Below are 104432 nucleotides of genomic sequence, written 5' to 3' on the forward strand. Positions count from 1 at the left end.
TCTTTTCCTACAAACTAGTTAGTTCTTCCGGGAATCCCTATTCCTCTTCGGTAGATCTTGCTCTTCAGGCCCGTATCATCGTTTTTGAAAGGTTTGGGAGGGGGAAGGGGGGCAAACTCATCCGAAAATATCTTGACAACCAAAAATAAATTAAAAAAAGACAAAGGCAACTTCCCTAAAATCATGAAAATCCTAATCCGTTGGAGGAGGGGAGGGTAAACTAGTATCTACAAGTTAAATTTTACTGTTTATTTCCTTACTTTTATAACTCCATAATACTTCACTTTTTTGTGTAAATTTTAAAAAATATATTTGCTGCAACTGCCCCCCTCCCCCTTGAAGCAACGTTCCTGCTCTTTTTCTGCATCCGAGGGGGGGGGGGGGGGGGGGGGGGGGTTAGCATGATGTCTCCTTCCCTTTCATTTTGGGATTCTTTATTGAGTACATTCTTCCTGAATGCTGTTTCTCTGGCATCTGCAAGGGCAGCATCTGTCTTTATATTATCCTTAATTTCTCCTTGCGCGTTATTTCCGAGTCTCCTAGCTTTATTCCTTTTCAAATCATGCTCCATTAATTTTCTAATATTTTTGCAACATGTAACATGTAATGAGATCTTACTCTCCTTTGTTTTGTGTTTTCCTTTTTCGTCTTATTTTGATTCCGTGGTAATGACTTCTTTGACTCTGGTGGTCCTAGCTTCTGCAAAATCTTTCCCTTCATCGTTTGTCCATGCCTTTCAACGTCATCATCATGATCATCATACCTCTCTTTCGTGTATCGCTGTTCCCATAGATGTTCTATGATAAAGTTCTCTTCTAGACTAAATTCCCTTCGCCTTTTTTCCTGCCAACAAAACTCAATATACACAATATATTTTCTATTTCCCCACTTCCACACTTTTGACTCCGAATCATTTTTTTCTTGAGAACATATGACAAACGGCGTTTTCAGCTTCCTTTTATTCTAAGTAAGGAATCCATATTTATTCATAATTGTCAAAATTAATCCTCAAAATGATTCTTAGTTCATTTCTTCTTTTATTTTTGAAGGCATTAAAACATCGGTCAATGATGGAAGTTGAGTACGTGTATCTTAAAGAGAAGTTAATCATGTCAAAGAGTTAACGTGGGCCGCAGCACTTGAAGGTCCGATAACTCTCAATTCCACGAATTATTTGTTTGCATGACGTGGTATGAAATGTATAGTATTTCTTTTTCAAAATGAATTCCCAAAAGGTAATCGTTATCAATTTTCATAAGTGATATTGAGAACATCAGTCGTTCGTGTTTGAAGGTCGTGAGTTCGACTCTTGAAGTACGCCGTTTTAAAATTGTTTACGAAACTTTACCGTTTCCACTGTCTTCCACTGCACATCAGCTGTGCTAAATGCTGTAGATTTATAAAACACATGGATACCATTGTTAATTTATTTTGATATTCATGTTTATAAAGTATGAAGAACAGACTTGGAAGGCATTCAAATGGACACCCTTACTCCTTAGCTTTAGGAATCCTCACTTACAAAAGTATATTCCATTGATTGCAATCAATTTCCATGTTGTTTGCTCTTTTCTTAAATGTTATTTTCGTTCTAAAAATGCAAGATTGTGGTAATTAGGTATTAATTTTATAATTTTTTTTTTGTCATGGACCTGTGGAAAGTACAATTCTTATATAAAAACAGCACGTCTTAATGAAACAACCCTGGTGAAACTGGTATAAGAACAAAAAAAATCCTGGCTTTTAAAGGCTTTAAAAGGAAAAGTTTGTCAATGCCATTTAAATGGTTTAAATTGGGTTTTGATTGTAGAATTCTAAGCATTGCTGTTTTGAGATTAGCGGAATCTCGCAGCAGACGACAAGTGCTTGGTGACTGGGCATTTAAACCTTTTACATAAACAACCCATTAAGTTAATTTCAATATATTGATTAAAAAAATAATCCTCTCCTCTGTATAAATTCTGCCCTTTATCATTTACAAAGACTCCATGTAGAGATATGCTTAATGCATGTTCCATTTGAAAAACATTTGACAGCGTGATTGCTTGGTGTGCATTTTAAAAAAACAAGACCGATATTTTGGCTAATGTACAATCACTCGGAACTTCCTATGCTTATCGGAGAGTTCTTACCACGGTCGAAAGGAAAATAATTTGAACACTTGCATAGTAATCAATACAGAAAGTTCAATGGAGCTTATCAACAGAGAGAGAAATAAGTTTTAATCCGATCTATACCACTTGTGTGTGTTAAGTCTATCAAAATGGAGGTGGGTAGTTAAGGAGAGAAAAGAGTGAAAAGGACCAAAATTATACCATGCTGAAGAGCCCGGGGCCAAGTCCCCACGTGAAATATGGGCAAGGAAAGACCGCCTGTACCATTCTGACTGAGGATGGGTGTATATATCCAGTGATTTCTTCTCTGTCTTATTCCGACAGGACTAAATCTGCCCCCTACCAGTATGGGAGAGGGGTGCGTGCAATGCACAAATCCACCCTGACCATCGCCAAACCCCCCTGGTCTCCCAAAGACGACTTTAAAACGACCAATAAGCAGGTAAAGAATTAGTAATTACAAAAAAAAGATCAGTTCTTTCTGGTCAAATTGTGGGAGTTTGGTGCTCATTTCTTACAAACGAACCTATGGTTACTATTAGTAATTAGATAATTATTCTCTCCTTTTTGAAATATATTTGTAACGTCATGTTGATCAACGTATATAGATGACGTAAAACTAAATGTTTATTTCTTTCCTCATTTTTGAAAGTGGTTTTAATTAGGGGAAGGATATTTTGTTCCTGTAATGGCTGTTTGGAATTTTTATTTAAAAAAAATGGAACACCGTTTCTGATACATTATTGGACATCAATTTCAATACCACCCCTGCCTAACCTGTTTTTGTACAAAACAATATTACATGTACTTCGGTTTTATCTTTATTCACCATAATAAAACGATACATTCAAGCTTTACACTCGAGTTTTTAAAACAGCATGTAACGAACTTTCATAGGTAACCATGTCTCGAAGAAAAACAGTTTGAAATCCAAAAGTGGTTTAAAACTGATTCGTATCATTTTACCCTTGAAGTTTTATCCCAGGGATTTTAAACAGATCAGGATTGCATACTGTCTTGGCAATGTCTTGACATGTTATTTTGGATTTATTTGACTGTATACATAATCAAAAGTATTGTTGACAATACACTTGCAACATTCCAATGTAGCAGAGCGATTTGGAGTATTGATAGATATCTTAAGCCCTCCTGCGTGCTTTAGGAGGAGTTGTATATGTTACATAGAAATTGACACTTTCTGTTAAGTAACGCGTCAAATCTATCGTTAGATGTGCCTAAATTTCATGGAATTTATTTATTCAGTTAGTAACAAATTCAAATTAAATTGTTGCTTATTTTCATGTACATATCAAGAAAAAATACTGGAACGAGAAAATATTTTTTTTACTCATTTTTTCAGGGCCCCCCCCCCCCTTCCTCCCAGCAATTGTTTAATCTTGCTCATGATTAAATTGAACGGGTAGTTTAAAACCCCTTTTTTATTTTTCGTTGGCAAGTTTCTTTTTTTTCAAATTATGAAAATTCTTTTATACGGGTCCTTTTGTCGTATTGCAATTAGGTAGATTCTTGACTGAATAGATTGTTACTGAGCAGCCATTACGGGCTTGTGTCTGCGTGAGGCAAGCTTTATTAAGTTGTGTATTCAAGGTGTGCATTCTCTCTATAAGTAGTCCGGTTCTTTATGGGAGTTTGTGTTTACTTAATACGCTATGAATACGTAATCAATACGGAGAGGAGTAAAAAAAGTTCTCATGTATAGGCAGTCAATGTTTGCCGAGTTTTTGTATTCCACCTAAAGGAGGGAAATTATATATACATGTGAATATATATTGAGCAAAGATTTTTTTTTCATAATGAATCTCTCGATTAGCCTCTGAAATATATGGCATAGTTTTAAATTCTTTTAATATTGTATACGTAAAGAAAAAATATACCATCAAATCTCTCTCTCTCTCTCTCTCAACATTATGCAAATTGAATCAAAATTTTCATAAGAAATAAATCACACAACATAAAAGTTGATTATCGATGAACCTCGGCATTTATACACATTCATCAGTACTATAGACAGTATAGTTATCTTAATAGATAAACAGTTTATTGCATAAACCGGGTATATAGTTGAATATTTATGAAGTTATCTATATTAAATTACTGTAGTCTTATCAAATAATTAATAGTTTGCAATTTAAGCCTCAAAAGACGGGTCATGACATAGCATGATCTGAAAATTAGATATCAATTAATTGTTTCAAATCGATACATAGATAAGACTGCGTGCAGGATAAAATATCCGGATGGTGTGTTGTTCAATGATTCCCAGATAAGTCAAGATAAAGAAATAAGTACGCCTGTCGAAAAATAATGGGGTACTTTAATTTTTTCAAGGCTTTTGTGTGATATAGATTCAGGCCGCTGGTCTTTAGTAGGGTAGTTCTGTTTGTTACTAGGGGACGACTTTGTCGATACCTTGGGGTAAGGGTTAATGACAGATTTAAGAGTTGTGAACTGAATTCTTCCATCGATTTTCAAAACATTGCTTGTACGGGTTTTTGTTTGCCTCAGCAAATTGTGTCTAATTCCACCGGGTGATAATCGAAGTTTAGTTTCTTGCTGGAAGACAGACAATATGGTTTCTCAATGATTTTTTTGGACTAGAATCAACTGATATGGATGACGGATTTAGGGTAGGTTCGATCCAATATACATGAATCAAGGACAGCTTTTGTTACAGGTTTTTAATGTTGATGGATTGTTGACGCAATGCATTTTAAAATGTAGAAGTTTTTAAATGATTCGGTTGCTGTCGCTCGTTAAACTCTGCAGGAATAGTTTGATTTTTGCCAGGCGGGGTACATTGTCTCAATAGCCACGTTTGTCATTTGATACTGATCAAAGTGTGCCAAATAGCAGTCAATGACAGGGTGCCAAGATTTTGTGCAAATGTGTCAATCGTAAAGTTGGCATGAATTATAAGTCGATGTGTTTGAAAATTTATAATAACCCCCTCCCTCTAAAAGAGTTCAATTCTATACGGATGGAAATTTTCGCGTGAATTTAATGTGTTTTCACGATTAAGAAATCATATTGTATCTATGAATAAGATATGCCTTACTTGCTTATTACTTAGTTGCTAATTATTTACTATTTTTTTAGCATTTTTTTCTAATAACTTAAATTTTCACAGTACCCCCCTCAAAACAGAGAGCATTAAAAAAAAACGAGAAATAAACCCATCAAAGCACCCCCCCCACACCCATCAACACTTTTTTTTTCACGTCATTTTTTTTTTTACCAAGCAATATTTGAACTCTTTTTTCCATGATACATATGTGTATTTTTTTCCAGTACTACAGTGGCAGCAAGAGCCTGAACCCTGTCCGGCGCCCCACTCTGTGCCCCTCCATGCACCGATCTCAGTGGTCCATTGGTCAGAATATGGCGGACACAACATTTGATACAGAATACTCCAAAACCTACTTTGAGAAGGACATCATACCCGTAAGTATATACTATTATTCACAAGACCAAAACCTATCTATGATTTAGACATCCATTGCACGGTAGTAGCAGATTGGAACCTAGGAAAAAACAAATTGAACAAACGCTTTTTGATATAGTGAGGACTAGTATTTAAAAAAAAAAAAGAGTTTTGCTTTTGTGTTAAAAGTGTTTTTTTTTTAATCTTATGCTCGCCGCACGCTTTTATTTTTTATAGTTTGACAGAAAATGGCAATTTTCTCTAAAGATCCAACGCATGCTTTTTAAATGTTACTGGTTGTCTGACAGAGTAATGGTATTTTAGAAAAGTTTAATTTTCACTGAATGTTCATCATTTACATGTTGATCAGTTGCAGAAAGAGCGATCTCGTAACCGAGACAGAGTAAGTCGCCGGGTGTAGAAATGCCGGACTTATGTGTCCAGTAGTTGACCCGCTTAATATCTACCCCATGTTGTGCAGCTTGACCAACAAAATTATAGATTGATTCGCATGTATAGTGCAATTTTTAATTTTAAATCAACGGGAGGTAACTCTCATAACATCAATGACTTCTTAATTTCAGTAATGTAGAAATAAATGCTCAATAAATGCTCAAATTATATAAATAGTTTGAGGTGACTTGCATGTTTTCTAAAATAGTTTACAGTTCTTCATATCTATTATTGCCTTTATACAATAAAAAAAATTAGTTTTGATAATTCACTTATCAACATAGAGTGCTATATATCATTTATGCCTAGTAATCTCCCTTTTGTGTAGTTTATATATAACCTATCAATTAGACAGTGATTATATTTTACACATATACCATAGTAATATATTTGAAGTCTTAAATTCTACAAAAATATCGCTTCGTTATGAATGAGAATGCACGTATGTAACTATAAACATATAAATGCATGTGAAAAAGTTTTTTGTTTTTAATACTTAGTAATAGAATTGTTTTAACCAGTATTATATATTTATTTATCAACATGATAGTAACTAATAAAATATTATTATAAAAAATAATATCAAGATGTAAAATAGTTATTTTAATTTCCTTTTTGTCTAATACAGAGAGAGAGAGAGAGAGAGAGAGAGAGAGAGAGAGAGAGAGAGAGAGAGAGAGAGAGAGAGAGAAAAGAGAGAAGGGAGAGAGAGAGAGAGAGAGGAGAGAGAGAGAGAGGGGGAGAGAGAAATTTGCATTCCTGATGGTAGATTTTTTTCTATACTATATGCCTATTAATACACGTAGTATCTAAAACAATGCCCAATTTTCACAGGCTAATCGGCTTCATCTGACGTCCTTGGTCAATAGGATCGACCAGACTGAGGGGAAGGACATGAAGACTACAGTCCACACGGACCCCTTTGCCCCCAGCTACTGGTCACAGTACAACCGCATTCACGGTAAACTGGGACAGATGCGGGGGCCAGGCGTGGAGAGGGAGAGAGTAGTCAGACAAAGCTACAACATATTTACAGGTATACAACCAACTGCAAAAAGATTTTTTTACTACTTTGAAATACTTTACTGTAAAGATAATGAAGACTCATGTTATTTTGGCCCCATAAATTATATTGTTTTGGTTCACAGGTACCGCGGCATTAGATCAAATGTTGCCGAGTTGATTTTATTGCCATGTTGAAATGGCGAATAACTCAACTTTCGATTCTAGGTCAAAATATGAAAATTGAATTATTTTCTTTTGTAAATCTTAGTATCATATTTTATTAATTTTTTTTTTATCATTTTTACATTCAATACATTCTTGATGTTTGTTTTTCTTTCAGGAGAGGAGGTAGGTCCAGCGTGGAACAATGAGAACAAGCGAGTGTCCGGTAACCGTGTATTAGCGGGCTCTAGGGCCGACAATAACTGGTATCTACAGGACTAAGTCCTAGATATCTACAGGACAACAGATATGCGTATGACAGATATCACCAAAATAAAGTCGATATCTCTACAACTTATTGAAGATATCTAAAGGATTACAAGACAATAAGGATACAACTGATACTAGATATACGTGAAAGATATCTGATGGACTTCTTAAAGATATCCATAAGATTCAAATAAGATATCTACAGGACGTTTGAAGAAAGGACTTGTGTGGTGTCACACTCCTAGTCATGATCATTGTGATATTTAATGTTTGTTCACGGAACACAAGTTGAATGTATATTTATGAATACCCCTTTTATGCTCACATATTTATTCTGAATTTATCAGTATTTATATCTGAACTTTCCATTTTATTCACACAATAGTACATACTGTCATTTTGTGAATAAACATATCAAATACTAGTAACTAACAAAGTATTTTATTTAAAATAATTTGATTTCAAAGAGTGAAGACCATGGACTTTGGTGGGGGGGGGGGGGGTTGGTGACAAGGCCTTGCTCTATGCACCGGCACTTCGAGCATGGAAACCTCCACCCCATCTTTACATTAAATATAAAAGAATAAAAATTGAGGCCAACCTGCACTTATTTCTTGTTCGTGTTTTTATATGCGTAACATTTTATTGATATTGTTGGTGCGTTACTTGTTTGTCATTTTGAGCTTTTTTAAAAAATAGCATTAAAAATGTGATTTAAAAAAGAACTCATACTGTAGAGTCCAAAAAGGTCTCATTTTCTACAAAGTAATATGCTAATTCGAATGTTTTCATAGTAAGAAAGTGAGCGACAGCCTCGGGTTTAATTTAATTTTTAAAACAAAGAAATGGGGTAGGGTGGGGGTTTCCGTGCCTCAAGTGGCTGTGGCTTTGAGGCAAGCTCACTTTTTTATACAGTAAGCCTTACTTTTACGTAATGAATACCCAGAATATGAGGAAAAATGAGAAGTGGGACAAAAGTGATGCAAGAAAGCTTGAATAAACTCTCAATTCCATTTTTGTAAAAGTGACCATCAAGGTTGATAAGCTTCAATATGTGACACAAATATCACACGGTGCTGAAGTTGACAGACAGTGGAAATCTTCAACAACGTTTAAACTCCTCTGTTGACAAAAGAAAACAAATAACCATGTAGACCCAAAACGTTTTATTGAAATTTATATTGAAATCAAGAAAGAATAAATTCAAAAATCTTATACAGAAAACAAAATTATTTACATCAATTTTCACTTCTGAGCACATTTTAGGCATCTAATTAAACAATTATACCTGGGTAGCATTACTGAGGATTACAATAGGAATTTTTCACACGTGATTACATCTGACGCTATACTACAAATTTGAATACAGATATGCATGCTTAAACTTTTTTTTTATTATCAAAAAATATAACTAAGTCACAAAGTAAGTAATTCAAAACAAACTTATCAATAATAATAACTGAAAAAAAATGTCTATTGATGAATTACTAAAAAATAATTTGAACAATTTCACACTGAACATAATTATTTTAAATTTTCAGCAAGTGAATTTCAATATATAATGCCCAGCTGAAGAATTTTGTTTGTTAAATAAAAAAAACGTCACGTGACAGCATGTAATGACACTGACCTTCACAATATGACCACAATTATCGAAAAAATTCTGACCAAAAAAAAAAGAGTGATCAAAATTTCCTACATTTCTAAAAGTTCTTGATTTCCTCGACACAATTTAAGGAGAAAAAAAAACAAATGAAAAACTCTGGCATCTCTACTTTGCAAAAATGAAGGAAACTTGATCACCCAGACAAAATTATATACACAATGTACAAGCAGGCCGATTTCTGGCTCTCGGTGTTCGGCACTTCATATGTTAGAAAACATTTCCAATATATTAACTTTGACCTAGGTCATCACTGCAAATCGTCAGAGCATAACCGCTGAATAAAAACAAATGGTAATCGATATTCATTTTGAAATGCATATACACGTTACACATATATGCTCCGAAAACTAGTCATCAATCAGGCAAAAATGTTGCACTGCTTTGAAGAATGTGCATCAAACTTTCCACAAAAAATTCTCAGCACGCGTCTCTGTGGTCGACAGAATTTGGTGCTATTGTCTTGACCCACCCCCCACATGTGAAAAGCTGAACAGACTCATTTTAGCAGACCCTCTGGCCGGGCCCCGAGTCTTTATTTGTTTAGCTTCTCTATGTTGATGGTGTTCCTTCTTTCTATCTTCCTTTCTCTCTCTCTATACGACCACGCCTCTTTATCACAGTGGCAGCACTGTGAGATAGGTGTGTCGGATTATGGAGCAGTTTTAGCCGGCAAGAATCTTGCGGGTTTTATTGGCTAGTTCATACCCAGGGTGTCCAACCTTCATACAGGACCGATAGATTATCCAGATTTCTGGCCTCTTTTAAAACAAACTCCACCTATATTTTGAAAGAAAAAAGAAACATTCTTACAAAATTTTCCAATGCATTCAACAAGTAAATGTAACTATGGAGTAAAACATAATTTAACAAAAAATCTGTTGTTTTCAAGGCACAGTACTGACTTGTTCAGCGACGGAGAATCGTTTGTTGAGGTCAGGATCTCGACCATCCAGCTTCATCTTCACCCTTCTCCATACACTGACAGCATAGGAATTCCTCTCTTGTATGGCTGAAAAACGTCATCAAATATAAATTGTTCTTTGCATAAATTCAAAGAGTAAAACAGACAGTAGTAAATTTTCAACATGATACAATGTAGGTACATGGATATTTCACCATAATAATACCTTTTCCAGTTCTTGGATCTCTTGAAACCTTGTCCAACTTCTTACCACTTTGGCCTGAAAAAAATATTTTGCATTCAAAATACATGTATAGCATACATGTAGGCAAAATAAATCATTTAAAAATCTTTATCATTGTTTCTATAAAAATATATCATATTTAAACAGAATATTTTAATCAAATAACTTTGCATTAGAGATTAAAGTGATATCAAAATACATAAGAGAGAGAGAGAGAGGGGGGGAGGGGTGGGGTGGCCTACTTGATATTTTAGCCATCAGGTTGATGTGAGGACTACTGCCCAGGCTCGTCTCCTTGTTGAGCGGTTTCCTGATTGGACTAGACAACTCCTTGGACTCCAGGGGTTTCTTCAGGGCTAAAAATGAGCATGTATACAATCAATCAATCAAAAAAACCTATGCTCTCTGTTCTCAGGTCTTTACAAAGCACATGACAATGTATATTTTCTTATCTTTAAGTTTTCTAAACCATTAAAAACTATCAAGCAATGACTATATAATAAATTCAATGGAAAAGAGTCCACATGGTGCCCAGTTCATGTAGTTAGTCAAAGCATTAAGGACCGACCAGGCCCACATGTACCTGATTCATATAGATAATAAAAGCATTAAGGATTTACCAGAAGCGAAGCTGGACTCCGAGGGAGTGTCTGTAGATTCTTCCTCGTCTGATATCAGTGGAGGCGCAAGGTTTACCAAATCATCAAAAATTCTGCAAAAATATAAGACATATTATTCACTGTAAGTTAGTCAAGTAATCAAATCATGTCTTTCACCAGTTAATTTTGGAATACTGTATTGCTTTCATTCTACATGTCTAGAAATACCACAGTTTGCAGTCTTGAGACATTGTACCATTCACTGTCATGTACAGTAAATGCCTACATGAACATATAAGTACCCAGGCACTTACTGAGGGACCTGCATTAGCAGCGTTTCTATCATGGAGTCCGTCTCCGTCATGCCTTCCTTTGTCATGTCCTCCATCAGGACGAGCTTCAGCACCATGGCCAGGTTCTCGGAGAAGTTCTTGTAGACACACAGGTATTCCCTGATGCCATTGAAGACCGGGGAATCCCCTTCATCTTGTTCTTCCAGCTTTCAACAGAGCATGACATTGATGGAAATATAGTAGATTGTAAAAGCTACCAGTACTCAATATATTTCTGCATTTAATGGCGTAAATCAATTTAGAATATGAAATTTGACTTGAACAATATATTTGAACAATATATCAAATCTTTTCTTTAAAAAGAAAGAAGGTTGGACAGTAGTAAAACTTATTTTTTCCTCTTTGTGCTAGTGCATGTTAATACTTTCAAATTCTTTCCATAAAATTGTACATCCTCATAAGCTAAAAGTCAATAGATGTTTCTAGAGTGAGTACTGTCAGTGGTTGACTTAAAAGACTCAAAATATTAACCTTAGTGTCTGTGCAACAGTGACAGAGCCTGAAAATCTAATACATGTACATTATTTTCTTGGCCCAAAAGACATTGAACTATACCTTGGACATGGACTTAAGAATAGTGCGAATGTCGGACATCAACTTATGGTGGGTGGTCAGGATTGTCTTAATGGCTGTCACTTCATCTTTAATGGCATCCTAGAATGTAACAAAAGAGGTTTCAAAGTAAAGCAGACAACCATAACAAGTCAGAGCAGGCCTAGTCTTGATATCAAACAAAGTAAACTGTTACACGTTATGAAGTGCAACAACAAAATGACATTTAAAAGAACGAGTAATGAGTTATGCTCCGTCAAGTTTGGCGTTCAGTGGAGTGTGACTGACCTGTGCAGTGTCCACGTCTTTGTGGAGTTTCTCCGCCTCTTGACGCAGCATGTCCATCTGACTCTGTATGTCAGCGCGACATTCCTCCAACCACTTCCTGTCAATCCTCTGGCTCTCTCCAGCACCCTGTAAAAGTCATGTCATAAAGTCACATTAAGGTTATCAAGCAATCTCTTTTTACTGAATTTCGGGGTCTTGATGGATCTCAATAAACTGGAGATTTTTATCTCGTGATATTTTAAGTCAAAGTTTGTTTATCTATGCAAAAAAAAAACCCCAAAGGCACAAGCATATCTATTTATCTAGCTCAAATTCACAATGCCTTGTTTTAATGGTTTAAAATTTATACATGAACTATTAATAAAATAACATTGCTGTGATGAACATCTAGAATGATGATGATGGGGTTTGGGCGGGTGACAGGGTAAGAAAAAGAAAAGGGGGTCTTACTTTGGTATTCATCAGCAGAATTTCTGTTTCTGTAACAGAGCTATTTGTGGACTCCATCATCATGCAAGTTTCACTGCACCTAAAAAAGTCACAGAGCATAGAAACTAACGAAAGCCCATTCTATAGAGGTAAAATTCAATGGCTTCACACAATAAAAAGCTTATCTTGTATTGAATCAGCATCATTAGTGTGGTGCTTACTTGTTGATGAGGCTGAGGAAGTTGGTATCTGAGGCGGACGCCTCACTGGTCCTGGTCCTCAACGCCTCCAGGTGGAGGATTCCTTGACACAGACTCACCACCTCGGTAGCCTTCTTTCTCTCCTCCTGAAATTATAATAGAAAAAGTTGATAAAGGGAAATGCTGAAACCTTGAAGTGGGCATATCCCCCCAGAAATATCTTTTGAACATAAATTTTTTCGTAAAAACTATTTTTTAAACAGTATTGAATATTAAACTTAAAATCACAACAAACCAAAGGTTGGTACAGTAATTAAAACTGTATCTGTACGTAGACACTCCAGATTTAGAACATTCTCATCACATAATATAAACATTGCTTCATGGAAAATGCCACTACTGTATAAAACTGCCCTTCTTTATGTATGATAATGCAAAACAGCCCTGACCTCATACAGCAGTTTCCTGAGGCTGCTAGCGTCATCGAACTGTTGCAGGACCAGGTTGAGTGAGGGGTTGGCCCCGGCCGCCCACTTCAGTCGCTGGATGATGCTGCTCTCCAGCTGGATGTAGTGGGAGTAACAGTTGACCAGGCCCGTCTCCTGGGACGCCAACGCCTGCATGCTCTGTAAAACAGGTCATCACAGTTACACTGCCATACTAAGAACTTTGACTTCATGTTTAACTACTTTTATGACATTCATATTTAATTCCTTCCCACAATAAAATAAAAACCTTACATACTGCACATTTAAAAACTTTCTGTTCTTTGTTAGGACTTTGAATTTTTATTCTACTTTTTTTCAAGCCATTTATTTCTGAATTGTTACCATTTTAAATAAAAAGCTGTATTTATGATCAATATTTCTGGATATTAACACCTGTTGTTTGCGTACCTTCCTCATCTCAGACATGACTGTGGCCCGGTTGGGCATCACCATCTGACTGAGTTGTCGCCCAGCTGTCACAAACAGGTCCTCGTGCAGCCACTGAACTCGAGCGAGCTGTAGCTGAGATCTATGCAGGCAGTTCTTCATCACCACCAAACTCGAGTCCAACCTCCTACAAATTGTCCATAGCATTTTACAACCAGGCAAAAGACAGAAAACTTTTCAACTTGATCCTTTCAAATGTTGTCGTTTTAAAAAGGTAATTTCTGAAAAGATTTTCCTTGCATGGTATGTCTGATACTCTTATGTGCAATTTTAATACAGATTTCTTTTGAACAATTATAATCATTTAAGCAAAAAAGATAAAGAGTGTACAGGAGATAATAAGCCTTTTGCACCTTTTCTTTCAACAGATCCAACAAGTTTCAATGGGACCCCTGTCTCTTACCTTGCTAGATCGTGCCTCCTCCAGACCGAGTCCAGCGCGCTTACGATGGTGCTAGCCTGGGTGAAGTGCATGTGCTGGAACTGGCTGTTCCTCAGACATACATCCACTGCCTTCTTCCTGAGGTCCTCCAGGGGGACCTTCGACTCGGCCCCGATGTCTTTCAATTCGATCTCAGCTGTCACGTTCACTCCCAGAGCATCAATAAACACACACAGCATGTAGCCCAGGACTTGAGATGGGAACCCTATCACCTACAAATAATAGCCAGTATTGTTAATCTTGAAATAATTGTTAAATATCCACCGGGAAAAAAATCGCCAGATTTTTTCATATACCGGTACATGTAAAACTTAGAGCTCTGCAAATGCTCACCTGTTTGCGAACGTATTCTGCAATGAAGCGCTTGATTGGTCTAGACAACTGCTCATCGTCATAACAATTTCCACCTTCAATTCCTACAAGAATTACCAAAATGTGTGATCATCCATTTTCAGTAGTGATTAAACATATAAGTTCCAAACACCAAACCTATCCACTGAATTACATTTAACACAATGAGTGTAAGAACTGACCTTGCAGATTGGCAGCATACTGAGTGCACATGTGGAAAAATGTCTGCATGGCCTGCAAGCGTTTCACGAAAAACAGACTGGACAAATAATGTCTGGTACTGCTGGTGAAGGAGGACAGCTGTAAACAGAAAGTGAAAGTTACTGACTAAACAGAAAGTGAGTCACTGTAGATTCATTATTTCACACAGGTACTTCATTTTGCATTTCCATCATTCTGATTAAAATTGCAAGAATATAAAATCGAGAATGCCAAACTTTAATGAGGATTTCATATTGTGCATTACTGTCAGAAATATCAAAGCCAGATTTTTAATATGAACGATGGGTGCTTTTACGATACAAATAGCCGGGACAATTTGTGCTCATTGTTGAAATGTTAAGTCCCCTCAGTACCTGCATGGCCTTTCCTTCCCTGACTGCGTCCACTTTCCTCCAGACCTCCGGCACCTTTAGTGAGTCCATGGCCTCCATCAACCCTGAAAACTCATCCTCCAGACGGGTGAACAGTCCATTGAACCCCATCAGGAGCATCTGCCCCGGGGACATATCCCCCTCCCCTGACCCAGCCAGGATCTCCTGGTACTGAGTCTGCATTCTCTTGACCACTGCCATCATCTCCAAGTTATCATTCTACAGATAAATTCAATATTTTTTTTTTAAATGTTAAAAATCAAAACTTAAACTTGTTAAGTAAAAAAACATGCAACAAGAGTGTATATTTATTTATACATGTATTTCAAACAATGTAGAAACTTAAAAGTGCAGATCTTGAACTAACACATTAATGTCAAAGCCTTTTGATGTCATACCTCACATCCCATGATGGCGTTCCTGTGCAATGACTCTAGCTGTGCTATGATGGTCTCCGTGGAATACCCAGCGTCTGTGAACAGCTTCTCCAGGTCCTGTAGGGCGGAGCACACGCTGGCATTCTGTGCCTGGATCGCCTTCACTGCCTCAGGCAGGATGATTGACCGGAAGTTCAAGTTCAAATCCTATGGGCAAGTACATAAAGTGTTAAAGCTCAAAATAAAGTTGAAATTTATACATGCATAGCTAGGTACTATTTTTTAGACATCTAATAATAATTGTACATAATTATCACTATCAAGTTTTAGAGTATAACACAAGGTTTTAAAATGAGCATCTTTGCAACATTTATTCATCAGTGATATTTCTAAAACAGTGTTTTACACTTATTTAAATTGACAATGCTTTAGAATGATTCATACCTGTAGAGCTGTGTAGACGCTGTGAGTGGAGGTCAAGGCCAGATAGAGGGAGCTGAAGTGCTCCAGGTCCTGTACGGAGGTGTTGACCTTCAGGATGTCGATGTAGTGCATCACGTTACTGCTCATACTACACAGCTCGTCCAGGAACCAGTCGCCGTCCCGCGACGTCAGGTCCATCAGCCGGTCCCCCGCACCTGTCACCAAATTATACAGGTACATGTATCTACAGGTTTACCCTGGTTATCATGGACAGCAAAAACACTTCTTGAAAGAAATCGCCATGCAATATACACAATGGTAAGAAACTACTTGTCTCTGTTAACGCTACTATTAGTTGGATGTCAGAGTTAACAAAGAACCACCATCATATCATTCCAAGATTGAAATCATTGAATTATCCTACATAATGATGTAGAAGCCAGACATACCTGCAGCCGCTCCTTCCATCTGGTTGTAGCGCTTGTTGAGTGCACAAAGGGCAGAGATGACCCAGGCCATCAGACTGGACACACCACTCATCCCATTCTCTACACATAACCAAAAATAATGAAGTTTAAACAATGAAGCCACTGTGACAGCTTATACATGTATATATATATATATCATCATACACAATACATGAGTTATTAACCGTTGACATTTGGACTGACCTCTGACAAAAGCCTGTACGGTCTTGTTCTGTTCCAGGATCTGGCGCTCCAGGTACTCCGTCTCCGAATTCTCCTGACTTCTTCTCTCCAACAACTGAAACAAGCATTATGAACCAATAATAATTAAAATGAAACAAATGAAAGTCTTTTAATTCTTACACCCTAGCTCTTTTATCTTTACATCTTGATGTTTTAAGCATCTCCTTTAACAAGCCTTTAGATGTAATACCTTGATGAGGCGGGAGTTGACGTCGGTGATAATCCCCTGTATCCTGGCCTCTGTGTTCAATACAAGCTGGGTTTTAGTGGTAGAGAATCCCTGCCTACCATACAACTCATGGAACTGACTCACTATGTCTTCACATCTGCAATATAGATTTATCATATATACTTGCAATTGAAATGTATCTATCAGACTGATATACTGAAGCAGAGGTTAAGTTTGCAGTGGAATTAGATACTGCTATAGATATTGACCTAAAGATATATGTGTAAATAAAACAGATCTATATCTTACTTCTCTGAGGTGAAATCACACAGAACTTCCTGTAGCCACATTAGGTAATACCCCGTCCTGTTTTGATCAGCGAAACTTGTTCCAAACTGCAATCAGAGAGAAAAATAAATTGACTAGTGAATATAGTGTCTCCACTTTATATATTAGTTATCATTCTGACCCTCTACAAGGGGCTGACCAGCCTCACTGACCTGTGAGATGATGGTGGCATAGGTGTGCAGGACGTCCATGGCCCGGTGCAGGTGTGACCGCTGTAGCTGGAGGTAACCGACCATCTCCCCCTCCAACTGTTCACACTAAGACATGTACACAATAACAAATGTATAAACCATTATACAGGAACAGAACTAATCTGATTTATTTGGCAACACTTTTTGTAGTTTAATATTTCTAATACTGATATGAATTCTACATTAAATTGAATAGTATATAATCTCCGATTTCATAAGGTACATGTACATGCATGTGCTCAAGGTTAAATAAGTATATATATGTAAGTCAGTAAGTATACCTGAGACACAATCTGACTCTGGCCAGCGCCCTGTAAGAAGTCAGTGACTGGGCCAAAACTGGTGGTTCCCAAATTGAGGGGGGTGGCCACGTCAGCACACATCTTCTGGAACGGAGCTCCCTGGATACTCTCTACCACATGCTGTAATATTGAAGTCAGTCAAAGTATTACCATTCAGTCGTACAGAAGTTATGTTGCTCTTTTAGAAAAATTTCACATTAAGGGATAAGGGGAAAAGTTCTAGTTTATAGCTAGTGTGAGCTGTCTGATGGAACTCATGTTTTACCTTGTGGAGTTTCTGCCAATGACTGAATTCATTAATGGTCTTCTCCAGGACTTCAAATACAGAATCTCTGTTTGCCTTCACCACTGCATATTCTTCATACCTACAAATTATTGAAAATGACTGGATCATGATAGGAATGAAAGGGTCTGTAATAATTACAGGCTGTATATGTGTGTTACAAATCAGATATGCAAGTCAGATATTTAACATACATGTAACATGTATTCCAATATGTATTGATATCTATTTACCTTATTTGTCTGTCCTTACCTTTCATGCAATGAGAACAGTGAGTGTTCCGGGTCATTCAATGCTTCTTTCACCACACGCTTGACTTCCTTCATGCTCTCCTGATTTCCCACTGCGGCTGAGTGCTTGTCTTCTGCCTCGCACCATCTTCTGACTTCCTCCCTCAGTTTAGGCAGAGCCCTCAATAGGTCATCTCTGTAAAGTAAAATGTATCAAAAATTGAAACCGATTTCTTTCCAATACATCTACTCGTTACAATCATAGTAGAGTAAATATTTCATCTCTAAAAGTGGTCAAAAATGGTTTATAATCATAGCTTAACAATGCCATTAATGTTAAACGGAAAACTTTTCAACAGACCTGTTCTTAATCCAAGGAACTTTCATTTCAGCCATCCTGATGGAAAACATGCTGAGAGTGATCTCCCTTTCCATGTCCCTCTTGGTCTGTCGATTATCTCCCCCTGCCCCAAGGACAGAAAGCCCCCCACCCCCATAGAATGCACCTGCATATCCCCCCTCATTTCCTGTTGTCCAGTCTACCAGGGGGTCGTACACAAATGCCTCCAACAGGGTCAGGAGTGTCTCGCGACCCTTCCTCAGGGTCTTCATCACATGCTCACAAGAAATTCGAAACGTTCCCTGTAACAAAACCAAACTTCAGTGAGACAAAGTATTTACTTAAACACTGATCTCTAGATCCTAACACTGTGACATTGTAGTTGTTCTAGGTTTGATGTAAAGAAAATATAATGCAATACTCTGCCTACCTCAATGCCTGTTACTCCCAGTGCTGTTTCAATGTTCTGGGTCAATCTGAAGGGAACTTTTTCTGGTACCCTCAATCCCTTCCCCTTCTCAAAGCACACATTGTAGTCAATATGAACAACCTTAAGATGAAAAAAAAACAATATTAGTAATTGCATTTAAACTCCTTTACATATATTAATTAGGACACCCTAACATGAAAATGTTTAAAGATGGAATTGCAAAACCGTTGAAAATATGTCTTAATCAGTAACTGACCCAAAGGCCTATAGTCTGATTCCTACCTCTCCAGTAGCTAGATCCACCAGTACATTGTCCAGATGTCGGTCGCCCAACCCGATGATGTAGCCGATCATAGACATGACGGCGGTGGAGCGGGCGTAGCTCTGGGTGATCTGCCACCACTCATTGGACCCCGTGCTGGAGCACCACAGCTCTCTGAAATCAGAGGAAAAAAAATGCATTTATATTTATTACAAATAATTTTTAAAAGCTAGACGTGTAAGTAAATATGTCATAGGTCATTTTATTTTTTTTTTCCTGATTAATATCCCATTATATTTTTAATAATTATAAGACTTGGATTCTGCAAATAACAGAGGTAACTAAATTTATAGTTTGCTGTTGTAACTATCCATTTGTAGGGGAAAAGGCACATGTACATTGTTAGGCTGTTGCTATAAGAACATGTTAATATATATACATCAAAGATCTCTCTCACTTTCAGTGCATGTACAACATGATTACCTGGCCAGTAGGTCCCCTGGGGTCTCAGCTATCAGGTCCTGTAACACACTCCTTAACACACTCAGCGGCCATTCCTTGCGGTTCTCCAAGTTTGTTATACCCTTCAAACAAAAAATTTGAAAGTTAAAAAAAAATTTGTGCTGACAATGTAACAAACATGCATGCATGCTTTGAATAGCACTGTGAGGGGGTTGTTACCTTTTCTCTGAGTGCGGGGGTGAGCTGGTTGTAGAAGATCTCACTGGGCCGTAGGATGGTGGTCGCCTGGTTGGTGGAGGAAGCACTGCTGGTACTCTGATTCTACAATGGTCCACACACAGTTACATGTAGTCAATGTACTTGCAATGTCTTAAGCTTCCTTGTCTTATGTTGAAAAATAATAACTAAAAATGGTTTATGGAAGGTGAAAACAGATAAACTAGTTCAAAATTTGTTGTGTCAAGTGCATTTTCATTCTGAAAATAAGATACAGGTTCACTGTACATGTGCCAGTATCATGTACATGTATATATCCAGATTGTTCTTATTCCCTGACCCCGAACTCTTGCATATTGGTTGACTCACCTTTATGGACTGGGCTAGAGCATCCCTCTGCTGCCATCTCTTGTACAGACTAAACAGGGGCGTGGCACCGTCCACCCATTGAATCAGCCCTGATCGGGGCCCCAAGGGGGTCACTGAGTAGTGGCGGGCACGGAACAGCTGCTGCTCTTGTCTGTCAATGAGGCAAGGTTTACAATATTTCATTCAGGTACCGGATATTAAATATACCGTGATTCTTGATACCATGATTTAATAGCAGATAATTATTACCTGTTGTCATTTACAAACATATTGTTGACAATTCCCAAAAACTGCATGATCCTCTCATCTAAATGCAAGTCTTCCAGTCCTTTGAACAAGTATGGGTATCTGAAACAGGAAAACAAAAACATTAAGACTTAGATTCAGTTTTCCCAAGCAGACTTGATTCAGGCTCACAAAACTGACTCCTACCTTTTCCCATCGGACCCCAACAAAATCAGCTTCTTGGGCTTAGTCTTTGTGGGCAGTATTTGTACTGTATTGGAGACTGACTCAACAGTCACAACCTGTGGACAAAAACATATCTTACATGAAAGAATAACATGACAATGCAGCACTTTTTCCCCAATAAACATGCATTTTTTCATTATTCAAAATGAGCCACAGTACCATCTAGTAGTTTTACCTTTCCTGACATGCCCAGGCCAGGCATTGCTATAACTGTAGACTTCAGAGACTGCAGCTTAGGACTGATCTTGTCCATCTTCAGGATCAGACTGCTTCTCTTCTGAGCTCTCGACTGTAGACTGCTGTGGAGCTGGAGTAGGTGTAAAATGCATAATAAATCTCACACTCCATAGACTACACTGATCTTGAACATATATCTCAGATACAGTCCAAATTTACACCTTTCGCTATTGCCTCTCATGTAATATACATGTACAATTTTACAATTTTATTGAGGTGCTACTGTACTGTACATGGAAGTAAAGGATTTTAACATATGCAGAATTGATCAGCTGTTTATCAGCAGACTTGCTATACCTGTTTGAAAGGTTGCCAGCTGCTGCTTGGGTGATTAGGGTTAGTGGGATTCCTCAATCTATCCATTGCCATGGTGATGAGTTTCCCATAATTCTCCTGAAACCACTGCTCATGTGGAGTTTCCACTTCCTGTGATGTGATCTCCTGAAGTCTCTCTAGAGTGTACAATGTCTGAAAGGGAAAATGAAATGAAAACATGAATTCTATATCTTATAAGCAATAAGACAATATCAAACTATATCCCATCTCAATATAACATTGCTTATATGTTCTTACGGGCTTCATGATGGTTCTATGTTTCTCCTTAATAATGGCCATCTTCTCGTCCTTGGTCAGGCTGGCATTGTTCATGACCTTTTTGACCTCCGCCTCCAGCTGCTGTAACTTCCTGTTGACGTCGATGTGCTGCTGATTGAGCGTGCCCAGCCAGAGTTCGTCCCAGAGCAGCGTGATCCTGCGCAGCTCGTGAACAAGCTGCTTCACCTCCCGAATCATGCTGATAAAACACAGTACAATTATAAATACCAGTACATGTATAGGGTGTTAGTTTACATTCAGTCAAGAAGTATAACTCTTATTCCCAATACCTCTGTTTATTACCTCCCCTTAAGGGAGCTGTTTTGTTATAAAAATTAGTTCGTATATAGAGTGAATAGAGTACATGTTCTAACATAAGGATTGATAATGATATCCACTTTTTGATAAAGGGGTAGTTCTTTTAAACATAAAAATACTCAAGAAAACAGATCAAAAATAGGATTAATACTGTGTACAAATCTTGTAGCTGACCTTTGACCTTTAACATACAAGATGGATTGAAGTAGTATCTTACACTGGGTTGTTGTGGGACAGAGCCTCCACAATGGAGGCCAGACAGTTCTGTAGCATCGTGTTGGTAACATCCTCCTCTTCACTGTCTTCCTCCTGTGACTTGTCTTCATCTTCCTCCTCATCCATCTGCTTCGTCAAGTACTGGTTCAGTAATCCTAGCCACAGGAGATGATTGAAGTTAAAATTCATTACATTTAAAGAAATGATCACACTTATTGGTTAGTAAGATATTTATCCTTAAATTAAATACTGTGTATTTACAATCAGGCAATTTGTAATCTCTCCTACCAATTAGTTGAGGAGAATTTAAGAACAAGAATACAAGAGCTTAACTGATAAATTTTATTTAGTTCATACCTTTACAATATAGGACACTTTGATTGATTTCTTAATGATCGAAACAGCCAAAAACTGTTTAATTCAGTGTTCGTTGGGGATGTGGAAATGCTAACAGACTGATAACACACAGGTAGGACCTACCTTCTCGCTTGGTGTCTGTGTCCTCCATTTTGGTGGAGGATCCCACCACCGCCGGATACACAATCAGGTGTGGTGCATCATGGGCCACGCGACATAGTAGGTCAGAGATACTCTGTCTCACGTACAACTCGGGGTGACTTAATCGTGAAAACAGCTGAGGAATTATTCCTATCAGAATTACAAATATATAGAACATTATTTATTTACCGAAAGAAAATCATATGCGTGATTTATATTGAGGATATGGTTTATCCAAGCAAGATCCAAAATATATGGGTTACCTTTCCATGGAGTGGTTGGGGTACTAGCTAATCCAGACTCTAGAATGTTGCGCAACTCCCACGCATGTTTCACTAACAGCCTGAGGAGTCGTAGTGTGGCAATGACATTACCATCCTCATTGCTCTCTTCAGATTTAGCCTGTGTTAAATGAAAGCAGTACATAAACTTAATCACAAAAAATTAGAGGTCCCACGTTTATAAAATTCAAAACATCATGTTATACTTATTAAGTAATCTTTCCCCCCCCCCAAAAAAATTGAAAATTAATAAATGACCTTGACCTTTAGTCCACTGACCTTGCCATTCAGCTGTAGGTAGGTGAAGTAGGCTTTGGCGGACAGTTGGTAGTAGTGGTACACGCGGTGGACGATTCCCCTCCAGATGACCAGCAGACTCTCGATGCACTCCTCGCTAGCGATCTGTAGTGACAGACAACAGGACAACAGCTGTCGCCGGGTTGTCTCTGCTCCGTCGTCATATTGTCCCTACAACATCAAACAGTTTTATCCATTTCTCAGCACCAAAAAACACTAGTTATTTTTCTTTTGATACATTTCAACAAAAGATTTACTTGCAAGACAAATTTCTTTCTGTTTGAAATTTTCAAGTTCAAAATACTGCAGCATAAAAATGCCATTGACCAAAAACATTTTAAATTCAGACGACTGTATATCTTACGCAATGTTGTAACTAATTTACTCTCTTGTTAATTAAATGGGTACACCTATATACAGACTGACTTGCTGTTATCTGACTGACCTGTTCCTGTTCACAGATGTCCTCCTCACTGTTATCCACTGTGTGGATCTGTCTCAGCACATTCAGCACCTTCCCTGTCTCCTCCACACTGGTCCCCTACAAACAACAACATCAAATACAAGCCACTGTATGTCATACTGTAAAGTTTGTTCACAGTTCTGACTGAAAATTTAAATTCGTTGAAATCAATATGTATCCTACCTTGGGCAAAGCTATCTTCACTGCCTCTATTTCTTCACTTAAAAGCTCAACAGAACCATGACTGTTTAAGAAATAACAAAAAATTTCAACTCTCCTCACAGTGATAGAAATATTACCAGAACATCAGAGGGAATATTTGTAAGGCCTTACCTGGCATTGTCCACAGACTTGCGCCCCCACTTATAGCACCAGCCAGCCAGGGTGAACCATGCCTTGCTGAGGGTGGGACATTCAACAGTACTCAGATTGAGAAGTCGTCCAATCAGACTGTCTGTCTCATTAACAATTGCACTGTCTGCGATACTGATAACTGAAAAAAGGCGAAAAAAACTCTTTCTATATGAATAGTAAGTTGGTTTTTTTTTTATCAGAAATTAAAATATAGAACACACACATTCTCTCTCTCTTTCTCTCCCTCTCTCATAGCTTACTGTTTTCCTCCATCACTAGCCCCATGCCCTGCCCGGATGCCCGGGCCTCTGTCTCCATCAGGAGTTGTAGGTTTCCAGCCAGCACACTGTCCTCCCCCTCGGGCTGGCCGCCCTGGGTCACAATGCTGGACAGGTTCTTGTAGTCCAGCTGCAGCCATTTGACCAGGGTCAGCAGTGACTTGCCACACAGCTGGCTACAGTTCTCCAGGAGCTCCTTGTCCTTCTTCTCCTGCTTCAAGTCTGCACAGATAAAACCCACAATGCTGCTAGACAGGATGTCTATGCTCTCCTTCTGTTGTGCCATGCTGTGGAGGAGTTTGGCCCCCTCCCGCTCCACCCTCAGTACCTCCAGCTGACTGACCGCCTTCTTGTTACTCTGCAGAGTGGACAAGGCAGACAGCAAGTTCTCAGGAGCCACTCTACCGTTCTCTATGTTGGGTTTTATCAGGTTATCAATCTGTGAGAGCAGCACACTCTCAGCGAGCTTGTAATTGTTCTGTTTCCTAGCCAAACTAGCTGTGGACAGCTGAATCTTCAAAATCTGGCTGGTTAGGCCTGCAATGAGTCATGCCAAAGTTATCACTAATACAAATGAAACAAAATTGAGCTAGTTGAAGTTCTAACTGACTTGTTGTGGAACTTACCTGGCATTTTTTCAGAAGCTGCACTTTGCTTCTGTATGTCCAGTAGTCTCTGCAGGTGAAGGAAGGAAGTGATGTCATGTTCATCAGCATCCATACGGTCATCCTCACTCAGTGGCAACAAAATCATCTACAGTCAACAATGCAAAAACTAGAAAACTGACCAGTCAGGAAGGGCCCCGCTATGACAATTAATATAGAGAAGTGAAAAAAAACTTTGAATTCCATCCACTTTATATTAACATTGAATCTTCTTTAAAATTGGAAGATAATTTCTGAATGTCCAAAAACTCTAAATAGTAACCTTGTATCTGCATAAAACAGGGATGACCTCATGTCTTATAAAAAAACTAAATTAAATGTGTATTTAAAAAAGATTTAAACAGGTGTTTTATAAAATGCAAGCCTTCAGTGAATGCAAATACATTGTATCACCCAGAGTTGACCTCAACTTCAAAACAAACATCAGTTGCAGACAAAGGTGTTCATTAATCTTCATATGACAGATAGAGATAAGCCTCTAAATTTTCTGCAGCAGGCAAGATAATTAATCCCAGGGGATTAATTGTTCTGCTCTCTCATCTTTTTCTTCTAAATTTACAGTGTAATATTTTTTTTTCTCAGAAATGACAGAATGGGGTTATTATCTGATTACCTGTTAAAATTAACAGCATTAAGGCAGAAAAAAAAAAAAATAAATAATTTAAAAAAAATATAGTGAAAAAGGATATCTTAATATATATCTTGATTTTAGAATTCAATAAAATTTTTATAAATCATTGTGTACGGTATTTTAACCAAAATAAAGTATGAATATTATATTTTAAATCCATATTTCAAAGAATGTAACCCAATACTATACATCATTCAAAATTGACCTTAACTTCAAAATAAAGTTCATTTGCAGACACAGGCAGTGCAGTAATTAATCTCAATGTGACAGATAAAGATAAAGCTTAGGATTTTCTTCCTGTGGAAGGTTAATTAATCCCAAAGGACAAATATTGCACAGCCTTCCAAGTATACAATGGTTACATTCTCAGCAGTTATCTCTCTTTGCCCATTCATTCTTATGCATAGTTAAGGAATCTACCCTACCACCCCAGCTCCAAACCAGAAGACATAGAGAACCAAACTTAGCATCAAAATATGTATTTCTGCCTACTGAACTACCATACCAAATTTGAACTTGATTGGGCAACCATAAAAAAAGCTATTAGAAAAAAACAGAAAATTTGTGGACGGAAGAGTGACAGACGGACGGACAGAAGGACGGACGGACAGAGTGATTACTATAGGGCACCTGCAAATCCTTGCGGGGCCTTAATTTCAAAAACTGCAAACAAGCGAAGTGAATCATGAAGCAGTTGTTCCTTTGAAGGAATCAAATTAGTCAATATTCTACCTTATAGCCTCCCTTTGAAGAGTAACAAGAATGTTGAATTTAATTGTGAAACACAAAAAAGTAAACATACCTTGGACTTTTTGTCCTCCGTCTGTTTTCGGAGAACTGTGGTGGTACACAGGTGAGTTAGTGCTCCCTGATTGGATAACAGAGGCCATTCAAGGGAAGCTACTCTCAGCAAACTTTCTTCTAGGCTTTCAACATGGCTCAAACACTTGGAAATGTCAGTCCTGAATACATATAAATCAGAACTAAGCTCAGGGACAAAGAGAACAATAATAACAAGAAACTGAAATGTTATCTCAAAGTTTTAATACATATGTCTTTTCAAAACAAATTTTAATACATCATTGTATCAATATGTAGGATAAATGTATAGAAGGAAAGAACGAGTTTCTCTAGCTCTCTCTCTTTCTCTTACTTGTTGGCTGTAGACTTGGGGTCCTGACACGCTGTAGCCAGCCTGATGAACTGTTTGTTGATGAGGTCCAGTTTCTCCTTACAGCTCCACAGACTGTAGTTGTGGTTGTTGACACCGAGGTCAGATAGGGAAGCCCCTGGAACCAACTCAAGTTTCTCCCTCACCTCCTCAAAGTCCCCATCCTCAAACGCTGACAGGGCTCTGAAAGAAAACAGTAATAACATAGAATGCAATATGTGTAGCAGGACACATGTATATCAATCTGCTTTGTTGCCATTCTGAAAATACTTCAGTAGAAATTCCCTCTAATGACTAACTGTCCATACAACACTTAAAATGTCAAGGTTGGTTCTCATTTTGCCTCAGATGGCTGTAATCCTGTCTGTACTGTAAGGTAAGTCTTACCTGATGTAGTTGAGGTCTATATCGGAGTTGAAGGCGGCCTGTAAATGGCTGTAATCCTGTCGGTACTGTAACACATTCTCCTGCCATTCCATCACTGACTCCCAGTCATACAGCTTCTCATAACAGTCAAATATCTAAGATAAAGATACGTGTCATTCATTTGGTGTTTTATCATTGGTAAGAAACCAAAAATATGATGAGCTTATATTGCTAATTTTTCCAATTTTCAGCAATAAAATTCCAGAGCCAATGCAAGGAAGTGACAATGCTGGTATACAGCCGTCATTACAAATACATGCACATGAATGTGACATGCAATTATTCAAAAGCCAGTACAAAGTAACACACATTGCAGATAAATTGTCTTGTTCAAAGACCGAACTGTACATCAATAGCCATAAGTGGAATTCAAGTTGTCACCTCATCCAAAACTATAGATATACACTTTACAACATTTTTAAAACAATTGAAGGACTTTAGGCAGACTGCCTCTGGTAAAAGATCAGTGATTTGGTTGTACCTCTGTGACCACAAAGTGGACCTTTAGCACGGGGATGTTGCTGTCCGGCGGGGGAAAGGGGGACTGTTTACTCAGGATCCCCGTGATCTTCTTGGGCATGATCATTTCCACCTTACTCAGGTCGTCCCGGGGGGAGTCGGCCTTCTCCGAGTCTGTGGAGACCATCACCTTCAGCACATTCTTCAGTTCTTTAGCAGCACTCTCGTACCTGGAAGATAGAATGTACATTAAAACTATTAGACCATACTCTTCCTTAAATAGATAAATTATATATATGTACATATGTCAGAGCTTTTAGATATTAAAGTAAAATTTGTTAGTTGCATCAAAATAATTGAATTGTCACACTTTCCAACCTAACATGCATAAGGAATGCATTCTGTGTGGTAAAACACAATGAACATGTGCAAATTTCACTGTGCTTGAAATGGTGGATGACTTACTTTCCTGTGGCTTTCTCCACCAGAGCTTTAATCCACAGGAACTTCTTCCCTGTCTGTTCCTTACACCAGTTGTACACTCCCATGATGGCGTCTCCTTCCTTCAGCTCAACCAGGGCCTTCACCAGGAACAACACAGTCTGCTCAAAATCATAGCCCTGCAAAAATCAAAAGATATCTTTCATGTCATTTCAAAATATTTCAAGATTTCATTATTAAAAAGAAATCTTTCTACATTTTTTTATAATAGATTGGTTTAATTCCACAAAGTCAATTTTTCATATTTCTTGTTAAACTAAAATATCACAGTGGTTTGACGACATGCTATCTCCATCTATTGACAATATCTTACATTACTCGATGCATTACTTTAGACATTATGTGTTGAAATCTAACATATACCACCCAAACCATAAAACATGTAGAATATCATAACCATCATTATATTTTCCTGATAACAGTTTCACTTTTACTGTATCAATGAGTATCAAGCAGTTTTCTTTAAATCACTGCTAGATTGCTTTTACATGGGGCTAGTTTGTCATCAAAATTAACCTACATGTAATCTCCATTCACTCTATCATATACTGTAGAAGCAGAAATATTTGTTGAGGATTTAATTTGTTATTTTCGTTGGCAGTATAAATCAACGACATTAAATCCATGACGAATTTTTCACTCAAGTATTAATGAATACAAAGAAATTACGATATGACGAAATTAAATGCCAACAAAATCTCATTTGGTTTAAAAACAAAGAAATTTTGACCCAATGAAAATATGTGCTTCTACAGTATATATAAATCCTCTGCCTAAATGTCTACATTGACCTATTCCTATATTGGTTGAACACATACATCCCACTAAGTAAATATATGTACATCTATGTATCAAAAGCGTCATGTAAACCCTACACCCTGTTATGGTTCTGACCTGTAGAGTGTTGTTGTCCTTCATCTCCTGCAGTAGTTGGTGACACTGTCGGATGGCCATGGCCGGCATACCGCTGTGTAGTGCTATCTTGATGACAGAAGAGCGCACTCGAGACAGCCACTCCAAGCAGGTGCCCTTGTTGGTCCGGAAAAAGGTCCGCACCGTCTACAAGAAATGATTAGGTTTGAATGATCTATTCATCTCAGAGCACATATATATTCTTGCTTGTAGGAAAGATTGACCAAAAAGTAAACTGAATTTTGTCATAAAAATAGAGTGAAAAGAATTTTGTTTCTACAGCATGTTGATTGAGTCTTGTGTACCTTTGGGGACATAGGCATGGACACAGCGCAGCCTTCATAAGCATTGTACAGGAGTTTCTCCAAGTGTTCCATGAACTGAAGAAGTAGATGGACTCGAAGGTGGCTGGACAAATCACTCGACTTAGCTCCTCCTGAAATAATAAAACAATACACATAAAATATGTATAAATAAAGATATCAAGTAATCAAATATTTCTTATTCATACCCTCTCTACAAACTTTTCATTATCAATCTTTTTACTATTCTCCTCCATAACTACCTTTCTTCTGGTCTGTTTTACTGATGTCGTTTCTCTCCTCTGCAGGCTTGTCCAACTCTTTGGCGAACATCTTGAGCACGCCCTCGATGGAGGTGAAGGTTTCCTGGGGCTTCCCCAGCGGCGTCCTGAGGCGGTTCAGCACACAGTACTGGGCCGACTCCCAGGTGGCCCAGAACCACAGCATGGCCTCATTGTTGTCCACCTGTCACAAAACACAGATCAAAGTTCATCAAATGTTCATCATTTACATTTTGTACAATGTATTATTATTCTGTTGAGATTCACACACTGCTATATTCTCCATGACAAGAAGAAAGAAACAATAATAAGGCAAAACAAATTTAATATCAGTATCTAAAATATCTCACACTAGAAATTTTCAAATATTCAGGCAGGTCTTGTATTATTAATCATAAAGCTAACTTAGAAAAGGGGAATAACTCAATTTGATTTTTTAGCTAAATTGAATTAATCCCCCATTTCCAATAGTTAATGCATATTGCACCAGCTTAATCAAGGAGAAATGCTGCATTTAGAACACTGGTGTACTGCACATTAACTTACAAAATTAGACATCCTGAATGTCTCTATCATCTTGTGGTCATGGGTGGCATCCTGACAGCTGTAAAACATGGCCTCCAACCAATTCCAGCTTCCTGATTGGCTAAAAGAGTCAAAGCAATAATCAATATCATATCACACATTATATCAAGTAAATATGAATTAAAGCAAATCCTGAAAAATCTTTTCCATACATCCAGGAAATTGAAATATTGCAGTAAGATAATAAGACTTAAATTACATGGGTGAAGTATCGTGTAGAATGTAAGCCATGATTTGTCTGAAGTTGACAGCATGGAACTCTCCGTTAGGAATACGGTTGATGTGAGCTCGCCGGGCCAGCCATGCGGCGGTGACTCCCTCCGCCCCCTCCTGGACACTGATGGACTGGTCATTGTCCTCCCCCAAGTGTAGCAAGCTGTATAACCTACAAAAGGCAATTTTTTTGGTATATTCAATACCCTATATACAAGTATCTGTTAAAAAAAGTTGCCATTATGCAGAATGAAACAATATTTTTTCCAGTCAAGTTCCCAAAGTATGCCTTAATAATAGCAGAAACTTGGCACATCTTATCAAGTTCTTAAGTGGATTTTTAAAACTGTACTATGAGCACACATACTATGAGCACACATCAAGTCGACTTTTTTTTAACTGGAGGAATAGGTAGACTATGAATCTAATTTTACAGAGAATAATCTGTGTTCTACATAGAGGTGGGCGAGTGTCTGGTTGACTTTACCTGGTGGTTACATTGGCTGGGAGGACTCGGAGGAGACTCAGGTAGCCGTCACGAACCTCTGGTCTCACGTCTGACAACTTGTACACACTCAGCTTCACCGCACTGAAATCATACATCACAATGTAGATACTACTATAGAGAGACAGATTAACAAACAGCACAGCACTGTCCAGACTAAGACACAGTTAAGCTTCTATTGTTTTAGTACCTCTGTATCAAGTTGATTGGCAAGTTGCTGTTGATCTTATACACATCCTGTAGACATCTGCATACAGACATGGAGATTTGGAAGTCACTGTTGTGCCCTGAATAATAAAAATGCAATTTTTTTTTTAAATATTAATTTTGCTCATGAAATTCCATGTTTCAAAAGGCAATGAAATAGAGAGGCAGGCCTTCACTCACCTAACTGGGTAATGTATCTTATGACATTGGTGAACTCTTCCGAATAGAAAATCTGTGGATTGGTCTGAAGGCTGCCGATGATATCTGCTATCCACTTCAGTCCCAGGCATCTGAATGATAACAAAATAAAAACCCACATAAAACTTGGCATGAACTACATGAGACTGCTATAGGTAGTTCCAGTAACATTTCAACAAAACGCTCAATAGTTAAAGGAGCTACATAAAGTGAGATGTTGAGTCTGTCTGTGTAGCTGTGTACCTTCAAGGAAAATTTTATTAAATGCTCATAAATCAATAGTTAGAGGAGCTACATAGTGTGAGATGTTGTGCCTGTGTACCTGCTGTCATAAGAGGCGTGGCCCTGGGACAGAAGCCCGGCCAGTAGTCTTAAGATCTGGGTGAAGTTGTTGGCGGTGGTGGGGTTCACATTGGCCATCAGCGAGCCGTCTAGACGCGTGGTCTGCATGATGAGACTGCTACTGGACACAAAGTTACCGTGCCTAAAAGTAGAAGTATACTGTTAGGACAACTTAAATCCTAATTGTGTCTTTTAATTCAATAACAATCTAGATTGGACAATGCAAGTTAGCAGCATTTAGAAGTAAAACTGACAGGAAAACTTAAGTCAAAATTTCATTTCCAGTGAAAAACATACAGAATTTAGAAAAGTAAAATCACAAGAGGTATAAGTACAATGTACATGCATGTTCTTTTCTTTTTAAAGAACATTTCATGTAATACTGACGTATGCATTCATTGGAAAAAAATTTACTACATGTACATTGTCTTTAGAAAAGTTATCTAGGAGAATGATAATCAGAAACGGGCCATATTATCGGTCGTTGAGTGTTGGTGGGAGTATTTGGCTGACCTGGAGCAGTGTGAGTACAGCGTGTTGAGGAGAGCGTACTGGACGGCGGGGTACACCTCGGACACCACCTCATCCAGGGGGCTGAAGTGTTTACTGGCCAGGTCAAAGATACTAGGCGACAGGGCCCACATCTGTAATACAAAGTCATGGCACTGTATTAGCGTGGGGGTGAGTGATAAAGGGTGTTTACAGGCAATCAGATATTAACATACAATAATGAAATACTGTTGTTTATAATTTACTCTAAGCATTATCAAACTCTCTTTCTCTGTTACTCACAGCTATCAGATTGCTTTTTGTGTTCCCAATTTCCGCCAGTGCACACAGATTGAAGATGCAGACAGACTCTGCCTCAGTGACAGTGTATGTTACGTCGCCATACGGATTGACGGTGATGACGCGTTTCTCTGCCGTCGCACCAGCTGCCTGGAGCAAAGTGTTAAAAGCTTGCTGTAGATCTCCTACTACATACCTGTCAAAAATATAACAGCATGTGAACAAAGTATCTCATCAGGCAAACAATTTCAAAGTAATAAGTCAGGAAAAAATCACAGTACTGAGAGTACTGATACACGATATATGCAAACCATATGGTTACATTTCCTACATGTGGTAGAATTTGGGCATTTGGGTGTGTTTTACAAATTCATGTCCCAAATGGTAAAGGAACAAGAGTTCTGATACTGAGCAATAATATAACAACACTACATACTGTATAATACAGTTACTTTGGATTATGCCAATTTGTGTTGAAATCTGCTCTTACAAATTCCTATAGAGATCTACATGTGTAAAAGATATTGAGATGCAAAACTTACTTAAAGGACTCCTCCAAAAGTGGCACACTTTTTAGAGCCATGACATCGTGATACAGGGCCAGCATTTGTTGAATGATCTGTCAAAGTACCAACAATAATCATAATGTAAAATGCAAATGTAGGATTCTAAAAAAAAAAAACAGGCAATCAAGCACCCCCATATGTTGAACATGCTAATAAGACACTCACTAATTCCCAAAACTCTCGTAAATTTCATAAATACAACAAGTCCATATCATAAACAAAGACAGCATTTCAAATATGGAATTTCAATATGTAAATGCTGGAACAGAGATGAGAAGTGTATATGAAGTAGCAAGCCAGCAGCTGTTATAGAGTACCTGTTCACTGTGACAGAACCTGTACTTCTGTAGCATGGACCCCGGAGCAAACAGCTGACTGACAAAGTTCACAGGTAACTGGGTCCCAAACGTCTCGATCACCTGTAAATTACAAATTCAGGTGTCTAAAAATAGACTTTCTCCACAAAGAATCATAAATTTTGGTTTAAAAAGCATCTTGAATAGCCTGGTAAAGATGATATAAAACCTCAAAAGATTATGCTGTTTAATCAATACCCTTATAATCTTAATAATTGTACAGAGTCAAAACAAAAAAACAACAAAAAATTCAAAAATTACAAATTCATTGATTAAAATGGGACCAAGCCCTGGACCATAAAACTAAGATGGGCTCAATTTTACTCTACACATTTCTTTGTTAAAGTGAGAATTTGATCAAAAGTGAGCTCATCTTAGCTTTATGGCCCTATTTATACAAATCAGTTTGTCAAGGCTGACCTTCTGACAAACGGTGAGCATGGAGGAGATGAAGCGGTAGGAGACCAGCCTGTCGGTGAAGATCTGGTACAGCAGGAACGGCAGCAGGTGCTCCTCGCTGTGGACCGCCTCCGACCGCAGCTGACCAATCAGAATCAGGATACATGTGTTCGCTGCCACACAAAACAACAGGGTTAAAATCAGGATATTTTCCACTATTTTATTACCTTCATACACATCTTGGTATTAATTGCAACTTTTATGCAAAAGCCATAATCTTATATGATAAAGATTATATGATTCAAAATCTTAAAGTAATGGTTCAAATAAAATCTTAACTTAATAGGGCAATTCAAATTCAGAATATCAGTTTTCTTATTCACATTGTACAACTCTCTGATAGATACAGAGTGCAAGTACAGGGATTACAAAACAAATTAATTGCCAACCTCTCTGTGAAATCTTACCTTCAATCACCATGTACTCAGAGAAGTAATGTCTGGTGGCCGTGTCCACACTCTTAGTGATTCTGTCCAGTATCTGTAAACCAAACCATAGCTTCATCAATACCTCAGAATTTTATTTAAATTCGATTCTAATCCTTGAAATTAAACTTCCTGCAGCACATGCCTGTACATTTCCCCTCTGGGTCGCCTACCTGTGTGATGTACTCCCGTGTGATTTGTTTGCTGGGAGAGAACTCCACCCCCATGCTCCTAACCACTGTTGTGAACACCTTCAGCAGGGCCCCGATCTTGATGATGCAATCCTCTGGGATGGGGACCTCCTCGTCAGGGTAGGTCTGATCCCCACAGCCATAGGCCAAGTCCTGAAACAAACAAACAAGTCTGGCTTTATTACTGATGTTACAGGTAAATCCGTTGTTTTCTAACATTTTTAATAAACACAAACCTTTTCCGAGTATGCGAGAGAATATCAAAGTTCTGAAATACTCCAAACATATTCCGCTATAAGAAATCTACGTAACCATTTGTGCAAATATACAGGCGCAATCTAATTCAAGGAAAAAACAAGCATGGCCATATTGAAGGGAAATGATACACAGGTTTTCTACCACAGACGCAGGGCAAAAAATCTACGACAGAGATGGGGTAAGTTACCTCAGCATAGGCCTCCATGTCCTCCAGGAACTGGCCCAGCAGTGTGGTGGAGAACGAGATGTCGTTGACCCAGTATCTGTGGAACTCGATCAGAGCATTGGAGGTGAACTCAATCAGGCTGTCCTTCTGGGTGGAGTCGATGTGCCAGCCCACCAGAATGTCCACGGTGTCCTACATCATCAATGAAATTATGAGAATCAGAGCGCTCAACATTACAACTGTAGCATTTTATGAGGGGTGGATAACAAGACTTGAACTCTGCATTTTTGATAAAATATAATATAAAAGAACAGAAGGTAAAACCTGTGAGAGTGAACTAAATTTGATTTGAAATCCTGAAATAACAAGAACTCTGGATTTGTTGTCTGAACCATTAAAAAGTCTTCTCGTTTGAATCATGTCTACTGAAAAGTGACAAACTCTGGCACTTACAGATTACTGTAGTACTAACTTGCATAAATTTACACTTAAGTCAGTCAATAAAATTACACATTCATAAAATGTAAAATGATACATCAGTGGAGATATAAAAAAAGTAGATAATTACCCTGAAGTGTGAGGTAAAAACATTGGGGTAGTTCTTAGCAATGTGGAGGATCACATTGACGACTGAGTTCAGTAGATCTGGAGTGTCAGCATTCTCTAGCAGTGTCTGAACATTTGCCATCACCATCTGATAGAAAAATAAAACAAAATCATAATATTATGTGTACATAAGTTCATATCATCTTACTTCCTAGAACTTTTCATTGTTTTTTAATTTTTCTCACAATTCCATTTCAGAGATAAAATTAAAGTTTTGCCAAAAATTGACAATTTGCATTTAAAGTCTTTTGTACAATCAAGTCCTTATGTAAAGAGTCAAACTCCCCATTATTTAACATTAAATTAACAAAGCAATGAACAAACTTGTAAATATAACACACTTTTCCCTTAGTAAAATCAACATGCAAATATACTTGCCGGCATTAGACCCCCAGTTGCTTGTTTCTTCTCATCATAGCGCAGAGTTTCATGGAGAGCATCAATGAACAGGGAGCGTATGTCGTCATCCACCATGTTGTTGGTCTGACCAAACAGCCACTGGAAGTACCTGATAATGGGTCAACCAAAAGTAGAGTTTAGTATTTGATCGAGAAAAGACCAAAATTTACATATAGATCCAACAGCAAATACTCATAGAGCTCTATTAAATGTAAATTGTAAAGAAAAAGATGATTGGTATGTCTGCTATGAAATAAAATGCAAATTAATATGGAATCTTCAATCTCTCTTTGCTAACTTCCTCTCTCTTCTCCATTCCAATCTCTAAATCTCTATCTCTGTGCAATATTTATTTGGCGTTATAATTCTCTACCATACATTATACACAAAAAGAGTTTACACATACATTTTACTTGCACGCACATTCATACTGACACACCCAGTAGGTTCTATACTCTACCTCTGTGAGTCATGCCCCATGATTCCTCCAATGATCCCTACACACTTTGCTACCTCAACTTTCACTTCTCTTGGACACAAGGAAGGCCTGTAAATACACATATTGCAGATTTAAAAGAATTTTGGTAACCTCTAGACATTGGGGGTAAATTTTAGACATACAATGATAAAAACTTGTACCTCTCATAAAATACATCTTGTAGCGATGTCCATGCATCTTCTGATACTTTGTAGACACTCTGAAAATCATTTAAAGCAAAATGTTTAAATTAGCACATAAAGATAACAATTCTTTCAATTTAGATTGAGTTTTTTTTTCTTTATCATTTTCTGCATTCTCAATTGCTTTGTTAATTCAATTTGCCATTTAGGAGTACTTATCATCAGTTCTTAGTGTGTAAACATTAATCCATTACAAAAAGCTCTTCATTGATATAAATTACAACTCAACAATAGTATGTAGGACCTTTTAAAACCTTGAAGATAACTCAGATTTGATTCATTCATATGAAACAGGCATATTCCATTATTCGTACCTTGACTCCATCAGAAGTTCGGAGGTAGTCTCGCAGCTGCTTGGCTGAGGAGATTCGTCTTTCCTTATCACCATCTCGTACGACTCTCCTTATGTACTTTGAAAGTCTTGAGTCATCTGTGAAAGCCTTGGTTGAATCTGTGAACAATAGAGAAAAGTTACATTCATTTCAAGTTAAGTTTCACTTTCACTTTTGCACTGGAACAATGTCAAACCAGTTTTAAACATTCGTGCAATACCTGTATCTTCTGAACTGTAATGTTCAAGTCCATTATTAAAAAACACAGTCTCAAAATTCATTTCAAATCATGTTCATGAAACTGTCAATTCATCATTTTATCCACCATAAAATAATAACACTAACAGTGTTTGATAGGTGTACATTCAGGACAATGTTTGTAAATATATAGGTGAACTGTAAAGATAAGGACAGCTGTTACACATGCCACCTGTCACAGAGTAACTGCATTCTCATTCAGTAATACTGGAAGCTATGCTGTCATGTAACTAGTTTCATAATGATATTTACTGGGATTATTTCAACCAGGACATTCTCTTTTTTTTTTCATTTACAGGATATTCCAAAAAAATTAACTTGAGTTTCTGATGCAGGCCATGTGTTTTTACATGACATGCATGTGGGCTGGTAAATGGTTCTGTAGGTTTGTTAATAAGTTCAAACGGAGGACTTCACCTGATCTCTTGGCTTCGGATTTGTAGGATGAAGACTGATATGTTCGTGAGTCCGATTTTTCATAATGTCGACCTCGGGAATGAGAACCTCTGCTGACTGGATAAGAAGAACGTTTGTCATCCTCTCTTTTGAGCTTCCCATTCCTGCTACTTGTGTTAATTTTCATGTTTGGTCGCGCTTCTGATTTTCTCTCGAACACTTTCGGTTTGTCCGATATTTTTGGCACCTCGGACTTATCGCCGCAGGCATTTTCGTTTAGATTATTAACGACCTTTTCTTTTGAATTGGGGGCATTTCCGTCCGTTGTGGCCTCTTGCTTGTCAGGCGGTTTGCTTTTCGCCCCTATAGACTTCTCACTCATTACATCTGTTAAGCTCTACATAACAAGGAAACATTTTACACAAAACTGTTACTTTGACACATATTCGTCGCCATTTTCTTTTTCAAATTCGAACTCCGCAGTTACGATGTTTAATTTTAGACCTATGTGAAGAGTCATTTTCTAAAATTAGTAATATTTTTATTGAAACAGGTGAATTATAAAAACGCTTATCAGGCAACTTAAAAAATTGCATTGCTCTTTTCTATTCACAAACGCGACGTTCTTGAATTAGATAAGTTGTACCATATAAATTCTTTTCGTCATATCTGTACGGATTTCTAGTCATAGAGAGAAAAACATGTATACAAAATATACACAAGTTCTATCGATTCTCCGAATGAAACACACGTTCATTGTTTAAATGAATAGAGCGTATTGGCTTTTATTTTTATGAAGAGTGGTAGAATTTAAAGAGTTGCCCCCCCCCCACAAAATAATTTGATTTTTTTTTTGGGGGGGGGGGGGGCGGCATTTTCAAGTCAAACAAATGCTAAAAATCCATATCTTTATTTGATTTACAAGAAAGGACTTGTAGGTAGAATTCCCCCCGGTGTGTGGTGGACCCTTAATGACAAAGTAGTATTTGTTATAAATATTTATTCATAAAGTGACATCTGTATGTATATTTTTATTTGTTATCAACCGTAATAACTATAAATTTTACCACCAAATCCAACTGGCCTCCTCGCCACATATCAAATACATAAAGAAAGGATTTTGTTCTGTTTTTGAGAAGTTTCAAGCCTGTTAAAAATATATAGATTTTAGGAAAATACAATTGATAAACCTGTTAATTTCGTTTTGTACTTAATCCTTTTTAATTTTTTTTTATTATGATATTAATTTCATTTGCACATACAATATATCATACAATTTATATATATAAATGTAAGTATATATAGCACAATTGAAAAATCTGTTGACAAGATCAATTTCAAGAAATTTAAGGGAGAGGAAATGAGGGACAGTAGGAAATGGAGAGTGGGGGGGGGGATTATGAGGATACATGTATCATTTCAGAAATATTTTATTAATAAGTAGGCGTAATCAAAATATTTACTGCCGAGTTGTTGTATTGACAAGGTATATATAAACGTGCCTTATGTAAATATGTCAATGGTCAGGATCTACATGTACATGAGAAAAAGCCAGTCAGTCCATTGGTTTTAGAAATTATTATATTTGCCTTGTTTTGATGCAGTGTATTTAAGTGTAGTTATAGGGGTTTTGAGATCAATCAGAAGTTCATGGATTGATAAGTTTTCCTGTAGACATCTTTTCCTGTATATGTAAGATTTGATTATGTAAACAGTCCCAAAACAGATGCACGATAGTTTCTTCGTTACTTTGAAATAAAGAACACAACTTTGTGTCAGTTTTACCTATTTTAAATAAAAATGAGTTTGTTGTCAAAATATACTGATTTATTCTTAATTGCAACCATTGCAATTTAGAATCTTTGGTGTATAAAAAAGGAAATGTGAAGATATTTTCCCACTGAAGGTCTGAAATTTCAAAAAACTTTCCCCATTTTACTTTTCCAAGAGGAGTAATTTTTTCTGTAGTAAGAATATTGTAGATATATGTTTTGTTCCTTTTTTGTTGTTACAATATGTTTTAATGTTATGAGGAAGAAATGGTCTAGGGATATTTGTTATGTATACAATGTTCTTATCAAACCAGTTTGTATAGAAAACTGTTTTATTTTCAATTTTGATTTTCGGGTTGTTCCAAATAGGCTGAGTAATAAATTCATCCCATGATTGAAATTTTTCTTGAATTATTTGAAAATATTTGAAAGACAGTAAATGTATCTTTCCAGAAAGGATTTTTTATTTCAGTTTTGCCAAGCAGCACTTTCCATTTTGTTTCTTGGGAATAAAGAATTCTTTTTATCCATGATGGTTTTAATACCAGATTGTAATTGTTAATATCAAGCATTTTTAAACCTCCATTAATATATAATCCTTTTTAATTTTGTTCCTTATTTCGTTATTTTCATTTGACTACAATCAATATATGTATCTATCTAAATTGCTTTAACACATGTTCATTAACGTTTATCATTAATTTTAAAGAAAAGAAAAAAACCCCTAATAAGTTGTTTAAATTTATTTAATAGAATTTTTTAAGTCATAAATATTTGTTGACCATTTCTTAGGTTAATGTATGACAATTATAATGATTATATAAAAACATAAGCGTTACATAATGTGTTAATGTGTTAATGAGAGTTGACAATTGAGTCGTTAAATACACAGCTTGGGGTCAATCTGGGTAGGTGACCTACTTCAAAGTAAATATTGAGTGAGCACAAGCGGAAAAAAGAGGCGCTTGTCTCTTATCAATTAATTAGTCTAATGCCTAAGACAACACCAAACGGGTAATTAAAGTCTACATTATAATTACACATGAAGCAAATTGTGTCCCTTCCATTTCATTGGTTAACACCTAATTAATTTTTTTCCTTCCATTTCATTGGCTAATAATCATTGGTTTCTGAAGAAGAAGGGTATAAATATAGCATCCATGGATCAAAGGATCATATCCTTGACACATACTGAACAATCAACATGAATCAAACAAACTACACAGAGCCCCTTTTCGTCGACACCACCCTGGAGTATGAAATTGACCGTAGCCGTTTTGCAGGCATCGACAACGGCCAGCCTATGTTGCTGATTCATACCTCCACCGACTGTCCCTGTACAACAGCCCATCCAAGCATCATAGTCCCGGTCGCTGACCACGAACTCTACACACTTCTGGACACCCTAGCGGAAGCCGTGTCAGCCAAAGAACAGATACAACCAGAAAACGAATCGAGTACGTGTGACCTTGCTACATCGCCCGTCATTCCATTACTACAGAGTCCAACAGATGATCTGTACTGTGACGTAACCAACGACAGAGAACACAAGGGTCTTGATTCCCCCTTCAACACCCCGGATGTTCTCTCTGACTTATCGTCATCCTCGTCATCGGACTCCCACCCCAGCGCCATCCTGGATGACCAGTTATTTCCATGCTCCTACGACCTCCCGTGTTCAGGTGATCTATTTGACGATTTATCAACAATCTGTGACATTTCCCTGTGTAACATTGGATTGAAATCCAGAAAACGACGACATTCCACCGTTTTCGAAACGTCCCCCAAACGGCGGAGGACCGAGTGTTGCTGGGTGGCGGATCTATTCGAGGACGAAGCGGATCTCCGGTGGAGCAGCTGAAAACAAATGTTACATAATATGTTTAAGATGTGTGAAATGACCATATATTTTTTGTTTATATTGCTCCTCAGTGCTTGTAAGATTATAGTTTGTGTTGTTGTGTTAACAAAGTGCTATTACTGATGTTTTATTTACACGCTATATTGTTTACATGTATGTATATATATACGAAAATGTAAAGTAATCAAAAGCTACATTCGTTTATACACAATTAAAAGTAACATAAACGTAGTTGTCTTTTATTTTGAATATTTCACAATTGTTGGACTTTAGATCTAGATAAAACCATTAATAAATCACTACACAAAACCGCATTAAGGGAATTAATATATAAAAACTCAATAAGCAGTATTTATATACATGCATTATAAACACCCATCTTTGGAAAGAAGGAAACGCAAATAAAATTAATACTATAAAAAAATAAGTAAAAAAATAATTTCCTTCTCAATCAAAATTATACACTGTGTGATCTTATAAAGAAACTAGAAAACTTACTAGAGTTTGCATGGGGTTATTTGATTGGCATAAGGGATTATGATACATCACTGGTACCACTGGTCGATTATTTTTCTGCGTAAATAAAGTTGATTCCTCATAGGCCAAAGCATATATGTAAAAGTATCTAATGATAAATCAAAAAACTATAATCGTTAAATATTGGAAAAACACCCCCCAAAAATCCGAGTTTACACATTTTCATTGAAGAATGCATGATAATGTGTAATAGTTCATAATAAACAAATTAACCCCAACCTAATAACACTTGTACTATATTGAGGGATAATTTTGATTATGAAATACATGTAATTTATATGATGCCAAGTGCCTGTGATGGATATGTACATTTTCCAAGCCTAACATACAGCAAGTGAATTTGCTGGACATTTATCAAAAAGTAACACTTTTCAAACTAGCACCAATGGTTTGTTAAGAAATAGGGAAAAAATGCATAACATCTGTATATTCACTAAATGATACTGCATATTAGTGTCATATTTGTAATGCCACTACATTTTATGTCTAGGAACTTGATGAACATTATGTCAAGCAACGTTTTATCTTATTTTAACAAATGTTAAACTGCACGTAACCTCTGATAATGCATTTTTTTTTTCATACTATCGCTCTACGTAAGAAATGTACAGGTTACGTGCCAATAAATAGAAAACTATATGGAGCCATTTTAAACTATGAATGATTTCGTGATTCATCAAACCTATACTTCATCTTCACCTATACATCGAGAGCATATTAGAAAGATTTTATATTCATATTTAGGCACACATTTGCACAGAAAAAAAATTACTGTTAAAATGCTTTACTGTCTTTTTTCTTGATCTCTCTTTTTTTCCAAATTTTTTTTTGTAACAAATTACAATTGCATTGGTACAATAACAAAAACGATCAGATGTGAATTGAAAAAGTACCATGCAAAGTGCAAACTAAATAAAATTAATGGCAACTTGGTCTTAGTAGAGCTGTTCGTTCTCACCGACACACTGCAGTGACGCGCGTTTTAATTGGCCAACGTCATCTACAGTGACGTCACCGTTGTTATAACCCCAGCGTTGTGTTGTAGTAACGTTCATTCCACGAGTATAAGTCGAAGCGATTGGACGTGTCTCGTAGCGCTCTTGAAATTTTTTATGAAAACATTCATCCTAAGGCCGGTTTACCACAGAAAAGATGACAAAAAGGCGAATTAAGAGGGTAATGCATCTTTTTGTGTATTTTTTCCTGAAAAATATGTCTTGTGTTGTAAATAAAGAGATATTTTAATTTTCGGCAGTTTTAAGGGACATTTAATGGCATCGACTCAAATACAATGTCACGTGAATTTCTTTTCAAACACAACACTAGCCCTACATTCCTTACACTAAACATGCATTTTATATGTTGTTTCTATTGCTATAGGATTTTATCTCTCAAAATATTATATACCATTTTTGAATAAGTTTTCTCGTTATGTCACAAATGAGATAATTTTATTACTATGCCCTGAAAATTGCTGAATCACACCGGAAACAGTTATATTGCCCTCCCGGAAACAGTTATATTTCACAGGAAATAGTTATATTGCCCTCCCGAAACTGTAATATCACCATCGCGTGCAAGAATTCTGCATATTAATTACGTCGGGTTCAAAATTCAACGAGCCAGTTGCTAAGCAAACGTAAACAGATCCGCGAATTTTAAACATGTCAGGCCAACGTCTGCGGTTTGTTCATCTAAATTCAGATGAACTCGATAGTTTTATTGATGAAAAAAATTCGGCAAATACGACAAAAGTGATAAACTCAAGCGTAGGTGTTTTAAAAACATTTACCTCTGCCTTGTGAATTACATGTAAATAAATTTGTTGATAACCCGAGTTTGATTTGTTTAAAAATGTTATATAACATATATTACATGTCTTCTCGGGCGACAATACCAGAATATTTGTCCCTCTGTGACAGGAAAGCCCTGGAGTGTTATGTCGCCCTCTGCCTTCGGCATCGGGCGACATAACACTCCAGGGCTTTCCTGTCACCTCGGGGCAAATATTCTGGTATGTCGCCCTCGAAGCCATGTAATATATGTATAATAACATGGCTCTTCAGTATTTCAATATCCATAAAATCTGCAACAATGGCTTCTTCATTTAGTAACGCAAAAGCCGTGTTCAAATGTTAACTAAAAGTGTAACGTTAATCAAACATTACCAAAATATGTTGGGCAGGCACGTAGCAGAGAGAGAGAGAGAGAGAGAGAGAGAGAGAGAGAGAGAGAGGGGGCAGCTTCACATTATTTTATTGTTAGAGACCGACATTTTTCTAATAATCCAAATGCCAATAGAAATATGAATTTTGAACGAAATGGCCCATCCCCTTTTTTAAATAGTGTGAAAACATTACACGAAAAAATTATTTATATAAATCACACATTATTTTTTACACATATAGAACCAAAACAAAAGCATGTTTGAAATCGTCATTCACCTTCTACACGTAATAGCAATACTAAAATGCTAGAAAACTGACCAAGTTGGGTTGATATTGTGCTGAGTGGGGTGGGGGATATAAACATCTTTATTTAATTTTCTCTGCCAAATCATACTTTGTAAAACTTGAAATTTCTCCTTTTAATGACCCCACCCCCAATATGATGGGGCTAGATAAAACAATATAATCATGGGAAAAATAGAAAACCAAAACCAGGAAATCAAATAAAGGCTCACTAAACGATTTGTCCCAGTGCAGTGTACATTGTAATACTCTTTTATCACAGGTAAAGTTGCAACATATGTTCAACGTATGTTTCGAGTAACATATATCGAACATGCGTTGCAATTTTACCCGTCTACAGAGTCTGCAATATTTTAATTTCAATCTGATTTTATTTTGGATCAGAATTTCGAGGAACAGTTTGCTGTTGTCTCGTCGTTGACAGTTACACCACCAAAGTCGACGAATGACGAGGTTAGTTTTATCAAATTTTAGCTCCCGATCTGAAAACATTCGGATGTTTAATACCCACTGTTTTCGTGCAATGTTTTTTTAGTTTTGAAAATCAGCCATATTTGGTTTTATTGTCCTGTATATTGTAGACCAAACCAAAGAAAACTCGTAACTGGTCCTATAACAAAGTATGGCGCAGGGGCGAAGCCCAGGAACAGGAGAACGGGAGAAATCCCGGGGGCAAGCCCGGCAAGGTCCTACCTGTACCGCCATCACAGACCGAGGTCACACCTGTTCCGCCATCACAGACCAAGGTCAAGGTAGGTCATGGTCGTGTAGCATAAATTTCATATGTTGAATATGTATACAGTTAATGTAATAACTTCTACATTACGTTTAAGTCTTCTCTTTTGCTGCATTTATATAAAAGATTATTTAATTTCCCCATTTATCATTCTAATAAATAAGTGCCTGAATCATTACAGTGTGGTCCGCCCCAGACAGCCCATGGCTGGCGCTACAACAGAGTGTGGAGGAGGGACAGGGTGTGGAGGAGAGAGGTCGGTATATTACCATAGACAAAGTCTCTACTATTGTTAAACAATAAGATCTTTTTAATAATTATTCGCATTGTTAATTTTAAATGCTGATTTTTCTAAAAAGAGTGTTTATACTTAAATCGTCATTCGCCGTTAACACGTAATAGCAGTGCTACAATGCTCGAAAACAGACAGTATACAGAGTCTGTAATATCTTAATTCAAATTCGATTTTATTTTGGATCAGAATTTCGAGGAACAGTTTGCTGTTGTCTCGTCGTTGACAGTTACACCGCCAAAGTCGACGAATGACGAGGTTCGTTTCATCAAATTTAATACCCACTGTTTTCGTGCAATGTTTTTTTAGTTCTGAAAAATCAGCCGTATTTGGTTTTATTGTCCTGTATATTGTAGATCAAACCAAAGAAAACTCGTAACTGGTCCTATAACAAAGTATGGCGCAGGGGCGAAGCACAGGAACAAGAGAACGGGAGAAATCCCGGGGGCAAGCCCGGCAAGGTCCCACCTGTACCGCCATCACAGAACAAAGTCACACCTGTATTGCCATCACAGGACAAGGTCATACCAGCATCGCCATTGAAGGCAAAGGTCACACCTGTACCTCCATTACAGACCAAGGTCAAGGTAGGTCATGGTCGTGTAGTATATTATTTCATTTGCTGAATATGTATACAAATAATGTAATGACGCCACAATTACGTATATTCTTCTCTTTTGTTATATCTACTGACATAGTCCTATACTAGTGTATATGTATAATACATAATTGTTATACTGACAACTTTACAGCGTGATCCGCCCCAGACAGTCCTGACGTCAGTGAACAAGTCCTCCGCCTCGACCACCAACACCGTACCCTCGGCTGAGATGCGCGTGTCTGACACTGCAAAAACTAACTCTGTCTCTCTGACCCCCGTGAAGACGGCGACTTCCGGCACACATGAGCTGGTGTCTACTACGTATGACGTATATTGCAAGGAGACCCAGTCGGACCCTCTCTCTGGTACGGAGAAAACCCAGGGCGAAGCAAGGCCAAATCGTTGCTCATCTAGAGAAGATGTGGTTCAATCTCCCGCTGATAGATGGGGTATGTCCTCCAAAGACAATGCGCCGGATTCTCCAGTGGCTGGGGACAAAAAGGTATGTTTGGTGTAGTGCTTGTTCAATATTATATAAATAGTGCCTGTTTGGGAGGGTAACAGTTGAAATTGACACCCCGAGGAAACCATTGTCAACCGACGCGAAGCGGAGGTCGACAATGGTTTTCGAGGGGTGTCAATTTCAACTGTTATCCTCCCAAACAGGCACTATTTATTTTATTATACTGAATGTCTTCATTTTAGAGAATTTTTTACTGCTTTTATATAGAAATGACGTGAATTCTACGGCGAACCATGCGCGCATAATTTACGCGCATGTAACAATTCGTTGTGTTACCCGTTGCTAAGTGTGTAGCTAACGATGAGGGTAATAGAACGGATTATTAACTGCATCTAAACCAATCAAATTTCAGTATTTAACATGAAAATATAATAATATAAAATGAAATCAATTACGGTAACACTTCACGCGATATCTCTTTTTGAAATACCGTTGGTTGTATCATTTAATTTAATATGATTCAGAATTCCAATACTCTCTCTAGATATGAAAAACAACACTTTCTGTTACATAAATCTATTTCATTTGCAGCACCTGAAGGAGTCTCTTAAGAGAAAGCGATGTGAGCCTCAAACCACCATCAGCAAGCGCATTATGCTGGAGCACTCAGCAGCCGTCAGTCAGCTGACGTCTGTCAGTGTTAGTATTTTCATAAAAACGGCGGGAATTTTCAAAATGGAACTATATACAGATATTACTTTGAAGTTTTGTTTCTATATTGATTTTGAATTACATGTATTTTAGTATCGTTTTCTGTGGAGTATGGAGACCCTCTTTGACGGACTCTGTCTTGTCTTTGAGGACTTCCGTCTTTGAGTCCATCTACTCCACAGGTTTGGCAAGTTAAAACTATGCTTTATCTAGAGCATATATGTGTGTTTTCTTAAATTCTTTTTGGGCTGTGGGATCTAAATATTTTATGGGTTGGTTAATTATAAGTTAAATGGTAACACACATAAATGTATAGTGCTCCTTGCTGAATCCATTTGTACATATGTAAATAGTTTGTTGAATGATATATAGTACCCCCATGATTAAAATGATTTATTCTTAATATCATGCTTTGTTTCATTCGAAGTTTTCATTATTCCTCTTGCATACATTTTTCAAAGCTTTCCTTTTTTTAATTTCTATCTCTAAAGCAATTTGGTATATCAAGATTTTTTCCACTGGTTTTTATAATCTTATTTGGTTTCTTATTCTTTCTGTTTTGAACTGCTCATGCAATTATTCATTCTGTTGTAAAAACTGGATTGCAAATGATTTTTTCCCCTCAAACTTTTTGGTAATCAATGTGAATGTAGTGTTAGAATGATGTTTGCAATAAATCTCTTTTTATTTTTGTTTGTTTGTTGTTGTTATTCGTTTGAAATATAAGTGTACTATGCACAATTATTCCAATTTAATTATGTGGAACCATCCGTAAAAATCAAGTCGCAGTGCGACGGAGAACACAGTCAAAATATTGAAAAAAGAGTCTTTAATCTAGTTCGCGTGGTAAAAAAAAGTTACCATAAACGTCGATGTCAAACCAATGAACAGCGAGAATTCTCCTGGACACAGGTCTTTGTTTTGCGGATTTACACAGTAACTCTCACGTTTTACCCAGGACTCTGCCATAAAAACAGATGATATCCAACTTTGATACCGCTATCCCTGGATCGCCACTTTGAAATTCCTGAGAAAACAAAATGTTTAACAATATTTTGCATTCAGTGCCATGAAAATGCGAAGAGGTGTTTGGTGTAACATAGAAGAAGAAGAAGAAGAAGAAGACAGGACGAACATAGCAACCTAAAATTCTGATGTACACATAGAAATAAACATTGTACGTCATTTACATGTATAACTGTCACATACTAACTTATCCGACACTAAGTTAAACAATTTTAATGTGTACACATTTCTTTTAATCAGACCTTTAGAAAAATACTTTCAAACGCATAACTTACCTTTAAAGCACATAAATTGTAGAACATACATGTGAGTCATACAAAAACAATAATGGGTTACAATACCTTATTTTCTACTGCATGTGCGGATTTAGAGGGGCAGGGGGGTCCAGACCCCCCTGTAAAATTCAAATTCTTTAAATTACATTATAAATTATAAAAATAACAAAAATATGCCTCCGACCCCCCCCCCGGCAAACTGAGATAACCGTCGACCCTCCACCCCCCCCCCCCCCCTCCGGGGAAAATTTTTCTGGACCTGCGCATGTACTGTATACTAAAAAAACTTACTTGGGAATGAAAAACCACTCACTAGATCAATATTTATAATAATTTATTCCTTGGGACCAAAACCGTTAATGTGCCCATCACATGTTCTGTAATTCGATCTGTAATAAAATACCATGAAGACACATTTATTTGAATTAGAAGTGAATCGTTCATATACCATGTTTAATACAAATTTTAAGATAAATATACAACAAACCCCCCTCCTTCCCTCTCCCATAGAATATAAACCATACAATTTTATTAAGACTATATTGATTTTTAATAATGATAAAAAATAAAGATACCCCCCCCCCCCCAAAAAAAAAATGAAAAAAAATTAAGTAAAGTTAAGTAATTTTCAACCAAGTATTCCTTTTTAAAGTTGGGTCGATGCTCCAAAATATTACTTCATGTGTCAAAAAGAATATCTTTTCAAAATATGAATTTAGAAAAAAGAATACCATGACTATATGTGTGATTTTTTTATGCATTTTTGTTCAGAGAGTCTGAAAATACGTTTTAGCTGCGAAAAAGATATATTAGGGCTTAATGATTTGGTTTTAGATGTATGATATAATATATAATTTATTTGATATTATAAATATGCTATTGATTCCCTTTTTGTGGGTCATATTTGGGGTGTCAAATTAGTGTCATCGTACAAGTTAACAAAATTCAGATGGACATTTACTGCGTGACATAAACATGGCTGCCTCCATTGGGGAACCTGTCGTGTTTGCCGATGACATAAAAGACCCAAGTGTTTTGAATGTTGCCACTTGTGGCACGGAGGGAAGTGTGATCGTAACCCAAAATCCAAATTTGATCAACATATACAAGGTACAACGAAAAGTACCAACGTCTGTTAACAAATTTTAACAATTATACCCGAAATTCCTCTAACATAGAAAAGTAATGCATCTTCCATTTCAAAGTGTTTGATGTGAGGTACACTTTAATTATGTAGACGAATTTAAAATTACGCAGATATTCAGATAAAGCACAGTTCATAAAGATTACTTTGGCTGGTAGAGTATAGGGCATATTTATTCTACCAGCCATGCAGACATTGACAGAGCTGATAACATAAAGTGAAATGCTATCATCTATGTTTAACGGTATAAACGGTAATATATCAAATCAATTAGACAATATATGATGGGAGGGCCAAAAGTTTATGTATAGACTTTACACAGGTTGAGGACCAGAAGGCTCTGCAGAGCTGGTCATCCAAGCACAATGAACATATTACCAGCCCAGTCATCTGGAGTGAACACAATCAGAAATATGTCACAGTGATCAATACGAAGGTAGGATGTGAATACAAATGTTTGTGGTAGAAAAGTGACAATACCTTACAATGTTATCCTTAATCTAGATCATATACAGCATCCATTAGAATATCCTACCCAAAATTGATAATTATTCATCTGTATAATAGGTTATTAAAACTTATTCAAACCATTCTATTATTTTTATTGCAGACTGCCAAAACCTGGGGAAAAGATGAACAGAATTTTGAAAAGTCCAGCACAAAACATGTAACAAAGCTTTCAAATTGAATGTTTGTTAATGTGTTAATTTTACAAAAAAAATTGTTGATTATGCTCGAAATATAGCAAATTAGCAATGTTCACACAAACTGTCAATGTATTTTTTAAAAATTATCAGTTGACCCTTACTGATAATCATATTCATATAATATATAGGATATTCATGTTCTATGGCAATTTTTATCCTCTGCAGGCAAAATGTGCAATCAACAGAATTCTGCCAAGTGACACAACAGAACCAGTCGTGCTATTCAACAATGGTGGCGTCGCTTTCCTGGGTAGGATCAAGGACACACAAGAGGGGCCACTGTCTGATAAAGACGAAATCTTATTCTGTGATTTGATGAGGATGAGCTCAGACCTGTGTGTGGTGTGTCTTCTTAACCAAGAGGTAGGGGCAGTATTTTATTATAATGGGATGATATGTAGGGTATGCAAGTCATGAAGAAACTTTATTTAATTATCAGATTTTAAATTTGCCAACGCTACATTCCATTATGGTATTTATTTCAAAAACAGGCAAAGTCATTTCAAACCTATCGTTAAAAATATAACCTGTAATAGATATTTTCTTCTCAAAATGATTAACAAAGAAATGTAATGTATGTAATTGTACAACTTATATTGGCAGAAAAAAGAATTCTGAATAAGTATTATGCAATATAAAAAAAAACAAATTGAAAATGAAAGATTGCCTGAGAAGTTTACAATTATTTTTTTATATTTTGGGAGCTATTTTTTTTTAATGACATAACATGTAGGTCTTAATTCTATTGTTGTGTAGGGCAAGCTGCAGTTAATGAGTTACTGGTACAGAAACGATGAGTGGATCCGACACACCCACCCTGTGGAGGTGACCCCAAACACCCAGGTGGTGAGCTGTCACGCTGTGCCCGGCAGGAACAATGTCAAAGTGTTCATACTGTGTAAGTCCAAGCTACTGATTATTGTACATGTTCATAGTATATCATAACATTGTCAAAAAAATTATCCTGTGCAAATCTTAGTTTTGAATATGGTAAACTACAACAATAGGCTTGAATATTCTATGTGATTCTTTGTTATTTATAGATTTTCGAATAGGTCATTGTCAATACAATGTATATTCATTTAATGTAAGTCCCATATATAGTTTATGTCGATTTTAGTTTTGAAACCAATGTCAAATTATTTGTCCTGTGGAAGTCTCATTCGAATTGCTTGAATGGGGACTGTTTGCTTTAATAATTCTTTATACATGTATAAAGTGATAGTACCCATTCAATGCTACTGGTGTTTGCAGTTTACAGATACTAGGTACTGTAGAGAGATATTTTGAATATGAATTATGTAGGGGATTTAAATCATTTCTTTTCTCTCATTAAGGTCTGAATGGGGATTTGTTGTGTCAAAACTTATCCTTTGATCAGTGCACATCTCAGAATCTGCAAACTATTGTGGGAGTTACCAAGACGACCAGTATGGTGGCCCTAAGCTCCACCCACATAGTACTGGCAGGTTGTACCAAAGATAACCAGGGTAAGCAACTCCTGTAGAATAATTACGGTAAGATTAATTTGCTGACTGATTAATGAGCTGTTTACTTTTGGCTTGAACATAAGTCACTAATAGTACTTGATTCCTTTGAAACCTGCTGTTTTGTGTAGGCAGAATGTGTTCATTTCCTGTTGGAAGACAAAAGTAGAGAATAGTGCAAAGAAATAGAAATAGAGCCGTTTTAAAAAGAGCTTGCACTTTTGGCAGTGCATGTCAAACTCCAATTGATGAAGGCGGGATTTACTCTTGCCTGTCCAGTCATTGGCTAATAGATATGAATATATTGAGTGCAACCCCACTTGTTCAACTTCATCCAAAACTGTATATTTCAGCTGATCAATTTCACACAATAGAGGAGACCTTTTTATTTAAAAAAAAAACCTATCCAATTTTGACAGTCTATGAATATTGATGAGCTTCTCTTAGCAAATCAGAAAGGAGGTACTCAATATTTGACAGCTTGTTTTGATGAGAAAACTAGACAGTTGTATCCCACCAAAAGTCCAAGCTGTTAAAATGGCTCAAAGTGGTTTATGCTGTGATAACATGAAAAGCAGTAATAATAGCTGGTATATCATCAAATCATGTTCTTTAACTTTCAGATGTCATTGGAATATATGATGTAAAATTTGGTGCTTTTGAAGTGTGTAAGCCTTTACCTGCTGCAAAGAAATCATCTATAAAAGTATGATTCTTTTGTAAATCTGGGAAAAACATAAGAAATATTAATGTTATTATCTTAGAGAAACTTCAATATCAATTCTATACAGCCTTTTAAAATGAAATGGAACATATTTTTAAAAAAGCAGACCGACATTACATGAAAAACTGTTGGCAGATCAAGTAGAGAAGTCTACCAATGTTATGTATGTCTTACAGCTGTTTGCCCTCCATGGTCACCTGTTTGTGCTGTGCCACAGAACTCTCCACATGTTCTCCTACTCCTGTCACCCCTCATCACTGTCCAGTATCCTGGGTCACCAGCGAGTGGACATCCAGCCCCAGACTGAGACCCCACCTCCAGGGCCACTGTCCTGGTCCAAATCAGTAGGTTCACATAAAAGAACTGTGTTTATGAAAACCAAAATAATATGTATTATATATACACATTATTTTTATATGAACAGTTTGCACAGGCTCTTTTTTTGTGTTTCAGAAGTCATCCTCATCCAACACAGAAGCCAACAAGTTGTATTCAGAGTTACAAAACATTTCTATGGTAAGTCACCAGAAAAGTTAAAATGCATTCAGCCAACATCATGTACCTTAACTAGTGACACACCCCACCCTGATTTACCATATTTGTAGGCAAAAACCCAAAAGGAGTTTGAGAAGAAGTTTCTAAGCATCATGAAGAGTCATGAGAGTGATGCCACGGGGCTGCTTAGTGAGACCACCACCATGGAACAGATTGTTCAGCGGTGTGTGACTGATCAGAAGTTCTGGCCCCACAATGTTCTGGATCAGCTGCTGGTTCACAGGCTGGTGCCCAATAGGTCGGTACCTCTAACACAGAGACCCAGCAGTTTCCATATCATCAAACTCAATGTGTCAAATTCTACTTCTTTTTAATTTTGAAAATTTAAGTACACTGTACATGTTTTGATTTAACAGTAAAACCATTATTATGCATTAATAGCCCAGAATTTTGAATTGCAAAGCCTAACAAAATTTAAGCTTTTGTTATAATTTAGAAAACTAAAAGAGAGAGAGAGAGAGAGCTGCTTGAAGTGAAAAAGTCTAAAGAATTTCAATGTATTTTTTTTTTCTCAAAGGTGTATTAAAGAAATAGCAGAAGGAATTATAAGACATGAAGATGTAGCTCTACTATTGCAATGTCTCAACTCAGTCAGTGATATTCCAGAAGAGTCTCTTTGTTCACTCATAAATTTCATCCTTGGGCAAGTATCTTGATGAATTTGTGTGCCAAAAAATTGTAATTTAGAAAATACTAGAAATGTCGGTGATGCATATTGGCAGATTAGAGTAAGTGTTAATAAGAAATAAATTTGATTTTAGTGTGGAAGATTCCAAAGTAGCAGAGGCAGCCAAAATGGATGGGTTCTCTGGAACGGGGAAAAGTAACTCCCCTTTGTCAGAGGCTAAAGGTCACATTGTGTATCCTTTTTTGAGAAAATAAGTTCTGCATATAACATGTAGACAAAAATCAAATGCAACAAAGTGCAAAAAAAACAAAACGGTAAAAACAGAGCATTCTCTATGGCGAAACACTGAATTTATGAGTTATTTACTGGCTATTCAATCAGATCTGTTGTTTTGCTTAACTTGATATAGAAACAAGATTGTTAAAAAGCCCTACAACGATGTGTTCATCATTGAGTGCCTCCACACCATTACATTCCAGAATGTGTTGGTAAGATTCTGACATTATCTGTCCTTGCAGTAACAATATTAGAATAAATGATCTATCCTCTACGAATATGTGTACCGGTATATACCGGTAAATTATTTTTTTGTAGACATTACTGGAGTATCTGTGTTATTTGATCAGTAACCTGGACACACAAGTCAGCAGTATGCCAGACCTTGCTCAGGTACGGTCATACCTTCTCTGGTAATGTGTGGAAATAACGGTATTAACTCAAGATACATGTTTAACTAACAATAGCGTTGTGTCATGGACATTGATAATAATAACAAAATCGTATTATTGTAACCAAGATGCAGAGTAAGCATATCACAGCTTTGATAAAAAGAAATATGTCATTGAATATGATAATGACAAATCTGTCATTGAAAACCGGTACATTAATTACTTTGTCAATGAATTCACAAAAAACTGTCACTTAATATACTAATGACAAATCTGTCATTGAATGTGCTAAATAAATGAAAAATCTGTCCTTAAATAATCTAATGACAAATCTGTCACTTAATACACTAATGACAAATCTGTCATTTAATACATTAATAACAAATCTCTCATTGAATACACTAAAGGCAGTTCTGTCATTGAATGCACTCAAATATGTCACAAAATACATGAAAGTCAAATTTGTCACTGATTACACCTGGAATGGCAAATCATTGACCTAAGAATTATTGGAGGGTTTTTGTGAAGTTGACTTAATATTGTTTTTCAGTTTATATCATCCCTGTATCAGAATAAGTTTGTTGCATACATGTATATCTTTGGAAATAGCCACTGCTGATTTATGTCTTGTGACGCTGATTATCAGTAGATATTGACTTCATCACTTACTGTCTGTGTAACAGATTGTGAGCTTTATCTGTGTGCTGATCGATGCCCATTACCAGCAACTAGTCCTCTCCCCTGATTCCCAGGATGTGCTGATCAGTCTCCACCGTACAGTGGAGGGACAGGTAAATACATGTACAAGTAATGGGTGTTAAATCTCAAAGGGGTAATTCATTTCTTGGATATCTCAGAGACAGATAAATAAATTTTATGATATCTCAATGGGAGGTTTCTTAGGACATCTTGGTTGTATAACAGTACTTTGATTTCTGGTTAGCAATGTATTTATTTGATGAAATGTCTTATAATTCACAGCATTTCTGTAAGTTTACAAAAAGTTGAATTTAAGTTATCCTTGTCATTATTTATTGGGTGTCATTTCCATGTAAAAAAAAAAATGAAATAAAGATGAAAATCTGAAATGAAAAATTCTGTCTTGTACGAAATATTTTTTATATTATATACGATATTTGGGGCTTATCGTGAATTCTGGAGTTATTTTTAGGTTGAAAAAAAAATAGATTACCGAATAGATTAGATATTTTTCACAGATACGTGTAATGTTGTATGCTATAAATACCACGAGGAAGGATTTTTACGTCCTGTTTGATCAGTTCAGTAGTGACTCCCCTCTGTCAACGATATCAACCCCCGTTATCTCACTAACACCCGTGTACTCAACACTTCCTGGTATTCTGCCATTATCATTTTCCGTCTTTTTTTTTTTTTTAGCGAGAATACTTCGCTGAATTTCTGACTCTGGATGTACTCATCTCACAGATGAAGAGACAGTTTGCTATTCCACGGCCCAGGGCTGTCGGCAAATACTGCATTGAAGTCCTGCATGTTTATTGAACTGGTTTAGGAATTTTGTAAAAATGCACGAGTTATCTTTCTTTGCAGTAACATGACCGAAACAAAGTGTCATTGCCCCCTCAAATTCTACCAGGCAACAGACGATTTTGTTTGTATGTTATGCATATTATGTACCATAAACGGTTGATTCTGACACTTTATAATTAAAAAAAAACGCAATAAAATTTGTGTATATTCTATTATGTTTTTTTTCTTTTTCAAAACTGGGTATAAAATGCTTATTGTCGCTATCAAAAGGTGGTATAAAATATATATGGAGATACCACTTAGATGTGCCATGGCAAGAAAACTTGCACAAAAAGCATTGTGATTACAACGTGGATATTTGCAACAACAAAAAAAGTTGAACGTATGTTATATAATAAAAAAAAATTCGCCAAGAATTTTTACGACAGCTTCATCTTGATTAAATTTGGTGATCTAAAACCGTCATTGCCATTGGCAATGTAGAGATACTTCATCGCAATGAAAATAAACTGTTGGGCCACCAGAATTGATCATTAACACATAGTTACAGCTCGCGGCAAGAAGAATGAAAATCTGTTTGTATCCTTGTGGTAATTAAAAAGAATTCAGAAATATTTTGTATGAAATCTATTCATTGACCCCCGTAGGTAAAAAAAAAATTAACGGTTTAATAAAAAGACGTGCTAATTGCGATTATCGAGAGATTACAAGACAAATTAAATATTTAATCTGCGATGTTGTTAAAATGTAAACATAAACACAGCTACACCTGTATTTTGTGTTTACGCGCTGTGAATTTGGGTTTCCCCGTTGACACTTTTTTCGCGGAGGGGCGCAGTTTCACTGTAGCGTAGAAAATCACACACGCCGATGTGCGCGACTATCGAGTCCATGCTTGGATAAACTCGAAAAAAAAAGGTTATGTTATGAATGGATTTACTACACAGGTAAACGTGTGGTAGTACAAGCCGTGTCTCTGCTATGGATTAAATTCTAACTTTCTGGGATTTCTCTTAATGACTTGGATTTAATAAATGAAGAATTTTGTGCAAGCATGGAGCGACAAGACACAGGTAAGATTAGGACTGCATCGTAATATTGTAATCAGTGGTGTTTTTAGGGGGAGAGAAAACGAATATTTACAAAACACGGCCATGGGACGGGATTTTCCGGGTATATTCGGTGACACAGTTTTTGTAAACACCTGTCCCTTGTTTGACAACTTTTACCAATCCTTTGAGAAAAAAAGTCTGGCGGACGTCATAAAAAAAGGCAATGGAAAATCTGAAGAAACTTGTCGTAATACATGTATTGATGTAACTGAGATCTCTATTGAAATGTTAATTTATCATTATACCCCAGTGTAAAAACAACTTTATTTTTGCATGGTGCCCCGCATTGAAATTCTATATATGTTGACTCAAAGGTGCTATTGTATAAGTGAAAGCGTTGGAACCGTATTAGAAATTGTAGAATTTGATTTCTGACTTTGATATAGCGAGAAAAAATGGGAGGGGCAAAGTTTTAGCAAAATGTATTATTGGAATGGCTTTGCATAGAGGCTGCGAGCAAGAGAGGAAGGGGGGGGGGGTGTTCTGTATATAATCCGTTTTGGACCAACATGAAATTTGTCCACATGTGTGAGACTGAGAGAACAGATTTCACTCAATTGATTTTACCTTGTGGTACTGGTCTGCAAAACATGACAGTCACGACAAAAATCAATATTTGTCTACAAAGGTTGCTCACAGATGAGATTGAATTTAAAGAAAGATGAATAATTCCATCAGCTAAACATAGTAATATTTTTTACTGGCATAAAAGACACTCCAAAATTTTTTCAAAGAACAGTATTCAATATTTTAGTAGTAAATGAAATATGTTTTTACAAAGTATATCAATATGCTAATCAGACATCCATTCATAGCAACCTTCTCAAGATTTTCCTGCTAAGAACCAGCTGTTATAACACATAATATGTATATACTGGTATATACAATAGAATATGTTCCAATCAGCTGTTATAACACTTGAAACACACTTTCTTTCAACTGTGATAATTATATGGATGAAATATACATTTGTACCGCTATATTCCTGTTGTTTTTGTTTTTCGTTATCAGAGGCTGAGGTGTGGCCAGACATCTCCCAATCAGAACTTTGTCAACACACCATACTCTTCTACAGCCAAGGCCCTCTCAATGGACACCTCACAGGTAAATAACAAATTACACACAGGTATACATGCACCCCCCACCCATTCCCCCACCCCTTTCTCCATGCACTCTTTAAAAAAATTGATTTCAATGCTCTTCTGTAACATAGAATGATAGTTTATTTACAACATGACCTTCGTTTCTGAAACAATGGAGACTTTTCAGGGTGTAGGAATTTGTTATATCAAATTTCTTGTTTATTCCTATTACACCATTGCAAAAATTTGTGTCATGTTTTGAGTAATGCTAAGCTTGTTTCAGCTTGTTTTGTATTTAATTAATAATTAAGAGAATTAACAGGCCAATTTACAATATCTAAAACCAGTGAAAGCTAATCATACCATGCTTGTAATCTAGACTGATTTTGACCTTTTTTCGATCAAGTTCTAGTGAAATTTGATACAAGTTTTAAGTTACTTTTAGAAACTAAAGCACTGCATAAAAATTAGATATAGCAGAGTCTTTTGAAAAATGAATTGTGTCAGATGTAGCCAAAGTAGTGTTAGTCATACAGAGTAGGTGAAATGCTGAGTGCTTTACATGAATTAAAATTAAGATGGCTTGATAGTCGTGGCCATTTTTAGACTGTATTGATCTCCGTAAGAAGAAGAGCTCTATATATAAAAATATAGGAAAATACATAAATTTGAAAGTTAAAATACATGTATATGGATTTTTTCTTTACTAAGTAATAGTTTAAAGAAAAATAAATTATATCTTAAACTTTTATGTCTGCAGTCTGATGGTTAATTTGTTGACTATCCAGCCTCCTTAATTATCTTTGTGCATTAGACTGCAGCATACCAACTGCTTTGGACCACCTGTTACAGTAAATATATTCAATTTATAGTATGCGTTCCATGTACCGGTACTTGTCATAAAAACGGAAATTTCCCGTCGGCTGTTACCATAGTAATTTTTTATGCCAGTTTAAATGTTTATAGTATTGGCATCAAATTAAGGCCTTGAACTTCATAAAAAATGAATATAATAAAGATTTATAACGGGGTATTATGGTATAAATAACCTAACTTATTGATATCAAATTAGTTACTTTTAATCATCCAATTTTGATATTTTAGAAAAACTAAGAAATGGATTAAAGATTATAGTTAAAAGATTTATTCTTCTTTAAGATTATTTCATACAATATTATCATCTTAATCACAAGTTTTCTTTTCAAGAAGGAACAAGCCAATAATTCACAAACCCCTGGTGGTCTGTAAGCTAGGATAAATTAACAAGCTAATTTGTCTCCAAGAAAAAGAACATAGTCTCTAATTGTCTAATATGCAACCAAAAATTATGTCATTTCTTATAGTCAATAGAGGCTCATATTTGGCATTCCACATTAAAAAAAAATGCCTTTGTGCATAAACCTCTGCATGCTTGTATAGGGAACAAGGACATTATTATAACCCCTTTTCTGAACTATATACATACAATGTATATATACATGTATTATAAGGAAAATAACAGGCAGATCCTGGGGGATGTTATAAAGAAATCACTTCCTAGTGTGTGTATGTGCTAGTGACAACCCTCACCCCCAGGACACTTACCAACAAACAACCTGTTACCAGAGTTTGTGTATTTACAAGCTGCACAGGCTTGCCTTGATCTGTCATGTACAGGTCGTCATGTAAACAATATCATTAGACACTTCTTAGAACTCACCTGCAAAACCCCTGGAACTGCCCGTACATAGATGGTGGTGCTCAAAGGTTCCACAATGCATCTTCTAGTATGTTTGCCAGAAAAAATCATTATAAACTCAAAGTTCATGCTATTCCTGATCTAGAGTAAGGCCAGCCTGCATGGCTTTCTCTTAAAATAAATAGTGTTTTTAAATTTATGTTCAAAGTTTACTGAAAATGGGCAATGTTTCCTAAATCTCTGGTTCTATATAAATGCACAAACCGGTAGTACATATGTACTTTTATATGCTATGTACTTGTATTGAATTTGATATCTCAATTCTGCTTTATACTTTGCGATATTTCTATGATTTCAGATATTAAAATAAAGTAAATAATGCATCTACATATATATTTTAGGTTATTTGGTGTTAGTTTTGACACTTGAAGTATCAAAATCTATATTTTTATAGATAAAAAAGCTACACTCACCTTCACTTATCTTTACTTTGCTATGCTATATTAGATTATAAATTGATTTATTAACTTTTTAAAAAATTATTTTGTCAAATGTCAGCATGTAAATAATTTTATTTGAAATAGGTCCAAAGGCCATCCAATATTTTACAAATTGACGCCGATGCTTTGTCTTTCTGTTGTCTCTGTGTATATAACTGGTTGCCTGTCTATTGTGAACTATTTAAGCCCTGATGAACTGTCCCCCATTTAGGCCACAGTGGTTAACTGTAGTTTTATAGAATATCTCAACAGATATTTGTAAAACTGTCAAAGTTTTAAAGCCCTGATACTCAGCAAATCCATTCACAAAAGATCTTTGATCGACCTAGGACATTTCTGGTGTTAGATCAAGACCCCAGGTTGCCTCATGGATTGCTATCGTCTCTTCCTTGCATTGCTATCTCTTCTCTTTGGATTGCTATTCACTCCTTCTTGAATTGTTTTTCACTCCTCCTAGAATTGCTATCCACTCCCCCCTTGGTTTGCTATCGAATCCTCCTCAGATTGCTATCCACACCTCTCTTGGATTGCTATCAACTTCGCCATGGATTGCTATCCAATCAACCTAGGATTGCTATTCCCCCACCTTTGATCGCTATCCCCCTCCTTGGATTGCTATCCACCTCCTTGGATTGCTATCCACTCCTCCTTGGATTGCTATTCCCCCTCCTTGGATTGCTATCCACCTCTTTGGATTGCTATCCACCTCCTTGGATTGCTATCCACCTCCTTGGATTGCTATCCACTCCTCCTTGGATTGCTATTCCCCCTCCTTGGATTGCTATCCACCTCTTTGGATTGCTATCCCCCTCCTTGGATTGCTATCCACCTCCTTGGATTGCTATCCACTCCTCCTTGGATTGCTATCCACCTCTTTGGATTGCTATCCACCTCTTTGGATTGCTATCCACCTCTTTAGATTGCTATCCACCCCTCCTTGGATTGCTATCCACCCCTCCTTGGATTGCTATCCACCCCTCCTTGGATTGCTATCCACCCCTCCTTGGATTGCTATCCACCCCTCCTTGGATTGCTATCCAATTCTCCTCAATCCACTCATATCATTTCTTAGTCTTCTTTTCTTAAAATGACTTTTTCTCTCTGAGTGTCCTTTATTTTGTATGGTATACATGTATTTGAACTGGTTTGTGCAAGATGTGGAAGCGTGTTGAGGTCTTTTTGAATTGCAGGTCTTGTGGTCGGGAGTAATAAAGCGTTATCTAGAACTGTTGTCACTTTGTTGTTAGAACCTAAAGCTGCCAGTTTTATTGTGCAATTTTCATGATAAAATGTGATACGAGATAAGTCTGCATTGACATATGCATCATTAGGTGTTTACAGAATTTCGATATCTTGAATCAAATCGCGAGACGTCAAAGAGATCAAGCATGTTTTAAAACAGTCCTTGGTTTTGTTTGTTTCTAAATGGTTATATTAGTTTTAATTTCTTTTATTGATGATTAATTCTATCACATAGTAAAATAGAATAGATTGGTAAAATAAGATGGGACGACACATTTGCACCCGTAATTGACAAAGTCAAGGGTCCTCGACCATATTGGCGATTTTGTTAAACATATCATCACCTAGATCTCCTTGAAGCACTCAGAGATGATTTTAATGCATAGAATGTTCAACTTATTACTCTGTATGCAGAATTTACAAGAGCATTGCATTGATTTGTGGAGTAGTAAGTAAATCCGTGTATATTTGAATGACATTCATGTTCCAAGCATGCAGTAAGCAAAATGTCAAGTCCTCATTTAGCTTGCATGGATTGGTGTTTAGAGCAAATGGTGATGTCGAAATAAATTAGGAATGTAGATAATTTCTATTTGGTGTTGACATTTCATTTTCTAGAAACCACAACTTTAAGCATGTGACCTGGTTGTGGAAATAAGTATGTAATTACAAAATGTTGGATGTATACCAGAGATTATATAATAGTTGTGTTTTTATGTCATCTTTGTAGGGGAGAGAGCCAGAGATGTCTTTCTTCACTCCAGATTGCCGCTTACTGTATTGAGTAAAATTTGGTAAGTACTAAATAAGTCCAAATCTAAGCTTTCTCATATAATACCGATATTTGAATGCTTCAGAGGAATGAGACACATAAACAACTCCCCCCCCCCCCCCCATCCCATGAAAAGACAGCTAGAAAAAACAGTAGAATAATCCGGTAAATTATGCAATTTTCCAGCCTATAGTCTCTTTTTTGAGTTACAATATACTTTTTTAAAGACTTTAGAATTTTAAAGGCTATAAGTTTGCATATGATGAAAAGGTAGGATGAAAGAAGATAATTTTCAATGAAAGATATCTCCGCTTTGATAACAATTAAAGGGATGGCCCTCTAGAGAGAAAGAACATGTACTTCAGTTAGGGTGAAATACTATTTTTACATTGCATTTACTATATCAGTAATTCAATAAAAAGGATTTTCATAGAATAGTAGGAATAAAAGGCAGACTGATAGACATCGCAAACAGTTGTGTCGAGTTCAATTCAGCATTGGGCGTATATGAGTTCTCTATCTGGGGAAGTCAATTTTCGTAGAATCGTAAAGCCACCTCAAGCTCTTGGTTGACAATGATCACTGCTGGCATCAATATCAACACAAATATTTACTGTACATATAGCAAGCTCTTCACATACAATCTACACAGCTGTGTGAACTGTGTGTAGTCCTCGGGTCTCAGGCTTCTTTGGTTGCTAGAGATGTCATTGAAGGCAATTGCATTTTTATTTTGCTAATAAAAGATAATATTGTAAGAATTCGCTTACATTTAAAAGTGTCTAGATTACATGGCGGGACTATTATTGTTCTGCTCTCGAAATGACAGGAAGAATATTCAGCCGTCAGATTGTTTACCGATTTTTGTCATCAGCCGGTTGTAATGCTATTTTACTTGAATACATTTTTTTTTTTTTTATTGGGGGGGGGGGGGGGGTTATTACATGAAAATGACCATAGCATAACTGCATTAGTGGTTATACCTTAAAAGATCTGAAACACATTCTTTCAAAATACATGTTATAGAAGAGAAACTGATGAATAAAAATATAATAGTTGAAGCCATTGAAAGAAATTGATCTATGTATACGGTTTGTCATGTGACTTCATCCTGGTGTACCCACTGCCCATATCAAATACAAGACTAAATGTCCACTCCAGTGATATGTCATAATTTGACAGAACTTTAAAGTAACTCGTCAGCTATCTTATGGTTTTTCCGACTATACACCTGAAAGCGGGCGTTATGAAAATTGTCAAGATGTGTCGTACGCATTCCCATGTAGCATGCATAATGTCATTCAGAGTAGGATTTTTATAAGGGGTATTGATAAGTTATAATATATGTATAAGTATTCCTTTGCTGGATTTTTTCTGAACCATGAGATTGTCAGAGCTAGACTTTATTAGCCTCCTATTTCTTGGCAGCTCCAGGGATTGGTGATATCAAGTGGAATATTTAAAGAGAATTGAAATGAAAAGAAAAAAAATCATGTACTTGCAGTTAATATGCAGATTAAAATGTGCATATTTTTAGTACATATATTTATAATGCCTCTTTTACTTGATTTTCTTATACAAACCTTTTTACTTAAATTTTAGTTTTAAGTTTTTTTTAATAATTAGTCTTGTATTTCATTCCTAAATCTGCTCAAATGGATCAAAAAGGGGGAAATGAATATCTTTTCAAAGTAATTGGAATTCTGAAGGCTAGCTCTTAGGAAAATGATGGATGTAGGTTGTGTAAAGTTGTCCATCTTGTAGTGACAAAATGACAGGAGGAAGTCACTCAAACTCACCCATGTCTGTCACTCGGGACACCAGCTACATGCCTTCTGTCAGATAGACCTGAGTGGTGCATGTATCAGCTTATGAACCTCCATGTGGAAATGTCAACTTGTAGCACATGTATCTCTTTGATGAACCCTGTTGCTCTGTCATATACAGAAACATGTATCACAGATACAGCAACCTATATCAGATGCAACATCATATATCACAGATACAGCATCATATATCACAGATACAACATAATGCATCACAAATATAGCAACATGTACCATAGACCTAGCAACTTGTATCGCATATACATCATCATGTATCACAGATACATCAACATGTACAGACACATCAACATGTATCACACATACAGCATCATATATCACAGATACAGCAACATTTATCACAAATACAACATTATGCATCACAGATATAGCAACATGTACCACAGACGTAGCATCATTTATCACATATACAGCATCATGTATCACAGACACATCAACATGTATCACACATACAGCAACATGTATCAGATACATATCGTGTATGAAATATTGTATGTATCAAGAAAAAAATAGGGTTTTTTATTCTGAATAATTGAATGATAATAATTATATTAAATGTTCACATAATGACATAGCATTATGTTGTTATTCTGTTGTCAATATGTATTATTAAACAACATATATAGAAGTCAGATAATCTGGGAATCATCATCTTAGTCACCCTATTGAATATCTTCTATAGTGTGCATTGGAAGCCTATTCCCATCATAATCCTTATGTAAACAGTCATTAAATTAGGTATTACTTGATGAATAAATGTAAATCCGTATCGTCATTATCATCCATGTTCTGCATTTTGCAAGTCAATCCGAATGTGTGGATTATCACCATACTTCTGTACATATCAAAATGTTTTTGTATGTAAACTACATTAACATTCTGTGTGGCTTGTATATATACCGCAGGCAACTTCATTTATCTTAAAGTTGTTCCTCATACCATAGAAAATTGTGACAAGTTGTGAATTTTGATGTATACTGACGTTTGGTCTTAGAAACTTAAAAACAATTACTCAACCTTAAGATTTATAGTAATTAAGTTGATTTAAAAAAACTAAAGCAAACATTTTTACCATCATAATACAGGATTGATAGATATGTGTGTTACATTTTAAATTAGTCGATGTACATGTTTCTTCAGCTTTACATGTGACCTTGGATTCTCTGATTACGTAGCTTATCGTCATCTTGTATGTAATCAGTAAGGTTCCTGTGTAAAGATAGCATCTCACTAGCAATTTGTCACTTACAAATAAATGTTACCTCAGGGGAATGAAAACATCTAGTCATTTCTCGCAGAATTCTTTTAGTTTAAACATTAATTATCCTGGGGGATGGGGTGGGAGAGGGGGTCTTTATTTTTTTTTTTAAATTTGCATTTTGATTATGGGGACAATCAGTTTTTATAGCTGCATGCATGCTTGAGGAAATGTAATGTTGGATAAGATGTTATTTAGAAATGACCTTCATTCTCACTTTGGTTAAAATTTTGTTTTATTTGGAGAAGGGGTTTTATTATCTTTATGCAATGTACCTTGTACATGCATGTTTATTTTCACTATTACCTAATTTTCCCTTTTTTCAAGATCACATTTACATTGCAAAAATACAACTTTCAAAATTTAAGTTATTTATACAGTATTGAATGCTGTGTAAAAAAATTATAAATTGCAAGAAATGACTTTTAAGCAAATAAAATAAGTCTATAGATTTATCCTGTTTATTGCAATTTTTGTGAAATGCAAAAAAAAAAATAAAAAAAATTGGATATACGGTAATAATGTCTCCATATTTCTTATCTGGGAAATCAGAGAGATTTGACTTGTCATTCTTTTGTTGCCCTCGTAAAGAAACTGGTCTACATATCATACAGGAGATCTATAAAATGACAACTATACTCAATCAGAAACAAATTCCATGACCTTTTTTCACTGAGAATCTTGTCAAAATGAAGATCCTCAACACATTCAATTTTTTTCTTTTTTACCTCGTAAGAAATCGTAGGTAAGGTGTCGAGGATCGGATGGCTTGGTTCCTGTATAAGGGCCTTTGTCCTGTCTATTTGCTAGGTATGCAAATAATCCAGTATTTGACCATCTTGTTCATGGTACATTGAACTGAGTTGTGAACAAGATGAATTGGTTCACTCAAGGGTGGTGAGCAAATGTTTTTATCTGTTTGTGTATTCAGTAAGTACGAATGTCAAAAAAATAAATAAAATAAAGATTATGTTTCTTTTTGTTTGCGCTTGGATGTTGAGCAATTATAAAACGTAGATAGTGATGCAGATTGAATTCTTTGAAGCAGTGAAATTGGACGTAAATTTTGCTAAGATTGTATGACTATTTCTCAAATGCATATTATAGGCTTGATTTATTTTTGAGTTCTTTTTATGAACATGTATCCCCAAGTGCCCTTCCTATTTAAACTGGATTTCACTTTTTTTTTCAGCTGAATATTTATTAAATCATGAAGAGTTCACGAACATGTATGTGTATAACGCTATTTTTTTTTTTTTTTTTTTTGGTTGAAAGTTGTAGCAATAAAACTGTTGTATTTGAAAGTTTTTGTCCCTCCACAATTAATTTAACTGTCAGGTATAAAGGAGTGAGATATTTCCATTGTTTGTTTGGGATTATTATTGTTTTAGTAGAGAAGGGCAGTAGGATCAAAATCTCTGATGAATTGGGATTTGATTAGTGGCACTTATGAGCAATCTCGGCAGGGCATTGGTCAGAGTTTTAAACAAATATCTTTCTCCTGACGGCACTAACAAATAGATTTTATGGTGTCTTTGATTTGTATTTGGGGCTAAATTCTTCATTTATCATAATTACAAAGTTATTTAACCCTTATTACACACATTTAACATTAACATTATTATTTTTATTGATGTCAATAAAATTAGATACAATTTGTAAATATTATGAAAAAAATATGGTTGCAGGCAAATTGGGAGAACAAATTGAAAAATTCCATCAGGATCTAGAGGATTATCTGAAAGCTTTTTAAAAATTCAGTGTGTCAATACAAGGCATTTACCAGTCTGAATATTTCACATTGTGTTCAGCAATTGGAGGGAGAAATGAAAAATCTGTCTTAAGACTGTATGTTCTAGCTGACATACTTTTAATAATTGTTTTTAGTTATTACATATATGGTAGTGGTTTTATGTGTCAGGAAGAATTTAATGTAGTTCATGACAGCAATTCTGTTTTCGTTAGCAACTTTGGCAAATGATATTGAAAATGGTGTATCTGCATGAAGCAAATATAGATCGAGTCAGACACTATTTGTTAGACTGAGAATGTTTCTAAATTCGAAGTGCCATATGTTTTTTTCAATGAAAAATTTATTAAGTCCAAGTCTCCATATTATTTACGTTTATTTTCCAGATCATTCACAGTTTTTTTTCTGCATTTCCATATTAATTTTCACTGCATTTTTTCCATATTTAAAATGCGGAAAAAATGCGTTTACTTGAAATGAAGTATTTACATGCATTGAATAAGGTTGTTTAATTTGATATATAAAAATAGTTTGGTCTTTTTATAGCATATGTTCTCCATGCACTGATTTAATACAAGAGCCCTGTGGTATATCTTTAGGCCAGGGGTGTGGAGACCTTATACCCTAGACTCCTGTTAATAGCTCGGTCCTTTATTGTTCAGTGTTATCAATGTTATCAGCTTGTAGTTGTACTGAAAAAAGGTATCTGGTACGATACATTCACACCTATTTATTCTCGTGTGAGAATCAATTGCTTAATCAGTTAAGGAGTTGAAAAGACGGAATAGTATCGATAAAATGCAAATTGAGCACTGTGTTTAAATATCTGTCCTATCGGAGTTAAGGAATGGCTGATTGATTAAGATGGAAGCTGTAATGATTTGTATGTCAAATATTTGTGTCGAGTTACCGGCACGACGTCTTCTGATCATGTACTTCTTGCTCAGAGGCTTTGGAGATTGACATCTTTACATTCTGTTAACTCGGCCGTCCCCGAAGATTCACAGTCGAATTCTCGCATGACTGTGTCTCTAAGTCTCTTGTCTTCTCTGATTGGTGTCAGTGCTGGTAGCTATAAGAATTCTAAAAGTTTATATCAGTTGGAAGACTTATGTCTGAATATGTATTCATATAAACAAACTCTAAAGATGAGAGGTTGTAAGTGTTTGGTGTTCTACCGCCAGCGGGTATCCCTTGAGAAATATTACTATACCTCCCACCCCACCCCAACAATGTACAGAAGCCAAAACAAGAGAGTTTTAAATAAAGAAAGGGGGGGGGGCTTAACAGTTTGAGCATAGTTTATTTAATGATGGTGAATCCAAGAACATGTATCACATAATGCAGAATAACTTTTTATTAAAGAAAATTTTGAATGTTTGCAAGTACTTGCTGGTGCCTCTCACATGGAATCGAATGTCGGAATTATCCTCATGAATGACTACATGTGAACAAATGTACCTGGTACTCTGAAGTTGGATACATGCAAAAAGCAGTCAGTGTGTTCAAATGTTGATATTGGTGATTGCATGCATGGTAAATAGAATAGTCCTTAATCGTTATGATTGATGGATGTATGAAGTTTGATGGGGTTAATTAATAGTGAGATGAAAGATACGATGGTTGTTGGATATATATAATTTTTAAGGAACAGAGGGTAAATGGTTACGACTAATGGATGGATTATCATGGAGACTTGCTCCAATACAAGAGGAGACATGTTGGTAACATGATACTAAGAATTTTACAATGCAGTACTCAGGGGTAGGTTTCTAGAACCATGAAAGAATAAACCTACTGTTAGACAGATAATGCTAGCAAGGCCTTGTAATTATCAGAATTGTAACACTCAATAATAGAAAAAAAGAATCTTTGTATGTAAGTCTTTCTGAAGCTTCAAAATGACAAGAATGTGAGCATAGAGTAACTTTATTAGTGAAACATGCAAACTCTGCCCCGATGCCTATAGAATATCCGAAGGGGTGGAGCAATAGAGACCCTGAGTCATACTAATTGGTCATTAGCTTCTACAGCTACAATTACATCGGCTATTGTAGTGGGTATACCTTTATTTTTTTTAAAGGAACATGATATGGTATTGTATTTGTGCAGGTTTGGTTTTCCATTGTCGAAGTGGTTTTAGAATTTTTGTATCATTTTGGTTATCGATTACAAATTCCATCTTGCTATTAGCTTTCACAATCTGGATTTGGAACTTAGCTGTGGTTTTGTTGTCTTCTACCATTTACACAAAGCCGATAGCATGCAGTTGATGATTCAGATAAAATGTAATGCATTATGATATGATATACAATGAACTAGTTTCCAGAAAATTGTCTAATTAGCTTCTGGAGACATTATTTTGCAGTTTATTACATGTAGCAGATTGAAATATGAGCTACATGTATAAGGGGGCTTATTGAAAAGAACCATAGAATTCTACATATATACCCAGTATTGGTGGTGTTTGGTAGTTGACAAATTTACATCACTGAATGCCACTAAGAGCACAGTGTTGAATAGTGTGTTAGTTATTTGTAATATTTTGCAAAGAATAATCTTATGAGTGCCTTGGGGTTTATATATCAAACCAAAGTTTAGCCAACATCAAAATGATATGCTTAACTTTTAAAGAAATTATTAATCTTTTAATCCTTTGTTGGATTAAGCAGTCAGTATTTCATGAACACTTAAATTAAGTTGCTTGAACCACTGTGCACTGTACATGCCTGATCAATTCTAAGTCTTAATGTCTAGGCCAACTTAAGGTATAGTTGAGTGCAAGTAAATAGAATAGACAAAATATCCTTGTAACATGTATTGAAAGCAAGATATATGGATGGCAATTTTAGAATTTTTATTGTAGAAAAAGCTAAAAAAAAAAAAAAAAAAAAAAAAGCAAATTACATCAATGGCAGACATCTTATTTTGTCTTGGTTCACATATCTTGAAAAAAGAGTTGAAGAAGAAAAGGATGAGCTGTTCAGTTGTAGATGTGCCTGCCGATAATGCCGACAGATATTGTGGACGTGTTCCAATCTGCATAGATCTTGTCAACTTTGTCACACCTTTCTGTGTGTAGTGCAGAGTTGCACCCTTAGTTTATCTTGAGTGATTTAAATCTACCCTGCCATCAAAAAGAGAATGGTCGTAGCCAAGTCTGTCAAAGTTCAGCGGGGGTTATCAACGGAGGATGTAGGAATGGAACCGGGAGAGACATCTTGTCAATGCAGGGCCGGTCTGACTGTCTCCCGCACTCAATATGGAATTACCTGTATCGATGAAAGGCAAACAAGTAGTTGACAAATTGATATTTGATTCAACACCTGTTGGTGTTGTAAATCAGCTGAATTGCCAACAAATATAGCATTTTTATCTATTGCATATGCTGCAAGAAATCAATATATATATTGAGCATAAAAAAGAAAGTGGTATTACAGTCAGCTTTCAACATAAATTCAATGGAATTAGGGAAATAATTCACTTTTATATGTTCTAACATCATAGTCATACAAGATTAAAGCAATATGAGCTGCAATTTTCATGTTGAATTTTTTTCTTACGAAAAGGCAGTTTCCTTCTTAAATGACAACAAAAAAATGGTTTTAAATTTCTGTAAGCTGTATTTTTGTGGGAAAAGCCATTCAGAAGCCTTTATTTGAGCAAAATTGAATTACTGTCGTCCTGTACAAAAATTGATTTGCTATATATTCCATATAAGAGAAATCTTTCTTCTGACAAAAATTCATGATTTTTTTCAAACTTTATTCACCATAAAAGCTTAAGTCACATGCATACTTATCATACTAGCAGGTTTCTGCAGCAAGATAAAATTCTAAACAATACAGCTCATATTGCTTTAAAGTAATGGTAATAATAAAAGCAAATTTCATAAGTCTTGTTTTTAAATAAAAAATGCAATACCAGTATGGCAACTACCATTATGGACATGAATAGAATGAAATACCAGTAAGGTGAAATACCGGTACCATTTAAGGACACATCAAAGAACTGTTCATATCTGTGACAGGTTTCCCAGGGTCCAAAATAGCTTTACTACAGCCACAGTCTGTATTTTTTATAGGATTACAGAGAAAATCTATGACCACCATCATTTACATTGCTCAGAGCTAGAGCATGGTCAGTCTGAACATTCCCTTTGTCTTAAAGGATAATTACCTGTAAATCAGGTGAAAAAAAAATCTATCAGAATTTATTATCAGGGTGTATTTATCCAGCCTATTTTCCTTCTGGAAATACGTTTGTAAAGGTGTTAAAGCCCCCCATATGTCATAGTTTTTATTTCTGAAATTGATTTTTATTTTCTGTTATCTTAATGTCCCGATGTTGTCTCCTGTGTCTGAAAGTTAAGGTATAAAACCGCAGAGTGATGCGACTCTGCATATTGTATTCAGGTAGTTTGACCATTGATTAGGGCCATAGCCAAACATTGATTCGCCTGGTATTAATAATCACAGTCCTAATAGATTTTTATCAGAGAAACTTAATTGATTAACTGGGCTGAATAAACACTCTGGAGCTAAAGCATCGTTTTTATCATTACGGACTTCCTGTTCTTTATAGTGCAGTATCAGAAGACATGATGAGAAAAGTTCGGATCCTTACATACGCCATTACCCACCTTTCCCAATATCAGGAATTCCCTTAATACGAAAGGTTTTTGCTGGGTTACCCAAATTTATGTGTTTCAACCCGCAAGTTTTATTTTGGTGGAAGATGTGATAGCTATAGCAGGATTTGGCTCATTTTCATTAATTTCGTACTCTATAAGGTAATAAGCCAATGAGATAAGGAACGTGCCCTTGATATACACTCATTAATTCGAACAGCGAATGCAGCTCCTTTCAGGCTCCACCATTACCCCAGGTGCATTACAAATGACCGCTTTATTTGGCGGCATTGTGTCAAGATTGAGATTTCGCAGCAGAAGTATAAAGGTGTGTGATTGGAAGTCGTTTTCCCATTAACACTGCCATCAATTGAAGAGAACACATTAAAAATTTAATGGGGCTTGGTATTGAGTTCATTCAATGGGGGTTTTTGCTATTCAGGGTATCTTGCTAACGCTTGAGTCTGAGCCCCGTAATAAGCGAAACTTCTACAACTTTCCACAGGTAACAGACATGTCAATACCTAGCTTTGATATATACATTTAGGTGACAAGTAAATGAATTTATGGTCATTGCTTCTTTATGAATCAGTCGATCACATTATCAGACAAAGCTGTTACAATGCTTTTCATTAGCTGACATTTTAACATTGAGTAGTGAAGGGTCACTCACTCATAATATAAAGCTTAATACTGTTTCAAAGAAATAGCTTCAACTCAAGTGAATTGAGATCAATTTCCCCTTATATTCTAGTAATTCTTTGACAAAACCTTTCCCTCAGACTTTGAGATACCGGTAATTGGATGTGTAAAGAAAAAAATTGGTTTTCTTTTTCGTTCTTTTGCTACATGAGGTTGTGTCATTTTTAGCTAATTCTAAAATGAACATAAAAATGGGTATTTTTTGTGTGTTTACAAATTAAATTATAGTTTACTTATGTTGATCTCATAATGTTTTCAGTTCTTACATACAAAAGCATCATTTGGCACCAATTCATTGGCATTCTGTGGAGTTAATATAATAGTTCTGATGTTACAATAGTTAATGAAAATTTCATGGGACAATTTGTCTGAGTAAACTCTATCGATTGTGGTGCTCATTTGACCCTCAACCAGTAAATGTCCATGAAGTTTGATATTTTATAGACAGCCTTTTAAGCTTGATGTATGGCGGTAAAAACCCAGCAATGAACAAGTGCCTTCTGTATTTTATTCCTCCTCAATGTTGACACAATCCCATTCCTTCTTAAATACCAAGAAATGTAGACCTCGTTCAAAACGGAAATATTTTATTGCCCGTATTTTTGTTTAAAATGTAGCCGGTGCTTAATCACAGTTAATTTCTTTTTGGATTCAAAATATTTGTATTGAGTTCTGTTTGTAGTTTCTGATAAAACTTTCAATACTTGGTAAGCAACCAGAGTTTGTGATCGTATTGTTGAGAATCTATATCAACACTCATACCGGGTATCAAACATTTATCTCACTGACAAATCTGAATTGTCATGTTCATTGCGTGATGATATCCTGTTAATATACAAATATTTTACTAAGGTACAGAAGTTTTAATCGGGGGATATTGACATACTTATTTGTATTCATTCATGACAAATAGGCCTTGCTGCTTTAAAACTTTAAATGCAGTTCTTGAAGTCTATTCAAGTATGGCCAATCCCTGGCTGATCCCACAGAAACTGACTTTTCATGGCCTTTCTTCTGCCGAACATTATCCCAAAGAACTTTCATTGTTCTCCTGAAGGAATTTAGAATGACAATGGATTTTTTTTTATTTCTATGTTTTGACACTAATGAATACACATTTTTTTAAACAAATACTTTTTTACTTTAAATTTTACGGTCAAGAATATGTTAGTCATGATACATAAGTGGGTCAGCGATTATCAAAATTAGGTACAGGTATTATAGACAAAGGGAAGCAACTCTTATGTTGTTATGTCTCTATTTTTGTAGGAACTTGGCCGATGTCAGTAATGATAACCTAATGAACGTCAGTGAGTTCATTGTGGCACTGCATCTGATCAATGGCGTTCTGGGAGGAAAACAAGTCCCCAAAGTCCTACCAGAGAATTTGGAGGTCCCCAGCCAGGAGGAGGTGCCTATTGAGGTCCCCTCTGTATCTGAAAGAGAGGCTTACAACACGGTCTTCCAGAAATGTGACCAGTCTGGAAAGGGTCATATTAATGGTGAGATCAAAGACAAATTCATTTTTTTTTTACTCTATAAAGTTGGGAATGCTGAACTTTTCTATCAGAATTACAGACATCATTGGCAGTCTCTGATACCTTCTTTAGCAGGACTTACTTTAGAATTTTTTTACCAATTTAACCTCTGGCAAGTCACTTTCATCCATATATATTTAAAAAAAAATCTTCTGAATTGCATAGGATTTTGAGGCTCTTTGTATCCAGGCTCTAAAAAAACCCACCATAAATGTTAGAATGACTGTTATCCAATGCCTTTAGGGGCAAAATTCCACACGATTAGTTGACCACTATTGTTGCCAATAAAATGGTCCAGACATCAAAGTTTTGACCATGAGCAAAGATTTAATGCTTTTCAACAAAGATTTCAATTACTGTGTGAAAAATAGAATGTGTTGAGTGATGTTTCCTTAGGATATCAGATCAAGTAGCAGCTAAGTACTGTAAGGAAACATAAAATGGTTTTACAGAGGAACATATTACTCTCTTCTGTATATACCAATGAAATCTATACCTGTATTTAAAGTGATTTATTGGTAGCTGTAAATGCCTTATTTGTTGCAGAGCTTAAATTTCTAATTTTGTCCATTTTTATTACCGGTACTTTTATGAGGAAATTGTTTATCCTGCCAATATCTGGGGAATACCGGTAGTAGCTTTGTGCTACATTCAGTTGCATAGTTCTTAAATGGATGCAAAGTTATACTGTTATATTGTAACTGTTGTCTATCAAAGCATTCTTTACCATTTCTGAAATGTCATGTCAATCTAAGGATTTAAGTATTCAAAAAAAAAATTTCTTGCAAAGCATACCCAGTGATGGCCTGGCCCATATATCAAAAAAAAAAAAATTGAGAGAATCATGCCCAACTCCACCCCTACCCCTTAATCTGAATGACAAAAGCATCACCTATTTTGGTAGCTCCTTTTTTTCATGTAAAAGTAATTTAAAGGATTTTTTATAGGTGAAGATGCAGTGGAAATTTTCAAGGCTTCAAAGCTGGAATCGGAAAAATTGGCCTCTGTTTGGGATTGGAGTGACCTGAACAGAGATGGTCGGTTAAGCAGAGACGAGTGGGTCGTGGCCTGCCATCTCTTACGGCATCTGAAAAATGGTCAGTTGTTATAATTATTTGAAACGCTGTCAGTTTTTATATATCTGAAAATTGGTTAGCTGTATAAATATATGAAAAATGGTCAGTTTTGATCAAAGGTCTTGAAAAGGATAATTTGTTTTACCGGTAAATATATTGTTGATACAATATATTGTGTAAAGATACCCTGGTACTTATAGAATTGTGCTGCTGTGTTGCAGAAAAGGTTTTCCTTCAAAGGGTCCTAAATTGCAGAAAATAATTGACATAGACATGTATAGTTTATCAACTCAGTTTCTTAAATTACAACAGTTTTTCCAAATATTGACACCCCATGAATTTAACCATATAACATAGTTATGGCCTACATGTAGCTACATCTACTTTATAAAAGTGGAATGCATAACCCACAGAAATTGCCACTGAGTGTGTCAATGCAGTAGTAAATGGATTTAATAAAGAGAGAGAGGTTCTGTAATCAGTTTATTGACAGAATATTAGAGGTGGCCATTTTTTCTGTGATGTAAAATGTATTGACAAGTTAATCCATTGAGTAAAAATTTACAATCAATATGTTCATGGGCAGGCTATAGATTTTTTTTCTATTCAAGGGAAAGTTCTATTAAGGTTTGTTTTAATTTGAAAGGGGATTCTCATACGTCCACTTTGGTAAGCAAATTTATTAACATTTAATCCAGCGTACTTTGGAAAACATATACAAGTGGATATATTTGATCTTGCTATCAATAAATGGTGTTAACTTTTTTTCAGTCAATTCACAGCATGCATTTATTCCTTTTTTGTAATGAAAAAAGTACTGATTAACAATCTATTCGGTCAGAAAATTTTGGATGATAAAATTTATACCCTTACATACTCAGATTTTAAAATGCATAGTATAGATATAACTCTATATAAACAATGTTGCACGCACAAATGGAAATATATTAAAATATGAATGTGTTATTTTGTTTGGCATCTTAATAAACTGTAAGAGTTTTAAATAGTGTGGAATTTTTTAATTGCTCACCAATTTAAATCTGGCCCAGAAAATACAATACATTTTTATCAGAGTTCAATTTTTTTCTTCTCAAGATTCCATTGTCCTGAATTTAAATTCCTGAGGAATAATTAGATGGATTTTTGAGGGCTAATAATGTCAGAATCTGCCTATATCAAATGTTTAACCCTTTATCAAACAAACAAAATCAATACCTATTAGGAATACACTTATCTTTCTTTGTGACAAACACAAAAACAATGCAGTTGGACACTTGTACTGTGCTTCTGAAGTCTTGTTTCTTGTGGATTTCTGATTTGTAGAATTTTGTTTTATTCTGACAGGGAAATCCTTGAATGGTGTAGTGAATCCTTTTGACTTAGTCCCAAACAAAGTGTCTCCAACTTCACTTCTGGCTCGCAAAACAAAGTAAGTACTGCAAATATTTTGCATTATGATAAATGGTCTTTCATTAGGGTGGGGTAAAGTTAAGGTGAGAGGAGGTTTTTGAATTACGGTATTTGTTATTATACCAATAATAAGTCTGCAACTTGCGTCAACTTTTACCATATATTTTTGGCAACTTCGTACGTGGTGTAAGATTGATGGTTCAAGGTCATTACTCTGAAATTATTTAAAAAGATAATGACCATTTTATTTCTATAAAATTTGCAGATTTCGATTTTGTTTCAAGTTAGATTTAAGACCACTATGTTCGTGTTGTTCACATTAAGCAATTAATTATCTGAAGTGTTGACACATTTGGAAGGACCGTAGATAAGCCATAGCTCTCTGCTAGGTGTTGTCTTTGTAGCCAGGAATGGACATAACCACAAGACAACTGGATTCTTCATTCTTGTTTGCCTTCATCCCAATCTGCCCTAAACATCCTCCACCTTAGTGTAAAACAATAGATAATAAATCATTCTTAATCTGCTTTCATGTTTCCTGTTTCAGAATTGAAGACTATGAAAAGCACAAACAGAGATTAATGCAACTTAAGGTAAAAAAAAAAAGTCTTGAAAAACTTTTTAATTTTCTGCCAGGGTAATTTATATCCTCAAATCAGTAACAATAGGTATTACGTGAGTACTTAATTCAGCGTTCCTGCCGTTTCTATCAAATTCTGAGAATATAAAATTGTGAATGCCAAACTTTTATTTTAATTTCTTGCAATTAATTCACAAACGTCAGATGAATTAAAGCAAGATTTTAAAATTTGCCAGTGGTGTTTCTGGCAATTTTATTTGGATGTTGAATTGACACATTTAATTTGAAATCTCTGGTATCGTTAGTTGCTTTTTAAGAATCAATAATTGATCTTTATCATGCAGATCATCTCATTGAATGAACAAGTGAAAGTGCACTGTAAAATATCCCTTGGTCAAAATTTGATCAAACTTTAAATGAGAATCCCAAGACATTTGAAATAGTTTCACATACAACTGTAAAGTTTAAGTTGCACATAAATAAGGAGTGCTCTCCCATTTGTCAAACTGTGGACCCAGAAAAGAAATCCTTGATGTCAGCCATTATTGCCCTCTTTGAACTATTTATTGGTCATAACATCGGTCAAAAATCTAGAGATTCCTAGCTTTTAAAATCTTGTTGTTTAAACATGGCTTTGTGAAGTAATGCTCAGCTGAATACAAAAATGTTGAAAGTTTAAATTATGCCAAATAATGCCAGTACCTATGAAGAATAACATACTATGTGTCTGCATTGCTCGAGCCATGGGTATAAAAGTAAATATGGCTTTGCTGTATCTGAATGGTCCATTTAATGTGTATAACTATTGACCCTTCTAACAGAATAGATCGGGTTATTCATATTATCGCCCATATTACAAAGTCGCTTGGTGAAGGAGTTATTAACAGAAGACCCAAATGACATATTTGTTTTGACCAAAGATTTACAATCTCTTTGAAAAGTCTGTTACACATTGTATAGAGCTTGAAGTACATGTTACATACCCCTCCTGACTTGACCATGTTTTTATTTGTTTAGGAAAAACGGAAAGTGCAAATCGAGCGAGAAAGTCGAAGACTAGAGTTGTTGAAAGAAAAAAAACAACTTCAAGAGGAGCTGGTATAGTTTTTTTTTTCTTTACATTAATTTCAGTTGTCAGTTAACAGCTTATATTGCAGCCATTACTGTTCAGTTGTGTTACGGTACCAGTAATTTGTGTTTCAAGCTTTTGTTTGTTCTTTTTCAAATCAATTACCCCAAGAAATTTTGAATTTTAAAGGTAGGAAAATATTTATGATTTTGTACCCCATTTTTATGGCACATGTCGATAAATATTCAGGTGTGAGGACATTTCGTGTGTAGTTTTTAAATTCATTACAAATTCATATATGATGTCATTTTCTGCCGCAGATCACATATCTGAAAAACAACAATAACGGCCTATTGAGTGAAGAGGAAATCAACCTAATTACCCAGAGTGACAAAGAGAACTTGGAGAAACTCGAAGAAATTGTAGCCAGGTATTTGAGTCTTGAAGTATGAGAAAAATCAATCTCTCTTTGGGTTTCTTTTATGTTAAAGGAAATGTGGGTCTGTAATTTGCTACAGGAAATTCCTGAGAGTGTTATAAATGTCATTGTTTTTAGGAGAAACTACGTAGTATACATTTATACTTCATTACAACATTGCTGTTGGGAAACTGAATTCCTGGGGTACCTTTATATATTTGGCTAATTAATTTTTAAAATGATGTTTCATTGCATGACCTTATAAGATGATAAAATGTGAAACGTACATCTATTATCAACAATGATGAATGATGGAAGATCTTATGAGTTTCTGTCTAAAGATGGAATTCCTGTTTCAGCCAAACATTCTAATTCATCTCCATGAAGTCAGAAAATTTTCAGTAACTTTGATTTGTAAGACTGTATATTTTAATTTATATTAGGTTGAAGAAGGAGCATGAGCTTGTGAGACAGGAAACAGTTCAGGTGATCCTTGGTGAGCAGAAGTTACAAGTGGAGCATCGTCTGCTCAAAAATGAACTGGATGAACTTACAAAGGTGAGAGGTCAAGGTCATATGAATGCACTAATTCATGTAAGCTTAGGTATATTAAGACGTCTTGAAATCAAGTATTTGCAAAATAATTGATTTGAGTAAAATTTTCCTATTTTTTGAAAATATTGTAATAAATTTTTCTAGCTAAATTTTATCTACCATTATTTTATAAGGGCATAACACTTAATTTGCATCATGCTGAAAATTTTTTTGTGTACAAATGTGCTATCAAATAAATCTGAAGGAATCTACAACAGCAATTACCTCATGTATGTCAACTTTTAACCTTTAGGTTTAAGTTACCTTTGGTGTCTACATTTTGAATCATTATAAACTTGACTTTTGACTTGGATTTTCTCTGAACTGAATTTTTCCCACAAAATACCCCAACCAGACTTTCAGTTGGCACAGGATAAATAGATTAGAGAAACCTGGGTCTACCTGCTAATACTCTTAATCCTATTTATTTGGATGTGCATTTAAAACATGAAAAGCAATCCTTTAGATGATCTATCTTCCTTTGCATGTTTTAATTAACAGATTTTTCTTTAAGACTGTCCATGAAATTAATTTTTTTGTGGATTGGTCTAAATAATACAATTCACCATGTAGAAATTTAGAAATGGCGCTGATTTTTTGCTCAATCAAGGCATTCTTGTGTTCTGTCTTCAGAGGTTAGGAACTCAGCACACGAAGGCTACAAAAGACCCTGACCCATTCCATCAGCTCTATGAACAGAGAAAAGGTTGGTTTAATCTTCAAAGCGTAATGGCAGTATTTTACTTTGGCCTTCTCACAATACTGTATTTGTTCTAGAAATTTTAAATTTTCAGAAGGCTTTAGAGATAATTTGATGCAATGTAGTGATACAGTGACCTTTTCATTTAACACATGTACAGTCCTGACATGGTAATCTAACGAGCTATATTAGGTGCATAGAATGGTATTCTTACCCAAAGCTTTTTGATTCTTGATTTTATTTGATTCAAATGTAAAAATTAGTTGTGTGGGTCTTTAAATGCTATAAAATGTAACACAGTAATAGGTTGTAAATGGATTGATAAATTTTAAGTTGGAAAAAAAATCAATCAAGTATTTTGAATTATTTAGTAGAACAGATTGAATGTTTTAAAGGTTAAACTTTAAGCTAGTTTAGTAATTATCTGTATTAAATTGCCTTATCTAGAAGAAAGAAAGAAGAGTAATTTGTCCGAGGGAGAGGAGCCCGAGGTCCATCTGCCATTTAATCCGTTTGACACAGAGTCCCTCCATCATAGTTCTGTCTCAGGCTCTCACCTGTTTCTGAGTCCCAACTCCCTGAACAATAACAACACCAAGCACACCCCACAGACTCAGGCACTTCTGGGGAGTCTGAAGGAATTTGGGGAGGATTTTCTTGGGGCCTGGTCCAACGGTCCCACCCCCATGGCCACTACAGAGGATGAAGACCCAGTGTTTAAAACTGTAGAAGGTGAGGACATTGATGTAAAAAGTTTGAAATAAAATATTTAATTGGTTAAAAAATGTATACCGGTAAATAAAATATTCCAGAAGGTAATGAATTCTTGTAAATAACATTAAATTTGCTCATTTCTGTCTCTGGGCTACCCAGTAATTCGAATTTAAGAAATAGAAATATCAATTAAAAAATAAAACCCTGTATCAAAATGTACACACTTGTAAATTAACAATACTTCTTTGTTCAAGATAACTTGTTCAATAATCTTCACTTTGATGCTTGTCAAGTCATTCATCTTTTGTTTAGAGTGCTTTCCCCTTGTATTTTACAGTAAGTCCCCATCAGGACCCATGGGTGGGTCTGAACTGGGGCCAGGACAAGTTGACCTCTCTGAATGACCTCAAATTCAGGGACCTGCACCGTAAACTGGTGGACCTGAGATCCGAATTCCATAAACTCAATCAGAACTCAGGTGGACAACTTGTGTTTGTAAGTACTGTATTTTATACTGAAGTGTTTTATCTCCTCATTTGTACTTGAAAGCTCAAGTACCCTCTCCATTGAGCAGTCATTGAGTGTATATATACATATTGCTGACTTGTCTCTCTTATCCTTCAAAAGAAGCTATGTTATGGCCTACATACACATGCAGTACATGCATGTATATTATATGACTGAAGTCTTTATTTGAAAGGAACAAATAAGATTTGGGCAAACATGACATTTTTAAAGTAAATGTTATTAGTTATGGTAATTCCTCTATCTTTATAGAGAGATAACTCTTTATAAAAGAGATTCATGCATTGATATATTATTTTCTGTGATAATAAGTTATTAGACAACTTTCAAAAAATGTATTGATTCAGAAGTGTTCAATCTTTTTTTATTTAAGTGATTTTTTTTTTGGTTTAAAAAAGACCCCCTTAAAAAATTTTACAATAAGGTGCATCTTTACTTTACCATATAATGATATTGGTACAATACTGTGTTAAAATATAATTTCATTTTCATAGGTTACAGTTATTAAAAATGTGCATGTACAATAATCCTTATTGTAATCCTTGTGATTTACCTGCAGGCAAAAAGCAGAAAAATAAATAGAGGTGATAGATTTTTTGGTTAATTACAAAAAATATACTTCTAAAGATTAAAGTGATCACTGCAAATAGCTTGTAGCTAATCAGGGTTTTTTTTCCTTCAAGAGTGGATGCATGAAAAATCCTAAAAAGTACTCAGACAGTCTCTTGGGTTTAAAAAATTCTCATTCATCTTTGTTAGTTTTTAGCATATTTTGGATGAGAATTCACATATGATATTTATAATTCTGGAGTTATTTTAAAATTTCTGGTTTGATTCTGACTCAACTAGTAAGCTAGTAACTTCCTCTATCCCCCTAAATTTGTTTAAATACAAGAGGTTGAGCAGACAGGATAAAACAAATGATAATGATTGATACAAGAAGGACATAGTCTCAATGCGGATTAATTAAGTCACATAGATGCATTCTAATTGAAACCAGAGAACAAAAAATACAAAAGGGCATTCAAGAATATACTGTATAATCATGATTTAAATTCTTTATTAATTCTCCATTTCAATAATTAACATCGTAGAGAAATTCCAAGTATTTACACATTTGTCTATGTACATTGTAAGTCACTTTTAATTATGCAATGCAGTTAATTTGTTTTGTTATATCATCGATTTAATTTTGTTTTGTTATATAATGAAAGATAAACAGGTATTTAACTCAAACATGATAAAAGTTTTCACTTTGCACCTGGCATCAATAGAATACAAGAAAATCTAAGCTTTGATGTTTAAGGAACAGAATGGACATCTTATCAAGTCTTAATTTCTACCATGGGACAGAACACAATACCCTGTCTGCTCATGGCAACACTTGATATAGCCGTCGTCAGATTTAGCGGATCTATTCTCATTTACGGAGATATCCCTGGCAATCTTTTCTTGTGATTTATGAATCCCCGATTTTGACCTTACATTTATTTTGAACATATTGTAATAGTTTTTCCCCTTTTAAAATAAACGTTAGATGAATTTTTTAAAGTGTATTATCATTGCAGTTGCATCGTCAAAAAAATTACATGTTATGACTCCGAAATGCTATATTGTGTTGCTTTTGTTCTGATATTTGTGGGAAATTGTCGACCTGAGTTTGCGCATATTTGCAACAGAGACACATTTATAGTAGCTAGGAATGACAATTCTATGCATTGTGAAGTTATAATCTCAGAGTTTATCTGATGGGCTCCTCTTACCCAAGGTTCTTCTGATCTTGTCTTTTTAAGCCTGTTGTGTATTGTTAAAAAAAAAGTATGTGTATCTATTCATTCCTTCGTCTTTGGCCAGTCACAAAGTTGTAATTGTAGGTGTTATAGCTTCACCAAAGCTAAGAAGGGATCAGTACAAAGATAAAAATTTTCTCAAAAAGCCATTATGATCGCATATTTGGGTTGCACAGATTTTGACCAAATTTGGCATGGAGTTCAAGTTGAGGCAGGGCAAGCATTATACGGAGTTTCTGGTGATTGGAAGGTTTGCAAACAATTACACAGACAATGGCACCTCTTTGGCTTTTAAAAACACACAAAGGAAAAATGGAATTATAGTCTTTGCATATATTATTCTCCCCATTGTGTCAAGCATTTAATTTTATTGAGTAAAGACCCAAGTTGGCTGGAGCATATTCAATAACTTTTGTACTAATCTCGCCTCACTTTCATTCTCCCCTGTGTATGGACTTGCTAGGCAGAGCTTGGTATGTACACATTCAAACGCAAACTTGTTTTTCCATTTTATTTTCATCATTTTACTCAAACTTTGAAACTTTTTAACAGTTTTAGAAAGTTTCCTTTGGAAATATGTATTGTTTTCTAGTTCCTGCAGTTGAATGATTTTGGTGTCATTTTAATTTTACATACCTTCTGGTATACTTATAGACACATAGGATTTTTTTTTTGTCATGGTGTGAAGTTACAGTAAAAATTAAGTCAGGTGAAATGAATGACATCCTAGCATGATGTCAACAAATTTAGTGAATTCTGAATTGCAACATACATGCAGAGACTGACAAGAATCTTGGTGTCATATATCAGCTTTTCTGCATGAAAGAGAAACTAAAACATGTGGTTTCTTTAATTCTCAATGCACTGAGATGAGATAATTTAATGTACATCCTGTTCTGAGTTGAAACTGAAACCTTAAAAAGCATATTTTAAGTGAATATCAGGTACATGTATTTAAATATTTTATCCATGTATTAGCTGAATGTGTTCTCAAGTTTGCCTGAGTAGGTGAATTTTAGATTTGACACTTTTAAATTTGCTATGTATAGGGACCTCTTGCATGGTATGTAAAAGGATACAGTAAATTAAGTTTATTTAGAAATGCAAATGTCCTCTTGACAAAAAACGTTATCTAATATCTTACCGACTGACCCAGTCTTTTTAATTAGGAGAAAAAAATTAAATCTCTGTATTCTACTTAAGGCAACAATATTGAGCTCATGCTTGTTCAGTTTGAGACACCATGTTGTTATAATCTAATATGGCTTTTTTTTCATATAAAGCAGAAGTACCCAGTCCGGTAGAAGCTTTCCAACTCAGGAATGAGTATATTATCATCGTTGTTTACCTAATCTCAGGGTTATCAATCATTATTGGGGGATTTTTACAAAATCAGTCGGGGTTTTTCATAACAACCTGTATTACAGAATCTTTGGAATCCTAGGCCCGTTCTAAACGTTCTGATACTGTGTCCTCATTTCATTGCAAGCAGTGATTGCATGCATGATTCTAAACTTCATTAAAACTCTTTGGAAATGCAGGTCAAGAATTTAAGATTAGCAAATCATTCAATCTAGCTCAGGTTTGGAATTGTACGTGATCATAATAAGTTTTGATTGAATGTTTGACAAACACTCTACGCTTTTCACTTACACGCATGCACAGTCTAGATCAGCAAAGTGTTTGCTATAGTAATTGGAAGGTAAGTCGTATCAAACTGGAAATACTCAAGTCGCCACCTTATGAAAGGTCTGCAGTGTATTGAAACTGTTGAAGCCCATAATCCAGTGTTATGACCAAACAAGCATATTCAAATTGACTGAAGATCCTCAAGAGATCCTGAATGGAATCGCCTCACTCTGATTCACATGAAGAAAAAAAGAAAGATTTCAAAAGAGGAGAGAGTTTTTATTCATGTGCTGGTTGAATAAAGTACAAGTTAATGACATGGAAAAGCAATTTTGAAAATCTTCAATTTATCAACACTATACAGTATCAGAGATGTTATGAGACTACCAATCAATAGGGAGTCACATTACTTCTCTTTATCTACAAGCTTATGTTCAATAACCACATACGTTCATATGAACGAAAATATTGTTGTTCCATAAAGCCTTTAAAAAGCTAACAAGTGTTTTGCACCAATCCTTACTTGAAAAAAAATTCGGTCCTCTGGGGTGGGTGATATACAAAGTCATTGAAGAGAGACGTGCTACTATTACGATCAGTGATCGGCAAATGCAGGATTATCTGAAGAGGCTTGATTTATATTTGTTCTTTTGGATAAACTGTTATTGAAATCTTGGCTTATCTTGGAACTGGACGGAGGCCAAAGACTTTTTGAGGAATCAAGAAATACTGAGTGACAATTCTGTGATCTCAGGGAGGAATTCTTAATACAGATGGTCAAAGGTTGGCACTGTCAGAGAGAATGATGGAAGTTGGGCATTCTGAATTAGGGCTGGAAACCAAAAGGAAAAGCAAAATTCCTGTCAGGGTATTTAATAGCATTTTAAGAGTTCTTTCAATCAGAGAATTTGGGATTTGAAAATTGTATAGAACTGCTGCATTTTGATTGTCTGACTTTAAGTCATTAAATGATAATACACTTTTGGTTCTTTTTTCCCCTTTGGTTTGAAGATACAACACTGGGTTTGTATATAAAAGAATTCCTGACTTTGTGCTAGCTCTGAATCACAGATATGGGTGCTTTGGATGCTGTGATTTTAAGGCTTTTATTTGTCAGGAGTTTTGCATGCAAAGTACATAAAATAATGCTCTTACCTTGTAGATCTTTGATGCATTTAGCAGATCTAACAGGGTGTGCCCACTTTAGTGGGTTTAGTTTTTGGGTGTGTAAAATCTTTTTAATGGTTTCATTGAGGAATTTTTAATGCTTTTATCAATTGCAGTCGAATGCCTTTACATGTAGTAGAATTCAAAGGAAAATGCCATTTATTGCTCTTTGATGTGTTCACAAATTTGGACAAAATAATTGCATGCTAAAGAATATAAAATTCTCTGTTCAGCATTAATATTAACTCATCTCGCAATGTTAGAAAAGTTAACAATGTCTCTCAGGACCTGGCTGTAAAATATTTTCCTGCTATCTTGACTGTAAAACATCTACCTGCAATCTTGACTGTAAATCACCCACCTGCGATCTTGACTGTAAAACATCTACCTACGATCCTGATGGCTGTATTCTGTGATTGAACTTTCTTCTTCACACCTGATATCAGAATGCATGTGTTCTTCCAAGCTTATAGACAACTTGTCTGACAAATGGGAATTTGTTGTTCTGTTGAACTATAACACATGTTTTACAGCTTGATCTTGTGTGACAAGGTGTGTTAATTTGTTTGTGTTTATAATACACGTACTTCCTTACTTTTCAATCAGCTGGGATACTAATTTCTTAACAACAGGTATGATTATTTAAGGGTTTGTAAGCTTCATTTCAGGTTAATAAGTTTTTAGTAATAAGTATATTAAATACATTTTTTGCTTAGATTGACTTTATATAATTAATTAAGATGCTTTCTTCTTTTTATGACATGTATTCATTTTCTCTCATCTTCTTTCATCCTCTGGCTCCTTGATCTGCAATCTCCGTAAAAGTCAACATCAAATGACTGTTTGCTTCATATTGTTGTCATGTTTCTAATGAACTTTGTGCAATACATATATTGTGTTTCTAAGCTGAGGATTTTTTTTATAATGCATAGCGTAGGCATATTCTCAGGGTGTATAGTTACATGTTATCATGAGATCAAAGTGCATTTGCAAAAGAAGAGCTAGGAGCTCATTTTGATTTTGATTCACTACTATGAAATTAGCCAGACTCTATTTGATTGAATGTCGACATGCTTTTATTACATGAAATGGTAGCTTCAAACTTAATAGCGGTTTTATTGCCTTATACACAATAAAGAAGTTCTGTGTTACTTTGTAATTAATCCTCATATGTCAACAAACAAAAAAAGTAATTCATCATTCAAAAGTCTTTAGTTTATGTAAAAATATGCGTAGAGTTTTGTTGCGACAGAGATTTGAATTTGATCGTTATTGTTGGGTATGAAATGCTTTTGGAGTTGGTTCTTCATCAAATCAGAATTGACTTCATTATAATTCTCATTAAATAAATATGTATTTAGAGCAGTTGTAAAAAGAAATTTGATTTAGTGGGCTTGTAAATTCTACACCTGTGAGGTGACACAAATGGACCACTTGGTAAGAGGCCTTGTAATGCTGTAAAAGCCAAAGAGGGTTTTTTGCTGCCATGTTAAAAGGTAATGAAAATCTTGACATTTAGAAATCTGTGGTAATTTTAGGAATAGGAATGAAATTGTCATCCATTACAGAATGACCAAGCACCTGTCATACTAAGCTAAATAAAAATGAAATGTTTGATGTATCATATGTCGATAGTGTTGTCGTGTTGGACAGTATTCAGTTGCATGGTGATATTAAAGTACTCTGACAACGGGTCCATTGCATAGTTCTTGCAGACTTGACCATTGGTCAGTTGGACGTGGATTATAATTACCTCTGGATTCGTGTCATCCATTTCACTGAAAAATCCTGTCCGCGAGTGCTGTACATGCCACAGTTGTTGTGGAAAGTAACATCTACCCTGGCCTTATTGCTCCATGAAGTGTCAACAATCTAAACTATACAACAACAATAACTATACAATGCTTGGCAAATGCTCCATGCTTGAGTGACTTAACCGAGAGAAGTTGAATTTTGGGGCACGATTCTCGGTCCTTTGGAGTGTCTTTGACTTTAAGATCAAAGCAGCAGTTTTTAGGACTTCCATATTTGATGAATATTTTTTTTTTCGGTGTGGAATTGTGTTTTCAGTTGTTTTGAATGTTTTTATAGTTGAATTTTAATTCCGAAAATGGCTTTATCAGTACTGAAAGGACTCACCAAATTAAAGGTAACATTTTTTTTGGCCGATATAAATCTCTTGAATGTTTAAAATTTTATGACTCTTAATCTTCAAAAAGGTAATCTTCTTTAAGCTGGATTTTACGTTAATATTATCATAAAGTTAAAAGTGTATTGCAGTACATACTTTCATTCTTATCAATTTGTTATCAGTGAATTAATTTTGAATTAACTTTTTGGAAATAGACTTTCATGTAATTTTCATGTCAGACTTTGAGTATGATTTGTAAGATTACAATACTTGAAGTAGTTTTGACCAAATTAGGAAACTTTTCACCAGATGGCCAATGTTTGCTGACCTATTTTTAAAAAAACACACTAAACAAACGGTTTTATTCAGAATGTGGCATAGTTTCGGAATATCAAATGACTAGTGTAAGGAATTTGATTGCTTAGTTTAGCGGGGCGTAGAATGTGTATTACAGAATTGATCGAGGGTTTAATGGAAATTTAGGGTTAAACGTCTTGAGGGAGATTTGCTTGATTGGGTTACTTTGTACAGGGGATACATATACAGAACTGTTTTTAAACAATTAAATCACATTCTTCACTAAATTTTAAAAGAGAGTTTGAGGGAGTGTCAGTATTCATTATAATTTTAGATAAACTATTATTATAACTAGGATGTGAAAAAGATTCTAAAGATTTAGAGGGAAAAAAACCAAAGTTTTAATATGTTGTGTATGTTGTGTTTAATACACATTCATAGCAAAATTAGAAGTCTTGAAGTGTGTTTTACCCTTAACAAATTTTCCATGTAATTAGAAACATAAATAGTTCTTATTCACTAAAATCCCAACATAAATGCCTGTTTCTGTCATTCAACAATTAAGTTATTGTTTTTCGACAATAACCTATCAATAATAATATTTTTAATTATCATCGGCGGTCTTTATTGGTACAAGTAATGGGTATGATCTGCGCTTTGATGTTGACTAATCATAGGGCGGTAATCAAGTGATTTGTCGTCGGATTGACAAGGGGCAGACGACCAGTGATTGATGCCTGTTCCATCACCGTGCACCCCGGGTTATGAGGCTTTACAGGGATTGTAGCACCTATTGACATGTATATTAATAGTCCTGTTATTATCTCCGTCCATCATAATCACCGAGATTCATTCTCTATCCTGCTTTTCTGTCTATGAATCTGTAAGTATGTACATATCGCTCTCTTGAGCTTTCAATATTTATCTTTCCTGTTAAAAGATTCAAGTCCTTTTCTTTGAAAATTTGTCTTTAAATTTCACCCCTTATCCTTAGATTACAAAAACTTTAAAGATATTGTTGTTTTCTGTTCCTGGCACACCTTGTGTGGAACAACTTTACGACTGCAGCCAACTCGGTCATTATTTGTAGTGTACGTCCCTTTTTTAAAGAAAGTTTGAGTTGCCTCCCCTAGATTTTTAAATTCAAGAAGGAAATGGCTCTATTGCAAAAGTATTGATTGTTTAATGTGTCAATCCACCCTGAATTCCTGCCAGATCATAAATTTGGAGAGCTCCTCGTATATTCACTGTCACAGGTAGATAGCCGACTGTAGGTAGAACCGGATCTGAATTTTGTCGGATTGCTTTTTGCTCTCAGGATATACATAGCAGTGGATTTGTAAGTGTAATGAAATTACTTCTTTTGTAGAATTTTTAGCAATTATACTTGATTAACTTTGAGTATTGTGTCTTTTGAGCTGGTTAACATTCTTGATATTGAATGCTAATGTAGTTCTTTTTGTTGAGATATTTTTCAAAATGTTTAAATGCCGCTGCCAAGTTCACAAATGCGTATATTATTTTTAATAATGAACAATTCAAAAAATTACACCTGCATGCCCAAAACTCTGGTACTACTGTATTGTAAGTGTAGTATTATATTCTATAGACTTGTAAAAAGAAAAAAAAAAGACAAGTCTTATCAGGACTTTTGGGAGAACTTATATTGCCAGGTACATGCATAATGAAATTCTTGTTACCCAGGTATGTTGACCCAACCTAGTGCTGGTCGGTTTTATTATACCAATGTAAAGAAAGCGCCCCAAATCAATAGGCACATTCCTACTGTGTATTGAACAAGTTATGTCACAACAGCCCAAAGAAAAGACTGAATGCAATTTACGGTTAGCTGCAAAATAAATCTCAGAATTCTTTTTACTTGTTGCTCATTGTCCCTTTGACAGGTAAAAATGGCAGATTGAATACATTTTATTTTTTTTTGTTCAGGTGTATTATCTTGGTAAAGGGAACCTAAGTATCACACGCTAAGATGTGTTTTTCCTCACTGTCTTTTCATATTTGCATCTGATGGCTTGGTAACATGTGGCCAGCTAAAAACTGTTTCTTTGTGTAAGATGGATTTTTCCCCTTCAAATAAAAACATTGATCACAGAGAGACTTTGTGTGACATTATTCTGTTTATTTGTGTTTCAGCTGAGATAAATTTGTGTGTGAAACCATGCTGAATTTGTACAATTTTGTAAGCTGCATCCTTATAAAATGTGATCTGTCAGATCAACTATTGCTTAATTACCACCTGTTTTAAAGCATAGAATTCTTATTTTGGCATGTAAATTTCTATTTACAGAGGAATCCATCTGACTATCTAGCAAGGAAAAAGGAAAAGGAGGAAGAGGAACAGAAAGAGAAGCACAAATTCCCACGCCGATCCAAGAGTTCTGCAGAAAAAGATAGCACAGCCAAACGCAGGAGTTATGCATTTGATACAAGGAAAACTGATGAGATTGAAGCAGCAAGGGAGAAGCGTTTGAACCGCAGGTCTCTAAATCTCGATAACAGAACCGAGAAAGCCAGGGCGCCAGAAGTACCTCTATCCTCACCTATCAAGAAGGATAAACCTGAGACTGCGTCACCAAAGTCCAGCACTCCACCAAAATCCAAAACATCTACAAGTCCGACTCATCTTGCCTCTTCAAAGAAGACTCGTGCTCCACCTCCACCTTGCACTCCTGGAAAAGAGTCTAGAATCCCGGTACTTTCTGGAGCGGGAAATCCAGAGAGACCTCCTAGAGGAAAGAAATCCAGCAGTGGGGAAGAGCCTTCATCTCCTGAAGTCTTAGAAGGCAACGGCCCAAAGTCTCCAAGGTCTTCCTTCCTGTACGACCAAGAAAAGCAGGAGACTCAACCACAATCCTCAGCAGTCGAGGAAGTTTTTGTGTCTGCAGTAGCATCTAATGACTCTTGTTCTCCTGTAGTCAAGTCATCTGATATAATTCCAGAGGAACCAGCTGCTTCTTCACCTTCTCAATCTGACTCTGAACCAGTGAGTAGGCCAATTGGAAATGTGATAGAAACTGAGCCAGCAGAAGAGATTGTGACCTCTGACCATAAGGAAAATCAGGAGGATATCATTGTGAATCATTTAGATGTGAAAGTGATTGAAATCCTTCCAGAAGTTTCCGAAGAGGAAGAAAAGGAAACAGATACCAAAGTTGTGACTTTTGTGAAAGGACATATTGAAATTCCCAATCCGGACACGGTTTCTCTCTGTAGCATAGACTCCATTCCTCCGGATCTGCCGATATCTGCTCCGCCACCACTCCTACCGAAACAACCAGACACTGCTTCCATCGGTGAGGAAGCTGTAGTGGTTGCACAGGAAGTCAAAATCACAGAGAGTTCCCCTTCTGTTGTAAAGGAGGAAATTGTTAAACCTGCGGAAGAGTCGAAGCAGGAGACAGCTGAACAGCTTGGGTTCAGTGAGAACAGTTTCAAAGACAATTCATCTGAAGTTTCCAATCCTGTGAAGATGTCTGTTGAAGTTGATGGAAAACCAGAGGAGATTATTGTCTCGTTGAAAGAAGAAAAGGAGTTTGAGGTGGAATCAGATGCTGACTCTGATTTATCAGATCTTCTGAATCAGAATGGCTCTTATACTCCAGGTAAACAAACCAAACCTCTATATTAAATTTAATTGCATATCTAGCATAGAATGTAAAATGCATTTATATATATATTTTTAATTTTAATACAAAGATTGCACTCATGATAATTTGATGGTTGTCTATGGATATATAACAAAATAGCTAGGGATATGATTTTTGTCAACAAAGACAAATGATTATTACTTTCTGTGTTAAAAAAATTATAGAATACATGTAATTATATAAACAACAATGATTCAAATTAAAAAATAATCTTATCTGTACAATTAAGTACATAAGCAATTTTTTGAATTGATTATTATTATTATTATAAATGATTTTAAGTACAATTCATTGCATAATTTATATCATTAATTGATTATTATTAGGGGATGACAAGAATGACCACATCCCCCTGAGTCTGATGGACGAGGAGGAAGACTCGGGAGATATCCAGCTCCTGTCCCACAGCAACACCAGTGTCCAGTCCCCCACCTCCCAGACAGACTCGGCCTTCGAGGACATGGGCAGCTCCAACCAGGTCAGTCTCAGCAGCACTCTGGAGGATGTCAAGGACATCTCAGACACGCTCGAGCCGGTCAAGGTCACAGTGACAGAAAGTCAACCAAAGGTTGAGTCCTCAACAAAGGAGGAAGAAGAGAAGGTCGAGATAGAGGAGGAAATTGAGATAAGCAACCAGGCAAAGGTTGAATTTACTCCCAGCCAGGCACCCCAACCGTCCGTTCATTCTTCCTACGTTACAGAGGTGCCCCTCAGTGATTCCAAGACTTTTGTGAAAAAGGCCCAGCAGTTCTCTGAGATTGTGAACCAGCCACCCAAAATGACCATCCGGTCAACGTCGAAGGAGATGTCAGACGAACACCTGCAGAAGGTGGACGGGGAGAGGAAGGCAGTGCTCAGTCAGTCCATAGTGAAGAGGAGGGGCATCACAGAGTTCTCCACCGTCCAGGTCACAGAAGGTAAGATGCAGCTAACTTTGGGGAGGCTGGATGGTGAACAAATTGCCCTTTATATTTGACAATAAACTGTATACCGGTACATGTATTACCGTAGTAAAAAAAAAAATTTATAAAATATTTTGATTCAAAATTTGAATAATTTCCTTTATCTTTATACAGAAATCTTTGTCAAAAGGAGATTAAGATAGTCTAAAAAAAATGGCTTCAACCATCTGGTCCTCTTATGCTACTGGTACTTGCTTACAAGTTTTAACAATTTAAGAAAGATAACTCTGGCATTTCTACACATGATCTAGTTTGATTTAGAGACACAGGGATTGGCAGGTTCCCTTTAAATCCAGCCTGATGTGACAGAGAGAGTAATTGAACTTTATATAGCTTGCACAATTAATGTATTCAGAGGCGGGTTCAGGTTTATTCATGTTCGTTAATACAAGCCACAGGTAAAGCTGTTTACCTGTTCCCCCAGATTTGAAGAATCTGTTGATTGTTAAGTCTGCGGATGACATGAACCCATGTCTTGTCTTGCTATTGTCACCTTGAGGTAGGACAATTGTAAAGAAGATTTCAGGTTTTGTGAGGGAATTTTCATTTCCTGGTAGTGGGTCTGACGTATTTTGGGTTCGTTATTAGTTTATGTAAAAGGCTGGGAGAAAATCGCAATCAATTAATCTTTAACTTGAACAGGTTAGTTTCAGATTTCATGATTTCTTTTATTTATCTTCCTTTTTCTGTGAATACTAGCTGTTGTGGCATAACATTTGATGAAAGTTGATCTCTCTATAGCATTCAGTTTATTTCTGTGTGGAAAATGACACTTAGACCATTCAAATATCCTTTCCTAGAGGCATATGTATACATATCTTTAGCATTAATTATGAAATAATACACTAAACCTGTTGTAAAGATTTAGATGCTTTGACTATATAAACGTGTACCACTGGGCTTTTTTGACAAGATCACCAGTGCATTTTTCTCAGTTCCATTTCAATTCGAAACTGAAAGAGAAATTTTAGATACAAGGATATAAAAATGAATGGGTTGTTGCTTTCAATTCAAGCAGAAATTTAATCTGCTAGCTTACAGTGGTGTCCAAAGGAATTTGATATTACATAAGTCAGACAAAAATATTGTTAAATGGCAATGTAATTGTTGTAATGAAAAGTGATAAGTGAAACAAAAATGTTGTAATGTCACCTAAGAAACAAACAGAAAGGGGACAACCTTGTCTGATCCCCTTGATGATACCATTGTGTGTGTTAATTGTCCAACAATCCTGATTAAATCAATGTATACTTGTTTGAACTCCTTTGGGTATTTTTACTGTAGGCCAAAAGGCTAAGTGTTTAAACATTAGATAAGGCGAACTTATTCTGTAATAGTGAAAGAACTTGGTAGACCATCACTGTAAAGTGTACAACATTTCTATTGTATTCTAAGTAAGTCTCTACGCAAAGTAGCCAGGACAGGTCATTACTGACCGGGGGTTCTAGTATAATCAAAGTGGAAGTAGAAATAAGGAGGACATTTTCTTACTTTAACCCATTCAACATCGGGAATCTTGTTGAACAGGTTAGAAATTTATCTCATCCGAAATTTTTACTTTCAAAATACCAATTTTTAAACAGAATTAGATTAATGAAAATCACTAAACATTGATATGATATAAAACGTTTTTTTAGAATGATCTTTGTTATTTAAAGTTATGACTCTGTTGTGTATAGTGTGACTTGTGAGCAATGTGGCGTGATGAATTTTATATACAGGTATTGATTTTTTATATATACCTGGTACGGTTTGCTAACATTAATTAATGCATACCTGACGGAAATTAAAAACGGTGTCAGTTATTGAAGTTTCCTGGTTTAGAATTAAAAAACCTGCATTCCAGTGTGAAAAATTTCAAAGGTGTTTCATGATCATGGAAAAAAGGTATTGTTTGCAAGCATGCATGAAGAGAAAAAAATCTATTCTATTGATTCTGAAAGAGAAAGAACTTAAAAACAAGATTACATTGTGAGATTGTAAACACAGTGAATAATGGTACAGGGTTTCCCAGTTACTGGGTGTTAGGTTTCCTATATATACTACAAAGGCCAGGTACTATACTGAAACTATCTAGAAGAGACTTATCTTCAAGCTGAATGGAAGAGATTGTTTTGGAATGGATGCCAAATATCTGTCCTCAATGGGCTTTATATAGGGGTGTGTGTTGCGGATTTGCATGACCCCAAGATAAAACAGGAACTTGGCAGGGAACCGTATATAGATATTCCTTCCTTTGTGGCGTGATTTCTTTGAGACAGAAAATTTAACTGCCATTCACATTCTACAAATTATTGTGGAGCATATATGGTCAAATCCATGTTGTGATTTTGTTTTGGTTGTGTATGTTTACCAACAATGGCATTTGTTTCTCTTTTTTAATAATTCCAACCTGCCCTAATAAGCATTTCATTTGTATAATCACATTACCTGTGATTCTAATCTCGGGCAAATATTGATTTGGGCAGCCATTAATCTGCTAAATTAGTATGTATGTACACGGTAATACAAACCAGTGCAGGAGGAAAAAAAAACTTCAAATATGGTGTAAATGTTGAACAATATTAACGGCTGATTATAAGAGAAGTGGTTCTGCTAGCTGTGATCAATACTATTTACTGGCCTTGCCGAGCAGCAGCCTAAGAGCTGTGCCAGGATGCGGATATATTACGTGCGCAGAACAGGTGAGATAATGGGTATATTGCTGGGTTTCCAGGATCAACATCATAAACAATCTTTTTTAGTCTAGTCAGCAATATAAGGTAAATGGAGAAAGGAAAATATTTTATCGGAGAGTTTTGAACTGTTTTATGGTTTTTTTGTGGAAAAAAAGTGACTTTGATGTACATGTTAATTATTTTAACATGCACCATACATTTATTAATTCATTGATTAAATCAAAATTTCTATTGGAAATAAAAATGATGTTATTATTAAATTGAAATTTTTTAAATTATCAATTTTATAGACATCAACAAGATTGATGAATTAAAACAAGTCACGAAAATGAAGTTGAATTGAAATTTTCTAATCAAGGACAAGCAATCAAGTGTAGAGTGAAAACAATTAGGCGGTAATGAACTAAATATTTAACAAGAGGGCAATTATTGTCACATAATGCTCAGACTTGTTCTGGAGAGGTTAATTGGTAATTGGCTTACCTATAGGTGTAAATATACCTGTAAGTAATGACCTCAGCTACCTGTGTACAGTTGTAGTTTTCCTCCATGTCACTGAATTGACTTCAGAATTTGATTGGGAGTTTTGATGGGATATAAATGCAAACTGCATTGAGTGTTGCTATTAATTGTTTCTGTGTTGCGCTGTTGCATTAGAAAGGAAAGTGAAACTGTTAAATTCTCCCATTACCACCCCACTCCTTAATTGTTCTAGTGGGTATTGATTGGACTTTTACATAGATCTGTGGATGTGTACTGTCGGATCTGGTGGAAAAGGTCAAAGAATCATGGCAATTGGGGAAGACGTCGTAACCCAACAGATAGGTAAACAATGCACTCTGTTATCGGACAGCTAGTCCTCAGTACTCATCGGTAGTGATTGTACTAATATCAATTATTTGTTTTCATAAGTACGGTGTATATCTAATCAGGGTACGTAGGTATGCAGGTGTTGACAGTGCTTTTCTAGTTAAGTCTGACTCGGACTGGGATCCGTATTTAATTCTGACGATTTTCCGAATCGTTGATATCAATGGCGACGGGTAAAGTCTCTTCAGCTCCCAAACTCATTTATGGTATGTAGCCAGGTTCTTTTTTTCTGAATGCTTGCACGTGTGTTTAGAAGTCTTTTATTTTACAACGCCTTTTAAGGATAGGAATTTGATAAAGATATCGACTACCTGCATGGGGAAATATTTTCCGTATTAGTAATTCTTATTGTACACTTCACATTGCAAGTGGAATAGAGAGGGTTTATTCGGGACCTTTAAATATAATATTATTTATTAGCTTTACGTGTTTAAAGAATTAGAATGGTGCAGTGGCTAATGTAGTTAGTATTTACATCTGTGTAAGATTATAATCCAGACTCCCTCTTAAATTCCGATGCCATTCTAACCTGCCCACACACCCTCCCCTCAAGGCTTTTGGAAGATTTAGACAACATTTCAAATATATAAACCAAACTTCCAGGTATATAATTAAATTAGATATATTTAGACTAAAATTTCATTTGTCCTTCATTTTCTGTATGAAAATTATCTTGTAGGCTGTTAATTAAAAGACGACAACTCATGTATAATATACATGTACTACAGGTATTTGAGAGATTATGTAAGAGTAAATATATGGTGATACAAATCAAGAACATTGTACTGTATAATACGGAGAATTTGACTATCTTGCCATCTATTTATTGTGAATTCAATTTATAGTTCAGTCTCCAGGGGGGTTGTAGATTATATGACATCAGAAAGCCTCAATACCTTCAGTTTTTATGAGAAACGGACATGAATTGAGGCAAGATGAAAGATTAGAGACATATAATGTTTAATCTCTGTTTGAATCTACACAGTAGATCCCAATGAATATCTAAATAGAATTATACAGTGAATTAAGTTCCACAGGTGGGAGATTGTAATCAGAAGGGAAATGGGGAGGGGTGGGGGTTGGGGCATAAAAAATGCACTGAAACTCCCATTTTACTATGATTGAGGACTAGCTAGTATTGAAAATCTAATTCTTCCAAAGGAAAATGATTAATGTATTCCAATGTAAAACATATACTCTTGGATATTTCTTTCATAACATATAGCACTGAATATACCGGTAAGTCGGAGCATTTCACTTTTGAGAGATTTATCATAAGATGTTTGTTTTTAAATTGTTACGGTTTTCCAAATGAATGAAATATGCTTGTTGTGATACATACATAAAGATGCATGCTTTTGCTGAGATTTGACCTTTTGGTTGGTTCATGCTAAGGGGCACTAAGCAAGAAAACGCTGTACTGGCCAAATGTCACCCCCTGGGCTTTGGGACCGTTATCAGTAGGATTTTGACATTAATTTTTTCGCCATTTCTAGACAATATATCCTGAATCCTGAATTACCTTAGGTAATTAATTTCATCTGGACAGATTAGCGAAACAAACAATACCACGCAAAGGGAGGGGCTTATCGTTTCTCACATTGAAAAGTTTGGGCAGTTTACACCAGGTGCATCAGGGGAAAAGGTGAAGGGGGTCTGATATATACCTGGCCTTATTATGAAGTGAAATACACCTGCTTATATATCAAACAAAAGGATATAGTCTGGAGTTGATGAGTTTTGCAATGCGATTTTATGGAAACAAAACTGGGACATGTAGATGAGAATTCAAAGGCTTGAGAAATTTGATTAAGAGTATCGGCTCATTCGAATGTGATTTCTCATAATGGCAGGCATTGAGACGTTTTCTTCTAATGCTGTTTTAATTCTTCATATCCCAGACTCAGGTAATGTAAATACTCCAGGTAAATGTTTAATTATGATATTCAAAAAGAACAGCATTTGTTCCTTTACCTTGGGTTGAGTGAAAAGTAAATATTATAAGGCATTAAAATTCAAAATGCAAAAAAATATGCTTCCTTTGAAATTGAAAGATTAGAGACAGATTATTCACCAGTAATGTAACTATACATGTATCAGGAATTTTAAATTCATATGCATGAAATAATGCAGGATTTTAATAAGTACCGGTATTCAAGATCTTCATTGCTGGAATGTATTCTTTTAAAGACACACATACTCTTTGTCATTGGTTGTATCAGTACTAGCTTGATATTCAGATGAAGGAGGGAAGTAAAAGAGTGCCGTTGTTCTCTTTTAGAAAAAAAAAATAGTGTATGGGTAAGTAAAACTAGAGACGATCTCGAATGGTAAAGTGGAGTGAGGGGCTTCTTATCTTTCCTTTTTCAGCAGACACGGATATCCGACAGGTAGCTAAACATTTAAACACCGCCAAGCCAAGTAACCCCCGCTTACGTCATTGGCCTGTATACAAATTTGAAAAAAAAATCCGAATTGTGCGGGCAAAATGATAATTTGCCAGAGGTGTCATTGGTGAGTTTTATATGCTTAGTTTGTGCATATTTCTGTCATCTTTTGAAGATTTATATTTTCTGCCTTCATTTTCATTTTTGATGACAGTGTGATTTGAGTTGTTCAGGTGTACCTGTGTGTAATTAATGTGTCTGAGTCACATTCATTTTTAACTTGAAGGAAGAGGGATTAATGTCTAGAGGTTGGTAGATGACACTGAATATATTTTGCAGAAGAAAAAAATTGCTGGATTAACTGTTTTCAAGACTGTGTCATTTCGAAGGATTAAAGTCACTTGCCTGAATTCTTGATTGGTATGTCTAATACTGGTTACATTTGAATGAATATTTGAATTCAAGGCGTACTATTATTTCACTGTTTAAAGGTTTTAGCTGTTTGGACGTCTGCTTCTATTTGTGCTAGGAAGGGAAGATTGGGATTTTATTGATTTGTTTCAGTTTTCTCAGGTAAACAAAACTGGGGTTTACACAGCTTGGTTGGAATAGGGGAACAGCCAATCTACCTGTGATCAACATTCACTAAAGAACCAACTTTGTTTTTTTTAAAGGAAAATTTTGGGTTCAAATTCTAATCGAAACGAAATGTATATTTTCAGAGAGTAAACCAGCAGACGTAAAGAGCAGTGTGTCATTAGATGTGAATGAAGAAAAAGATCTTCTTTCACCTGTGAAGACTAAAGGAACTCCCGTCAATTTTGAGGAAAAACCCCCTAAAGTCGACCTGTACAGTCATAATGTCGTACAAGAAGATGGAAACACAGACACTGTGAACAGGGAGTCCATTGCTGATCTGAGTTCAACTCGCAAACAGTGGGAAACTCTCCTCCAGACTTCAGGAACTCCTGAAACTACCCCCTCCAAAGTAACTCCGAAAAAATCAAACACAACAGTCAAACACTGGGAGGTGAAACTTCCTTACAAACCTGAACCATCACCTAAAACAGTACCTAATCCGGAGAACCAAGACACGCAACCTAAAAAATCATTCAAGATGGAGGACGACCCTTACGCAAATGAAAGTGCAATCGAACGTGAAATTCGTCTTGCAAATGAACGAGAGGAAATGCTGCGAAAGGAGCAAGAGGAGCGCATGGAACTTGCCAAACGTCAAAATGCTTCCAAGAATCAGGTGAACGCGAAAATGTTTGAAAACGAAAATAACAATAATAATACCGATTTTAAAGCCATGTACCACGAGATGACAGAGGCTGATCGAGGGTCAGAACTTCAGAAGCGAGAGTCATTGATTCAACAGGAAATTGAGGAGCAGAAGGAGCGAGAAGAGGCCCTGACGACCAAGACCCCTTCAACTGTCACCCCCCAGGTCAGTATAGAAATCGAGACAAGTGTAGATACAGCTCATTAAAAGTACCATAAAACAATAGGGACCTCTTACTGTACTTTGCAGGCAGAATATATATTTCACAGAAAAGGAATATATAATTATGAATAATATATTTAAAAAGAACAGTGTGTTTCTATTAATTATTTATGAATTTCACAACACAGAAGTTCTGTCGGCAAGTCTACTGCTTTAGGAACTTGCCTGTGCATAAATCCATTTTAAGTAGAAGCAGTCATTGTAAGGGAAATACAAGTACCTGTGTACTGCATTCAATTGTACGTTCCAATACAGGATAGTTGTAGTGAAGGCAAACAATTTTTTTCTTTATCTTATTATTTTACTCTATCAATCTTTTTTGAGAAGGGGGTGAAAATAAAGGAGACAACACACAAGTTCTGTCAAAAAAATGGGCGATACTTCTTTTCTTCCTACACAAAATTCTGAATTTACCTGAGTATTAGTCAACTAGACAAAATATTGACGGCTCATGGAAATTTACAACCCTCAGTGCATACCTGTTCAATAAAATTGGCTGAGATTTGAACCCAGCCCAAGTCTGTATATATAATCTATTGAAGCACATTGATAACATACAGTTAGTGTATAGTGTAACACGGAGACTTTTTAAAACTGATTCAATTAAAAATAACTCCATTGCTTGGTAGGTTGTGAATTTTCTAGGTTTTAATTTTTTTTTCTTAAACATTGAAACGCCCTTAATGCAGAAGTTTGGAAGGCTTTTTTAAGTAAATGCTGTTGTGTACTTTACAAAGTCACTACATGTAGTGAAAAAAAAATGAAGTCAACGAAAATGAGATAGTTTTGTAACTAAGAATAACAGCATCCTTTCTACACAAAATTGTGAGGATTTTATAAACAACTGAGATGGCCTGTAATCTGGAGAGTGTCATAGATTTTGAATGAAATATTCTTTCAAATTGTAGGTTTATGATTTATTAACTTGGATTTTCAAGCTTAGTTTTAGTTGCCATATTATGCATTATCAATAGACTTTGAATGCCTCTTTGTGTTAGAGATTGATTATGTTTGCAGCTGAACACATGTTACACTGTTTTTACAAGGGCTGAATATTTTTAATCCTCAGGATGGAGACAACCAAGAAAACAGTAGAGAGAGTCTCATTGCCAAGGAAATTCGCCTTCAGAAAGAACGGGAAGAAGAAATCGCAAAAAGACACTCTTTGAAGAAGGAACCAGAAATACCACAGCAAGAACCAGCCAAGGCAGAACCAGTTTCTTCTGAGCCAGAAAAGATGGAAGCTCCCATCACAAAGAAAAATCAAGTCACATATGAGGAGGCCATTCAAGAACCATTCCATCATGGGGGAGAAAGTCTTATTGCCAAGGAGCTAAGAGAAGCAAAGGAAAGGGAGGAGGAAATTCGCCGAATGAGAGAAAGAACAGTGGGAGGAAAGTCTGCAAGTCCCGCGCCAGTATCAGCTTCCCAACCTTCAATCAAACCACAAACACCTACACAGGAAACAGTTAAAAAGACATGGCAACCATCTCCAAGTGTTCAAACCCCCAAAGTTTCTAGTCACACCTCTTCACGCTCTGTGCGCGTTCAGCCGATCCCAGACTCTACAGATGAGGACGAGACAGATTCTAAGCCAGTAGAGAAGAAGGAGACTCCGATTGAGCGGGAAATAAGACTCGCGAGGGAGAGAGAAAATGAACTGAGAGTCCAGAAAGGGCTTCCATTGCTTTCTGAGCCAGTTAAACCAGCAGAAGATGACTCTCAATCCAAATCATCAGGAGGTGAAGATTCCGTGTCGTACAGTTACCGTAGCAAAGTGAACACAGCAGAAGGAAACAAGTCAATGAGGAACTTCGCCTCTTCCAGACTTCAGAATGAAATCTTGAAACAAAAAGAAAGGGAACACAAGCTTAGAGATGAGGGCAAAATTTTGTCGACATCTGAAGAGCACATAGGAACATTCAAATACACTGAGGTGGCGGGAATTCCTAAATCTGATGGCCCAGTGAAGAGAAACTTTGTAACCCGAAAAAGTACATCTTCTCTCCCTCTCCCTGGGGACAGTCCAAGTTCCTCCAATACCCCCTCCGAAAATGGAGATGTGGAGCCTCCCAAAATGTCGCCTCAAATCAGCAAAGAAGAGCCGGTCAAATACAAGAGGCCTACTGTCAAAACAGGAGGAGCCTCATTTTCATACAGAGAGTCTAGAAACCAGGCAGAGTCCAAAATTGAGAAAGAACTGAGGGAGATGAGAGAAAGAGAGGAAGAATTAAAGTAAGTGGAGGGGAAACTAAAGTAGTTGGAAAATATTCAAGTTTATATTACATACTTTTCATAGCATTTAGAGATATAATTTCTTGTTAACTTAAAATAGTCATGCTTAAACTTCTCTAAATTAATTGATTAATATAAAAAAGCATACTTAAACCATGCTTGCTTTTATATCAATGCATATTCATAGCAAGCATGACCATGAAATAGTTGTTATTACATGAGTGATTATCAGGAAATTAACAGATGATTTTTTTCTTTTAAAAAGTTTTATATTCTAACCATATTCTTACAGTCATAAAACTAATTTGATTTTAATTTTGATTGAAGGAAAGCGAGAGGGGGAACACTTAGCCCACCCACAAGTCCCAGAGACAATAATCTGAGCAGTCGGAAGGCACAATTTGAGCAGGTGTGATTTGCTAACCAGATCATCAGCAGAAACCACCAATCACTACGGAACAAGAAGTCACATGATTCATTCACATGATCTCTTCTTCGCCATGATGGATGGAGCTCTCTCACCAACCAGCTTACTGGCTGTCACAATATTTTTGGGGAAAAGGAACTATGTTGGTTAAGCTGCTTTGTGGCTTTGAATGCTTGTATCAGTCCTGAAGTCATATCTTTATAAGATGTTGGCAGAGCAAGTTAATGAACAATTGATAGGATTTAGCTTTCTTGTATCAGAATTGGAATGCTGTGATAATATTATTCGAGTTCTATGAACAAGGGAAGTAACTCTTGCAAATGTTATCTGAAATGGCCACACAAGCAAGTCTATTGCTGTTTAAAGATCAAATTGAAATTACTTATGATAGTACTTTTTATTTGTATATATACATACATGTATTCGTATACGAAAATATTTTTATATAATATTGCAGTATTATATCACAGTTTTACACACAGTATATATCTATATAGGCTTTGCAAAAAACAATTTCTATTTGTTTCATATGGCTTGTCTTTTGCCTGGTGTGAATTCAGCAATCAGTGTACGAGATGAATGGACAAATATATCACAATGGATGAAATTAAACTATGTATTCAGTGAACTAGAGATAGGTCAAAGGTCAAAGCATCAAATCATTCTTGTGATAACTTGTATTTAAAATTGTACATATTCGGAGATATACAATTTAATTAAAACATTGCATTGTTGTTTTTTTATCTCTCAAGAGATACTGAAAACATTGAACCATTTTACACATAAAAGTGCAAATAATCTATCATTTTCCTCATTTTTTTTAAAAATTATATTGTGTTATGATATTATGAAATCATATATTGTTGACAAAAAAAGTACAATGTAACTAATCTTAAAAAAATAAAATTATATCTATATGTTTGTTTTTATCTCTTTTCTTTATGATACCATATCCTTCTCTCTCCTCCTCGCAGGACGTCGGATTTTTGGAGTACCTTTGCATCATGTTTTATATCCCTATTACACAAACCCACTCTGATTGTTTCAGAATATTGATGGAAATTTCAAAATTTAAAGAATATTATTGAAAAATGAACTTTGATTATAATTTTAACAAATCAGAAATATAGCGAGGTATTGCATGAGATGTGATGGTAATCAAAATGATGCTTTAATTCAGATGTGCAACACGTGTTTACTGTAAGTTTTAAATATATGTATTTAAAACTTACAGTAGTGTTGCACATCATGTACATGTACTTATATAGTAACACTTCAATTTATTGTCCATTTTGAGAAACAATACGTCATAATATGGAGGTGTCCCAAACCACCTTAAGGTCAACAGTAACCACAATAACAGCAATGAAAATTAGTACCATTGGAAAGGAAACGGTTTCCGATTAAGGTGGCTCTATACACCCACAGTTTATTCCAGTTTTCAATAGAAGATCACAAAACATATAATTTTCAAATATTAAAATGACGATAGGGATACTATAGGTATTTTTAAAGAATTTTTTAATGTTTTTTCGTGTTTTTGTAAAATATTTTTTTAAAAGACAGCTATCAATAAAATTGAGAGAAATTATGTTGTCATATGATGGATATTTCCTTCGGACACATAAAAAAAATATATCACTTCTTAACATTCAAAAATGTTATTATTGCAATTTTTTTTAGTATTTCCCCAAAACATAATTTTTCATATTTTGTTACTCTGTTGACAAATCATCTGAAAAAGTTGCTTGATGTTATAAGAAAATGTATTATAATATATGTGACATAAAAAATTGTATGAAAACCATTGCAAATAAACACAAAAAATATTTTAAATTTTATTTGGTATGAAATGAAAGTTCCTCATGTAAGGGTTATCGTTCCTAAGTCCCAAGGCCCTAACACCTTGGGGACTTTTCATTTCT

General features: G+C 35.8%; 5 protein-coding genes across 7 annotated transcripts; 4 read left to right on the plus strand and 1 right to left on the minus strand.

Moving 5' to 3' along the window:
* The first annotated feature begins 2027 nt into the window (after window positions 1–2027).
* LOC128168038 (uncharacterized) lies at window positions 2028–7932 on the plus strand. Of its 2 annotated transcripts, XM_052834108.1 has the most exons (5): window positions 2028–2556; window positions 5424–5576; window positions 5927–5959; window positions 6844–7045; window positions 7355–7932. In XM_052834108.1, the coding sequence occupies exons 1-5, from the start codon at window positions 2317–2319 to the stop codon at window positions 7456–7458; spliced, it is 732 nt and encodes a 243-aa protein (XP_052690068.1). In that variant the 5' UTR covers window positions 2028–2316; the 3' UTR covers window positions 7459–7932. The 2 variants fall into 2 exon arrangements, with proteins under 2 accessions (XP_052690068.1, XP_052690069.1); XM_052834109.1 differs by lacking the exon at window positions 5927–5959 and having other exon boundaries at window positions 2032–2556; window positions 7355–7927.
* Window positions 7933–8597: 665 nt separating this feature from the next.
* LOC128165653 (serine/threonine-protein kinase SMG1-like) lies at window positions 8598–37903 on the minus strand. Of its 2 annotated transcripts, none has more exons than XM_052830396.1 (74): window positions 37420–37903; window positions 36727–36863; window positions 36371–36429; window positions 36192–36278; window positions 35711–35840; window positions 35295–35420; window positions 34748–34918; window positions 34285–34455; window positions 34094–34166; window positions 33648–33799; window positions 33189–33290; window positions 32848–32924; window positions 32309–32501; window positions 32030–32160; window positions 31497–31658; window positions 31157–31266; window positions 30960–31056; window positions 30752–30853; window positions 30251–30436; window positions 30013–30112; window positions 29449–29650; window positions 29189–29319; window positions 28866–29030; window positions 27936–28090; window positions 27493–27700; window positions 26973–27106; window positions 26568–26768; window positions 26217–26376; window positions 24745–24871; window positions 24101–24655; window positions 23820–23979; window positions 23670–23730; window positions 23469–23564; window positions 22991–23194; window positions 22709–22847; window positions 22428–22595; window positions 21949–22102; window positions 21393–21612; window positions 21117–21287; window positions 20758–20889; window positions 20544–20638; window positions 20361–20459; window positions 20112–20262; window positions 19746–19847; window positions 19548–19648; window positions 19085–19238; window positions 18803–18922; window positions 18394–18674; window positions 18055–18228; window positions 17785–17884; window positions 17499–17639; window positions 17179–17283; window positions 16988–17073; window positions 16700–16835; window positions 16471–16564; window positions 16249–16347; window positions 15821–16014; window positions 15398–15583; window positions 14982–15218; window positions 14589–14706; window positions 14389–14471; window positions 14017–14267; window positions 13575–13740; window positions 13128–13304; window positions 12700–12824; window positions 12500–12578; window positions 12050–12175; window positions 11765–11863; window positions 11171–11355; window positions 10878–10969; window positions 10500–10613; window positions 10240–10293; window positions 10015–10121; window positions 8598–9889 (listed from the first exon to the last, which is right to left on the minus strand). In XM_052830396.1, the coding sequence occupies exons 1-74, from the start codon at window positions 37778–37780 to the stop codon at window positions 9812–9814; spliced, it is 10779 nt and encodes a 3592-aa protein (XP_052686356.1). In that variant the 5' UTR covers window positions 37781–37903; the 3' UTR covers window positions 8598–9811. The 2 variants fall into 2 exon arrangements, with proteins under 2 accessions (XP_052686356.1, XP_052686358.1); XM_052830398.1 differs by having other exon boundaries at window positions 23006–23194; window positions 37420–37900.
* Window positions 37904–42720: 4817 nt separating this feature from the next.
* On the plus strand, window positions 42721–47298 carry LOC128165938 (uncharacterized). Its single transcript, XM_052830871.1, has 9 exons — window positions 42721–42744; window positions 44424–44492; window positions 44621–44791; window positions 44957–45031; window positions 45257–45325; window positions 45424–45654; window positions 45820–46170; window positions 46723–46830; window positions 46936–47298. Exons 1-9 carry the CDS (start codon window positions 42721–42723, stop codon window positions 47005–47007), a joined length of 1170 nt encoding a protein of 389 aa, XP_052686831.1. The 3' UTR covers window positions 47008–47298.
* Window positions 47299–49103: 1805 nt separating this feature from the next.
* On the plus strand, window positions 49104–55777 carry LOC128166351 (nucleolar protein 11-like). Its single transcript, XM_052831461.1, has 16 exons — window positions 49104–49253; window positions 49610–49723; window positions 49898–49954; window positions 50160–50357; window positions 50751–50892; window positions 51332–51484; window positions 52105–52187; window positions 52382–52549; window positions 52659–52721; window positions 52811–52998; window positions 53278–53403; window positions 53522–53620; window positions 53798–53876; window positions 53983–54057; window positions 54740–54847; window positions 55455–55777. The coding sequence occupies exons 1-16, from the start codon at window positions 49119–49121 to the stop codon at window positions 55575–55577; spliced, it is 1911 nt and encodes a 636-aa protein (XP_052687421.1). The 5' UTR covers window positions 49104–49118; the 3' UTR covers window positions 55578–55777.
* A 626-nt stretch (window positions 55778–56403) lies between these two features.
* On the plus strand, window positions 56404–103424 carry LOC128164698 (titin-like). The gene is made up of 18 exons (XM_052828686.1): window positions 56404–56638; window positions 57689–57781; window positions 61910–61973; window positions 73405–73637; window positions 74621–74770; window positions 76094–76178; window positions 76707–76752; window positions 77757–77837; window positions 78129–78238; window positions 78670–78784; window positions 79454–79526; window positions 79968–80252; window positions 80572–80729; window positions 90082–91396; window positions 91768–92358; window positions 99061–99788; window positions 100915–102080; window positions 102408–103424. Exons 1-18 carry the CDS (start codon window positions 56620–56622, stop codon window positions 102493–102495), a joined length of 5400 nt encoding a protein of 1799 aa, XP_052684646.1. The 5' UTR covers window positions 56404–56619; the 3' UTR covers window positions 102496–103424.
* Window positions 103425–104432: the final 1008 nt, after the last annotated feature.

The sequence above is a fragment of the Crassostrea angulata genome, chromosome 10 (genome assembly GCF_025612915.1).
Source record: "Crassostrea angulata isolate pt1a10 chromosome 10, ASM2561291v2, whole genome shotgun sequence".
NCBI classification, from domain to species: domain Eukaryota; kingdom Metazoa; phylum Mollusca; class Bivalvia; order Ostreida; family Ostreidae; genus Magallana; species Magallana angulata.

Excerpts from the sequence above, each read along its gene's own strand:
- LOC128165938 (XM_052830871.1), top strand. The coding sequence starts at position 42,721 with ATGACAAAAAGGCGAATTAAGAGG. Across the intron at positions 45,655-45,819 it reads CATTACAGACCAAGGTCAAG|CGTGATCCGCCCCAGACAGT; the intron begins GTAGGTCATGGT and ends ACAACTTTACAG. Across the intron at positions 46,171-46,722 it reads CAGTGGCTGGGGACAAAAAG|CACCTGAAGGAGTCTCTTAA; the intron begins GTATGTTTGGTG and ends TTTCATTTGCAG.
- LOC128168038 (XM_052834108.1), top strand. The coding sequence starts at position 2,317 with ATGCTGAAGAGCCCGGGGCCAAGTCCCCACGTGAAATATGGGCAAGGA. Across the intron at positions 2,557-5,423 it reads TTAAAACGACCAATAAGCAG|TACTACAGTGGCAGCAAGAG; the intron begins GTAAAGAATTAG and ends ATTTTTTTCCAG. Across the intron at positions 5,960-6,843 it reads GATCTCGTAACCGAGACAGA|GCTAATCGGCTTCATCTGAC; the intron begins GTAAGTCGCCGG and ends CAATTTTCACAG.
- LOC128166351 (XM_052831461.1), top strand. The coding sequence starts at position 49,119 with ATGGCTGCCTCCATTGGGGAACCTGTCGTGTTTGCCGATGACATAAAA. Across the intron at positions 52,188-52,381 it reads CAAAGAAATCATCTATAAAA|CTGTTTGCCCTCCATGGTCA; the intron begins GTATGATTCTTT and ends TATGTCTTACAG. Across the intron at positions 53,877-53,982 it reads TTACATTCCAGAATGTGTTG|ACATTACTGGAGTATCTGTG; the intron begins GTAAGATTCTGA and ends ATTTTTTTGTAG.
- LOC128164698 (XM_052828686.1), top strand. Across the intron at positions 57,782-61,909 it reads TCTCAATGGACACCTCACAG|GGGAGAGAGCCAGAGATGTC; the intron begins GTAAATAACAAA and ends TCATCTTTGTAG. Across the intron at positions 74,771-76,093 it reads CTTACGGCATCTGAAAAATG|GGAAATCCTTGAATGGTGTA; the intron begins GTCAGTTGTTAT and ends TTATTCTGACAG.
- LOC128165653 (XM_052830396.1), bottom strand. The coding sequence starts at position 37,780 with ATGAGTGAGAAGTCTATAGGGGCGAAAAGCAAACCGCCTGACAAGCAA. Across the intron at positions 33,800-34,093 it reads TGAGTACATGGTGATTGAAG|CGAACACATGTATCCTGATT; the intron begins GTAAGATTTCAC and ends TTTGTGTGGCAG. Across the intron at positions 21,288-21,392 it reads ATAGAACCATCATGAAGCCC|ACATTGTACACTCTAGAGAG; the intron begins GTAAGAACATAT and ends TTTCCCTTTCAG.